This window comes from Spermophilus citellus (assembly GCF_964194105.1).
Source record: "Spermophilus citellus genome assembly, chromosome: 6".
Lineage (NCBI taxonomy): Eukaryota > Metazoa > Chordata > Mammalia > Rodentia > Sciuridae > Spermophilus > Spermophilus citellus.
This window is the reverse complement of record NC_138187.1, coordinates 89,316,732-89,460,910: the sequence shown is the minus strand read 5'-3', so window position 1 is coordinate 89,460,910 and position 144,179 is coordinate 89,316,732.

Here is a 144,179-nt window from a genome sequence, read left to right as displayed (position 1 = left end):
CATTGTAGAGGTCTTTCACCTTCTTGGTTAAATTTATTGCTAGGGATTTTATTTTATTTTGAAGCTGATGTGAATGGAATTGTTTTATTGATTTCTTTTCCAGCAGATTCACTGTTGGAATACAGGAAAGCTATTGGTTTCTGTATGTTGATTTTGTAACCTGCTACTTTTCTGAATTTGTTTATTAGCTCTAACAGTCTTTTGGTGGATTTTTTTGAATCTCCTAGGTTCATCATCTGCCAACAGTGATGATTTGACTTCTCCTTTTCTTATTTTTATCTCTTTTTTTTCACTTGCCTAATTTCTCTGACTAGAATTTCTAGCACTATATTTTATAGGAATGGTAAGAGTAGACATCCTTGTCTTGTTCCAGATTTTTAAGAAAATGCTTTCAGTCTTTCCTCATTTACCATGAGGTTGGATTTGGGTTTTTCATATATAGTCTTTCTGATGTTGAGATAGGTTCCTTCTATCCTAGTTTCTTCAGTGTTTTTACCATGGATGGGTGCTGAATTTTGTTGAAGATCTTCTCTGTGTCTCTTGAGCTAAGTGATGTTTGTCCTTAATTCTATTTATATGATGAATTACATTTATTGATTTGCCTATGTTAAACCATCCTTGCATCTCTGGAATAAAACCAACCTGATCGTGGAGTGCAATCTTTTTAATATGTTATTGAACAAAATTTGATAGTATTTTATTAAGTATTTTTTGCATCTTAGATCTATAGTTTTCTTCCTTGCTGTCTCTTTATCTGGTTTTGGTATGAGTGTGCTGGCTTCATAGAATAAATTTGGAAGTGTTCCATCCCTTTCTATTTCATGGAATAATTTGAGGAGTATTGGCATTAGTTCTCCTTTAAGGTCTGGTAGACTTCAGCTGAGAATCTATCTGGTCCTGGGCTTTTCTACATTAGATGGCTTTTTATTACTGCTTCTATCTCATTATAGTTATTAGTCTGTTTAGGTTTTCTATGTCCTCTTGATTCAGTTTTGGCAGACTGTATTTGTCTATAAATGTATCCATTTCTCCTAGGCTTTCCAACTTATTCGAATATAAGTTTTCAAAATAGTCCCTAATGATCCACTGTATTTCTGTGATATCTGTAGTGATTGCTCCTTTTTCATCTCTAATGTTATTAATTTGGGTCTTTTTCTTTCCTTTGATTAGTTTGACTAAAGACTTATCAATCTTGTTTATCTTTTCAAAGAACCAGCTCTTGTTCTTTTTGTATTTTTTTTTAATTCCCAATTTCATTGATTTTGGATCTGATCTTGTTTATTTCCTTTCTTCTACTGGTTTTGGAATTGGTTTGTTCTTCCTTTTCAAGCGCCTTGAGATGCACTGTTAAATTGTATTTTTGGGATCTTTCTGATTTTCTCATGTAGGCACTCACAGCTATAAACTTTCCCCTTAGAATTGCCTTTATAGTGCCCTAGAGGTTCTGGTATGTTGTATCAGTCTTCTTATTTAATTATAAGAATTTTTCAATTTCTCCCCAATTTCCTCTATTACCCATTCATCATTCAAAAGTGCATTTTTGGATCTTCATGTGTTATTATAGTTTTTGTAGTGTTGATTTCTAATTTAATTCCATTATGATCTAATAAGGTACAAGGAATTATATCTGTTTTTTTTTTTATTTTCTGAGAGTTGCTTTGTGGCCTAAAATATGATCTATTTTGGAGAAGTTTCCATGAGCTGCTGAGAAAAAAAGTGTATTCAGTTTCCGTTTAATGAAATATTCTATAGATGTCTATTAAATCCATTGTATTTTTATGGCTTTTGAGGTCCAAAGAGTCTTTACTGAGTTTATGTCTGGGTGACCTATCTAATGGTGAGAGAGTTGAGTTTAAATCATTCAATATTATTATACTGGGGACTATTTGAGCCTTCAATTTGAGGAGTGTCTCTTTTTATGTGATTGCTTTAAGTATTCTCAGCACATCATCATCATCATCTCTCTCTCTCTCTCTCTACCCATTTTTGGTTTGGATGTGTCTGTGTGTGGTACAGGGATTGAACCCGGGGAATCTTTACTACTGAGCCATATCTCTAGCCCTTTTTATTTTTTGTTTTGAGGTAGTCTCACTAAATTGTGGAGTTTAACCCAGAACTTGTGATCCTCCTGCCTCAGCCTCCCTAGTCCCTGGGATTATAGGCATGTACCACCTGGCCTGGCCCACATAATTTCTTAAAGTGAAGAATTATGTTCTGGACAGAATTTTACTAATCTGGATTTTTAGACTGCTTACTCAATGCAATGACAGATTAAGGAAAGTATCTTTTTATTTTCCTTGGAAAGCACCAAAAGATGTAACTAAGGGGGAGCACTTGGCCCCGTGGGGCAGCAGGCCTGTCCTAAGGAGCAGCTCAGCTCAAGGTCAGGGTGACTTGCTTTGCACACTGGAGGCAAGTGTTGAGGAATCAGAGTTCAGCTTATCTGACCTTTATCTTGATAAGAGAAGCCAAACTTCAAATCATTCCCTTATGATTATATGTCAGGAAACTTAGACCAAGGGTCACTTTCTTTATTATTTGCTCTGATATGATTAATGACTGATCAGCCTCACGAGGTTCCTCAAGACACAATTTAGGACTAGATTATCACTTTGCTTTATTGGATTTTGTTGTTTCCACACAATTAACAACCTCGTGATTTTTCCACACCTATCTTCCTTTCAGATGGAAACTAGTGCCAATTCTGCCTCCTCCTAGGGGAAAAGCACCTTGATTTTTAATGTGCTCTTTTTTGATTTCTGAGTTGAAGAAGTCAGATCTAAAGTTAAAAACAAACAAACAAAAAACCCATGGGCTACTGGAAAGGAATTATATATTCTTTATGAATAAAAAGGTCACTCAAGGTGACATGACACTGGGACATGCCCAGGATAGCAAAGGAACCAAGTAGGATTTGAACATAGGCCTCCTAGTGGCTATACCAGTGCATGTTGGTAGAATCAAACATGAATGGCCTTATAAAGCTTAGATATTTTGTTTTTCAAAATGTTTGCTCATTATCTTATTTAAAAAAAAAACACAAACTCTAGCTTACTGTCTTTATGACTTGTGAACTGCTACAGTATTTTTTAAGACTAGAAAATATGTTGTGTGTTTTGTAGGCAATACATCAATTCATTTAGGAAAGCAGCAGAAACCTAATGCAAAAAAAAAAAAAATGGAAACAGAAGAATAGACTGACTTTATGCATAAATAGAGAATTGAAAACACCAAAAATGTGAGTGTATGGTATAATACAGCAATAGTCCCCCTGAACAAGTAGGGCTTATCGTGTTCCCTATTTTTTACTGGTGCCTTATGGTTGTACATAATGGTGGAATTTGTTGTTATATATTCTTACAGGCATACAGTATAACTATATAACGTGACCAATATTATTTCCCAGTATCCCCTTTCCCTCTGTTCCTTCCTCTCAAGTAGGGTTTATTCAAAGAATGCAACGGTAGCTTAATATTAAAACTTATATTAGTATAAATATCACATACGTGAGTCTAACTAGAGAAATAAAGCTCATGACTTCTCTAAGAGGAGAATGTATAATAAGTGAAATCAGTGAGTTCTGGCCAATGGACAGGAGCAGTAGTGCAGTGTCTATCTGCCCGCTCAGGCTTTGGAGGCCCAGGGGTGCTCCCTGCTCCCACTCATGGTGCTGCTGAATCCAGATACAAACATGGGGCAGTGGCAGAGACACGGAACGGAAGGATCCTGGGTCTCTGAGTTACTCTGTTGACAATCTGGCAGCGAAGCTCACTTACTTTGGTCTGTTTTAAAGGCAAATGACAAGCCTGTGTTGCTTGAAGCATTACAGATTTGGGGTCAATGTATCAGCATGGCTTAGGGCACCCACATTCAGCACAAGCACTCTCTCCGGGGCACTAGTTCAATTAGCTAGGAATTGTATATAATATGCTTTGCTATCTCCTAACATTTTACGTGTCAGTAATTAGGTAGTCTTGCATTTATACAGTTTTGTTTCTTTTTAGGTATTGTTCATCATTCTTATGGTCTTGTTCCTGTTCTTACTTTCAGCTTCTCATTAATTTCTTTAAGCAAGGTAAATATAATTCTAAAACAATCCCACATCAGACAATTCCAGTATTGAGAGGTATTGGCTGTCAGATTCTGTGGCCTGTTGCTTCTGCTTGCTGTCACCCATGGGCTTTGTGTCCCTTTCCCAGGGGCTGCTGACTTTTCTGGTTAATTTGTCTGTGAGATTTCTTTAAGGCCTGGTTAAAGTGCATCTCTCCAGAGAATATTTACTTTTACCAGTTGCCTGAAAGTGCTCACGTCCATGACCACTTTGAATTTAAAAAGCCAAAGAAGCCTTTTCAGATCACACAGATAATGTGAATTCATACTGAAAACTCTTCATGAAATTTGGGGTGTGGCAACAGTGTCTAAAGGCAGGTTTTGTTTTATTCCTTTTCTGCACAGTATCAAGGTCAAAACAAGCAAGTTAGTTTCATTTTCCTTGTGAGTACTGGGTGATTGGTCATTGCTCTTATTCTGATGATCTGCCCTTTGCTATCATCAGTTTTTTGAGGTAGACTCTCTCTGTACCTTGAGCATGCTCAGGTTTTATCTCCCATCCTCAAGCCCATCAATCAAAGTAGACAATTAGGGTAACCAACTGGCTTTGATCTCAGATGTGTTTGGAAATGTTTATTGGATGTTTACCTAGCATTTTGGTTATTTTTAATGAGAGAGTCTGTGAAAATATTTGTTCCTCCAAATGCTGCAAATGGACTGCTCCTGCATATTCCCTCTGAGTTTATGGGCCAAGGTAAAGGTGAAGGTGACGATGTAATGGGTGCCTGTTGGCTGAGATCAATTCCAAGTAGCCAAAGTCAGGTTTGCTTTTTTAAAATATAACAGGTTCCTCTACTTATTACCCCCAAACCAAAACCAAAACAAACAAACAAAAAAAATCAACAATGGCAACTATAACAAAAACCGAAAACCCAAAACAAAGAAATGTATAGCCCCTATCCAAGAAAGATGAATTTAGATTTGGGTGAGTGGAGGATGGAGATGATGCCTGTATTCCAGCTTCTTTTCAGTGTGATAATAATTTTTCAAGACTTCTCATGTGGAAAATTCTGTTCTGAACCCTGCAGATGAGAGCAGGTCTCAGGGCCTGGCCAACGCCCAGGACACATATCTCTTCCATGAAGCTCTTCCACAGGATGTGTGATAACTAAACAATGGGCAATAAAAAAAAAAAAAATAACAGGGCAACTTTCTCAGTCTAGAGAGCTAGTAAATAATGAAGTCAGAGCTAAAGAGTACATCTGACTTCACAACCACCCAGATACCCCATTTTATGTTGCCCTGGAAGGAAAGGAAAACTCACATTTCTTCTTAAGATATGGAGAATATCCCATCAATCAGGGAATGTGATTTGACATTATTTTTTTTCTCTCTCTCTTTCCAATCATGGGTGCTCATGTGGTTCCTTGCATTGGTCCTTATGAAGGTTACTGTCAGATCAGGCGAGGCAGGCAGCGACCAAAGGAGGCAGATTTAAAAGAGGCCACTGAAAGAGGCTTTATTGAGATATCACTCCACAGGCGGAACTCGATCAGACCCACAGAAGGGACAGGAGAAGGGTCTGAGGAGAAACCTCGTGGAAGCTCGACTGGACTGGACTTTTATGGGACTTACAGCAGGAAGGGAAGGGCTTGGGACAGGAAAAGGTGTTTTTAGGGTCCCTTGTCCCTTTGGAGTTGGTCAGGGGAGTTGGCTGAACTCCAGGATTGGCCAGGGGGTCCTGCTGATTGACAGTCGTTTCCACCGGCACCTGACCAAGCCTTTCCGGCTTGGGCTGTTTGCCACCAAGTCGCCACCACTAACCTAACAGTAACCATAAAGTTACCTGTCATCTTGGGGAGCACTCCAATGTTTTGCTCCTGTCACCTGCTGCCTTCCACTTGTCCCTAATGCAGGGCATTATGTGTTTCTGTCTATTCCTCTGCATCTCACAAAAGTTCTCAGGTTTCCTAAGGAAACCCCACCAGCAAACTGCTACAGGTAATTGTGATGGGAATGCTGTGTAAAGGGCAGACACTCACGTGTTTGCAGCAGTCATATCTCTAAGGCCTCTGAAAGTGTCAGGTCAGGTGTCCCTAGGCTGGGAAACGGTGCATTCTGCTTAGTCTGTCCTTATAAGGTATAAAGGGTGCTGTGTGAAACCCATTCTTTGTAACGGCTCCAAGGATCATGTCCTCCTGCAAAAAGAGGCATAGGCTACATCTTAGGAAGATCTCATTTCAAAAATGACAACATAGCCAGAGTAGCAGGTTACAGGAGAGCTCGGTGGATTGGTCTCTGAGGGTGGAGTGGGGTGGGGCTGGCCTCTGTGATTGTCCTTGTTGAGCACTGTCAAGCCTTCTGTGAGGGGAAGGCTGGCTAAACTTGTCATAAAAAATGTAGAGGTGGAGTTGAAGGACCCTTCTTTTTTTCTCTGTCAGGATGATTTAATCTCTTGGCAAAGAATAAATGCAAATTCCTACCAACTTGTTTTTTGCCTGGGCTCTACCTACCTGACCTCATCTCTCACCACGTTCTCTCTATCTTGGCTTCTATTTTATCTGAAACTTTTGTTCTAATGAAATATTGTGAAGCCAAGAATGTTCAGTGCCAGCCATGTACTCTGGGCACAAGCAGCAAGGGTCTACAGAAATGTAAAAAAAAAAAAAAAAAAAATAGTTGTGTTGTATTTTTGTTGCTGGGACAAAATTTCCTGAGAAAAACAACTTAGAGGAGGAAAAGTTTATTTTGGCTCATGTCTTCAGTGGTTTCAGTCCACGGTGAGCTACCTCTGTTGCTTTGGGGCTGAGGTGAGGCAGAAACATCATGGCGGAAGGGCGTGGTGGAAAAAAACCACTTAGCTCACAGCAGCTGGGAAACCCAGAGAACAGGGGTGGGGCTGGGGACAATATAGACTCTTCAAGGACATGCTCTCTGTGACTTACTTCTTCCAACTACACCCACTGCCTACAATTTCCACCACTTCCCAATAACAGGTTCAAAATATGAATCCCTTGGTGGGTTAATCCACTGATGAGTAGAGCCCTCAGATTCCAATCACTTCCCCACATCCCACCTCTGAACATGGCTGAACTGGGGACTTAGCCTTTAACACATGAGTCTTTAGGGGGATACTTTATATCCAAACCCTAATAATGGGCTAAAATTGAGTCTCCTTTCTATTAACACCCAGTGCTGGCAATTCTCAAGAATGCCAGCAGTTGAATATGCCTTCCAGAAAAAAATCTTTTGTTGGCATGGGTTCTAAATAATTGCTGTGATTTTGGCTGAATTTGAGTGACGCATGTTTCAAGTTATCAGATTTTTATTACTTGTTTGTTAATAAATGATTTTATACATGGAAGTTAGTTGAGAGAACTCCCAGTCATACATATATACAATATAAGTGGTTCTAACTCCATGCTTTTGTTTGTAATAGTTCAGAATCCTCCTAGCTAACATTGGACGCAGTGCTACATATTCGTGTATTTCAATGGTAGGCTCAAATTAATAGTGATAGTGATTGGGAAGGCAGAAAAACAGAACTTGAATTATTTCACTTTGTTATGCTTTGTGTCTCTTTGGAATTTTTAAATTAGTGTTTTAAATCAGTGAAAGTGTGCATTGGGAGGTATAATATTTTTGTTTGATAAAGGCACATTTTAGCTTGTGTGTGAAATATTTTACTAAATTTGATATTTTAAAAATGAAAACTTTTATTGTTTTAAAACTAAAGGTTGAATCAAGACATTAAATGTCCATGGTATGATTTAGTAGCTACCTACGTTGTATCTTTTGCAAATGCTTTAATTTTTTAATATTTTGTTGTTATTTTTTATGATTATATACACCAAGTTCCATCAAAGGAAGATGGCATGTTCTGCATTTTTATCTCAGCTATTTTTGTTCATTTAATTTCATGATTATCACTAAAAATAAGTTCACATGGGAGGGAGGTGTTAAAAACAATCCACCCCAGCACCAAGTGTCTGGGTGCACTGCCTGTTCTGGCTGCCTGGTGGAAGGGGCTGTCTTGGCTTCTGTTGTTCCTCTGCATGGAATGCTTTTCCTGCTTGTGAACTCCTGTTCCTTCCCACTTTTAACCTCAGCTCTCCTGTCACCTTACCTGTGGAATTTTTCCAACTTGAATCTCACCAAAAAGGCCAAGTAATCCTCTTTTTCGTCTTTACTATTCAATATGTGCTAATTTATCCTATAGTAGAAGTATTGCATCTTAATTATGTATTTGTGAGTCTCTTTGCTACTAGGTATTGAGCTAATGAAGAGCTAGGATCATAGCTTATTCATCGTAACAGCCTCAGTTCTGAGCCTAGCACCTAGCACATGATGGGTCCTAAATATCCACTCTTGGAATGAAGGAAGAGGAATGATGTGGCTCTCAGTACCTATGAGATTGGGCTTGGCTTGGAGGTTATTCTTCACGTGAGCTTTTTTCTGTCCCTTCCCTCAGCAGTTTGGTATCCCTGCCACTGTCCTTCCACTCTCCACTGGTGCTGCACAGACCCCAGCACACAGCCTGTGCCAGGGTGATGGGCAGGTGGAGTGGTCAGGGGACAGGTATGAGTGAGGGTGGAGAGGAATGGGATTCTTCAATGCAGACTTCTAGAAATTAGACTGTACCAAGCCTGAAACTCTGGGTGCAGCATGGCCATTGTTTTCTGCAAAGAAGAGCTCAGGTTGAAGATAAGTCCTATATGAGTGGAGGGTTTTTACTCCCTAACCATCCCGGATGCTGAGAAGTATTTGAAAGCAAAAAGGCCACAATGTCTCTCCTAGAGATCCCATTCCATTAACTATAGGATTAGTTGAATACTGACTGTGGTCTAGCTTTATTGTAGGGTTTATGGAAAACACAAGGAAGGAAACATAGGCTCACTGTAGAAAAACTAGGAAATGCAAATAAATGGATTTTTTTAAAAAAATGCCCATAATTCTATTATCCACAGATGATCACCACTGGGATTTTGCTATATTTCTTTTTATTTCTCTGAGATGTGTGTGTGTGTGTGTGTGTGTGCGCACGCGCGCGAGCACACACACATATATGTATATTCTATACAAAGAAAACCAAAATGTGCATTTTATTTTTTAAATTTATTTTTAGTTGTAGTTGGGCACAATACCTTTATTTTATTTATCTATCTTAATGTGGTGCTGAGGATTGAACCCAGTGCCTCCCATGTGCTAAGCTAGCATTCTACGACTGAGCCACAACCTCAGCCCCAATGTTCATCTGATTTTGTGACCCATTTTTTTCCAACATAATAATGTGCCCTTGGCATTTTCCCATGGCATTATATTCTCTTTACATTAGTGTATTTAATAGCTGGCTAGTATTGTCCTGTACAATTATATGATTTATTTAACCCACATTCTATTATTGGATATTTAAGTTGGTTTTGAATTTATTTTTACTGTTGAGAATACCACCTATGCTGTTTATAATCATAAGTGAGTCTCTGAGAAATGCTTAGCTGTATCCTTAAGACAAAAGTCAAAAGGTGGAATTCCTGGGTCAAGGAGTGGGAACAGATGACAAAGAGTGGGAACCACGCATGACAGACTGTCTGACTGGGAGGGTTCACATGGGTTTGTTACCATCACATAATAAAAAGCCTGATCTGGAGCTAGGAGTCTCCAGAGTGGAGTGGAGTCCTGCTCCAATGAAGCCCCAGAGGGCTAGGGTCTCCCTTCCTTCTTATCCGCCATCTTTAATGTGCTGGTTTCCTATCACAGGTAATGACAGATGCCACAGCTCAAAGCATCATGGACTCACATGGCTGAGCCCAAGCAGGAAGGAAGGGTGCAGAAGCAAAGGCCTTTCCCTCTTTTATTTGCTCTGTTATTAAGGAGGAAACACCCATGCAGATGCTCCCACAGATGTACCTTTCCGTGGCATTATCTAGACATGGTTCACTTGTCTGTTCTCAGACCAAACAGTGGTAAAGGGGATGGATTTCCCAGACTGATTTCCTTCAACCATGACTCTCTCTGGAGGCCTGGCTCAAACTGCCTGAACCCAATCAAGTTCCTTAACTAGAGAGCAGAGCGGGGGTGGGGTGGGGGTGGGGGAACAGGCTGCCAGCACCCAATTATGAGCACCATTAGAGAAACGTACCAGAAACCCAGATATTACCCACACTGTGACCTCTGTCAGAGGTCAGCAGGAGCTTTTTTATTTACTGTGTACACTTAGTGTCATACAGAACACTGGACAGGTAGCAGGTAGTTGTTAAAATATTAGTTGGACACAGTCGTTCTCAGGGCACACTTTGAAAATACTCAAGAGAAAGGCTTAGGAGCTCACTCTAGAGCTTTTGGGAAGTTCAAAGATTCCTGGGTAGTACTTTGCTATTTCTATAGCTTCTTGCACTGAATTTCTGCTGAAAGCCTGACCTCCACCCCCTAAATATTTATTAAGAAAAATTTTAAGCATAGTAAAAAGTTGAGAGGTAATATAATCACCTGTCTTGTGCCTTAAAATTACAGGGTCCTGAAACCAATCCCTGCTAGATACTGAGGAATGACTATAATAGGTGAATTTATTCTCAGAAATGGGAACTTCTCCTCTTCTAGGCCATTAATGTTGGAGGCTGAATTAATTTAATTGGGAGGGAAGCAGGATTTGGGTTTTGCTGTTGCCATGGTTACCTTCAGTGCATCACTAATTTTGAATTTCTCTGGAATTTTCTTGTGCTTAGGGTCCTGTAGCAGCTGCTAGAGGGTTTGCCCTCAATGTCTTGTGTTCTACCAGCAGATTTCAACTTTCCTCTAAATACCTGCATCAGGGTCTGCTGACCCTCCACAAGAAGCTTAGCAATTTTGTTTCGTAGGAAGAAAGGTTCCAAGTGAGACTCTTTAGACATTTTAGTGGAGACAGCTGCCTTTTTCCTTCAGCCCTACATCACTGATGGGACACTTTTTGATCTCCTCTCTTGCTCCCAAATACTTCTTATGAATACCCAGTAAAGGTCCACATTCTCTGGGTAATATAAGCCCTCTTTGGGGTTTGTAACTCCTAATATTCTTCAATCCTATGCTTTCCTACTCAGTGTTTTAGCAATTTGTTAAAAAATTTAAGCTCTTTCTACTTGCTTCTAGGATCCTGGCATCTCTGTCTCTAGTGCTCTGCCACAGGGAAGGTCACACTCTTCTCAGGGATGCCTTAGCCAATGACTGAGCAAGGTGGAGGTAGTCAAGGGCCAGCAGCAGTTCTTGGGGTGGCCACCAATGATCAATGACTTGGAAGGCATTGGTATGAGCCTTCCTGTTTAATCCCAAATGAAATCCAGAAAAATTAAGCTTTTAAAATTCATTCAAGACTTTTCTAATTATAGAGTAAGAGCAACATTTTCCCCAGGGTGTCACCTGTAGGTATAGGTATTGTTATGGTTTAGATGTGGTGTCCCCCAAAACCTCACGTGTGAGACAATGCAAGAAGGTTTGGAGGGGAATTTATTGGGTTATAGCCTAATCAGTGAATTAATCCCTGGTGGGATTAATTGAGTGGTAATTGAAGGCAGGTGGGGTGTGGCTGGAGGAAGTGGTTCATTGGGGGCGTGGCTTTGGGGTATATATTTTGTATCTGGAGAGTGGAGCCTCTCTCTGCTTCTTGATTGTCATGTAAGCTGCTTCTCTCTTTCACACACTCTGCCAAGATGTTCTGTTTCACCTCAAGCCCCGAGGAATGGAGTCTGCTGTCTATGGATTGAAACCTCTGAAACCGTGAGTCCCCAAATAAACCTTTCCTCCTCTACAGTTGTTCTGGTTGGGTCCCTTCAACATAGTGGCAAAAAAGCTGACAAAAGAGGCACTTTTTACTTTTGGAGCTCCTTGTTAGACCAGCAGACACTTGGTGGGGTCTGCATCATGGTATGGCGGCTCCTCTTGGCCAATTTCTTTTCCAGGGTACACTGTGCATTCTGAGCACTGTCTCCGGCTGCTTCCTGGAGAGCTCAACTGACATTGACTCTTCAAATAACTTCAATAAAATTAGTGCTCATTTGCTACCCCATGCAAAAAAAGCCAACTATGCCTGGAATCCCCAAATTCTAATAAAAGTTCGAGCTACTCATGGCTGCCCTAAAGTCCATGGTCCCCACCTTTAACCCAGATTTGACTCCTTCAGAACTTTATTCGTCTTTGGGGGACTTAGTCTGGGAGCTTCAAGAACAATAACCCCAATGAGGAACTGTGGTTGCCGTATGGTTAGAGCAACATGGAGAGGCAGTGGACTATGCCGCGAGTTGCTCTCCCAACAACTTCCTTCTGGAATGTAGATAGTGAACCTTCATAAGGAGAAGGTAACAAATCCCCCCAGGATCTTTTGGTATACAGGGAAATTTCTGTATTTGACTCCAGAGGATGAGGAGAGCCTATACTGGAATTTACAGAAGCTAGCATCTTAGGCCAAGGGATAGAGGGAAAACCTGGAAGCAATTTTCAGGTTTCCTCCTAAATTGTCCAATTCAACCAGGGCAAGGAGTCCATAAAATCTTAATGTTCGATAATAAAGGGTACACATTCACTGATAACCTATCCTGTGTGTAAGCTCTCAGGCAAGCCGGTGGAGTGGAAGGAAGCTGGGTGGGAATATTGTAGCAGGAAGAGGGTCCTTCAAAATCCTAAGGTCTAGAATTCAGCAAGTTAAGAAAGCATGCTTTGTTTCTATATCACCTTCTTCCAGAAGTTTGATGATATGAGAAAATGTATTGATAGGTGTAAAATGAGTTATGATTTGGAGGCTAAAGCTGAGAATGGCTGAAAGTCACAAAGAACTTGTGACTTGGGACCTACTTGGGGGCAGAATGGAGGAGGAAACTTCAAAGACTGAATATTCTCAGGGGTGGTGGATTTTTTTTTAATTGGTGTGATACTAAATTTTTGGGAAATATGTCTCTGATTCTCAAGATGAAGAGGACTTTAAAAGTCAATGTTACAGAAGCCACATATGCTCATGCCAACAATTTAGATAATCTGCACATTTAAATTGAAAATGTGCAAGTCTCTTTTTACCACCCTACATCCCCTTCATCCTAAATCCTCATCCCTGGAAATAACTACTATTTCTGGGGATGTGTCCTTCTGGGTTTCCAGTGTGCTCCTCATTCTGGGGAAGTGATGGTGCCAGGTTCTTCATGTGCCGACAACCATCTGCAGCATCTCTCCCAGCCCCATGCTCATGGCCACTTGCCCCTCTCAAGCCTGACCCTGGGAGCAGGTGTATCTTGCAGTGCCCTAACTGGTTCCTCTTTATGAGGACAACTCCCATCATAGTGGGGAGGACAGCATTGGTTTTATTTTGCTGGTAAGTGTGCCATGATGGCCTTGTGTTTTCAGGCCCCCCCCCCCCAACACACACACACCTGGCTGGAAGCTCAGGTATGGATGGAACTTCAGGAAGACCCAAACCTTGTTCCCTGGAGAGAGTCCTCCCTGTCTCTCGAGCTGTGCTCCAGCTTCTGCCTGCAGTCACATCCCTGCCAACATTCATTGCCATGTTTTGACTTGAAACAGATGCTTATTCTGTGTTTGTGCCTGACCACTGAGATTTGTCTGCTGTGGTTTTTTTAGTGATTGATGTCACTTGCTCCAGTGTGGAAAAACCCCAGGAGCCTCACAGATCAAGAGCCTGAAGAACAGCATGTGGGAGGCCTCTGGTAATTTGTGTAAAAGGAAAAAAATATTATTCCCAGGAGGCCATCAATCCTTGGGACTGAGAACTTGGGCCACTGCACAAGTTCCCCCTTTGCGGTGAAATGAGGATGTGTCATATCCAAACAGGAATGGTACCCGCCAAGGTCTGGGGCCAAGTAAGATTTTCCAAGTCTATATCCCCATGTGCTTCCTTGTCACCCTGGTGGACTGGCATGAAGCCTGGCTTTTTGCCATTTGAGATCCACAATTTTCCATTTCTTAACAATGTCTAGCATAATGTCTGACACTCGGTAGATGCTTGACCAATCTTCATGAAAGGAAGATCTTTCGATAGATGTTTTAAAGGCCCCTATATGTTCTAGATGCCAGGGATTCAGTAGTGAACAAAATGGACAAAAATTAGTTGCTGTGGTGATTCCTGATAAATGACCTCCCTTGACATATTTTCTTTCTCTGTGGTATAGCCTATAATCTTTATTTTCCTATTAATTAACTTGATTTTCTTTCCCTTCAAGAAACAAGGACAAAGCCCTCCTGAAGAGCTATTCTTGTTTAGGTCCATAAACACATATTAAGGATTTATCTTCTAGGAGACACGGACTGTTGGACACACATCTAAGGAGGTGAAGCCCTAGCTCCTAGGAAGGTCAGAGTCTGTGGTTTGGATCAGCAGGAGGCAGGCAGAAAGAAGGTATAAGAAGTTTTATTATGGAAGAATGTAAATTCTCATGAGCAGAGGGAATTTTCCAAATAGGATTGCTTGCTGATTTCCTCCTCTACACTTCCTGGCCTAGCCCAGTGCTCTGCACCCCCAGACTGCCACCATCTTGTTAGTGACCCAATCTATTACTTAAATGGCTCTCAAATACATAGTATTTTCTACATTCTTATTCTTACTGGCTTCAGTTCATTTTCTCATTATTTATTCTCTGGACTATTTTGACACACTCCTCACTGATACCTTTGCCTCCTCTTTGGTCCCATCTCAGCCTATCACCATTGAGAGCAGAATCTTTCTAAATAGCAAATCTCACCTGGATCTTCTCTGCTTAAACTACTTCAATGGCTCCCCATCTGCTTCTTTGTGATAAAGTTTGAATTTCTTAGCATGGTCCCTCAGCCTTTTCTTATCTCAAGCTCTTTCCTTTATGATTCTGTTACCTGAGATCTCAGGAGGTACAGCCCAAGCTGTTACCTCAAGGCCAAGGTTGACTCTGGCCAATTGAGGCTGGGGTAAGATGCTTTTCTTACCCTTATACCACCTTGTATAAAGAGAAGCTGAGTCAGATGCCAACCACCATGGCTCGGCTCAACTCAACACCATCAGGACTAACTCCATCCTGCCTCATTTCAGGGTTGTCTAAGTGAGAGCCTCAAGTTTAAATTTCTCTTATTTTTCCCTGGACTGTCCTCTTCACTGTATACCCTGATAATTTTGGTTCAAATTACCTTTAAAAAATGAGGAAATAGGGCTGGGGATGTGGCTCAAGCGGTAGCGCGCTCGCCTGGCATGCGTGCGGCCTGGGTTCGATCCTCAGCACCACATATCAACAAAGATGTTGTGTCCGCCGAGAACTAAAAAATAAATATTAAAAATTCTCTCTCTCTCTCTCTCTCTCTCTCTCTCTCTTTAAAAAAAAATGAGGAAATAGCAGCTCAATTCACAATAGCTAAATTGTGGAACAAACCTAGATAGATGAATGGATAAAGAAACTGTGGTATATATACACACAATGAATTATTTCTCAGCATTAAAAGATAATAAAATTATGGCATTTGCAGGTAAATGGATGGAGTTGGAGACTATCATGATAAGCGAAGTAAGCTAATCCCCAAAAAACCAAAGACCGAATGTTCTCTCTGATAAGTGGATGCTAATCATAATGGGGGAGTGGGAATGGGAAGAATAGAGGAATTGTGGATTGAGCAAAGGGGAGGGGAGAGGGCATGGGAATAGGAAAGATGGTGGAATGAGAAGAACCTCATTACCTTAGGTACATGTAGGATTGCATGAATGGTGTGACTTTACATTGTATACAACCAGAGAAATGAAAAGTTGCGCTTTGTTGGTGTACAATGGCAATGAAGTGCATTCTGCTGCCCTGTATAACTAATTAGAACAAATAAAAAAAGTTAATATAAAAAATGAGGACATATATTAACTTTCAGAAGAGGAAGTTCAGAGGCCAGCCTGACTTTCAGCGTAGGAACAATGGCTCAAAGATGCATGAAGAAGTATCTCTGTCTTCTTCACCCTGCCATATATTCACTTTGACTCTGGCTCTTGCCAAAGTTCTGAAGGGTTGCCAGTAGCCATCAGAGCTGCTTCCCCTGTCCATGCCTGATGGAGAGAGGCTGGCTCTCTATGGCCTTGAAATGGAGAAACCACGTTTTCAGAGACCTCCAGCAAATCTAGACGCAGGTCTTAATGACCAGCTTTGGGTTTCATATCTATTCCTGAACCAGTCACTATTCATGGAATTGGCATTACTTTTAAACTATTCCTTCAGTTCCCCAAGTCATAAGGGGAGGGAAAGGAGAGAAGTTGCTCTGTGTATCCAGATCTAAATCTGACCTTTATCCATCTTCTCAAGCCCTCCCCCTGGACCGGCAAGCCTCCCTGGGAAAAACACTCCCCCCCGACTTTCTCATTCCTCAGGCCCAGGAAATGGGTTGCATGTCCTCTTTGCTCTCAGTGGCTCCTTCTAGACCTTTTGGTTTTTCTGTTTCTCTTGCAAAACCACACACTCCTTGGAGGTTGCTGCCTGTGTTCTTCCCTCAGCCTTGTCCCCATCATCTCATGAGCTCCTTGTCATATGCTCTCTGTGACTTGTTATTTTTAAATTCTCAGCTTTCCTTTTTATCCTTCTATCTATTTTCATTCTTTTAATTAAATAAGCAATTGACGCCCCCCTCTCCCCACGGTGTGTGTGCGCAATCTAATCCTCTGCTTCTCAATCTTTTTCCTTTGTCTTTTCTTAACCATCTTTTCTCCAATGTTCCTTTCCTTCCCTAAACCTCAGCCATGGACTCCCACTCTCATTCTCTGGGTCTTATCAGCACCAGAAACCACACTTCTTTTGAAACCTTGATTTTAAATGCCCTTAGTCCTGTCTACTACCATCTTTCCTTTTAATTCACTTACTCTAAAATAGTGGCTCTTACCCAAGAGAATTTCCCCTTGGGAACATTTGGAAGTGTCAGGAGACATTTTTAGTTGTCATAGGCTGGAGATGTGACAAGAGCACCCAGTGTGTAGAGGCCTGGGGTGCTGCTAAACAACTACAGTGTGCCAAGCAGCCCCCGAACCAAGAATTCTCAGTCCCTAAATGTCACTAGTGCCAAAGTTAAACACTGTTCTGAAGCTGCAAACACCACAGGTTTTTAAAAAATTTGTTTTTAGTTACACATGACTGTAAAATGTATTTTGACAGATTATACACACACAGAGAATAACTTATGCTATTTAGGATCCCACTCCGTGGCTGTACATGATATGGAGTTACGCTGGTCGTGTATACAAACACAAGACTGGGACAGTTATGACCCACTACAGTGTTTTGAACATAAAAAGATTATGAATCCTTTGATACCACATCTTTCTCATTATCTGTTGTTCTCTTTTGTCCTGATTTCCTTAGATTGTGTCCCATCATTATGATGATTCCTGGGAAACTGCTTTTTTCCTTTTCTTCTTTGCAATCACCTGACAAGAATCCCAAGCCTGGTTGAACCCAATAATGTGCTTTCTTTGTGCTTGGACCCAGCTACTGAATGTGGTTGGAGAAACTCATACCCTGATTTGAATGAACTGCAAACGTGAAATGAGAGCTCAGCTCCATATAGATTCAGCTGTGCTTCACTATAGGTTTTCCAGGGTGGCTACCTTATTGGCTACTCCTTTTCATTCCCCTTTGCTGATTTTTTTGGATTCTTCCTGATTTATAGACAGATTCCCAGAGCTGCCTCTCAAACCTCCTTCTTTTCCCTTCCTATTCATTCTGTTCTCCACAACCACTGCCTGCACCATTTCCATGACTTTGCAATACCTTCCATGTAATTATGACTTGTAAGTGTCTGTGTTTAATCCGGCATTTTCCCTGGTGTTCTAGTCTGGTAAATTGCCTGTTGACATATTCAATGGATGATTCATAGGCCTCTTAAACGGAATGTATCCCAAATGCATTTCTAATCTTCCTTTCTACTCTACCCCCTCTGATTTTTCTCTTCCAGTGTTCTTCATTTCAATATATCAAACCTATTCCCATCCCCAGTTACTAAAGCCACAAACCTAGAAGTTCATCCTCAGTGTTTCCATTTTTCTCGCCTCTCTCCTTTCACCTCAGGTGCAGGCCCTCAGTGAGCCTTGTAGATTCTATCTCATGTTCGTCTTCTGCTCTCCTTCTCTATCACTATGTCCTAGGATAAACCATTATCTCACCTGACTTATTACAATGGATTCCTAAAATGTTGCCTATCCTAAAAGGCTCCTTGTGGCTCTCTTTGCCCCACTTTAATCCATTCTTGATCCTGTAGTCTGAATAATCCTCGAAAAATGTAGATCACATCTTCTCACTTCCCTGTGTAAAACCTGTCAAACAGCTTCCTACAAGACTTCAAGTTCAGCAAGACCTGTCCCTTGCCTCCCTCTCAAACCATATCTGTTTTCACTCTTTTTCTTTTTAACTCATGATACTCCAAAATGCTGGTGTCCTTTTCAGATCTTAGAACATGTCAAACTCTGTATCTCAAGCTCTCTTCACTTTTGGCTTTTGACTGGATTAGTCTTCGCTGGTCTTTTCTCACCAGCAAAACCCAGCTTGAATGTCGCCTAAAAGATGCCTCACTGCCCATTTCATCTAATGTGTGTCTTACAGTGAAAATTGTAACTGTTTTATCTATTTGTTTTTTGGCAGTCCTTACATTAGAAGGTTAGCTCCCTGGGACAGACCCCGGTCAGTCACATTTACTGTTGGGTCTCCAGGATCTAAGATAGTCTACACATGGAGGTCCTCAGTAGGCATTTGTTGATGAATGAAAGAACCCCCAGGGGTCATGTGCCACGGCCTGATGGTCTTTTAGACCCTCATAAGGGCTCTTCCTTTGGCTTCCCACCCCTTCTTGTCTTAGCTCATGTATTTGTCAGGGTCTTCTAGAGAAATGGAACCAGGGGATGTATGTACATTTATTTATGATACAAATTGGCTTATATGACTGCAGTTCAAGTGGCCACGAAGTCCAAAGATCTGTTGTCTCCAAGTTAGAGAAATGGAAAAGCTATTTGTGAAATTCAGTCCTAGCTCAAAGGCCTAAGAATCAGAGACACCAATGTTGTAACTCCTGGTCCCAATCTAAAGGCTGGAGAAGGAGGAGCTCTTGTGACTGTGGACAGGAGTAGGTGGGTGTCTCGGCTCAAGGACTTAGAGTGAATTCCCCTTTCTCTGCCTTTTTGTTCTCCCCAGGACCTCAATGGATTGGATGATGGCCACCTGCCATGATGAAGTAATCTTTATCAGTATAGTCTATTTACTCAAATGCTCATCTCTTCCAGAAACACCCTCAGAGACACACCTAGAGTTAATGTTTTAGTGGTTACCTGGGCATCCCTTATTCCAGTCAAGTTGACACATAGAATTAACCATCACAGCTCATCATCATTAAGACCTAGCATGAACTTCAGTTTCCCTGTCCCTATTACAGGCTGATTTGGGAACTCCCATAGCTCTGGAACTTACCTTCCCACTGCATTATTCATATTGTATTGTGACTGTGGTTTTGGTGGTCTCTCCCACTTGTCTATGAACTGCTCCGGGGCAGTACTGTCTACACTGCAGTAATTAACACCCAGTACTCTGCAACAATAAATGTTTGTTGACTTAATGAATAAATGAGTAATTTGGTCAAGTTAAACAGGTCCATAAATTTCAGTAATCTATTTAGGTAATTAGGATCTTTAATGACCAAAAGCTGTCTTTAATTATAATGAAGTGGAAGTGTTAAGGACGTTTCCTGAAGTACTCCAGAATGCATATGGAGGCTCTGATGGAATACCTACACCCTGATTGAATTTTTCTTACATAAGTGTTCCATTTGAGTTTATAAGAGGTTGGTTTTAATGTTGGCAAGGTATCTTCATCTTATAGACTTCAGTAGAGGATTCTCAAAGCCAGTGATTCTAAGCCTAACCAGATAAATTCTAAATTATTCCCGTTCAACAAGAGACATTTCCAAAGTAAAGGCAGTGTGGCCCTCACAACTACATTCAGACCAGATAGGCAACATTTGAGGTGATGTTGCATTGAAGATGTTAGCTAGTTAGGATTAGCCAGTTAATGGATTTTCATTGCTACTGCATATCCACCAGTTTCCCCCTAGATGCAAGGAAACTCTGAAGAATATATTAAGCAAGAAGGTCCATGACTCCAATTGATTCTTTGATGCTTTGATTATTCTAAAGGGCTATATGACTAAATGTCAGTGCTCCGTCCAGTGATGTTTTAGTCAGCTTTTTTACTGCTGTGACCAAAAGATCTGACAATAACAATTTTAGAAGGAAAAGTTGAATGGGGAATCAGTTTTAGAGGTCTCAGTCCATAGTCACCTGAGTCCGTTACTCGGGCCTGAGATGAGGCAGAACATCATGGCAGAAGTGAGGACAGCACGGGAAGCAAGGCACCCAGAGGGGGTGAGGGAGAGAGTGAGTTCTGCTCTCCAGAGACAAAATATATACCCCAAAGTCACACCCCCAAGGACCCACCTCCTCCAGTCACACCCTACTTGCCTACAGTTACCACTCAGTCAGTCCCTATCAGGGAATTAATGTGCTGATAAAGTTAAGGCTCTCCTAACCCCATCATTTTACCTCTAAACATTCTTGCATTGTCTTGCATATGAGCTTTTGGGAACTACATGCAAGACATCACATCCAAATCAAAACAAGCGACATGATTTGTGAACCTTCAGATATTGAGGAAGGGGGCCTGACCTTACAAGCTCTGAAATGGCCCTGCTACAGACCACAGTGAGGGCAGGGTATTTGTTCTCTGGCTGTGGATATGGATGAGGCCCATTAGTGTCCACTTTGCTGTGGATCAGGGGTTTAGCATACACTGGGACATCAATGCTCTAATTTGAAATCTTGACAACGAGCCTACCTTAGCAATTCCTTGCACTTCTCCCTGCAGGACTTCCTTGTCTAGCTTGGCTCACAGGCTCAGTTGGTTCAGCAGATTGTGAACTCTTTCAAAGCAGCTCTGTGCACTCATGGTATAAATATAAAATGGTATGGCCACAGGCAAATAGAATGGTGGTTCCTCAAAAAAATTAAGCATAGAATTACTCTATGGCCCAGCAATTTGACTTATTTGAATAGACCCCAAAGAAATGAAAGCAGAACTCAGTTCTGTACACTCATATCCATTGCAGCATTATTCATCATAGCCTAAAGGTGAAAGTAACACAAGTGTCCATGAATAGACTAAGGGATAAGCTAAGTGTGGCACATACACAAGTGGAATGTTACTCAGTCTTTAAAAAGAGTAAAATTCTGAGACATGCTCAAACCTGGAGGACTTGGTGCTGAATGAAATAAGGTGAACACAAAGAGACAAATATTGTATGATTCTACTTATATGAAGTTCTCAGAGTAGTCAATTCAAAGAGACAGAAAATAGAAATGGCACTCACTAGGGACTGAGCTGTGGGGTGGAGGGCAATCAGGAGTTGTTGATTAGTGGGTCTAGAATTTGTTTTATGGGAGGAAAAAATTTATAGAGATGGATGGTGGTGATGGTTACCCAACAAATGGAAAGTATTAAGTGCCACTGAACTCTGTTTTAAAATGATCAAAATAACAAATTGTATTTTAACATAATAAAAAAGAACAAGCATCAGGAAAGAAAAGTGAATCTTAATTTTTTGGGGATTCACAAGTTCTTTGAATCTATAAATCTATGAATCCTCACAAATATATACATGTCTGTATATACCCATAAGTATATGCTTAGCATACAATTTTTTAAAATAAAAAGTATGTTTTCTATTAGTCAGCTATGACAAAATACCCAAGAAAATCCACCTAAAAGAAGGGATGGTTATTTTGGCTCATTCTTTCAGAGCCCAAATCCACTTGTGTCCCTGTGAATTGAACACATGTTGTCCCGTGACTGAAATCAGAGTATGTATCACACTTCTTTACACATCATGAATATTTATCAACTCAGAGTCCCAATGAACATTTGTTGGCCAAAATAGACTACACCAACTCAATCAGGAAAAAAAATGTAATCCTGTCCCTCATGGAGGCAAAAATTTTGTGAACCACAAAATGGCAAAGTTCCTCTGAATAAAGGTGTTGGCAGAGTTACAATGAAAATGTTGCATCCCTCAATGATCAAGATAAAATGAGACATAAAGCAACAGAGTGCAAGTAGGTATAATGCTTCTAAGAGAAGTATCGCATCTATTAAAATTTTAGTAAGAATGTATTTTTCCTTTGAATGAAAAACAGTGTTCATGTGGCATCTCTAGAAGAGATGCATACCTACGTCACAGTCATTGTCAAGGTATAAATACAAGGGCACCTCAATAGTTCCTTCCCTGAACCTTCTGCTCCTTCACTACCAACACAATAAGCATGTCCTGGAGTACACTGCCCAGAGGTGGCTTAACCGTATCATGTCCAACATGTGTCTTTTCTATTAGTTATAAAAAAGGATGTTTACAGTTGGCTAATTCAATAGTTCTACTTTTCATCACACATTGCCATCTCAAAATATCTTAAAAAAAAAAGTCCATGTTTTACAATGAAGAATAAACATTGTCTACAACCAACACAGGCATTAATCAATAGCGCATATCTGGAACTATGGTTGTAATCCAAGGTTACCTTCTAGATAGGGAGAAACCAGTGAAGAGCCCTCCCGTCTCCATCCTCTTCTCTCTCCTCCATCAGCCCAATGAGAAAGTGCACACACGTGTCTAGCTCCATTTGAGATGTCCAAGTGAACAAAGGTCACTCTCAGAAGACCAACCTCCCATAAACCAGCAAAAGGACATTGTTATGGTTTAAATGTGGTGTCCCCCAAAAGCCCAAGTGTGAGACAATGGAAGAAGGTTCAGAGGAGAAATAATTGGATTATAGCTTTAACGTAATCACCGAGTTAATCCCTGATGGGATTAACTGAGTAGGGGCTGGAGGCAGGTGGGTTGTGGTTGGAGGAAGTGGTTCACTGGGGCTGTGGCTATGGGGTATATATTTTGTATCTGGAGAGTGGAGTTTCTCTCTGCTTTCTGATCACCCTGTGGGCTGCTTCCCTCTGTCACACTCTTCCACTATGATGTTCAGCCTCATCTGGACCCCTTTGGGAATGGAACTGGCCTTCTGTGGACTGAGACTTTTAAAACAATGAGCCCTCAAATAAACTTTTCCTCCTCTAATATTATTCTTGTTGGTCTTGTAGTCACAGCGGTGAAAAGCTGACTAAAACAGAAATTTACTAAGGTGTTGTTTTGCTACTTTACTTTAACCATTCTCGGGCACTTAGGACTTGTCTGTCCTTTACCTAGAGTCTAATATTAGCTAAAATGCACATGTAGAACAATGGTCAAGTGACCGAGTTTGTCTAACAATTTGTAGTAATAGAGTCTTTCCCTCTGCACTGCCTCTCCTAAGGAATCAAGTTTAATCTATGCTTTTATTGGTGCATTATAGTTTTAATGTAATTCTGGGGTCCTTTTGGACATATTCGTAAATGCATACAAAACGTAATCTGCTCCATATCAACCCATAGTATTATCCCTTTCCTCTCTTCCTTTCTCCCCCTATCCTCTTCCTCTACTCTAATGGTCTTCCCTCTACTAATTTATGTTTTAATTGGTGCATTATAGTTACACATAAAAGTGGAATTCATTGTGATGTATTTATACATGCACATGACATTGTTTGGTCCATTTCATTTTGCAGTTCTTCCTTTTTCCCATCCCTCCCCTTTCTTCCTCTATTTCCATCCCCCTCTCCATTGTTCTACCTTCTATTTTTATGAGATTCTCTTCTTTTAAAAAAAATTCCTTATTTTGCTCTGCTTCAGCATTCTACCCTTGACTTTCCAAGTTTGGCTTACTTCACAAAGTATCATGTTGTCTATTCCATCCATTTACCAGTACATGCTGTGATTACATTCTTCTTTATGACTGAATAAAATTCCACTGTGTATGTATACCACATTTTCTTTATCTATTTTTCTAATAAAGAGAACCTAGGCTGGTTCCATAACTTGGCAATTGTGAATTGTTCTGCTATAAATATTGGTATGCATCCATCACTATAGTATGCTGATTTTAGTTCTTTCAGATAAATACCAAAGAGTGGGGTAGCTGGGTTATATGGTGGTTCATTCCTAGTCTTTTGAGAAACCTCTCTACTCTTTTCTAAAGTGGTTGTACTAATTTGCAGCCCCACCAACAATGTATGAGTGTGCATTCCCCCCCCCAATCCTCACCAGCATTTATTGGTATTTGTATTCTTAATGATTGTCATTCTAACTGGAGTGAGAAAATTTCAGTGTAATTTTGATCTGGATTTCTCTGATTGCTAATGATGTTGAACATTATTTTTCATGTATTTTTTTCATATTTACTTTTCTTCTTTTAAGAAATGTCTGTTTAGTTCATTTACCCATTTATTGATTAGGTTTTATTTTGGTGTTGTTTTTTTGAGATCTTTATATATTCTGGATATTCAGTTTAACAATTCTGTTCTTAAAAGATAATCATTCCTATGAATTATCAGGAAAAAATACCAATGAAAACGCAAGTGTATTTTTTGCATTCTCTGCTTTTCAGATAAGTTGTACATTTCTAAATATTTGGAAAGATAAAATGTCTGAGGCAGGGATCTAACTGTAACCATAGTGTACACACAGTAGCATCACAGAAATGGCATATACACACACAATATCCAGAGAATGTATTCTGAATAGAACCTTCCTTCTTACTGCATACTCTCAATCCTGTGGACAGCTATAAGTACGTGTAATACTTAGGGGTGATTTTAATGTAATTTCTACAAGCTGTTTTCAAAGGACAAAATTTCCTGTGAATTTTAACACAAAAAAATGCACAAAAATATATAAAATAGCTAATTAACTGTGCTTATCAAACACTGGCAAACTCTTAACATCTGCAAAGACTAGATGCTGCAAAATTAGGACTTGTCAATTACACACGCTATTCCCACAGTAAAGTAAGACAAAATGTAGGCTTACACAACGTGGGTTAACCTCATCTTACTCTAAACACATCAACAGAAAGCCCCTGAACATATTTTTGCCTCAAATCAAAGCACAAATACAATATGCCCCGCCAAAGAGGCAGTGTGACCGTTCTCTTTACAAAAGACAATATTCCCTGTGGATTTTAACAAAAAAGATATTTAGAAAATATGTTCCTTTACTACATCTACCTTTATATATATCAGGCATTCAAGAACATCAAGAAAGACTAAATAGCTCAAAAGGATATTTGGTCCTATAAAAAAATGGGAAAAAACGGTATTTGGCCCTGTCAACTATTTCTGTATCAGTGAAGAGAGCAGAACGTGATCATATGACATTGGTGATGAAATGAAAATGTCTTGTAAATGTGACTGATCCCACATAGAACCTTCCTTCTGAACTTGGCCTGAATTCAGATTTAGTATTAACCTGGGGGACATTCACAGTCCTCCTGGAGCACATTCAGGAGCCTTCTAGAGGCTTTGTGGGGTCCAGATCAAGACCACTGTGCTTATGATTTTTATGTCTCTTACTGATCCCACAGCTACTTTGCTACAGGAGGGAAGGGCTTTCGCCAAAATTCTTTAACGCTCTCCGAGTGGGGCTCTGGCCTTGGAAAAAGGCATTTCCAGTCATTGAACTGTCATTTTGCCTGGGTCTCCTCCCGGGGGAGAAAGGCATATGACTCCCAAGGTTCCTGGCAGCATTGAAAGCGCTCCCAGCCACAGCCAGCTTTACTTTGGCAAGCCATTCCACTCCCTTTCTTTCCTCCTTTCCTTTCCCATGGAACTTAGTTCTTCCCTCTGTCTTTCAAACTCGCCCTTAGACATAGCAATTCAAAGCTTGATTTTCTCCTTGAATGCACTCTCTCTGTGAAAGAGCCTTTTCACCAAGAATGTGGTGCCTGGTCCTCCAGCTTGCCAATCAGTTAAACAAAGACTTCCATGCTGGGGAGAAATTTTCAGACCCCTTCACACACGCCTGTTTCCCTCCATAGCACTTGGCCAGAGCCAACATCTGCATGAAAAATTTAAGAAGTGAAAATATTCCTATGAAAAGTCCTTCCAAAGCAATTGAGAGATAACTGTGACATACTTGAGTAAATTATTTTTTTTATTTCTCATCTATTTTTTTGGAGTGGATTAATTCAGATGTACATAGGCAAACAAGGCCCTGCACCTATGAATATGAAAAGGATAAATGAATATATCAACTGTCAAATAATCTGAAGTTTGACAGCTTCAGTTAATAACCTGTGTGTGCTGAGAGCTTCCACAGACCTGATGGCATAGATACTCTGTCTTTTCTCCAAAGCAGAATATAAGAAACTAGCAAGACCTCAGTTTCACTTTCAACTTTTTCTTTAAGGGTTTTATAGTGAGTAGTTGCCCTTTCCTGGGCTCCTCACAGCCTTGGAAAAATCGACAGAAAAAGAAAAGTGTACAAAATTAGGTTCTTTTCTCCTCCCCCTCCCCTCCCCCTCCCCCTCCCCCTCCCCCTCCTCCATTACACCTAGGGATGTTCTACCACTAAGCTATATCCCAGACCTTTTTTTTTTTTTTTTTTTTTTTAAATTTTGAGACAGTGTCTTACTGAGCTACCAGGATAGCTTTGAACTTGCAAACCTGCCTTGACCTCCCAAGTAGCTGGGATATAGGATAGGTGTGCACCACCACAACCAGCTGACATGTGCAGGAAATCAGTACCCCAGCATCCTGGCAGCATCTGGATCCTGGGGTTCTGAAGTCAGATGCCCTTAGGATGGGCAGTATGGTGCGCCGTGTGCAGGCTCCGCATATTTCTTCACATCAGATCACAACAGCATCAAAACCGGGGAACTCAGCCCTCCATTTGCTTCTGTTTATGCTTCTGCAATTTTTTGTTTTCTGTTCCCTTTTACCTCTGCAACCTCCAGAGAGGTACAGGCAGATCTACCCTTGGGTGGAGGAGAAAGCTGGCCAGTCATGGGCCTTCAAAGATGTGAAAAGTCCCAGAAGTCCAAAATCTTCTTTCACTGATGTGATGAAGATTTCCCCAAACCCCTGCTTGCAACCAGAGTTACAGGTTCAACTGTTAACTGTGACTAAACTTGGGTGAGTTTGTTGGATAATTTTACCTTTGCCATGTTCTGAGTTGAGGCTCTTTCCCACCATGCTCATGAGCAGCCCCTTTTCATGAGCTTTCTTTCCTCTCTTCATCTCCTTATCCTTATGTGAGGGTTCCAGACCTCTCCAGGTCCTGGAGGCTGCAGCTAGTTTGAGGTTGCATGCTCCTTGACTCTTGACAGAGGACTAGTGACATAGAAGTGCACTTAGGGGGATTTATTTATTTATTTATTGCTTATGAAGGATCAATTTTTTATTTACGATCAATTCAATAGACATGCCACAAATTGGCTTTCCCTGTGAAGTGTTTGCTTAGAACCCATGGACTGGCACCTAATTACAAAGGGGATACTTATCTTTTTTTTTTTTTTTTTTTTTTTTAAAGAGAGAGTGAGAGAGGAGAGAGAGAGAGAGAGAGAGAGAGAGAGAGAGAGAGAGAGAGAGAATTTTTAATATTTTTTTTTTTTTTTAGTTCTCGGCGGACACAACATCTTTGTTGGTATGTGGTGCTGAGGATCGAACCCGGGCCGCACGCATGCGAGGCAAGCGCGCTACCGCTTGAGCCACATCCCCGGCCCCAAGGGGATACTTATCTTTATTAAGTGAAAATACTGAAGGATAAAAGTCATAATTTCATTCTATAATTTAATATTTTTGCAATCAAATAATTTTTTGCTTTTTAAAATACATAATTTCTACATACATGTGTAGTAATTAAGATTATTGTTTAAAATAGCTATATCATAACAGTGATATCATTATTTACATAATTTCCCTTTTTAAGATATTAATTGGATTCTAGACTTTTTGGTCCCACGACTATAAATAATTGCAATGAGCAACTTCCAAAATAGTTTTTGCTTCTATTAAATTGTTTTCTTATAGTTATACTTTTGTATTATTTAAAAAATTCATTCATTTTAATTGGTGCATTATAATTATACATAAGAGTGCGATTCATTATGCTCTATTCATACATGCACATAACGTTATTTGATCAGTCTTACCCTCTAGTACTTTCCCTTTCCTTCCCTGCTTCCTCCCTCCTTCTGCTCTACTGATATCCCTTCTATTATTATTATTATTATTACCAAATTATAATTATATACATGTGTGCATATATGATTTATTGTGGTCTCTTCATATAGTGACAGCGAGTTTGGTAGACTTCATTCCCCAGTGCTTCCCCATGCACTCTCCTTCTTCCCTCTCTATCCCCTTCCTCTTCTCTATTGGCCTTCCTTGTTTTTTCATGAAATCTCACTCAGGAGAATTTAAAACAGAGGTGCAGATGTATGCTCTGGAGACTGCATAGACTGAGCCTAGAGGAGGCGGGACTTGACCACTGGACCAGTGGGGGCAGCAGCCTTGGTGGGCACCCTCTGGGGAATGTGTCCATCTGGCACCCAGGAGCAAGAGGCTTTGTTGCATTCTTTGTATGCCAGTGGTACTCAACCTTGACCACATATTAGAATCATCAGTGAAGCTTAACGTGTCCAGACCGTGCCCCAGAATAGAATCTCTGGAGTAGGGTCATTTATCAGTATGTTTTTGTAGTTGGTAACTTTTTTTTTTAGTTGTTGATGGACCTTTATTTTATTTATTTATATGTGGTGCTGAGAATCGAACCCAGTGCCTCACACATGGTAGACAAGAGCTCTACCACTGAGTCACAACCCCAGCTCCTAGCTAGTTACTTTTAAGCAGATAATTGCAATACTCCGGTAAGATTTGGCTGTCCTATCTAAAGTAAAGCCTTTCATGTGTTAGGTACTGTGTCAGGTACTGTTATGGGCTGAATGTGCAAATTCACAAGTTGAAATCTAATTCCCAGGGTGATGGTATGGGAGGTGAGAACTCTAGGTCATAGGGGTGAAGCCCTCATGATGGGACTAGCACCCTTATAAGAAGGACACGAGGGAATGCTAAGTACAAAAATGAAATGGGCCCAGTACTTGAAGGGAACACAGTCTGATGAGCAGCAGAGCCAGAGATGAAAGAGACAAAGATGGTTGCCCTTGGCCGCTGACTCTTCCCTGCTTCGGAGGCCCCTTGGCTGCCTCTACTCCATTTGGATGATGTGCACTCACGCTGTTAGAAACATGAACAATCAGGACCTCAAGCCTGCAACCCAACAATCACCAAACATTTCCTAAGAATCCCAGTGGCTTTTACATTTCTATGCCACTGACCTCTTGGAAATATTAATGTAACCAATCAATAGTTGGAAGTATTTCCGAGGTAGCTTTATTTTATTTTATTTTTTTTAGAAAGAGAGAGAATTTTTTAATATTTATTTTTTAGTTTTCGGTGGAAACAACATCTTTGTATGTAGTGCTGAGGATCGAACCCGGGCCGCACACATGCCAGGCGAGTGAGCTACCACTTGAGCCACATCCCCAGTCCCCGAGGTAGCTTTAAAATCATTGCATGTTAATAGTAATGAACATTGAGTAAAGCTCACTGCATATGTCTTCATATCCAGCATGGTTCTCAGTGGAGGGGAGGGGGAGTTACCCTCCCCCTGGGATGTTTGGCAAATTCTGGACACATTTTTTGTTGTTCCACCTGGGGAGAGACTTACTGGCATCTAATGGACAGAGGCCAGGGATGCACAGGTAGCCTCTGACAACAAAAAATTACCTGGTCTGAAGGTCAATAGTGAGAAATTTGGGTACATAGGATATAACTTAAAGTTTTGCAATGTTTACAAAGACTGCATGAGTTAGACATTGAGATTCTTTTACAAATAAGGATTTTGAGAGCCGGGGATAATGAGTTACTCATTCAAGTTTTGAAATCACAAAGCCAGTCATCAGGATAGCCTTGTGTAGAACCAGCATAGTCAGGCTAACCAAGGGATCTACAGGTCAGCTCTGCTCAGATTAGGTAACTCTCCCTGAAGTAGCAAGTTGTGTGGTGTCACTGCAGTTGACTTGGGACAAGTTATTAGACTTAAGGAATGGAAATTTTGGCCCCTGCACATTTTACTTGACTCTTTTCATTTTTGTTTTAATTATGGTCAAGAATATTTCAGCTGGAGCAGAGAAAGCCAATAGAGACTTATCTCTGACCTTGTCCTTGAACATCCCCCACTAGATGCCAGACTACCCAAGAGTACAAAGGCTTATAGACTCTGCAGCTATTTAGAGCCAAATACTTGTACCTTCATTCAACAAATACTGGTTAAGCACTACCGTGGTCCTGGAATATAGCAATGAACAAAATCATTTTACTCTCCTGACATTTTATCAGAAAAAAAGCCACATGGTCTACCAATCAAGCTATCCAGAATCTTATTTAAATTTTGGTATTTGCAGCAATTCTATGAAGTAGGTATTCTTAGTGCCCCTTTTTATGGATATAGAAACTGAAAGAGTGAGGGAATGGGAAAATAAACAAGGAGAGAAATGAATTACAGTAGATGGGGTAGAGAGAGAAGATGGGAGGGGAGGGGAGGGGGGATAGTAGGGGATAGGAAAGGTAGCAGAATACAACAATTACTAATAGGACATTATGTAAAATTGTGGAAGTGTAACCGATGTGACTCTGCAATCTGCATTTGGGGTAAAATTGGGGGTTCATAACCCACTTCAATCTAATGTATGAAATATGATATGTCAAGAGCTTTGTAATGTTGTGAACAACCAATTAAAAAAAAAAAAAAAAGAAACTGAAAGAGAGAATGTTTAAATAATTTGCCCAACCTAGTCTCTGGCAGAGCTGGGATGCAAATCCATCTACTGATTATCAAATGTGGCAAACAGGATATCTGTTTCTCAGAGAAGCCCATTTATCCTGAGCTCTGGATGTGAATAAAATTGTGATCACTCCCCATGTTTGGTGAGCAGGTCTGTGAGCGTCAGGCCACCAATGGAAACACATAACCTCTGCCAGAAACTGGCAGTCGCTGCTGCCACTGACCTTGGAAAGTTTGCACAAGGCCTAGATATGGCCTGGTTTGTTGTAGTAGCAATGTTAATTGCTTAGGAGTTCTCTGTGAATCTTGTTCATGTTGCATAATTAGGTAGGAAAATATGTATAATTTGGCTCTGAGATAAAGTCTTGCTGGCAAACTCAAAAAATTTTGAAATGGTTTAAATGAAGCTTATTATGCTACATGCAAAAATTGTGGGGAATTCACATAAGTATAGTAGATTATAGGAAAACTGAATGAAGCTCTCAGATAAAGGAGTCCTAAACACGGAGTAAACTCTTGACCAATGGGGAGATGCTGAGTAATCACCAAAGAGCTAACAAAGAGGAGATGGCCTGTTGAACCCATAGCTCCAAAGAGTGATATTGAACACCAAGTAGATAAAGTCACCAAAATGTTAAATTAGTGTGCTCTAATGAAGACACATCAAAATTTAGTGGGGAACTAGGCATAGTGGCCTAAGTTCACCACTGTAGATCACACCTTCAATCTTAGCTCTTTGGGAGGCCAAGGTAGGAGGATCCCAAGTTTAAGGCCAGATTGTGGAACTTAGCAAGATCCTGTCTCAAAATAGAAAACAAAAGGGCTGGGGATGTCGTTCAATGGTGCAGTTCTTGCTTTGCATGCACGAGGCCCTGGGTTTGACCTCCAGTACCACGTACACATGCACACGCGCGCACACGCGCGCACACATACACACGCACACACACAAATTAGTGGTGAAAATATTTCTAATCTTTGAACTGAGGGCTGTTACTCAGGAAATATAATGTACACATAGAACAGTCTGTTTTTCAATTTTGTAAAATTAGTTTTATTATTTATGTGGATCTGTCTCTTAAAGGGGCCTCTGTTTCATAATCTTAGAAAAAGCAAGATGCACAATCTAAATTCTTCGATTAAATATTGTCTTTTTAAATTAAAAAGCATATTTTCATGGTGTTCTGATGGGATGAGCACAGAGCTGTGGGTTTGTGGAATAAGACATGTTCCTGCTGGGTTAGCATCATCTGTTCCTCCACAATGAATGCTTCTATAATGAGCCATGTGCTGCTCAGCACAGAAGCAGTGTGGTGGGTTTTCACCATCCTCTCTTTACTTCTGTCTTAAGATGAGCATTATTCTGGGTAAAGACTGCCAATAATTTGGGTTCTGGACATGGTGCTGCGCCTTAGCTGAACAGCAATGGCCATAAATCTGAGCTGTTTCAACTGTTTTTGTTATAGGTTTTGGGACTTTTGAGGCTGTTTCTCACTACAGCACGACCTGACACCAACAGTTACTTTCCCTAACCTGTAACTGCAGTCCTCAGAGATGCTCCCCAGCTTGAGAAATAAATCAATTCATAGGATGTAGTTGCTTGTTTTCTTAATGAGGATATGTTCAAGAAGGAAATGGGCTTAGTAAGGATTTCAATGAAGATAAAGCTGACACTTATTATCCATGAAATGATGCAAAAACATAGACTTTGTAGTCAGACCCACTATGTATACTCTTAAGAGGGTTTTTCAGTAAAAAAAAGGGGGTTTTCAGACTTTCTGAAAATCAGGTTTCCTTTCTATAAACTGAGGATAAGCACACTTATATTACAGATTACAAGAAGATTAAATTACATATAAAACTCTTAACATAGTATAAGAACCCAATACTCAAGATTTTCCAGGTAGAAGAACTGAGCACATGGTAGTTCTTATTAATATTCATCTATATACACAAGCGGGCATTTAAATATCTAAGTACACAGTCCGAATGCTGAATGTTAAATGTGATCCTCTGAAATACTGACCACTTGGCATGTCTGATATATCATGTTTGCTCTGATTGCAATATGGCTAGATGGCAATTTAAGATGTTGACCATTATCTAACATCGGAGAAACTGAGTTGATTGAAACTGGTTTTAGAATTAGAGTATGTACATAAAGTATAAAATTTTGAGAGCTATATCCAAACCAAGTCAGCAAATCATTTCAGTCAACTTTTAGAAACCATGCCTGCTTATGCTCCTCTGGACTAGGTTAATAAGAGGTGAGACCAAAATATAAATTGCCACCCACAACTAGTTTTAAGTCTCCTTAAGTGACATGAAGGGTTGAGTGTGACTTGAAGGGTTTGAGGTTGATGACATGACAAATAAAAAATGCACAAGCACTAATTGGACCTTCATTTCATGAAGACAAGTCTATCTTGCTATCATATGATAAGCTTTTTTTTAAATTGGTTGTTCACAACATTACAAAGCTCTTGACATATCATATTTCATACATTAGATTGAAGTGGGTTATGAACCCCCAATTTTACCCCAAATGCAGATTGCAGAATCACGTCGGTTACACATCCACAATTTTACATAATGCCCTATTAGTAATTGTTGTATTCTGCTACCTTTCCTATCCCCTACCATCCCCCCTCCCCTCCCCTCCCATCTTCTCTCTCTACCCCATCTACTGTAATTCATTTCTCTCCTTGTTTATTTTCCCATTCCCCTCACAACCTCTTATATGTAATTTTGTATAGCAATGAGGGTCTCCCTTCATTTCCATGCAATTTCCCTTTTCTCTCCCTTTCCCTCCCATCTCATGTCTCTGTTTAATGTTAATCTTTTCTTCCTGCTCTTCCTCCCTGCTCTGTTCATAGTTGCTCTCATTATATCAAAGAAGACATTTGGTATTTCTTTTTTAGGGATTGGCTAGCTTCACTAAGCATAATCTGCTTTAGTGCCATCCATTTCCCTGCAAATTCTATGATTCTGTCATTTTTAATTGCTGCATAGTACTCCATTGTGTATAGATGCCACATTTTTTTATCCATTCATCTATTGAAGGGCATCTGGGTTGGTTCCACAGTCTAGCTATTGTGAATTGTGCTGCTATGAACATCGATGTGGCAGTATCCCTGTAGTATGCTCTTTCAAGGTCTTCAGGGAATAGTCCAAGAAGGGCAATAGCAGGGTCAAATGGTGGTTCCATTCCCAGCTTTCCCAGGAATCTCCAAACTGCTTTCCAAATTGGCCGCACCAATTTGCAGTCCCACCAGCAATGTACAAGAGTACCCTTTTCCCCACATCCTCGCCAGCACTTGTTGTTGTTTGACTTCATAGTGGCTGCCAATATTACTGGAGTGAGATGGTATCTTAGGGTGGTTTTGATTTGCATTTCTCTGACTGCTAGAGATGGTGAGCATTTTTTCATGTACTTGTTGATTGATTGTATGACCTCCTCTGAGAAGTGTCTGTTTAGGTCCTTGGCCCATTTGTTGATTGGGTTATTTGTTATCTTATTGTCTAATTTTTTGAGTTCTTTGTATACTCTGGATATTAGGGCTCTATCTGAAATGTGAGGAGTAAAAATTTGTTCCCAGGATGTAGGCTCCCTATTTACCTCTCTTATTGTTTCTCTTGCTGAGAAAAAACTTTTTAGTTTAAGTAAGTCCCATTTGTTGATTCTTGTTATTAACTCTTGTGCTATGGGTGTCCTATTAAGGAATTTGGAGCCCAACCCCACAATATGTAGATCGGGGCCAACTTTTTCTTCTATCAGGCGCAGAGTCTCTGATTTGATATCTAGCTCCTTGATCCATTTTGAGTTAACTTTTGTGCATGGCGAGAGAAAGGGATTCAGTTTCATTTTGTTGCATATGGATTTCCAGTTTTCCCAACACCATTTGTTGAAGATGCTATCCTTCCTCCATTGCATGCTTTTAGCCCCTTTATCAAATATAAGATAGTTGTAACTTTGTGGATTAGTCTCTGTGTCCTCTATTCTATACCATTGGTCCACCCACCTGTTTTGGTACCAGTACCATGCTGTTTTTGTCACTATTGCTCTGTAATATAGTTTGAAATCTGGTATCGCTATACCGCCTGATTCACACTTCTTGCTTAGAATTGCTTTTGCTATTCTGGGTCTTTTATTTTTCCATATGAATTTCATGATTGCTTTCTCTATTTCTACAAGAAATGCCGTTGGGATTTTGATTGGCATTGCATTAAACCTATATAGAACTTTTCGTAATATCGTCTTTTTGATAATGTTAGTTCTGCCTATCCATGAACAGGGTATATTTTTCCATCTTCTAAGATCTTCTTCTACTTCTCTCTTTAGGGTTCTGTAGTTTTCATTGTATAAATCTTTCACCTCTTTTGTTAGGTTGATTCCCAAGTATTTTATTTTATTTTGAGGATATTGTGAATGGAGTGTTTTTCCTCATTTCCGTTTCAGAAGTTTTGTCGCTGATATACAGAAATGCCTTTGATTTATGCGTGTTGATTTTATATCCTGCGACTTTGCTGAATTCATTTATTAGTTCTAGTAGTTTCTTTGTAGACCCTTTTGGGTCTTCTAGGTATAGAATCATGTCATCTGCAAATAGTGATAATTTAAGTTCTTCTTTTCCAATTTTTATGCCTTTAATTTCTTTCGTCTGTCTAATTGCTCTGGCCAGTGTTTTGAGAACTATATTGAATAGAAGTGGTGATAGAGGGCATCCCTGTCTTGTTCCAGATTTTAGAGGGAATGCCTTTAACTTTTGTCCATTCAGAATGATGCTAGCCTGAGGCTTAGCATAGATAGCTTTTACAATGTCGAGGTAAGTTCCTGTTATCCCTAGTTTTTCTAATGTTTTGAACATAAAGGGATGCTGTATTTGTCGAATGCTTTTTCTGCATCCATCGAGATGATCATACGGTTCTTGTCTTTAAGTCTGTTGATGTGGTGAATAACATTTATTGATTTCCGTATATTGAACCATCCTTGCATCCCAGGGATGAATCCTACTTGATCATGGTGCACAATTTTTTTGATGTGTTTTTGTATTCGATTCGCCAGAATTTTATTGAGGATTTTTGCATCTAGGTTCATTAGAGATATTGGTCTGTAGTTTTCTTTCTTTGAGGTGTCTTTGTCTGGTTTCGGAATCAGGGTGATGTTGGCCTCATAGAATGAATTTGGAAGAGCTCCCTCTTTTTCTATTTCCTGAAATAACTTGAAAAGCATTGGTATTAATTCTTCTTTAAAGGTTTTGTAAAACTCCGCTGTATACCCATCCGGTCCTGGGCTTTTCTTGGTTGGTAGTCTTTTGATGGCTTCTTCTATTTCATCCATTGATATTGGTCTGTTCAAATTGTGTGTATCCTCCTGACTCAGTCTGGGCAAATCATATGACTTAAGAAACTTATCGATGTCTTCACTATCTTCTATTTTATTGGAATATAGGTTTTCAAAATAATTTCTAATTGTCTTCTGTATTTCTGTAGCATCTGTTGTGATATTGCCTTTTTCATCCCGTATGTTAGTAATTTGAGTTCTCTCTCTTCTTCTCTTCGTTAGCATGGCTAAAGGTCTGTCGATCTTATTTATTTTTTCGAAGAACCAACTTTTAGTTTTGTTAATTTTTTCAATAGTTTCTTTTGTTTCAATTTCATTGATTTCTGCTCTGATTTTAATTATTTCTTGCCTTCTGCTACATTTGCTGTTGTTTTGCTCTTCCTTTTCTAGGGCTTTGAGATGAAGTGTGAGCTCATTTATTTGTTGGTTTTTTCTTTTTTTGAGGAATGACCACCAGGCGATGAATTTTCCTCTTAAAACTGCTTTCATTGTGTCCCATAGATTCCGATATGTTGTGTCTGTATTTTCATTTATCTCTAAGAATTTTTTGATTTCCTCCTTTATGTCTTCTGTAACCCATTGATCATTCAGTAACATATTGTTCATATTCCATGTGATGTAGGATTTTTCCTTCCTTCTTTTATCATTGATTTCCAGTTTCATTCCATTATGATCAGATAAAATGCATGGTATTATCTCCACCCCTTTATATTTACTGAGGGTTGCCCTATGGCATAATATATGGTCTATTTTTGAGAAGGATCGATGTGCTGCTGAGAAAAAAGTATATCCATTTGATGATGGTTGATATATTCTATATATGTCAGTTAAGTCTAGGTTATTGATTGTGATATTGAGTTCTATAGTTTCTTTATTCAACTTTTGTTTGGAGGATCTGTCCAATGGTGAGAGAGGTGTGTTGAAGTCAACCATAATTATTGTGTTGTGGTCTATTTGATGCTTGAACTTGAGGAGAATTTGTTTTATGAATGTCGCAGCACCATTATTTGGTGCATAAATATTGATAATTGTTATGTCTTGTTGGTGAATGGTTCCTTTTAACAGTATATAATGTCCTTCTTTATCCCTTTTGATTAACTTAGTGTTGAAGTCGATTTTATTCGATATGAGGATGGCCACCCCTGCTTGCTTACGAGGACCGTGTGCATGGTATATTTTTTCCCATCTTTTCACCTTCAGCCTGTGTATGTCTTTTCCAATCAGATGTGTCTCCTGGAGGCAGCATATTGTTGGATTTGTTTTTTTAATCCCTGATACCAGCCTATGTCGCTTTATTGGAGAGTTTAAGCCATTAACATTCAGAGTTACTATTGATATATGGTTTGTACTTCCATCCATGTTTGATTGTTTATCCTTTTTTTAAAAAATTTAGTTTGTTTCTCCATGATTATCTTTCCCCTCACCCTCTGTCTTTACTGAGGCACTTCCCACTGATGGTTTTGGTTATTGTTTTTCATTTCTTCCTCGTGTAGTGTTTTGCTCAAAATGCTTTGCAATGCTGGTTTTCTGGCTGCAAATTCTTTTAACTTTTGTTTATCATGAAAGATTTTTATCTCGTTGTCATACCTGAAGCTTAATTTTGCTGGATACAGAATTCTTGGTTGGCATCCATTGTCTTTCAGTGTTTGAAATACATTGTTCCATGACCTTCTTGCTTTCAGTGTCTGTGATGAAAAATCCGTTGTTAACCTTATTGGTTTACCTCTGAATGTAATCTGTCTCCTTTCTCTTGTAGCTTTTAATATTTTCTCTTTGTTCTGTATATTGGATATCTTCATAACAATGTGTCTTGGCGTTGGTCTACTGTGATTTTGTGTGCTCGGTGTCCTGTATGCATCTTCAATTTGTATATCTGTTTCCTTTTTTATTTCTGGAAAGTTTTCTGTAATTATTTCATTCAGCAGGTTACTCATTCCCTTGGTTTGAATCTTTGTACCTTCTTCTATCCCGATGACTCGTAAGTTTGGTTTTTTTATGTTATTTCATAACTCTTGGATGTTTTTCTCGTGATTTTTTACCAGCCTTTCTGAGTTGGCTAGACTCTTTTCAAGATGATATATTTTGTCTTCATTATCTGACGTTCTGGCTTCTACTTGCTCCACTCTGTTAGTGATACTCTCAATTGAGTTTTTAATTTGGTTTATTGTTTCCTTCATTTCTAGAATTATTGTTTGATTATTTTTTATAATCTCTATCTCCTGATAAAGATGCTTAACTTCTTCTTTTATCTGTTTATGTAATTCATTCTCAATGTGTTCTTTCGCTGCTTGAATTTGCTGTCTTGTATCCTCTTTAAGGTTCCATTCCATCTGTCTAAGGTGTTCCTTGAGTTCTTTATATGACCATTTTTCTGATGACTCTAGGTCCTCCTGAATATTTAGGCTGTCCTGCATTGTTTGTACTCCTTTTCTTCCTTGCTTTTTGAAGCTGCTCATGTTACTTCTTGTTCTGTTTGACTGCTGAGTTACTGTTTACTACTATAAATTTATTTGATGCTTGGGAGGAAAGGTATTAGAAGGGAAGGGAAGAAGTCACTAAAGAGAATGAGAGTAAGCAGGTAGAATTCAAGGAAGGGGGGATAAGAGAAATGAAAAGACAAAGAAGAAGAAGAAAAAAGGAAATAAAAAAAGAAAAAATTAAAAAAAAAATAATAAAAAAATTAAAATTAAAATTAGAAGAAAAAAATTTTAAAAAATTGTAAAAAAAATTTAAAGAAACAAGAAAGAAAAATGAAAATGAAAGAAAAACCCAAATCAAAAAAAAAGAGAGAAAAGAAAAAAAGGAAAAGAAAAAACCTAATAAATGCAGTCTTAGAGTTTGATTAACTTCTCTTCCAGTAGGTGGCGCTGTGCCCACCAGGCCAAGTTTCTCCTGTCAATACGCGGGAACCAATCACTGTGCAGCAGCTCCTCCCAGATTGGGCGAGTCTCCAATCCTGAGTGCCTAGGGCCTCCTCTTGTGTCTAGTCACTTCCCACTTTTCCTCTAGCCAGGCCCCTCTCACGGGTGCCGCTCACCACAATACTGGCTACATGGCAGGTCTGCTGCTCCTGGGAGCCCTGTTTTCATGAACGACTGGGCACACTCTTCCAGTTTGCCATTCCCTCAGACCCTAAGTTTGTAGAGCTTGGGGCTGAGAATCCTCAGCGAATTTTACTTGCCCTCCGGTAGCCACGCCCCTAGTAGCTGGTGCAAGAGACCTCAGCTGTCAGCCCTGGTGGGAACGGTAGTTCCGCGCCGCGGGTCCCGCGCCACCTCTGATTCCCTCGGGCTGGCTATTGCGCTCATGGGAGGATGATAAGCTTTTCTTATGCTCCAAAGCAACAGTAAGAACAGCAGCCACCATCCACCCATGCTTGTCAGCTTTCTGTCACTGGAACAAAATAACTGGTAAAATCAGCTTAAAGCAGGAAAGATTTATTTAGGCTCACAATTTCAGAGATCTCAGTTCATGGTCAGCTGGCTCCATTGCTTTGGTCCTGACCTGAGGAAGAACATCATGGTGGATGGGCATTGTGGAGAGAAGCTGTTCACCTCATGGTAGCCAGTAAGCAGGGAGAGAGAGAGAGAGAGAGAGAGAGAGAGAGAGGGAGGGAGGGAGGGAGGGAAGGGACTGGGGACAAAATACAGTCCCCAAGGTTACATCCCCAAGGACCCACTCCCTCCAACTGTGTTCTGCCTCCTGCAGTTTCCACCATGTCTGAGTAGTCCTTTCAGCTATGTATCCCTCAATGGGTGATTTCATTGATGAGGTCAGAGCCTTCCTGATCCAATCATTTCCCCAAGGCTTTACCTCTGAACATTGCTGGATTAGGGACCAAGACTTCAATACATGAGCCTTTGGGGGGACATTCCAGTTCCAAAAAGTGGGGCTCTTCACTCATTCAACCATGCAATTGATACTGGGGACAGGAGTGAGATAGGAGGGCAAGAGCCCCCATCTGCACGAGACTGTGCCCATCAGGGGGGGATGCAAGGCTTTTTTAGGGCACCAAACTTAGGGGTTGGAGGGTGGAGAAAGGCCAGACTTTCCTGAGAATGTGATATTTAATTTGAGACCTGAAGGAGAGTAGAAGCGTAGAAGAAACAGAATTCCAGGCATAGACAATGCCTGTGTGAAGGTGAAGCACAGAAGAACTTTGAGCCTTGGTCTGTGGGAAGGAGGCCCGTGAGGCTGGACCCAGGAGAGAAAGGGACCGAGTGAAGCGGGACAAGATGGAAGGGTCAGGGAGGATCAGGAATCCCGACGCCTGCTGACCAGGTGCAATGGGAAGTTACCAGAAAGGCTTTAAGGAGAGGAAAGACTGGCTAATCTTTTTAAAAGGTTGGTTATGTTTCCTTAAAAAAGTAAACATGGAATTTCCATATGATCCAGCAGCCCTACTCCTGTGTATGTAACTGAGACCATTAAAAAAAGGGACTCAGATGCTTATATACTTATGTTCATAGAAGCATTATTTGTAATAGCCAAGAGGTGAAAGCAATCCAGGTGTCCATTGCCACAGAAACACATAAACAAACTGTGATGTATGCATACAGTGAAATATTATTCAGCTCTAATTAAAAAAAGAAAAGCAAATTCTGACACAGGATCTAACATGGACATTGGAACCTTGAGGATGTTATGCTAAGTGAAATATAAAAGGACAGTTATTCCATAAATGCTTCTAGAAGAGATGCCTAGAATACGTAAGGTCCTAGGGACAGAGTTACTCCTGGGTGCCAGGGGCTGAGGAGTGATGGTCTAGTGAGTGTCGAGTTTCTGTTTTGCCAGATGAAAAAGTTCTGAAGGTGGACGATCATGATGGCTCCACAAAAATGTGCACGTTCTTAATACCTCTTAAAAATGGTTAAAATGGCAAACGTTATGCATATTTTACCCTAATAAGCCATTTGTTGCAGTTGCTGTATAGGGAGTTGGAGTGGAGAATGCTGTGAAGGGAAACCAGGATGCGAGAGATCAGCCTCAGGCTCTCGCTGTTGCCCTGGAGAGAGACCAGCTGGCTGGAGCAGAAGGAGCAGTGGAGATGAGCGGACATGAGCGAGTTCCCTGTTCATTGTTGAGGTGGCTCCCCAGGGCTTGGTAATGGACCAGAAGGGGAGGGTGGTGAGAGATGCAGAGCCAAGCGTCAGGGATGACAGACTGCTCCCTGTTGGCACAAGCCATGAGAGAGTAAAATTACCATTGATTGCAGTGGCGAAATGCCGGAGGAAAAACACATTAGGAGGCAGGGCGGGTGGGCAGGTGGGGAGTTCAAAGGTTCAGGCTGGAGACACACTCCCCTGGGGATGACTAAGAAAGATCCCATGGCAGATGTCAAACAGGGTGTTGTATATACAGGTGTGGAACCCAGGAGGACATACTAGGGAGGAGATGGGAGATGATAGGATGGAGATGCGGTTGAAACCACAGGAATACATGAGATTGTCAACCAGGGGGTGCAGACCAGTGAGGAAAATTGCCATCCAAGAAATGAGACAAGCCTACACCAGATCTGGCAGGTCAACCTTCAATTTCAGCAAATTAGCCTGTTTTTCTCTTCAGCCAGAGACATGAGCATTTGAATAAGAGTTGTCGGTGCCTGGATATGACAAAATGCACGGAAACCAAGGGTCTTAGGCATGCACTGGAGCTCAGAAGAGCTGGCCAGTCTCAGGGACACTGGTTCTCCAAGTTGCAAAAGGGAGAGGATCAGCAATTTTGGTGATAGGGACAGGGTCAGGGCTTGAGTGCATGGGGGTCTTATTAAGTTGACTCTTATAAAATCTTCCCAGGAGAGGCTGAACAGGAGAAAGTAGAATAAGAACAAACCATAATGACTGGGAGCAGATGCAGAGTAGCTTGGCCCACTATCCTCCAGAAATGTGAAGGCTTTTGAATTGCAGTGTATTTGTGATATAGAGGAATCTCCCTTTTCCCTGCAGCTAATGTGAAGCTTTGATAGTAGCAGGCACGAGAGTGATCTAACGCCAGAAGTTGCAAACGTTCTCTTTAAGAGAAGCAAGCCAGTCTCAAATTAGAAGAGTCGTAAAAATATCAGTTACTATCACATGCACATGTATTTGGTGTGAATTCTCTCTCTCCCAATGCAGGAGACTTCTTTTGGATATTACATTAGTTTGCATTTCTTGGACATGCTCCAGTCTGGCTCAGAGATGGGGCGCAGTGAGGATCTACTTTGGGAATAAACAGATAAGATTTTTCTGAATGTGGAAGAACTTCTTTTAGAGCAAACACTACTAAAAATTGGGATTTGGGTTGGGAAGAATTTACCAGTCACACACTTGGATTGGGACAGGTTTATAGTAATCTATGTTGGCACCAAAGCTGAGGAGCTGGTGTCTGGAGGCAGGGAGCATCAGAGAAACTGGATGGGGAAGAGCTGGGCTGATGCTCTCAGTGAGGCTTCATTTAAAGTGATTTTGTGGCTCTGCAGATAATGCTTTGGGGTGAAGGATGAAATGGGGACGTCCTGAGCTGTGGAGTCACTGATCTCCTTACAGCCATGGCTTCTGGGTCAAGCTTGCAGATGATGGATGCCTGGCCTGGTTCCATCCCATCCATGTCAGGCTTCAGGCTGCTGCATGGGAATGACATCAGTGGCGTTTGTTCACCGGGGTCCTTAACAAGCACATGCCCTTCCTTTAATGAAGCCAAGGCATAAGAGATGGGTCTAATGGTGGTGGGGCAGGATTTTGTTTACTTTGTGATCTCCCAATGTATCATGATCTCATGTGTAGGAGGGAGAGGGAACAATTGGAGGGAGCAGTCCCTTTTTCCTTCCTGGTGGGGATGTGGTTTTTTTCCTCCTAATTATGAAAGGTCAATAGGACTGAGGTGGTCCAAGGGGAGGAAATTGCAACAAGATGCCTGGTTTGATTACAATGGCAGTGGTATGAACGCCACCTTGGAGCATGAACAAAGACCTTCCCTGCTCCCTTTCCTTTGCCTCTGTTGTGACTCCAGGTCCACCATGCATTTGCTCAGAGTTTGGGGATGAACCTTTCCACCAGGTGAAGCAGAGATGGGTGGAATCTAAAGTGAAACTTCTGAAAGGAAACCTTGCTAGAGGGCAGCCTCCAAGGAGCCATTAATGCTTTTAAAGTCCCAGATGGGAGAAAAGAAGGTGGAAAGGAGATTGGCAGAGATGCAAGGTGCCTGCGAGTACAGTAGAGAACTCCATTGCAGGTCACCTAGTCTTTCATGACAGCTTTTAGGGAAGGAACTGGGCGAAGAGGCAGTTCCTTGCTTACTCAATATCTACTCTTTGTTCTTTTACTGTAATTGGAAGGGGAAATGTGCCAAGATAAAGTCTATATTTCAGCCTCCTTTGCTGGAAGTGTGGTCAAGGAGATGTAAGTGGAAGTCTTTGGACTGGCTTCTGGAAAGTCTTTTGGAAGGGACAGTAAAAGTGACCATTTGAATAGATGATCTGTCACCTGCTTTTAAAAAAAGACCATTAGTACCTCTATCTTCTCTTCCCTACCTGCAATGTAGGAGGATGATTGTTGATTTAGCAGCCATCTGGTGACAATGAAGTGTACTCAGGAGGACAAGAAATCCCCTAGAGTTAGATGGTAGAGCAGAGAGAGAAGGGACCTGGTTCCTGATGGAGTCGTGGAGTCATCCTGCAATAATCCCTGGTCATTAATGTGAAAGAAAGTCATTCCCTGATGTGAGTAAGCCACTTTTATTCTGAGTTTCTCCTTAGAAGAGACAAAAACCTTGCAGGCTAGTTCGGATATTAGCTTATTGTCTCTCCCCCATCTTTCCTACCTGCCAGACAAGTTTTCTTTGTTGGGCTTAGGTCTTTGCATGGGATCTAATTAAAAGGGTTAGACTATTAAAAAAAACTCAAGGCAAAGAAGAATCTAGGTAAGAAGGTTATATTTTGGTGAAACATAACTCATCAAAGATGAACATAGGAGTGTGTTTAATAAAATGCCCTTCTTCAGCGTGCTCAAATACTGTAGGGGATTTTTTTTAAGTATTTTTTTTTATTTTACAGTAGAATGTATTTCAACATATTGTACACAAATGGAGCACAACTTCTCATTCCTCTGGTGCAGAGTCACTCCAGTAGTGTAATCATACAAGTATATGGGGTAATAATGTCTTTCTCATTCTACCCTACTTCCCATCTCCACAGTCCCACTCCTCCCCTTACTCCCCTCTACATAAACCAAAGTTCCTTCACTCTTCCCTATCCCCCACCCCACTATGCCTCAGCATCCACTTATCAGAGAAAATATTTGACTTTTAGTTTTAGGGGATTATCTTATTTCACTTAGCATGATATTCTCTAATTCCATCCATTTACCTGAAAATGCCATAATTTCATTCTTCTTTAAGGCTGAGTAATATTCCACCGTGTATATGTACCACATTTTTTTTAATCCATCTGTTGAAGGACATCTACATTGGTTCCATAGTTTAGCTATTATGAATTGAACTGCTGTAAATATTGATGTGGCTGTGTCACTGTAGTATGCCGATTTTAAGTCTTTTGGGTGTAAACCAAGGAGTGGAATAGCTAGGTCAAGTGGTGGATCTATCCCAAGTTTTCTGAGGTATCTCCATACAGCTTTCCATAGTGGTTACACAAATTTGCAGTTTGTAGGGGCATTTTAAAAAAATATCATAGTAAGGGGTTGAAGATGACCTTCTATGTCATCTCATTTGTTTAACTCCCAGCCAACTTCTTATTGATATGCATAAACACATATGGTGGTCCCGTAATCTTATATGTGACCCTGTGCAATTAGCAGGAGATGAAGAGTCAGATCCCAGAAATAGCAGCAAATCTTCCTTCACTGATGCTAATGAAAGCAAAAGCAGGTGGAGTTTGATTTAATGGTAAATTTGGGGTGTGGAGAGAAGACGAGGGGAACACAGACCCATACAAGCAGTTGTAATGCTGTGAGGCTTGTTGGTAACGACTATGCTGTGAAACAAACATCTTTTATTTTTAAGAACTAATAACTCTGTGCAAAAATTACTTAATTTTTCTTTACCCCATCCTAAATGAATTAGACAAACAATGTCATTTTCTTAGATAATGACTAAAGGTGTTTGGATGAATAAACTAAATGACCTGAAATTGAGCAGCAAATAGAGGAATAAAATTTTGGCCCCTTTATTGTCTCCCACAAATGTAATTTCCTCAAATTATAACAGAACTGAATTATGGAGGAGAAAGAATATACCCAAAAACAGCAAGAAAAAATAATGAATGGAAGTCTTATTAAAAATAGAGATGATTAAAAAATAGAGATGATCAGTTGGATCTGAAGATTGATAATACCTAAGAGCATTATTATAAAACACTGAGAACTGATTTTTTAACATTTGGGCAATTGGATAGTTTGTCCCAGGAAGAATCTCTGAGGAACAAACTCATCTTTATAAATCTATCCATCCATCCATCCATCCATCTGTTGGTCCATCCCTTTGTCCATCCATCCAATTACCTATTGTTTCAGGCATTTGCTTTAACTATGTAATTTTCATAATACCCACTGGTATTCATATTCCATAAATTAAGAGATGGGGATTAAATTTTGCCTGTGGTCAAAGACCTAAATGCAGAATAAGATTTGGATGTGTCTGTATGGTTCAAGGAAGTCTATACACTGAACCATGTTTCCAGGCTGGCTGTGCATTTCAGCCAATGCACACCGATCACATTGACACAAAACAGATGCTATGAAAACGGTCATTTCATGGCCTTAGGTTGTACACAATGTCTTTTCCATCTATCATGATTTACCTTGGCTTGATTAAAAACCCAGGAAAAGAGGTCTGAGGCTTTTAAGTCGTTGGATAAATTGGAAAAGAGAAAACCATTTCAGAGACAAAGATTAATGAAATGAAACTCTCTATGGTCTTTAGAATGGAATCTTGCTAGATTATGGCTGGTTCTAGTTCTTCAGTGTCTCTACCTTACAAAACACCTCTTGCCCAGATCTTAGAGCCACACAGAAGAAAGCCAGGTGAGCACGTGCCTTCTAGGGTGGTCCTTCTCCAGATTTCTGAGTTGCAAATTTGCTCTGCTCCCCAGGGTAGTACATACTTCTAGCCTTTCAAAGGATGTAGTATTTTTGTGTTGACCTTCAAATCAACAGCTGACTTTCACAATACTTAAGTATTTAGTTTTGTAGAAGCACAATTTTGAGTCACGTGCTTTGTTACACGGAGTTTGCTGGGATGAGACACTTAGCTTGCTGGGATGAGACATTTAGCTCATGAGGGACTGAAGGGGTTAGCAATCCATGTATAGTTCCTCAGGTGATAAAATATATCTCCTTTTGTTTAAAATAGAGGTAGCACTTTGGTATGGGAGAAAATATTGATAAAATTTGGCAAGAAAATTACTTTGTTGGGTGGGGATTTTTACAGGACTGGTGACTCTGTGGACATTTGGCTGTAGGAAGAGCCTGGAGCTTGCAGAAGTGCTATTCCATCATTTAGAGCTCTCTACAGGTCTGGGAAGAGATTTGCTACCAGGGCCGAAGGTCCACTGTGCTCTGATGTGGGAAAACAATAACTCAGGATGGCCATAAAAATGATGAAGCATTCTCATAAAGTGACGTTTACTTGCATATCTAAACATTAGCACATACTTTATTACTCTTGTAATTTCCTACCCATTTTGTTTCTTGGAACAGGGAAACTATAAATACACTGTATTATAAAGTTTTGCTGCTTCTGTGGGAGTTTGTGGTTTCAAATGACAGAGACGACATGAATGTTGGCCAGATACTGCCCAGAAATACAGTTTCCCTGGTGCTTTCCTATCACCCACACCTGAGCAAACTCACCTATTGGTGTCTCTGAACTCATCTAACATGTCTGGCACCAGATTGCAGGTTACAAACTACCTGGCCCAGATGGAAGGAGGTGGATATCTGAGAAAGAGATTCAAATCCCAAGAAAAGATTGGGGAGAGTAGAACTCCTCCAGTCACCAGCGAGGAAGGACCACATTGCTTTGAGATGATGTAGCCATGTCTCTCTGAGTTTGCTCATTCTGCCCAAACCTCTTACCATTCCTGCCCACAGAAGAGGGACATTTCTGGGTGGAATGTTTTGCCCTGGGTGCTTGGAGAGGATGCGGCTCCCCTCCATGACTAACACGTGTGGAGGTGGGTGCTGGGGACATTGCCTGCCACTCTTGATCTTCACCACTGTCTCTGGGCCTGAGCCTTCAACCTGCTCCTACCTCCTTTCCAGTTGAATGGCTTGAGAACCTCCAATTAAATAAAAAAGAAAGTGGGGGGCTGCCTTCACTTCCCCCCCCCCCCGCCCCGGTTCTAAGCTTTTGTGTTCCGTTTGAAAGTAAACTTAGGTTTTCTTCCAAAATGAATAACACAGAAAAGAAAGCCACTCAGGCTTGAGGAGCCGTGCTTCGTGCTTCTCGCAGCAGACTTCCTGCCTCTGCCAGGCAAGAAGGAGCCTGGCGTGTCCTTAGTTCACCCTTGCTCGGGCCAAGCTGTATGCAAATAAGTGGTTTCAGTGTCTGCCCGTTTGAGACTCTCAAATAAAAAAGAAAAAAAAAAAAAGAAAAAAAAACCCACTGTCACCACCACCACCACCAACAACAAAAAACACCCCAAGACCAATTAACTCCAGTAGATTGCTGCAAGGCGAGGAGCCTCATGGCAACACATCCTGTTTGCCATTCAAGCTGTTAACCCCCTCCTCAGTACCCTCCCTAATGAACTTCTCTCTGTCGCAAAAAGAAATTGGGGGTGACAAAGAATTCAAAGCACTCGCAGGACAATTTTTCTAACCTTTGGCCAAGTGGAATGCTATTTTTAAGGCTAATTTGCGTTGATGGAAAAACAGGAAAAACAATAAGATGCCTTAAATTATGCTTGCTAGACCTATTTTCAGCCAGGTTTGAGGTCAACTAAGTTGGTTTTGATCTTGCAAGAAATGGAGAAACATCGGCATCCTTCTTACCAGTTAACAGCTGTGATCAGGTGGGACTGCTATCCCCAGCTCAAGAAGTTCCTCTGTTCTGTGCTTCTGCACCTCCAATATTCATGCGTGATTTGAAGAGTCACTAGGAGCAGCACTAGCAATTTTATTACCTCTCGATTCTGTGTTTATCCTAGGACTGAATGAGAACTTTCAAAGTCAGCCAGAAAGATTGGGTTTAGTTGTGGGCAAAAGAGTATATTTCATAGAGGGGCTTTAATAGAGTCACAATCAGGAAATAAACTTAATTTATCTTCACTCTCCACTATCTAAGAAGACATCTTGAACAGATTCTTTAATTCATCACTTTTCTCTTGCATTCACCCCAAAGAATAATCTTTTTAGGTAATGAAGGCTCACTATGGGGTAGAATAGTCTTTTTAGATAATTAAGTCTCACTATGGGGTTAAATAATCTAGTCCAGACTAATAAAACACTAACAGCATGTCCAATCCGAAGCTCCTTCAGTAACTTTGCAGGCAGTCTTCAGGTGACATGGATGAAAATTCACTGGGGTAATGAAAGAGTGAGTGTATGTATTTGTTTATTTTTCTCATTTTATTTTAGTTTTTCTTTTGTGCATCTCCTAAAATGTATATAATTTACATAATTTCTGGTTCAAAAGAGCATTTTAAATGTGTACATAAATAAAATATATTAGAGGTGAGTGTAAGTTTTTAATTTTTATATTTGGGGTGCAAAAAAAAAAAGTTGGGAGTGGTCTGCAACAGATGAGGTCTTGAAGGAGAGGGAGGCCAAATTCAGAAGGGCCACACAGGAGGCCTCGAGTTGTCCAGGAGAGAAATCCTTAATAAGGGAGGAGCCTAGCTGTGGAGTGGGAGGAAGGCTTGTGAGACAGCTGGGAGTCAGAGGGTCTGAGTCGGTCCCCCCTGGGGTGTGGGTCTAGAGTGGGGGGGCAGGGGCCTGGCTGGAGCAATAAAGCATGGCCTTGCTTTTGTGGCTCGACTGCCCCAGGACTTCATCACCAGTGACTGTGAGTGCAGTCAGTGCCCTGAGACCTAACTATGATTGACAGCAGGATGTCCCCCTTTCTTTCTGGGACTCACTCCCAGGCTCCCCCCCCCTGGAGTTGTCTGATGGTAGAAGGTGACGTTAGCACAAGGTGGTCTTTTCTATCTTATACCGCTTTTGATCTCTTCTCTAGCTCCTCTCCTGCCCAGGTTAATATCTGCTGCCCCCTCTATTCTCACCTACAAAGCCTTAATCCTTCTAGTGCCTTCTTATTCAGCTGAGAAATTTCTTCCATGTCTCATGGCCAGCTTGCCCAGAAGGAATGTTCAGAGCTGATTTGGCTTTTATACCAATCTCTTCTTCCCCAGGGATGGTATCAAAATATGAACCAGCTCAGCCTCATCTTTCAGGAAACCACCTTCTCTTCCGTTTTCTGCATCTGTCTGCTCAGACAGCCGGGCTTCTTGTATTTTTTTTTTCTCACCAGCTCATGTAAATTAAGGGATGTGGCTGGGCATCTGTTTCAGAGTCTTCAAACTATCCATGAATGTTGCAAAGCCCAGTGTCATGCTGTCCTGTTAGAAGGCTGCCCCGGCCAGAACACATATGACATTTTCTTGATGGTGTAGCTGGATTCCATGTTCCAACAGTCTTGCTCTGACCAGATTGCAGGTTCCGTTATCTATGCAGGGAATAATAAGGAGCAGTTTTGGGGGCAAAGATGATGGCCTCATGTGCAAAAAGTTGAGTTTGGGATGTTGTGTGGATATGGAGATGATAACACTCAGTTATCTGTAAGTATACAGATCTGTTGTGTGGGAGAAAAATCAGAATAGAGGGTTTCAGATTAGAGACTCTGGACATTGAAACCACAGGTGAAGAAGAATGTACAAGAGGCCAGGTAACCTTGGAGAAATAGCAGAAATTGCTGTTCATACTGGAATGAGGAACTGCACAGGAGGAGTTAAGATCATCTCATAAAACCAGCAAGGAAGCTATTAAAGGCAACTGAGAAATAGCAAAATGCCTCTGGGACTCTCCTGGCTGAAGATGGGACAATTGGAGCTACTTAAAGAGTAAAGATGTCAACAGATTGAAACACAGCAACATGTAGAAATCCTACTAATTAGATGTATTTTGATTATTATGTGTCTTTTATTTTTAGGATACAGCTGTGTTCCACAGTCCTTCATTTGGTGCCATAATTCATTAAAAATGGATGGGGCAGGGTTTGTAAAGTGTCACCTGAATTCTGAATACCAACAGACAACCCAGTTCTGCCTCCCTGGGGAGAAGAAAGGAAAATTTTGGCAAAACATCTTGGAAATAACTGACTTCTCTTATTGCCTTCATTTTGATGAGTTAATATGTGTTTATGCACATATCAGATTACACTTAAATAAATGGAAATTTAGAAATACCAAAGGAAGGGGAAAATGCTACATAACACACATTTTTAAGGTTTTTTTTTTTTTTAATTTCTGCTAAACCCAGACCACTGGAAAGCTAGGAAGAGACACTTTCAGAAGATCCAAGGCTAAAAATTGCATTTGATGCTGGTAGTCAGTATCGAACTTAAGCACTATAATTGCACCCGACACTAGGTCCTGTACATAAAATGGTCCCCAACAAGGGTGGTGATGTGAATTGAATGTTCATGGATCATGGAAGCTTGAACTAGGATTTAATTCTCTATCTTCCAGGGACCAGCTCAGGGACCTCAGGTAAATAATAACATTTCTCTGTGTGACCAAGTCATCACCGGTAGAAAGAAGGACAAGTTGACTCCTCCATTTGAGGAGGTATAAGTGAAATTTAGCAAAGTCTCTCTTAAAGGACTTCATGAGGACGTGGACAGTTCAAAGAGATACGGTGACTTAGTGGGAAGAGTTGGAACCTGGCAATAATGAGCGTGACCTTGGAAAGTCACTATTTTCTGAGTTTTGATTTCACGAGTAAAATGGAGAAAGGAAAGAAAACGTCCTTCACAGTGTGGTTGTGAGCATTGTGAGCGTATGTTTTAAGTAGAGTCCTACAGGTGCCCGAGAGACTGCTTCCATCTTTGAGGAGTTTAGAGTGAGAAATAAGTTCCATAAATAAGCAAACACAGTGACATGTGATAAGTCTGTAAGTCAGCCTGGAAGAGTTTTAAGAGCTGGTGAAGCCTGAGCTGATCCTTGAAGAACAGGTGTCAGGTGCTAAAGGAGAAACAAAAAACCCAGGTGTGAAAGTATATATGCATATGACAAAATCATTCTGCAGAATCAATTTATTATTATTATAATTGCTGATGTTGTTTTCCTTGCCTTTGAAGGCTGATAGCGCTATGAAGAACTGTAGTGATTAACCCGGAAAATGCCATAAAAGCAGGGACAGAACGGTAACTCTAAGCTCTTCATTTGAGCGCTAGGAATATTAGGGGAATAAAGGAAAAAATCCGTCCAAGAATGGATCTTCCTGGGAAGTGTTCTAACAGGCAAGCCAATGTCCCAACCTGAACCTTTATTATGGTTGAGGCTAAGCCATGCACCTGGGGTTGGGAAGAGGGGGGAGGATGTAGGCAAAAATCCTGATCCTAAAGGAAGATAATAGAAAAGCTGAACTTCTTTTCTTTCTGGAAGTAATATAAAGAAGAAGCAAGGACAGAGGTAAAGTGAGCAGGTCACAGATGTTTAATTCATTTGTATTTAATGTACAAATATTTACATTTATTTCTATCTAATTTTATGTTCCTTGATTGACCTGAGTGTTCTGTGTTCCTTTGTTCTTTTTTTTTTTGTTGTTGTTTTTTTTGGGTGCTATTTTTTTTCTCATTCTGTTCCTCCCGGTTTAGTAGTTAGAAAGTCATATATTTTAAAAAATATATTTTTAATTATTGATAGACCTTTATTTTATTTACTTGTTTATATGTGGTGCTGAGAATCAGACCCAGTGTCTCACATATGCTAGGCAAGCACTCTACCATTGAGCAAGCACTCTACCACTGAGCCCAGAAAGTCATATATTTTTATGCTTTTAAGTCTACAGCAGAAGTTGAATACTCACACTGACTATATCAAAGTCTGACAGTTAATCAGAATCTTTGTCCTCGGTGTTCTGGGTTATAGTTCCTTTAATAATTTGGCTCACAGTTTGTTGGACATACTGAATCTGTGAATTTGTTTTTCATCACAACAGAAAATTTGGAAACGCTAATTCCTTAAGTGCCTCTGTTATACTTCTTTTCCTTCTCATGTTTTTCTATTCTGTCTTTTCCTTTGAAATTGTAATTAGAATAATGATTTTACCTCCTTTTCTGCCATGCCCTTGTTCCTTTTTTTCATGTTCTATCTATTTTGACTCTCTGGAATATATTTTATATAATTTCTTCATGTAAAATTTCCAATTCATTAATTTTCTTTTCAGCTGTGTCCAATTTGCTGTTAAACTTGTTTATTTGCTTTTATTTAAAATATTTTGGGTTTTGATTCTAGAAATCTCCCACAGCTTTGTTGATTTAATAATTTCATGCTTTTTATTAATTTTCAATTTGTTATTTATTTAATGATGCCTATTAAATGTGTCTTGCATGCTCTGATAATTTTATATATAGGTTGTTGTTTTGCTTCTTTTTCCTACTGGCTCTCATACAAAGTTCCTTTGTGTGTGTGTGTGTGTGCGTGCGCGCACACACACACACTCACACACACTCATGCATGCACATAAGTGTACTCATGCACACATGTATGTTTTATATACATATGTGATATTTCAAGCAGAGTTCTTATGTTTCTTGGAACTTCATTCTTGGAACACTCTGAGGCCTGTGTTAGGGGATGATTAGCATTTGCTTCTGCAGTGCCTGGAACCATCACAAACCTGGGACCCCTTGAGGTTTTTGAGACCCGGATGGCTGTGTAAATTTGGAGTGCAACCCACAGAACCATTTTTGGCTATAAATTCTCAGAAGAGTACTTCTTATTCTCCATCTAGTACTTAGACTCAAGACAAACGATTTTCCTCATAGTCTCCTAGTTGTAACTTCTTCCTTATTCCCCATACACTGAATGGGATTAGGGCTATTTTCTAGTGAATACTTCACCTTGGGCTGAACCTGGGTCTTGTCCGCATGCCTTACTCCTTGGCAACCCATGAAACCCTACATTCAAGTCCACTTGGTAGAGGAAATTCCACCAAGACAAAGCAGATTTTCCTCCATGAATTTTACTTACTAGTTGAGTCCTAAGTATCTTTTGCTTCTTGCCATCCTAACACAGCTTTTTAAGAATTGTTTTAGTGTTACTTTCACTTGTCTTTGGTAGGCATTTGGTCAGGAAATCTAGTGAGCCATATAGTTGACCACTGCAGCTGTATTACCTCTTTTTTTTTCCCCCCTCTTGGGCACTATGGATTGAACCCAGCAGTGTTTAACCACTGAGCCACATCCCAGCCCTTTTTATTTTGAGACAGGGTCTTGTTAAGTTGCTTAGGACCTCTCTAAGTTGCTTGAGGCTGGCTTTGAATTTGTGTTCCTCCTGCCTCAGCCTTCCAAGCCACTGGGAATACAGGTGTGCACCACCCTGTGTAGTCTCCAGCAGTCACTTGGGGACAACTTGGGGACAATTGTAGTGTTTAAAAAAAAAAAAGTTGAGAGCTTTCCCAGCCCAAGGTGGGAACAGGAAGAAGCTGAATATAATCATCGGACTTCAGCATTTTCTCACTCTTTGGAACGCTGTGTGTTGCTTTACTAATCCCCAGGGGGTAGAGAGCCCTATTATTTTATTAGGCAAAGTGCTTTCTGTAGCATCATTTCCATTGTCATCTTAGATCTTTATCATTTCTATTCATGCGATTCAGTTTGCTGGTGCCCAACCAAAAACTGACCTTGTAAATAGAAGGGCAAAGATTTTGGCATCATATATAGTGGGGTTCTAATTTTTGGTCTGACTTTCTAGCTGTCTGACTTTCAGAGAGTGAGTTTACTTCACGTGGTCTGACATTCTCAGTCTTAAGATGTGGCTGCTAATACTTCCTCATGGTGTTTTGTTTTTTTTTTTTGTGGGGATTAAAGAAGATACAGCCTGTAGATAAGTTGATTATATATATATATATATGATATTAACCTTTCTATTGATCTTTAACTTTTCTCCAGCAAGTTTAGGATATTTCTCATGGAGAGATATTTCTAAAGAAGGTTTTTAGGAAGGTCCATGAAATCGATGTGCCAGAGGAAATCAAGCTTCTCCACTTTTAGGGTAAACAGATCACCATCCCACTCCAGGACTGAGACATATATATGATGGGAACATCAGTATTTTTATCTATCACTCCACACACTCCTGGATTTTCCCACCCAATGTGTTCTTCCTAGACACCTTTAGGAAGTTAACACCCAAGAGCAATAGGCCAGTTTCAATAAAATCCAGGCTACAGCATGACTCAGACAGGCTTATCTCCCTGAGTGGGCTAACCTGGTTCTAGCTTCCACATCCACCAGGCCTGCAGAGACTGCCTGTCCCAGACTGCAGTGGAGGAATTAGAGAATGGCAGAACTGTGCACAAGACACAAAGACCACTTTAGGAAATGTGTATGAAGATGGCCAGAGAGGAGAATCACAAACATGAAATGAGGGAAGAGGACACGCAGAATACTGGTAGCATGGCTACTCATTTCATGAGGTTAAGATGATCGAAATTCAGCTCCTTTTCATTAATTGATCTCTTTACCTCTTTCCTCTTTATGACCTTTTTTAAAACTTTTCATTTGTATTATAATTATTTGTATATTAGTCTCTCTTATTACATTTTAAGCACCTCACAGATAAGATCAACATAATTGTAGTGTTAATTCAAATTCAAGTGGGCATGCTTGCTACTGATTACTAACACCCAAGAGATGTATTCAATAGGCATAGCTGTTTAGATTCATGGTTGAGTAATACCTGTTGAGTACCCTGAGCCAAGAAAAAGTCATTAAAGTTCAAATTCTGTTGGAAATATCTCAAGGGATTCTTCTATGAGAAAGAACAAAGTTTATCTTGGGACACCTGGCCAATGCAGTTCAATTGATTTCAATTTAACAATCCTATTAAGTACAAGGAAGAAAGCAAGAGAAACATCCTTTCTGGCTCTATTGATTGGACTTGGAGTTTTGAGGACTCTCTTCTCCCCACATTTCTTTTTTTGGTAGGAGCATGGGTGGGTACGGGGGATTGAACTCAGGGGCACTTAGCTACTGAGCCACATCCCCACCCTATTTTGTATTTTATTTAGAGACAGGGTCTCACTGAGTTGCTTAGTGCCTCTCAGTTGCTGAAGCTGGCTTTGAACTCACAATCCTCCTGCCTCAGCCTCCAAGCCACTGGGATTACAGGTGTGTGCCACCACATCTAGCCTCTCCTCACATTTCTATTGGTGCAATATAGTGGTACATATTGGTGGTATTTGTTGACATATTCATACATGCATACAATATAACAATATATTAGCCAATATCAATCCCCAGCACCTCCCCCTCCCTCCCCACCTCCTATCCTTTGGTGCCTTTTCTTTATCTCCCTTTGTTATTCATGACATTCACTCTCACCTTTCCTTTCCTTTTCCCTCTGTGGGTTCCACATATGGGAGAAAACACAGGACCCTTAGCCTTCTGAGTTTGGCTTATTTTGCTTAACATAATGTTTTCTAATTCCATCCATTTTCCTGCAAATGGCACAATTTCATTTTTCTTTATGGCTGAATAAAACTCCATTGTGTACGTAAACAATATCTTCTTTATCTATTCATCGATTGATGGATACCTAGGCTGGTTCCATAGTTTGAGTATTGTGAATTGTGCTGTATAAACATGGGTGTGCATGTATCATGTAGTATGATGACTTTAATTCTTCAGGATAGATACTGATGCTGGGTCATGGGTGGTTCCATGTGTGGTCTTTTGAAGAATCTCCAAACTGATTTCCATAGTTGTACTAATTTACAATCACACCAATAGTCTAAAAGTTTTCCTTTTTCTCCATATCCTTTCCACCATTTATTGTCTTTTGTATTCTTGATGACTGCCATCTTGACTGGAGTGAGATGGAATCTCAATGTAGTTTTGATTTGCATTTCCCTAATTGCTAGTGATGTTGAACATTTTTTATGTATTTGTTGGCCATTTGTATTTCTTCTTTTGGAAAGTATTTGTTTAATTCATTGGCCTATGTATTAATTGGGTTGTTTGACTTTTTTGGTGTAAAGTTTTATTTGAGTTCTTTGTATATTCTAAATATTAATCCTCTGTCAGAGAGTAGATTTTCCTCCCATTATGTAGGTGCTCTCTTCACAATTCTAATGATTTTCATTGAGGTGCAGAAACTTTTCAATTTGATGCCATCCCATTTATTAACTTTTGGCATTATTTCCTAACTTTTAAGGGTCCTATAGAGAAAGTCTTTGCCTATCCCTATGTGCTGGAGTATTGACCCTACATTTTATTTTGGAGTTGTATAGTTTCTGGTTTAATTCCCATTTTGAGTTGATTTTTTGCAGGGTGAGAGCTAAGTGTATAATTTCTCTATATATGGATAACCAGTTTTCCCAGAACTGTTAAAAAGGCTATCTTTTCTCCAGTGTATGTTTTTGGCACCTTTGGCAAAGGATCAAATGACTGTACCTATGTGGGTTTGTATCTGTGTGTTTTATTCTGTACCATTCACACATGTGTCTGTTTTTATGCAGTTTCATGTAGTTTTTGTTACCATAGCTCTGTAATATAATTTGAAGTCAGGTACTATGATGCCTCCAGCATTGTTTTATTGGCTTATAATTGCTTTGACTATTTTTTTTTACTTTTCCAAATGAATTTTAGGACTGTTTTTTCCAGTTCTATAAAAAATGTCATTGGTATTTTGATGGGGGTTGCATTAAATCTGTATATTATTTTTGATAGTATGACCATTTTTTAAATTTTATTTATTCTAATTTGTTATACATGACAGCAGAATACATTTCAATTCATAGTACACCTATAGAGCACAATTTTTCATGTCTCTGGTTGTACACAAAGTAGAGTCGCACTATTTGTGTCTTCATACATGTACTTGGGGTAATGATTTCCATCTCATTCCACCGTCTTTCTTACCCCCATGCCCCCTCCCTTTCCCTCTCTCCCCTTTGCCCTATCTAAAGTTCCTTTATTCCTCCCATCTCCTCCCCCCCATCTCCATTATGGATCAGCATCCACATATCAAAGAAAACATTTAGCATTTGGTTTTGGGGATTGACTTACTTCAGTTAGCATAATATTTTCCAACTCCATCCATTTACTTGCAAATTCCATGATTTTATTCTTCTTTAATGCTGAGTAGTATTCTATTGTGTATATAGTATGACCATCTTAACAATATTAATTCTGTCTATCCATGAACATGGGAGGTCTTTCCATCTTCGAGGTCTTCTTCAATTTCTTTCTTCAATGTTGTGTAGTTTTTATTTTAGAGGTCTTTCACATCCTTGGTTATATTTATTGCTAGATTTTTTGTTTGATTAGGCTACTGTGACTTGCTTTCCTGATTTCTTTCTCAGCAGATTCACTGTTGATATATAGGAAAGCTATTGATTTTTCTATGTTGATTTTGTAAACTGCTACTTTGCTGAATTTGTTTATTAGCTTTAGCAGTCTTTTGGGGGAATCTTTTTGATCTTCTAGGTTTTGGATCATATCATCTGCCAACAGTGATAATTTGACTTCTCCTTTTCTTATTTTTATCCCTTTTATTTTCTTCACTTGCCTAATTTCTCTGACTAGAATTTCTAGCACTATATTTAATAGAAGTGGTGAGAGTGAACATCCTTGTTTTGTTCCAGATTTTAAAGAAAATTTTTTTATTTTTCTCCTCTATTACTATGATATTGGCTTTGGGCTTTTCCTATATGGCCTTTATGACGTTAAGGTAGGTTCATTTTACTATATATTCTGTTATCAAAAAAATTCATGCCAGGTGAACAATGACAGAGTGCCGCAGTCTTGGCTGGGCACAGAATCACGAGCCACCACAGCTTTGTAGATTCAAACAGCAATTCTTTATTCCCGAACTCACACCGGCCTCTACACACGTTCTGGGGAAATCCCAGTTCTGCCACCGCCCAATTCACCTACTCCACGAGGCTTTCTTTTCCAATACTTTCTGAATCTCACGAGAACTCAACGGGAACTCAAGGATCTGGCGTGCCTGAGGCAGCAGGATACGCCCTATTCCCCTGCAGGGTACACCTTAAACCTGGAACTTCCCTAAACCCAAGGACGGGATACTCCCTAAAACCTGATCAGCTCTAAACCCGGATCCGCCCTGGTCCTAGAGCAAGGTCACCTTACTAAAGCATACATGCAATGTCCCTCTAAGCAACATGGGGTACGCTGGCAAGGAAATTTCGATGCGTCATTCCTACTTGGCAATGGCCCTCAGCAACAGAGTCATCTCTTTGATGCCTGTCTGGTCATGCAACTGGTTCCCAGAGAATTCTGGCCCTTGGAAATTCTTCTATTCATTGTTTCAGGTCACTCTGAACTAGGAGGGTATCAGATTTTCCCCACATTAATCCTTGTTCTCACTTTCTGCTCTACGTGACAACATCTAAGGAATGTTAAAATTCAGTTAAAATCAAGTTATTCATAGTAAGAAGATATTTGCCTGGGAGAAATCTACAGGCCAAATTAATCTTAACCATGCCTGAAATCAACCAGAAATTTCCACACTATCCTCAAAAATCTCTTTCTTTGTGACTGTCATTTAAAAAAATATCTGCCATGTCTATTTCCACATTGTATTTTTGTGTCCACTAATTATTTCAGAATTTTGCCTCTTACCTGACCTCTTGCAGAACACATCTGGGGCCAATCATCCCTGCTCTCAGTTTCTGTGCTGTCCTTTCCCACAGCTTGCATCAGATCAAATCCTAAGGAAAACCTCCAATGGCTGCTGCAGGACCAGTTCCAAATGTCTCACTGTGATTTTCCAGGCATTGTGCAATCTGGCACCAGTGTACCTTTCTGACTTTCCCTCCCAGGATAACCTAATGTCCCTGTCACACTTGACATTGCACCATTCCTTTGCATACCAGGTGCGTTCATGCTCCTGTGACTGTTCAGCCTTTTTCCTCCTCCCAGGTTATTATTGTCATCCTCCTTGCCTGGTGGGAACCCACTCATCCTTTTAGGTCCAGCCAGATGGAATGGAATCTGTACAAGCTCCCTTATCTCACATGATTGACATCAGCAATTGGCTGAATGATCAAAAGAGTCGGTTCAAGAAGGAAATAAAAAAATAAAAGCAACAGACTAAAACATCGTCATTTAAAACACGTCAAGAACATCCATTTACGGACTCTTTGGTGTAAGGCTTTTGAGTGTGGTTTCGCTGATTAAAATCCACCACTGACTTTCTCCATAAGCTCAAACTCACAATGTTTTTTTTTTTTTTTTTAAGTTTGAATTCCTTGTAAAGGAGTGAGAATTTAAAGGTCCTTAAAAAGCAACCTGAATGCAGAGCTCGAGACTTTTATGTTTTCATCTTCAATCTTTTTATAGTTTTCTCACTTAGTCCCAATTAAACAGCATTAAAAAATCAATTTTGCAAAATCATGTTAATGTATTTAATGTCCAGAACCATACACTTAAGCATGGTTAAGATGGCACGGTTGGTCTACTCAGATGCCATAACATAAAAGAACAAGTGGCCTAAACAACAGGTGTGTGTTATCTCACAGTTCTAGGCACTAGCCCTCGTATATGGAGGTGCAGATAAATTCAGTTCCTGTGAGGCTTCTTTTCCTGGCCTGTAGACGGCACTTTCTGTGATCTCATATGGCAGGGTGGAATGAGGAGAGAGCTCTCTCAGGTATCTCCTCCAGAGGACACTAATCTTATGGGATTGGGGACCCACCCTTCACAGAGGTCCCAACTCCAACTACAGTCACATTGGGAATTATGTCTTTAATAATTGAAGTTTGGGCGGACACAAACATTCAGTCTATAACAGATGCCAAATTTTATGTTACGTGTATCTCACCACAAGTTAAAAAACTGCCAAATTGTTTTCTGAACTAAAAAATTAATTTGCCTAATTGAGTGTTTAGAAAGTATTTGGCTTAGTTTTCATGGAAATGCTTCTCTTCTGTGCTTATATTTTTCTCATCTTATGTACTATGTTATTAAATTGGCCTGAAAAGCTTGAGAAGAGCTGTGGCTGACTATGGTAGACATACATACCACCTCAGTGCGTGTTTTTGCCACAAGATTCCTGGCCATCAACCACTCTGGGCATGCGCAGGTCTCATTTAGGGAGGAAAGGGACAGCTATCACCAGTCCAGGAGCTACCGGAAGTGGAGGCCAGCTAAATTTCTTCTGCAGGAGCCCTGAGGAGGGTGCAGATCCACATGTGGCTTTGCAGCAGCGCTTTGTTGGTGCGGGACCACTTGGTGCCCGGATCTAATGCGCCTGTGCTCACCATTTTTAAGTCACTATGAAGTTTTTGAGGAAAGTCTAATTTTAACTTTAAAATTGAATCAGACTTTTGCTGTGATGATGCTACAAGACAACTGGTGGATGTCACAGAGGATTATCACAATAATCATTTATTTTACACTCATGGGTCATTGGGGGTGCCTTCCATTGGGCAGACCATGGGACCTGAACAAAGCCAGATTGCAGGGTGGGGGTGGGGGTGCTTGAAAGGCCCTCTTTTTAAGCAACAGTGGGAGCCCAGCAAAGGTTACCCCTTCAGCAATGGTTCTACCCTGAACAGCTTTGCATGTTTATCTGTGACTCTACCCCTGTCACCTCTCTCCACTGACATATTCATAATGGAGACATTATTGTCCTTCTCCTTTCTTAGGTTCAAAGGTTGGGGCCCCCATGAAATGAATTGATAAAAGATTAACAAAAAGGGGAAAAAAGGTTTTAGTTAGGTTTGTATGCACAAATTCAGACACACAAAAAAATGTGGCTCAGGAAGCATGCAGGTGATTGAGGCTTCTACACCTCCTAAACGGAGGAAAAGGGGTCTTGGGCCTCTGAGAGGGGAGACAAGTTATAAGAAGGTGAGGAGTGTGTGGTAGGTAAGTAAGTGTTGTTTTGCATGCAGGCAATGATCTCCCAGTTATGAGTTATCCCAGAGAGTAGCTCTTTTCCTGTAGGGAAATATGTCTACCAGTGGAAATTTCCATTATAAAATGTGTATTTTATTATAAAAGGAGATGTTTTAGTCAGTTTTTTTTTCTTGCCACTGTGTCCAAAAGATCTGATAAGAACAATTTTAGAGGAGGAAAAGTTTCTCTGGGGCTTATGGTTTCAGAGGCCTATAGATGGCCAAGTACATTGCTTTGGGCCCAGGGTGAGTCAGAACATTATGACAGGAGGAGAAAAGCAGCTCAGGACATGGAAATAGGAAGCAGAGAGAGTTCCTCATCAGAGACAAAGTATATACCTCAAAAGCATTCTCCTAGTGATCCACCACCTCCAGCTATACCCTACCTGCCTGTAGTTACTGCCCAGCTAATCCCTATCAATGGATTAACACACTGATTAGGTTAAGACTCTCATAACCCAACCATTTCACCTCTAAACTTTCTTGCATTGTCTCACACATGAGCTTTTAGGGGACACTTCATATCTAAACTATAACAGGGGAAATTCACATATTTCAGTTTTAGGAGAGGGTGACAAAACTTTTTTTTTTTTCTGCGTTCCTATTGCCTTTACCTCAAAAAACTCTATATGCCAAAGATGCATATTTTAAGGTGGCAGTTTTGGCCCACTCACCCTATCGGTGCAGGTCTTCTGCATAAGGTGCAAGGTGATGTATATCTGTTTGACATAATTCATTCATTCATTCCTCTCTTTCTTTTTTGTGGTGCTAGGGATTGAACCCAGAGCCTTGTGAATATGAGGCAAGCACTCTACCAACTGAGTTATATCCCCAGCCCCAATTCCTTCTTTCTTGAGTGCTCTCTCTGCCAATGCTCCATATGCTTCCTATATGTATATCACAGAGTGAGGGGTTGCACACAAGTCTCTCTCTGACATCATCAAGAAAGACCCTTTTAAAAAAAGTTAAAAGAAAGAATTCTTTACAACTTCATTACCTGTCTAAAACTTAATACCTTCCTTTTTATACATGTGGCTGAATATAAATACTTTGGAAAAGGTAATATGTGGATTTAATTTCACACAAAAGTATAAATGATATGCTTTGGATTCTGGTTTTGATTAATAACCACAAATGTGAGAATGAGTTGTTAAGTCACTCTAAGATGTAAAAAAGTTGCTTGTTAGAGGTGGCACTTGGATCGCTGAGCTTTGGCTACATGCTGGGGTTTTGTATAATGAGATCCCTGTAAGGGAAGGAGTGGGTGGGGAGAAGCGAATGGAGAATAGAGAAGCTGCAGATCTGTCCCATCTGGCAGGACACATCAACGTGGGCAGGGAACCTAGATGGGGAGGAATGAAGGGACAAGAGACAGGAAAGGTGACAGCAAGACAAAAGTTCTGATCAAGCTGCAAACTTTTATTGTTCACACAGGGGTATTTATATGCTGGGGATGGGGAAGCTCTCTAATCAGCAATTGCTGGGTGGGTATTCATATGCTGGGGATGGGGAAGGTCTCCGCAATTGCTGGATGTGGGTGGTAAAACTGCCAGCTGCAAGATGTCTGATGATCCTGATAACTGCAGGATGTTCCAGGGAGATAGGTAGCTGCAGGATGCCTTCCGGGCAGGATGTCTCCCAGGGGGCTGTCAGGCTAATCTTTGAAGGAGAATTTCCTTCTAGTTACCGACACAGATCCTCAGTTATCTTCATCATTTGCACAGCTATGCCACCAACCAGTGCTGCTGAATGAAAGCCATCATCCAAGAGGTAGGTTGTCCAAAGAATATGAATACCCTAAAGCACAGCCCTGCTCCTGCTACACTGACTTTTGCAGGTGATCCTGAAAATACCTCTTGTCCAGGTTTTTACCAGATTTTAATCTTGGGTTTATAGTAGCCCCTATATCCATAACAGGTGCACCTGATTTCTTTCTATTTTCTGCACTGTATGATACATAACATTAATTCTGTTAGAAAGGGGCTTTAGAGATGTTGTTTAGCACTATCCTTTTCAGTTGAGAAAGCTGGAACTGGGGCTAAGTGATTTGCCCAATTCCAGCTGGTTAATGGCTGTGGAGAGATGCTAAACACCACCTGCCCTGGTCACACCTCCTGTTTTAGGAGCTGCTTCATGAGCAGCCCTAGTTGTCTAGGTGAAATGTGTGACCTCAATTCCTTGTGATAATCAAGTAAGGTAGGATGGTCACCTGACCATGCACAGCTAATCTATTGGTTCGTCCAAAACCTTTGACCCATGAGCTTGACCAATCAGATTCTCTCCCTTAGGAATTTGAATCAGAAATGGGAGCTAAAGTTACTAAGGTCATATGTGGAGGGCTTGTGAAAAGCTATAGAGAATCTATATAAATTAGAGCTTCGAGGAGCATAAACCATGAACAAAGAGAGAATGGAGTACCTTCAGAGAGAGCAAGGTCCTTGAAAGAGGCATCATGCGGACCCCACAAAAGACAGAGGAATTAATCTGTACTCCTGATGTTCCACAGGACTGTTCCAGTTCTAGTTGATGACTAACCACCTATACTTCTAAGTTAATTTTGGCTCTATTTCTTGCTACCAGCCAATGCCATTGGAGCATGACAGTCAGGACTAACTGCCAGGTCTCTTGGCTCCTAGCTTGTACTCTTTCTGCTATACTGTTTCATATACCTGTGTTATAGTTTGGATCTGGAATGTTCCCCAGAGTCTTATGTACATAGTTGAAAGCTTGGTTCTCAACGCAGCAATTTTCAGAGTGGGGCTCTTGGGAAGTGATTGGATCATGAAGGCTCTCTCTTCATCAATGGATTAATCCATTGATGGATGCACAGCTGAACTGACTATTGGGGAATGGTAGAAAATGTAGGTGGGACCAAGTTGAAGCAAGTAGTACATCTTTGGGGGCATACGTTGAGGATTATATTCTGTCCTCAAACTTTTTCTCTCTCTCTCTGCTTCCCCACTGTTATGAGGTAAGCAGCTTTGCTCAACAATGCCTTTCCACCATGATGTTCTGCTTCCCCTCAGACCCCTAAGCAAGGGAGCCAGCTGGCCATGAACAGAAACCTCAGAAACTGAACCAAAATAAATCTTTCTTCTTTTAGGTTGACTTATTCAGGTATTTTGTCATAGAAAAAAAAAAGCTGACTAACACAGTCTGCAAACAGTTTTTAAAACCTATTAAGGGCCTGGAATCTGGTGTATCTTTAATTACCTGGTCTGAACTTTGCCTGTACTTAGAACTCCATACAAAGTGATTGGCTTGAATTTAATTATCAGTAAGTCCATATGAATAGTGTCTTTTCTTGACTTCTTTTTCTAGAAAATAAACTTTCTCCTTGCCAGAAGCACCAGCACTTTAAAATATTTTCAAGTGAATAATTGATGTTCTAGAGGAAATCATTAGTTATAATGTAGGCCTCTCCAGCCAATGGAATAGCTCTCCTCACTCTTCTGCCTATGCTCACCCATTCTCATCTGTGAATGATGCCAATTTTGTCTTGTCATATTACAAATTCATGGTTTTTCTTGGTGAAACCTTTAACTCGTTGGCTGCTTAATCTTGCAAAGAGATATAATATCTGCTTCTGAAAGTTCCAGGGAAAGTTTACGAAAATTGCAATGTTTGTAATTTAAAATTTAGCAGATGACTTTGGACAAAGAGATTCCTTCAAGAGACACACAGTTTACTTGTTAGCTTATTGTCCCAGTTATCGATTGCTGTATAACCATCCCCAAATTTGGTAGCTTAAAAGAACTCTTGTTACCTATCACAGGTCTACGCTCCATGTGGTCTCACCTGGACTGAAGCATCTGAGATGATTCACTAACATAGCTGCCCTTTGGCTGTCAGCTGAGAGTTCAGCTGGGCTAGGGGACCAGAATGTCTTAGTTCTCCTTTCCCTGGTGTCTCCCAGGGCTTCTCACAGTGGATTAACTGGATTCCCCGAGGGAATGTTCTAAGAGATGAAGTCCAGCCTTGGGGATTGTACAGTACCACATCTGCCATGTTGACTGGTTAAAATTGGTCACGGGCCAGAGGATGGGAAATAGACTCCATTTCTCAAAAATGGTGTGGCCACTTTTAACTAGCCATGTTTCTTGATGACAGTTCCCTAATGGAGGGCATCTTTCTTCCAAAGCACTCTAGAATAGTGTCAGTGTGCAAAGGAATCACCTTGTGATCCTGTTAAAATGCAGGTCAGAAGGTCTGGTGTGAGGTGTAAGATTCTGCCTTACAGCCTCCCAGGGAACACATTAGAGTCACCTTGGAGACTTCTCCTTCCTCCACCCCACAGGTTTCTGGTCAGGTAGATGTGGAGTGGGGTTCCACAATTTGCATTTATGTAAGTTCCCGGTGATGCTCACCTGTGGGTCCAAGGTTCATACTTCAGGAACGGCTGTTCTGGAAACATGTTCTCACTAAATCCTGAAAACATCTGGAGAGAAGTGAAAGCAGCTGGATGGTTTGGATAAGTGTCCCCCAAAGGCCAACATCTTAAAAGCTTGGTCTCCAGTCCATAGTACTCTTGGGAGATGGTAGGACTTTTAAGAGGTAGGGCCTACTAGGAGAAAGATGGATCCTTGGGGGTGTGCTCTTGAAGGGAATATTGGGACTCCAGCTCCTTCCTCTGTTTCCCCTCTACCATGAGGAGAGAAGCTTGCTCTAACACATGCTTCTCACTTTGATATGCAGCCTTGCCACAGGTTCAAAAGCAACAGGGCCAACTGACCTTGGACTGCAACCTCCAAAACTGTGAACCAAAACAAACCTTTCCTCTTTTTAAACATATTATCTCAGTTGTTTTGTTACAGTAATAGGATGCTAACAGACCTGTGGAAACTGAGGCTCTAAAATGGAGCAAACTTTGATTTACACTGATTATACCTACAAGACACTACACCTAGAAATGATAAAAATCAAGGTTGATAATTTACATGGGGAAAATATAATTTTCAGGTGGAAAACTAAAAAACAACTGAGCAAATATGAAATGTATTTCTCTGAACTACTTTAAAAGTGGGGTGTGTATACCTGATACTGAAATTAAGTTCCAAACAATTAATCTTAATATCTTCCCTAATTTCATATAAGTCCCTCTTGTCTTCTTTAAGGCAAGTCAGCAAATATTTATTGATCTCTTACTTAGTACAAACCATTGTACAGGGAATATGGGATGCAGACCAGCATTCTTTCACTACTGAACTTTATATTTTGCTAGGAAGTCAAGTGAAAAACATAAATCCCAACAGGGTGTTGGGTATTTATCACTGCAAGATATGCTAAGTAATGTTGGGATACAGATGGGACCCAAAGGATTTTTGGGGAATTCAGTGACAGGTAGGATCAGGGAACAAGAGTTACAAAACTTCCTTTTGAGAAAGGTAATTTTATTTTATTATTTATTTATTTTTTAAATTGTAGATGGACAAGTACCTTTTATTTTGTTTGTTTATTTTATATGTGGTGCTGAGGATCGAACCCAGGGCCCCCACACGTGCTAGGCATTCACTCTACTGCTGAGCCATATACCTCAGCCCCCAAGAAAGGTGATTTTAGAAGAGGTTTGGAAGGTGTGTTGGAGTTCATTAGGAGAAGTTGGAGGATGTTACCATTGGCAGATAAAACCTGATCAAGAGGGAAAACCTGGGATAACAGGGCTATGAATGGTCTAGGAGAATCGGCCACATATTGGGGACCACTGGGAGAGAATTGTGGAAACTGCAGGGCTTCAAATGCCAAGTTAAGTAGTTTTTCTTCCATGTGGAAGATTCCAGGAGAACCATTAAAGAATACTGAACAAGAGAAAGCATGATTTTGAGCACTACTTTAGAATTCTAGCAACTCTGTGTAGGATGGATTTTGAGAGACACTGTGTGAGTAGCCAGGAGGTTACTGCAGTGGTCCAGGTATAGCAATAAAGGGGTTCTTAAGCCCTGCAGGGAGCCCAGTCTGATGACTGCAATGGCTTCTGTGGAGGTGGAAACAGCCCTTGGTGCTGGAGGAGTAAAAGTATAACAAGAATTCAAATAATAATTACAACATGATTTCCAGGTTACAAAGTCTGAATTACTGTAGGAGGACAGATGTACCATTGTACCCATTTTTCAAATGAGTTGCCTGAACTTCAACAAGACCCAGTCAGTACCTGGCAGAGGCTGGACCCAACATCTGCACTCCATGGAGAAGGTGCCTTAGGGTAGGCTCATGTATACTGTCCCATCAACTGGATCTGTAGAGCTCAGCTGGGTATCAGCACCTCTTCTTTACCGTCCAGTGGGGACCCTTAAACCATCCTCAGAAGCCACCCACAAAATAGGCAGAAATTCTTTTCTCCAATTTGCTGTTCTTTCCACCATTTTGAATACAATTCTATGCAGGGAAGATCTAGTGGTGAAGCAGCTTGAAGCGTTGACCTAATATTGAAGTGTCCCAGGTGATTGATACTTTCCTTCACTTTCAGGACTCTCTTTCCTCTGAGCTCTACCCCATTCTCTCTCCCAGGTCTGGGCCTCTGCTCTGGAGACATCTGCCTGCCCTGATTCACTGGGATCCTCCAGATAGCTTTGCTTCTGGAACCCAGCCCACTCCAGCTGGTGAGCCTGTGAGCCAGGAAGGGCCATGGCAGCGCCCCCTGGTGGCTTTCAGGCGCATGGAGGTGCAAACCCTCTCCAGGGCAAGGAGCCCACCACCGCCTGGGGGAGCAGGACCGCTTAAAACACAGGTTCTCTTGTGATAATTGTTAAATGTCTTTAAAAAATACACCTGAGTTTTTAGAGTGGTTTTAGTTTCACAGCAAAACTGAGAGAAAAGTAGAATTCCCAAATCATGCCTAGCTGCCCTCCTCGGTACATTTGCTACAGTGGATAAACTAACATTGAGCCAAAGTCCAAGATTTAATCTTAGGGACCTGCTTGGTGTGGACATCCAATGGGGTTAGACAGATGTGTAATGATGTCCATCCACCACTGTAGTATCATACAGAATAATATCACCCTCCCCCCATCCTCTGAGCTTCACCTGTTCATCCCACCATTCCCAGCTCCTGGAAACAATTGATTATTGTACTGTGTTCAGTACTGCGCCTTTCCAGATGCACTATATTTGGAATCATACAGCATGTGGCTTCTTTCATTTAGTAATATGCATTTGTTTCTTCCATGTTCCTTATGGCTTGACAGTAATTTCTTTTTTAGCACTGAAGCATATTCCATTGTTGGTATGTTCCATAGTTTATTTATCCACTCACCTACTGCGAATTACTTCCGTATTTTACTAATTAGGAATATAGCTGCTATAAACATCCAGGTGCAGGTTTTTGTGTGGATGTAAGCTCTTGACTCATTTGGGTGAATACCAAGAAGCGTGAGTGCTGGATCATATGGTAAGAGTACATTCAACTTTGTAAGAAATCACGGAGCTGTCCTTCAAAGTGGTGTTCCCACCAGCAATGAATGAGCATTCCTGTTGCTCCACATCCTCACCAGCATTTGGTATTGTCAGCGTCCTGGATTGTGGCCATCTTGGTAGCCTTTGTGCTGATTTTTAAAAGCATAACTTTAAACCATAAAAATACAGAGTGCTAGGCGTGGTGGCACATAACCATAATCCTAGCAACTTGGAAGTCTGAGAAAGGAGGATCTCAAGTTCAAAACCAACCTCAGCAATTTAATGAGACCCTAGGCAACTTAGCAAGATCCTGTCTCAAAATAAAATATAAAAAGGGTTGGGGGTGTGACTCAGTGATAAAGCAGCCTTGGATTAAATCCCCACTACAAACCAAATCAAACCAAGCCCAAACAAACAAACAAACAAAACCAGAATTTCCTCCACCTTCCACCCACTGTTCTGTGTTATGGTAGAGAAGGAAGACCTCAGTCAAGCTTTTAAAGGAAAAAGTTACCCACCTGGGGAAGGTACTGATACTTTGTGGCAAGCAAAGAAATAGAATTTCTGCTTAAAGCTGTGAATAGAATATCAGAGTCCCTTCTCCATCCCTACAAAATGCAGAAACATGGAAGCTGTAATTTTTCTGGACAACTTTGTTCAAAATCCCACTCTACATGCAAAAATCTATCCTGGGAGCTGCTAGGATGGGGAGGCAGAAAATAGGGGATACTGCCCTTGTCCTGCCAGTGCCCTCTGCTGTGGTGAAGCTGCAGTGTTCATGGCTGGTCATGCTTGTGGCCACCACTGCCCTGCCCTGCCCTGGTACAGCTTCCTCCCCCACCCCCACAGTCTAACTGCCCCAAACCCGTCTATTCTTTAGAACTCAATTAGGCTTTCCCCCGCAGCACATTCGCTTATGTTGGTTTCCGTCTCTGTTCCTCTTTTGCTGTCTGGTAAAGCGTATGCAGCCTGAATTGCGCAAACAACATGCCATCTCTTGCGTTAAGCCTTACATACTGCCTGAAAGCAGGTGCCCTGCCATCGTACCCAAGTCCTCTGTCATCAAAGACCATGGTGGTGGCAAATCACCTCAAGAGAAGAAAAGGAAAAAGATGAAACAAAAAAGCCAAACAAAATCCAAACTAAATCAATAACATCCCTCTACCCCCTGTCCCCCGATTTGTAGTGACTGACAGTTTCTATGGTGTAAATACTCTCACTATGGTTTTCAGGCTACCTAATGTGACATTTCTGAACTCAGAGTTGGGGGAAAAAATGCTTGATGTCCTTCTTGTGAGCTGGTAGGAGCCAGTTCTAGCACATCACTGGAATTTATAGACCTGGCTCCTCATTGTTTTACGTAGGCCCTGCATGCATCTAGGAGAGGGAGACTCACGTCTTACTCATCTTCGTCTTCGGTGACTAGTGCCTAGTCCTATGTTTGGCATATAGCAAACACTCCATGTATATTTGTTTCCTAATGTCCATTACATGAATGACAGGATGGGTGCTGCATCTCTCTGTGGACCAGCTTGCTGGCCCTGTAACCATCATTATACAGAGAGGGCACCCTAAGGAAAGCCACATTACTCAACTTGATGAAGGATAAGTAAATATACTTGGCTGGCTGTCTTCTGGATAGCAGGGACAGGGGTCTGAGGTCTTCTATATCAGGATGCTTCTGCTCCTCTGCTTGTTTCCTTCTCAGGGTTTAAGATTGACAGTTCATCTAAAGTGCAGCTACATCAGAGATGATGGTACAGGGAAAGCAGAGAATGTGATGACCTCCCCCTGCAAAACTCAGGTACCCAAAACATATGAGGACAGAGTTAAGCCATTGCTCTTTGCATGGTGTGTGATGAGGTCAACCCGGAGTGCAGCTGAAAGTGTTGGTCTTTGACTTAAAGACTCTGGAGTGGTACGTACACAACGTGCCAGTGTCTGTGGGTATGAGAAGGAAGGAAACTCGACCTGAGTCCCACCGAGAACCACGGCACAGCTGAGCTCCTTTCACCCCTCCCTTTCCTTCACCTCTTTCAATTCCTGTTTGGCTTTGGCCCAATGTTTTGGGCCGTGACTAAGGTTTCATGATCTCGGGCAGCTCAAAACAAGACTTCAAAACAAGAAGACATTTCCCACTGTGCTGATGGCTTGGCTGTCGCTCTGTGGGGACGACAGACTGGTATCTGACAGTTGCTTTTTTGCTTCCAGAAGCATTTAGAACGGAGGATTTAGTCAAAATTGGTCACATAGGCCAAGGGCTGGTTTGGACATGGTTCAGAGGGTGAAACTGGGCATTTGAAAAAGTGAGGTAGTAATGAGACTGAAGTCTGGTTGTTGTAACCGGTCATCTTTGCAACATGAACTTGACAGTCATCGAAAAAGTCTTTGCCTCTGTTTTTTTTTTTTTTTTTTTAACCTAGAACACCTTTCCTCCATCTCCGTCAATACATTTCTCTCCCTTGCTTCAGTCTCTTCAGATTTCAAGAGTTCAGTTCTCTCAGGATGTTCCCATTAAATTTTTCTAGTTTTTCATTAGTCATCTACATGTTAGTATGGAGTTAACAAACGTGCTTCCTCCTCTGTGACACTGCACTTAAAATATCCAGCAGAAGAACTTTCTCAGGTGCAATAAGAGAAAACACAGGTTCTCTCATCTGGCTCCTACATAAACACAAGCATAAGAAGGAGATAATTTGAGACGACTGCAGGAAACTCCTTTTTCCTTTCACATCTAACGAGACTATATTATTCTCCCACTTCTATTGTCCACAGCTGAAAGACACTAGCATCTCCTCTCTTGAAAATTGGAGAGTCTGAGAATGGGGAAGTTGAAATATCAGCTTAGAAGTCTCTGCAAGTGGCACCAAGTTTCTAAAAATGTGCTGTGTTATATAATACAGGCGAAGGCATGGAAAAGTACCAGCTGGAGGTTTTCCTGCCTCTGACTCAATTGGGCAAGAGTCCTTGAATTAAGACGCATCTCAGAAAAGCCTAACAAAACCCATTCATTCTCGAGGGCTTCACGTTTATTGTGGGAGAGTCAAAATGGAACCCTGGGACCGGGGCTGCCTGGGCACAGTTGTGAAAGTTTGCAGAGTTTGTTCTTATGGCCCTCTGGGCCAGCTTCCAGGGCCTCCTAGTCTCTTTCAGATGTCCAGTGCTGTCCCACTGTTTCCACGGCACCACACCCCTGCCGGGAAGGACCTCTGACAATCCAAACTGGCTTCTTCTCCTCAACACATGACTTCTACGTCTTGTGGCCTCAGACCCTGGTCTGGGTTGCAAGATGTTTGTCATTAATCAAACAGATAGATCCTTACCATTTTGTCAGTTAACCAAATAGGGCACCTTTGGCAAAATACCATAATGTCTTAACTTAAAATAGTGCCTGGCTATTTACATGGTGACAAAATTAGGTATCCTATTAGGAATGATGATGCTGGACCTAGAAGTAGATGTTTTGGGCTATTGAAATCTTTTTGATGTAAGGTCCCTATTGATTTAAGATAGCTGTCTTCTCTATAAAGAGATTTATGGAGGAGCTCATCATATGTATATGCAAGTTGTTACCATCTTGTTAAGCCCTTTTACTGCCCCAGGAGTTGAGAGAAAATCTATTTGATATTTCTGAACTCACGTGTTTGAAGGAACTACTTTCATATTGCTTCTCTATTCTAGGAGGAGCTAAGGAAATGTTGAGCCTGGAGAACACTCAGAGCTGGGTTCCGGGCTCATGGAGGCCTTAAGGTCCCCAGAGTGAAGTGGTTGCTGTAATGCCCTGGTTTATGGGGAGGGAGTTCATGAGATGTTCAATGATGGTGTGCAGGAATGTCCTGTTTCACATCACGAGAAATAAATGGGGGACCACAGAGTGTATTTGGAGTCACCTAAGTAAGTTGCAACTTTTCCCAGCAAAAGAAATTGGAAAATTAATTGCCTCTCATCCCCAGTGCAGGTGCTCTGGCTGTGAGGATGGAAACCAGGGCTCTCAGATGGGAGTGGGGGAGCAGAGCTGTGATTCTTTTTTTTTTTTTTTTAAGAGAGAGAGAGAATTTTATTTTTATTTTTTTTAGGTTTTTTCTTCGGTGGACACAACATCTTTGTTTGTATGTGGTGCTGAGGATCGAACCCGGGCCACACGCATGCCAGGTGAGCGTGCTACCACTTGAGCCACATCTCCAGCCCAGAGCTGTGATTCTTGACTCCCGGGGGCTTTGCTTTTCCATGTGGGGAGTAAGCTAGCATTTATGGATGACCTTGCCCATACTAGATGAGGCAGGAACAGATTGAGATAGTCTTTCCATTCAAGGAGCTTCCACTTTGTCCGGGAGCTGGTAAAATCTCTGACATGCAACCTTGTCTGAGAAAGAGAGCCAAGAAAAAAGAAAGAGGAGGTAGAACTCTTGCCACAATTTTCTTAGAGAATGTGGGTATCCAAACTCTCAGTAATGGGGTGAGGCATCTTCTTTGCCCTGGGAGCCACCCCGAGAGCATCTGAGGTGCTCAGATCATCCTTGGCAGCTCTTGGATTGCCCAAGACTGGCTTCACTCTCAGGGAATTGTTCATGTTTCCAATGGAGCTAAATATTTAATGAATGATGCCCGGGAAACCCTGGCCACGCTGACTAAGCACGCCTGGTTACTTGTGCCCTCGACTGTTACCTTCTCACCAGACGGATCAGGTCAGAATTTCTAGGGTACAGGTGTCTGTATGTGAAAGCTCCCTTGAGATTCTAGTGCAAATGGGCCTGATGAAGAGCTGCAGCTAACCTGTTAGGTTGTAGACAGGAGAACTATAGGCCAGGAGTCTGGCAGGATTAACCCTCTATGTCCTTGGAGATGTTATTAAGCCACTCACTGGCTTTGCCCCCTCTCCATTCCGGGCCCCCTTTGCCATGTTGACGTGTGTATTTCACCAACTCCCCACATCACTCTCAAGTTGTATAAAAAGGAGACAGAATCCCTCTAGAACTTTCTGTTGGAAAGTCTGATGGAAAGCTTTCCACACCTGAATGATGACTTTTATCCTGGCATAGTCAGAGGTCGTAACTCATTTTCCATTGAGCCATGCACACTATTTTTTAATGACATCATTAATCTATATAAAAAGAGTATGTAAAATGAATATTTATAGGGCCTGTTGACAAATGGGTTGCTTGAGTCAGTACATATTTATTTGAGAAGGTGCATTGTCCTCAGGGTTACACGAGACTCTATGACTAATTTTTGCAGTTGTCTTTAGCAAAGATGTCAATTCATGTTCAGGGAAATCCCCATGGTTTTATAGAATAGAATTTCAGAGCTGCAAGGGAGCAAAGAGGCCACGTGGTCTGCTCCCTTATGTTAGGTATTTAGTATTTAGAGAGGAAGTGGTGAGACCCCCACTCAGGTCTTCTGCTTTCCAGGCCAGTGACATTTCCACTGTAATGAGGATCACTCTGCATTTCAATTGTTAGCCGGCACACCCTAATCCACTTTGTACACACTGTGTTTTGGTACTTGGCCAATCCTCACGTGATTTCTGGCCCCAAAGATACCCCTAATCCCTGCCCTTTATCTGGTGCTCCTCACTTACTTGCACTGATAATTGCAAGCTCGTGCGTGAGTGAAGGAATTTGGAAATATTTCTCATCCTAGGTCCCTAGAATGCCACCTATTATAAATGCAGTATAAGGAAGCACCTAAAATATAAATGCGGCTAAGCATTCACCATAAGGCTTTTAGTAGAATGGTTTTGCTATAGTTAAGTAAAAGTTTTTGTGTCACTTTCTATAGAGTTATACACACATGCTCACAAACACCTGTGCCCATCATGCAATCATGAGAACTTCACATTTTCCTTTTTTTTTTTAAAAAAATATTTTTTTAGTTGTAGATGGACCCAATACCTTTATTTTGTATTTACTTATTATTTTGTATTTTCTGTGGTGCTGAGGATCGAACCCAAGGCCTCACACACGCAAGGCAAGTGCTCAGCACTGAGCCACAACCCAGCCCAAGAACTTCACATTTTCTAATGGGACCCCAAAGCTTGCCGTGATTCCTATTATTTTATAATACCAGTTGTACGTCTGACATCGTCTATGGAGACTGCCTGGTGTTCTTTAGATTTGAAGAACTACTGTGAACAGTGATGGAGTCAGTCCCTCTTTATCTGTTAGGAAATCTCAGCTCTACCCAAGTTTAGAGTTCCTTTCTTCCAGTTTGGAGGAGTCATTCATATCTAATTCCATATTTAGTATTTTCTAAAATACATCAGGTAAACAACATGGCGGTTACCAAACCACCAGCTCTACATTTTCCAAAGGAGATTTCTAAAGGATGTCGATGGACTTGCCCCTGTTAGGTGGGCACTGTGACCCCACCCATGAGTCCTGCATGGAGCAGATGGGTGAGCTTCCCTTCCCAGCTCTTCAGGGAGTGCACATCAGGTCTGCTGTGAGCCTGCTGGTCCATCCAGCCTGGTGTTTGTTTTTTCTTGTCATTTTTGATCTTTGGTTCTCCCTTTTTATTTGTTAGGTTTTTCATATAATAGGCAGCAGGGCAGAACAAGCAGAATATTTGCAGGTGTTTTAAGATGAACTCTCAGTATGCATACTTTTTTAAAAATTAAAAAAAAAATTGACACAATGTTTGTATATAGTTATGAGGCAGAATATGTTGGGTTTTGCCTTTTTGATTTCTTTATGGTAAGTACATTCAAATTCCTTTCTTCTGACTCTTTTGGAATATGTACCATAGAGTACTCGAACTTCTATTCTTCATGTCTAACTGTAACATTATACAAGTCGGCTCCCTACCCCTCTCTCCTCTCCCCGCTATTTCCCCCAGTCTCTGTAACCCTACCATATTTCACCGTATAATCAATACCACTACATTAATGGATATTCATGAGTATTCCGTGCATTCTAATCTTTCACCAAAAACAATTCAGTAATAAATGACTTTTTAAAAGCAATTTTTAGAAAAGCTTCATTTGATGGTCGCACTCCATTTTCTTCTGCAAGAAAATTTAGCATAAAATCTGTGACAGTTATACAATGAAATACAGCATTCTGTTCTCAATTTTCATGAGATCAACTTTTAAAGATTCTTTTTATGAGTGAAATCATGTGTTGTTTGTCTTTGTGTGTCTGATTGATTTCAGTTAATATAATGTCCTCCAGGTCTGTTCATGTTGTCACAAACAACAGAATTTCATGCTTTTAAAACAAGAAAAAAAAACCTTAAGCTAAAAATAGAATTACCAAAGAACCAGTGATCTCATTACAGGATATATCCCAAAGGAAATGAAATCAACATATCAAAAAGACACCTGCATCAACATTAGCTTGTAGATAAAAAATTCAATATGACTTTCTGGAGTAAAATAATAGTCTTTCTTAAGCATAATGTATAAGCCAAGCTTGAATATGAAGTAAAATTTTTTTTTAAAAAGAGATAGGCCTAATTTTATCTTATATAAGAATAAAACCTCAGCCATTTTTCTCAAGAATGGGGGTTTCTATTTAGTGGAATGTTCTGGCTAAGAGTTAAACAGAAGGGTAAAGGGAAGTTATTGTCTATGGTCTAGAACTTCAGTTATGCAAAATAAAAAGAATTCTGGAGGTAGATGGTAGTGATGGTTTATAATGTGAATATTTTATTTTTGTGTGTGTATTTTACCACAGTTTTACAAAAAGTCTATGGAAACTTCTTTATGAGAACTTTTTGATCTGAGCTTTGGCCTCGTAAATACAGGATATTAAATATACATTTTTTAAATAAAAGGATACCTGCACTCAAACATTTATCATAGCTATTAGTCACAATAGCCAGGATGTGGAATCAACTTAACTTTCCATCAAGGAATGAATAAATAGAGAAAAATCAAATCTATATATATATATCGTGGGTACATTTTTGAGGGGTGGCTCTGCATCATAGTCCTCCTGCAGGGTCCAGTAGGCACCCCTCAGCCTGCATTACAGACAGATAACCTGATAGCAGAAAGTAGGCTGCCGTGGTACTGTGGAGGTAGCTGGTCCAGGTGGTGGGACTTTTAGTCTCTAATCATATGGCTTCAGGAGTCATTGGAATGACAAATAACTTGGTAGACCATTGTGACAGCCAGGCCATCTGTGGCTTTGTTAGAAATCTCTACCCTCTGTCTGCAAGAAGCTGTAAGCACTATGCCCTCGACTGGAACTTCAAGAACTCTAGATTTTTGGAAGGTGGAGAAAGAACCTTTGGAAGGACAGAGTTTTCTTACTTAGTCATGGTAAAATAGAATCACAGGATGTTAGCATTGCAGGAACCTGATTGAACACGCTCGTTCTATGGAGAGAACATTGAGAACTTTTAGCAGTTGGCTGATCCACCCAATATCACACAGATTGGTTGTACCTGTGCAGAAACCAGGAGCCAACGATCGCAGCTTTCAGTCCATGACATAGATGGCCTCCCTTATAGCCAGATCCTCATGCAACATTTTTCAGTGAAGCACATTGAACTTTATACGTCTTTGCCCAGGCTGTATACTTTCAAGTATTCCAAGGAAAAAAGCATTATAAAGCTTTTGTATACATCCCCTGTGTTAGTCAGCTTCCTGATATCATAGCAAATATCTGAGATAATAAGCTTATTAAAGAGAAAAATTTTGGGTCCATGGTCAATTGGCCTGTGGCTTTTGGGCCTGTGTTGAGTCAGTACATCATGGTGGAGTGTGTGGTAGAGGAAGCCCTCACCTCATGAATGGAAATGAAAGTGAGAAAGAGACTGGAGTCCTGCAATCCCTTCAAGAGTGTGCCCCCAGTGACCTAAGATCTCCCATTAGGCCCCACCTCTGAAAGGCTCTACCATTTCCCAGTCGTGCCATGGACTGGGGAGCAGGCCTTGAACACGTGGGGCTTTGGAGGACATTCTAGATCCAATCTATAGGATTCCCCAACAAGAATGCAAGGCTTGGAGCAGGGCAATTGCCTGCTTTTGATATAACCCCAGTGCTTTGACTATAGTGATCACATTTTCCTGTTAACATAATTGGGGCACAGAGTTGGAGAGTGCTTTGCCTCTGAACAGGATTAACAGTCTCGGGATATGGAAATGTTGAAGTAAGGGATGTTTTCATGATTGATGGTGGTGCTGTAATAAGACTACTTGAGGCTGGAATGCATGAAGCAATAATAAACTTCAACTGGAGCTGATTTTGGATGTGATTATAGGTGGCACTGGGAGGTGAGGAGGTAAGATGAGGGTGAAAATAACTCAGTATAAATTTTGAGTTAGGCATTTTTTTTTAAGCTCTGAGTCCAGAGAAGAGACATTTATTATTACAAATGCCCTTGTGTTGAGAGCACATTTCTTGAGTTAGGTTTTTTTTTTTTTTTTTTTTTTTTTTTTTTTTTTTTTTAAAACAAACTCTAAGTATATACAACTCAGATCACTTTACTAACAAAGGGCACAGTGGGCCAATGTATGCATGTGCATCCCCACCATCACTTGGTCCCACCTGCCTGCCACCCCAGAGCCTTCAGATGTAGCTCAGTCATGGGAACTTAATAGTTCTGCTTCCTAATCTCCACTGACAACCTGATGGTCTCATGGTGGTCCTGGCTACTCTCACCACATCCAGACTCAGAGAAGATGTCCACTGTAATATGTGGGATCTGGGCTCCTAGCTGCCACCTGAAGGCCCTGGGACTCAACCTAGAAGTACTGGTGAGTATACCCTGGAGTGAAAAGAGCCTGAAGCTATGGGGCTGGGCTCAAGGCTCCATGAAGTGAGCTCTGACCTGTGAGACAGGAGATGGGGGGCACTGCAAACTCCTGACCCTTCTCTCCCCAGGACCCCCCCTGCCATCCTAGATCTGCTCCAGGTGTAGTAATGCCATTCGACCTTCCCTGAGATGTCTCACACAACTGAACTGTGCTTTCTTTTGAGGCGGTTGACAACTGGGTAGCAGGAGCTATGTGGTTGCTTGTCCCCATTCCTGTGTCACCTCCTCCCTGTCAATCTTGCTGCCTGGGGCCTGCACCCACCTCCCATAAAGCATCAGCACTTACAATTCACCTCAGGGTTTATTTACTCAGGAGCAAGGGCCACATGAGGGTTAGTTGTGGAATTGCACAAGGTTTCTGAGTGTAACTAGGAAGCTGTGCACGGTCCACACCTGATTTGTCTTTTGACAAATGCCCTTGTGTTGAGAGCACATGGACATCTGAATGGCCTTGGGAGATGAGCCCTGGCTTTCTTCACAGCAGCACTGGGTCTTAATGGTGGCTCACATTTATGAAGAAGTTGCTGTGCCTGACAGATTGATTCTCCCAAGTGTCTTAGTCACCCCATCCCAGATCATCATTCTCTCTTTCTTAGGACCAGGAGACAACAGGGTGCACAGGTTAAGTGACTTGCTTTAGTCACATTGCCAGCATATGGCTGGGCTGGGATTCAAGCCTGGGTGATCTGTCTCTAGGGGTCACCTCCCTCCCCCTCATGGTGCTCCCTGGTTACCTGCTATGTGTGCCAGTATGTCTTGGACGGACTGAAGTTTGGCTAGAAGACTTAGCTCCATCCTTCACCAGTGGAGGGTAGCATCTTTCTTGTGATGAGATATAGCAGTAGCTCCTATGTGGCAAATACACCCAGCCAGTGCCTGGTACTTAGGCCAGGTGAGTAGTTAAAACTGTAGCTACTATGATTCTATTTAGAGGCTCCTATCAGAGTGAATTGTCACATTCAACTCTCCCATTTTTATGAACACAAACTTGTTGGGTGGCCTCTAAATGGGTGATGACATACAGGGTCCCTTGTCATGATGCTGAGAGGACAGGTACCTCAACTTTCCCTTCTGTCTCAGGGTCTTCCTCGTGTGCACCTGCTGGGCTTCCTCACAGGGCCACAGGCACGGGACTGAACTCTTCCCAAAACACTCTCTTGGGTCTGGCACCACAGGACTGGATCAGCGTCTGCTCCTGTGGAGGTGGAGAGTAAGGAAAACAGTGGAAATGCTACCCTCGTCCTGCCATTAAAAAGACACTCTTCTCCACAGTTGAAATATCCAGCATGGACTCCCTCCAGGGAACGCAGGTCAGCTCTTGGGGACCTCACCATTCATCTGACCTGTGTTTGGGGGCCTGTTATGCCTCAGGTACTCGGTCTTCTGCTGAGGGTCAACAGGGAGTGAAACCAGATGAGCTTCTGCACCCCTGCCGCTGTGGCCAAGTGGGGCAAGTGGATGGTTATGAGCAGTCGGAAAGCTTGTCACTTCTGTGGATGGCTTCTAAGGTCTCCTGTGGCTCTCTGAAATGCAATGTTCTCTTTAGTCTCTGCATCTCATGACTCATAAAGAAGACAGTCACTAATTCTTGGCATCTAAGGCCCAAATTAATAGGAATTTGCCTGACTGGCTGAGAAGTGTCTTTGACCAGGCTTTGGTTCCCAGAAGCGCCTGAAGCAGAGGTCACTCTGGAGGCCCCTTCCTCACTTCCTCTCCCTCCACGGCCTCCTCCCTCACCTGGCTGTTGGTTTGGGGAGGAGTGGTGGAATATTTAGCAACTGGCGCTTCCTCCTCCGTGGGTGCTTCCACTGAGCTTGTCTCTGGCCTGTGCCAAATGTAGTTTCCTTTGGCTTCAGTCCTGGTCTCTTCTCTGCCCTGTCGGCCTTCATCAGCCTGGTGCTACCTGGTCCTTGCCTCGTGGGGCTTGATGCAGAGCCTGACAGCCACAGTCCTGCACAAGGGCTGAGTGGCTTCTTAGCCACAGGTGTTCCTGCTACCTTCACTTGCAGCCTCATCTACTGAGGTACTTTCCAGGCCCTGGTGGTGGGAAGTATGGTCAGGCTGGAGGTTCATGAACTGGGCGCCTTCTTCTGCCAGGCCCTGGCTAGAGGTCAAGGTGCTACACATGCAATGTGGGACTCCCTGTTTCCTTAGGCAAAAGGGGAAAGTGGAGATGATTCTGTGGGGTGCATACCCTCCCCCCACCCCAGACAGACAGACACAGACACATACGAACACCCAAAGGAAAAACAGGATTAAAGGATTCGAGATTTAAGGAAATAGAAATTTGAATATAGAGTGAAAAAATTTGAAGATTGTAAGAACTAGATAGATTAAGTGGGAACTCAAGGGTCCTAACATGATATAAGGGAAACTTATTTAGAAGGAAACTACTCAGTTTCAACTTTGTGAAAAACAGAAAAAGAAATTTCGACTGGACCAAAAGCATCCCATCTGGAGGGTGTGACAATTTTTTTTTTTTTTTTTAGTTTTAACTTTTTGTCAGAGGCGCACATGGACTACTAAATTTCAACTATCACCTAGTTATACAAGGCTCAGGATTAAAACAACAGCATTTCTCCCCCAGACGCAGCCATTTTCACTGCGTTTATCATCATTGCTGCTGCTTTTTAATCTTGATCTTTGACCTTATTCTTTGACTGTCCTCCGTGGGATCCCTTTCACCACCTTCAGCTGTGCGTTCACAGCCTTCTCATCCCTTAACCTCCCTAGCTATGACCACGTTTTAGTGCTGACTTCAGTACGATTATGTAAAAGCTGAGTCACCTAGTCTACTGCATTGGTTAACTGATTCCCGTACAACGAATCACCCTGTCCTGAGCAGCTTAGGTCAATAAGCATTTATCGTGTCCTTGTGGTCAGGAGTCCAGGTGTGGCTTAGCTGGGACCTCTGGCTCTGGGTCTCCTGAGAGGCTATCGTTAAGGCTGCACCCAGGGCCACAGGTCCTCAGGATGGGGCAGGGGCAGGATCCATTTCAGTCTGTGGGCAGCACTGGGTCCTTGCTGACTGTTGGCTAGAGAGACCAACTCTTTGTGATGGGCCTTTCCATAGGACAGTCCAAGCACGGCAGCTGTTTTGAGTGAGGGAAGGAGAGAACAAGATGAATGTTGGTCTTTTTGTCATCTAATCTCAGAAGTGACCTTCCATCACTTTTTCCTATGGTACTTCCTCTTATCTGTGGGGAAAACATTGAGACCCCTGGAGAAACTTGAACCCAACCCCTATCCTTCGCTTTTTTCCTACTCATCCACACTGACATGGTTTGAATCTGGAGTATCCTGGAAAGTCCCACGTGATGAAGGCTTGGTCTCCAGCCTGGTGTTATTGGCAGATGATGGAACCTTTAAGGGTGGGACCCAGTGAGAGGTATTAGTTCATGGGGGCGGTGTCCTCAAAGAGGAGAGTGGGACTCTAGCCCCTTCCCCTGTCTTCCTTTCTAATCCTGGCCATGAGGTGAGTGGCTTTGTCCTGCTATGTGCTCCCAAGGGATATGTTGCCTCACCTAAAGTCCAAAGCAACCGGGAGAGTTATCACTGACTGGAACCTCTGAAATCATGAGCCAAAATAAAACTTTTCTCTTCATAAGTTGATTTATTTCAGGTATGTTTTACAGTAGTGGAAACCTTCTAACACATATACTTATGATAAAGCTGAAATTATAAATGAGGCACTGTAAAAAATTAACCATAACTCATAATAAAATAGAATAATTATTATGATATATTATAACAAAAATTATGTGAATGTAATCTCTCTCCACTCCTCTTCAGAATGTCTTATTGTACTATACTCACTCTTCTTCTTGTGATGATATGAGATGATTCTATGTCTACAGGATGAGATGAAATTAGTTGAATGTCAAGGGTGTCTTGACACTCGTATTCTATTCATTAGAAGCCAGTCAGTAGGTCTAATCCACAGTTAAGGATAGAGAGTTTGTAGGGCTATCTATTGAGGCATAACAATATCACCACAAATTTAGCAACTTGAAACAAACACATGATAATCTCCTGGTCTCTGGGGGTAGAGGGATCTGGCCATGTCAGAGTTGTACCTTCTGTTTAGGGTCTTGCAAAGCTGCAATGAAGGTGTTGGTTTGAGCTACAGCCTCATCTGAGGCTCACCTGGGGAAGGATTCAGGTTCAAGCTCACTCAGGTTGTCAGCAGAATTCATCCCCTTGCAGATGTATGACAGAGAGCCAGAGAGCTCTGCCAGTTCACTGCTGGAGGCCATCCATAATTCCTTGTCATGCAGGGCTTCCTGTCATGGTCACTTGCTTCCTCAAAGTCAGGGAGGGAGGGAGAGAGTGGGTGCCTCAGTCTGGCTAAGCACAGAATCACGAGCCACTCAAGCAGGAACAAAACTTTATTTTTGAAAAAGCCGCCAATACTCCGTACGCGCGGCAAGCCAAAAACCGGTCCACCCACGCGCGTGTCGGAAGGGGGGGGGCGGACCTCCCCCGGAATTCCCTCCTACTATCCTTCCCCAACCAATGGGAACTCTCCAGGAGTCCCATAACATGAGTCCCGTAGCAGGCCAAGGTGAACAGCAGGAGTCCAATTTCCATATGAATGTAAATCTTAACATAATCATATCATCTCAATGGCTAGCTGGCGTCACCTTACAACCGAAAGTGCCATGCATCATATTATTTGCTTGTGGCTCCTAGCAAGTGGGGAAAGAGAGAGAGACAGACAGACAGACAGATAAACAAACTCCAACAAGACGGTGGCTGCAATCTCATTTAACATGACCACACCATTCTGTTATCTTGTCATATTCCATTCGGAAGCCAATCACAGGTTTTGTCCATAATCAAGGGGAGGTCTAACCCAGGCGGGTTGTTGTCTACCCAAACAATATGGTTATACTTCTATTAAGATTATTTTAGACATGTAGAAAGTGGTTAAAAAAAAGCATAGAGAGCTCACATATACCCTTCACTAAATGTTAAATTTTATGTATTTTTTTCTTTGAGACATGACCTTTGTGCCTTTTTTTTTTTTCCTTTTGGAATTAAGTGAAGCCTAAGGGACTGAGGATGTAGGTCAGCATGTGCAACACCCTGGGTTAGATCTCCAGCACAATAAAATGAAACAAAACAAAAACCCACCAATCTTGGTATTTCCTTTTCTTGTTTTTCTATATATCTGTTACCAATAAAAATCCAAATGCTCTGTTTTACCCTCTTTTGAATATAAACTTGTCTTTGAGAAAGTAGGAAGAACTAGCAGGCTATCTACTGGGGAGTAGGGAAAAGACAGACTTTCAATAAACCCTCTTTTTAGGTTAGCCCTTCTTTTATCCCCCCCCCTTTCCCTAGATATATGGAATTTCTGAGCCTCTGAGAGCATCTGCAATGCACATGTTGTTCTAGGCTTTTTCTTCCTTTGACTTGGTCTTTACCATCTCCTTTATCTGATTGCTGTCTTCTAAAATGTTGTTGCAATTTAGATTCTACTGTCTTCCGGTGCTGGAGGGCTTATTCTTAAAAAAAAAAAAAATTATATATATATTGTTTTAGTGCATTTTTTGGGGGGGAGGATTTAGGCATGAAAATAGATACACATGTTAAATCCATCATCTTTACTCAAATTTCTGCCAATAGCATTAAATGATTCATCTTTTTCCCACAAAATAGAAACACCACCTTTTTCACATATTCTTACACTGAGCTCTCATTTTTGGACTTTATGTCTATTATTCTATCCTGTCAGTATCATGTTGATTGTATTATAGTAGATTTAAACTATTTTTTTGATACCTTCTGTAGTAACTCCCCTGCCCCCTTTAAACTTGGATTATTCGTAGGCTTTTCTCATATAAATATTAAGACAGTACTCTTTAGTTTTAAGCAAACAGCAAGTAATCAAAGCAAAAATCTCAATAACAAAAATAATCCCTACACCTCATTGAGATGCTGATTGGAAAGACATTAATTTTGCATGTTAATTTTTGGGAAGATCAGTATATATTTATGTTACTGTCTTTTTGTCATGTTCTGTGCTTTCCTTTACTTAGAACATATTTCAAGTGCCTGTTAGATTTTATAGTTTTCTTTGTATAGGACGTTTGCTTCTAAACGTATTCTAAACCTATTTAGGCATGAAAATAGATACACATGTTAAATCCACCATCTTTACTCAAATAAAATAAGTATAAGAATTGCAGAAGTTCTCTGTAAAGGTCCAGATGTGAATATTGCCCACTTTGTGGGCAAATTGTCTACTAAACTCTGCCATGGTGGTGTGCCACAGTCTGGCTGGGCACAAATCATGAGCCATTCAAGAGGAACAAACTTTATTTCTGAACTCCACCAGCACACTCTACACACGCTCCCCAGGAACTCTCCCGAACGCCACGTGGCTCCTCCAGGAACCACCAACTGGAAATCCCTCCTTTGGCACTTCCCCGACCAATGGGAACTCTCCAGGAATCCCTGTGAGAACTCCACCGAGGCAGCAAGAGCCGCCCCATTGCCCGACAGTAAAGGTCAAATATACAATACAATCAATCCAGCATCACAGCAATTATATATAGCTTAACTCAAATCATCATCTCAATGGTTCGCTGGCGTCACCTTTCAAACATTCTCTCTGGCAAATTACAGGCGTCATTCTGACCGGCAGTGGCTCTCAACAGTGGTGTAAAAGTGGCTGTGGACCATCCCCTGAGTGAATGAATGTGCCTGTTCCAATAAAACTTTATTGACACAAATGGGAAATGGACTGGTTTGGTGTACCTGGGTTGATTTAGAAGATCCTTCATAGAAAAACAACCCATTAATCTAAAAATGATGGGGGATGTGCAGGTCTGGAATCAATTGTCTCAGGGCCATTTCATAGGATATGAAGTCTAAGAGTAGTTTTAGAGGGTGCTTTAGTCTCCCATAATTTCCCCCACAACACATTTGACTTATAGTATGTGTCATGTCTTACTGTATCATTTGTGTTCTTAGCACACTATCTGGCAAGGGGTAGACGATCAGCACACCTACTCAAAAGAATCAGTGAAGATGTAGGGAGGAAAGATTTCTCAGGGTAAATGTGAAAAGGAAGCCATTTGTGTATAATTACTAAATTCTGATTCATCTATGAAGGTGCCTTTCAGTCTCTTCCTTATCTTTGGTGATAAGTGGGGTGAGCACAATCCTGCTTGATTTTGACTTTGACGTGCTGTAGGCCTTCATTGTCTGAGTGTGGGGGGTTGAGCTGTTTGTGTCTGCAGTCTGCGTGCTGATTCATGGAGCAGACAACACACCATAGCCAGTTTGAGTCCTTGACCTAGCTCAATCATTTTTCTCATCTTCCACTTATCTCCTGGAATAGTGGCGAAGAATTAGAACACAAATATTTGAAAAACGCAGAGAAGGACCAAAAAAAAAAAAAAAAAAAAAAAAAACACAACTTTCTGATTCAGCTTCCATGAGCAGAACCGTTTTTCCTCCTGCCTGTGAGCATGACTTGGTGGCTTGTTTTAGTCAGCTCTTTCACTTGCTATGACTAAAAGACCCAACCAGAACAACTGTAGTGGAGGAAAAGTTTATTTAAGGGCTCAGTGTTTCAAAGGTCTCAGTTCACAGAAATCCAGCACCATTCCTTAGGGCTCCAGGTGAGGCTGAGCATTATAAGGGAAGAATGTGACAGAGGGAAGTGGCTCATGGATGATCAGAAAGCAGAGAGAGACTCCACTCACCATATACAAAATACATATCCCAAAGGCATGCCCCAAATGCCCACATCCTCCAGCCACATCCTACCAGCCTTCAGCCACCACTCAGTTAATCCCATCAGGGGAATAGTTCACTGATTGGGTTAAGACTCTCACAACCCAACCATTTCTCCTCTGAACCTTCTTGCATTGTCTTGCATGTAAGACGTCTTTTGTGGGAAACCTCACATCCAAACCATCACAGGATGGGTACTGTTATCTGCATTCTCTTGTGCACATCCTAAATGCACGAATAAATCCCCCGTTGTTGGAACTGGGCAATCTGTTGAATTCAATAAATGGAACCCAAAATCTGATTAGGAAAAGAGCAAGTTACCACTGAAAACCATGGAGGAGAAAGAAAACCCATGTTACTCCCAAGAAGCAGAGAACAAGATAATCTATTTTCATTTTGAAGTCAAATACTGATTGTGTTGGAATAAGAGTGGTTGATAGGCATAGATGGAGAATACTTCCCCAGACACACATCTTCTACTCCTTTGATGACCGGTTCCTGGAGGTCTTCCTTGGACCAGAATGACATAACTCCTGCTGTCATTTACACAGAGGTCCTCTCTCTCAGTGCACAACATTGAGTCTATTTCTCCAAAGTCATCCTTTTGGTTTCTGTTTCCAAATTTGTCCATAACAAGTAGCTACTGATAATGATGTCATCTCTGTTCTGCAATCTTACATGCTAATATTATCATACTTAAATGGATAACACATTTTCAAAATAATCATTTGTGTGTGTGTTGGGGGGGGGTACTGGGCATCAACTTGGGCATGATTGGGAAAAAAAAAAGCCCACCCCAGGGTACTTTACCACTGATTCCTGTTTATTTTGAGACAGGCTCTCACTAAGTTGCTGAGGTCAGCCTTGAATTTGAAATCCTCCTGCCTTAGTCTCTCAGCTAGCTCAGATTACAGGTTAAAATCACCTTTAAGTTCTAGCATCTAACAACTAATTCCCTTTATCATCTACTAGGATTTAACACTTTAGCTAGGGCTGGGGATGTGGCTCAAGTGGTAGCACGCTCGCCTCGCATGCGTGCAGCCCGGGTTCGATCCTCAGCACCACATACCAACAAAGATGTTGTGTCCGCTGAGAACTAAAAAATAAATATTAAAAATTCTCTCTCACTCTCTCCTCTCTCACTCTCTCTTAAAAAAAAAAAAACACCTTAGCTAAAAATAAGTCTTCTCCCCACTAAGAGTCCACATATTTTTTTAAAAACAAGTTTTATTGATATAGGTCTCATAAATAATCCCTTTAAAGTAAATAATTTGATGGTTTTCCTGTATTTACAGAGCTGTATCATTCCCACCATAATTTAATTTCTGAGCATTTTCATCCCCTTTTGAATAATCTCTATACATTAGCTGCTATTCCCCTCACCCCAGACCTAGCAACCACTGATGCATTTCTAGCTCAATAGATTTGCTTATGCTGGACATTTCATATAGATGGAATCATATAACATGTTCTCTTTTGTTACTTTCTACTATTGTTTCGGAGGCTCCTTCTGTTGGACCCCATGTTAGAACTTCACTCCTTTCCATTGCTGACTGGTGTCCTGCTTTGGGGTATACCATATTTGTATATCCAGACAGCAGTTGATATATAGTGATGCTATTTGTATTTTTCAGCTTTTATGCACAATGTTGCAATGAAGCTTTGCATACAAGTTTTGGGTAGACACAAATTTTTGTTTCTTTTGGTTACTATGGGAGAAATTGCTAGCTCCTAGGATGAATGTGTGTTTAACTTTTAACTGCTGAACTATTTTTCTTAAGTCATGGCACCATTTTACATTCCTGTCAGCAATGAAGGATCGTTCTAATATCTCCACACCACTAGCAACATGTAAGTGTCCCCTTTTAAAAAAAATTAAAGCCATTCTAGTGGATGTGAAGTGGCTCCTGATTGTGGTTTTCTTTGCATTTCTCTAATGATTAAAGATGTTGAACATCTTTTCATAAACTTAGTGACTATTTGTATATCTTCTTTATAGAAATGCCTATTTAATTCCTTTGCTTATTTTAAAACTGGGTTTGAGTCATTTTATTGTTGAGTTGTAACAGTTATTTCTGTGTTTACCACTGAGCCCTATTTATTTTGAGACAGGGTCTCCATAAGTTGCTGAGATTGGCCTTGAACTTACAATCCTCCTGCCTCAGTCTCCCAAGTAGTCAGGATTACAGTCAAGATCATCCTTAAATTCTAGCATCTAACAATTAATTTAGGATTTAACACCAGCCCTTTATCAGATATATGATTTGCAAATCTTTTTCCCCAATCTGTTGGTCGTCTCCTCAGTTTCTTTCTTTCTTTTTTTAGTATTTATTTTTTAGTTTCAGGTGGACACAATATCTTTATTTTAAATTTATGTAGTGCTGAGGATCTAACCCAGTGCCACAACCTCAGCCCCTCCTCAGTTTCTTGATGGAGTTGTTTAAAGCACAAACATTTTAATTTTGATGAAGTCCAATTTATCATCTTTTTCTCTTTTCGTTTTTGCTTTTTTGGTGTTGTGTCTAAGAAATCTTTGCCCAAGTCATGCTCATGAAGTTTTAGTTCTCTATTTTTTTCCTAAGCATTTTATAGTATTATTTCATATAGTTAGGTGTGTGATCCATTTTGAGTTAATTTTTGTACATGACATGAGGCTGGGGTCCAGATTAATTGTTCCAAAGGAGTATACCCCGTGGTTCACAGTCTCATTTGTTGAAAAGGCTATTCTTCCTTCATTGAATACCCTTGGCACCTTTGTTGAAAATCAGTGACCATAAATGTAAGGGCTTATTTCTGAACTCTGTTCTAGTCCATTGATCTATATGTCCAGTCTTGTGCCAGTACCACACTTGATTGATCCATATGTCTCATATTGATTGCTATAGTCTTTGTAGTAAATTCTGAAATTAGAAAGTATGAGTCCTTTAGTTTAAGTTAAAAGTTGATGCTTTTTTTTTTTCAAATAAAGGGCTGTCATATGATTTGTGTATTTGATGATAATGTTAAGATTTTCAAAGCTTTTCGGAACTCAATCAATGTGAGAGTCAAAAAGCTTGACATGTCCAGCTGTTCAACAGCAGGAAAGGTGTATAACGGGTTTTCACATTTTGGATGAGCATGAGTCATCTTTCAACTGGCTCCTGAAACCTCGAAGAGCCTTATTTCAGAAGATTTACTCAGTGAACATCAGGCCATCATTTCCTTCCCGTGATGGCTGTTGGGAGGAGAATGGCAAATGAGAATCTCTGCTTTCAGGGATCCTGCCAGGGACTAGTCAGAATTATAGAACTGAGTTTCTGGAGAGAGTACACTGACATGCCTTCACCTTATAGACAAGTAAGCTTAGGGAGAGACACCTGGGTGAAACACAGTGCCCACTCTGGTGGATAACTGTGAGCACACTGCCTTGCACAGGGTGGACCCTAGTGGATCTGCCACGATTTTCTCACTAGATGATGTTCAGACTGGCGGCTGGGACACTGAACCACAGCACATGCTCAGAATGTTAAGAATATGCTCAATCTCATTCTGCAGACTGAATTTCAAATTTAAAGCCTCTTTTGTGCTGACTCACCTGGGGCTACTGGAGGCTTTGGGCAACAACAGCTTTGGGGAGCTCAACATCTCGGTCTTTCTTTTCTTTCTTTCTTTCTACTGCCCCCACCCCTAGGGGGTCTGGAGACAGGTTCAATAACTACCCTGAAATTCCTCCAGAGTCCTAAGATGAGTTTGGGCAAAGAGCAGGAGAGAGCACAGTGGAGAGGCACGGGAGCTGGGGAGGGGCAGAGGAAGTTTGACATCATGTGGTTTAAGTGGCACAAACATGCCTAAATGCCAACATTAGTTCAAGCAATTTAGACTTTCGGGAAGCCAGGCCCTTCCCCTTTGAGTCATTTGTTTAAGTCCTGGCTGGTGGGCTCATCTGGTCACTTCCCCAAACTCATGAGCAGATAGTTTTCTAGGTGGAACAGGGACTGTGGCCATTCCCACGGAGTAGACAAGCAACTCCAGCGGCCTGGTGGCTAGTGGGAATTCAATCCAGACACCGGTTGTGACAAATGGCTGGCAAGACGGGAGGATAACTGAGTCCGAGGGTTGTCAGATTTTATTCTCTTTTCCACCACTTTAGGAGGAAACACATTTGAATGGGTAGCAAGATGAGATACATATCAGAATTGAAAGAGAAAGCAGTGTTCAAGTTGAAGGTAGGACATGGGGCCAGATGGCCTGGGTTAGATTTGGGGCTCTGTCACTAACCAGATGGAGACGTGAGCAGTTTACGTGACATTTCTCTACCTGTTTCCTTATCGAAGACTCTAAATTCCCTCTGTCCTGATCTTTTATCCCCAGCAGCTTTACATTTTAGCCTACTATTGATAGCCTAATGAGCACTTTTCTTACTTATTATGTTTATTATTACTACTAGCACTCTCTCTCTTTTTTTAAAAATATATTTTAGTTGTCTATGGACCTTTATTTTATTTATTTATGTGTGGTTCTGAGAACAGAACCCAGTGCCTCACACATACTAGGCAAGTGCTCTACCAATGAGCCACCACCCCAGCCTCCATCTAGCACTGTTAAAGGACAGAAATCTTGGTTGCATTGTTGTTATTGATGCATTCCAAGATTCTGTAAGACTTGGGACACTATAGCAGGTGGCCATCAGATATTTATTGGATATGGTTAATCAGAAGACCAACCTCATGGGATTGTTAGAAAGAGGAAGAGGCTCAGAACCATAATGTGTTCCAGACAGTACCCAGTTCCCCGCATACCCTGCACCCCATCTCAGCGGAGTGAGAATACACATGTGTGTGTTTCAGGCCAAGGTCAGTGCTGCTTTTCATCTGTTCCATGAAATAACTTCAAAAGTGCCTCCTTCCAGTAAAAATAAAAATTAAAAAAAGGGCTCATAAAAAGGGTAAATTATATAGTTTTTCTACACATAAGTATTTTATTCACTCATTTAGGAAACTCAGAATTATCTCTAAGTTATTATCTCTAATTATCTGCTAGGTTCCATCTTAGATATGAAGAGCAATAGCCATAGTTCCTGCTCATCTAGAACATACTGTCTGGACTCTCACCAGAGAACTGTGAGAACTTAACTAAGTATGACCTCATGGCTTGAATGCATGGTTATTAATAATAAGTGAATTTATACACGTCATGGTTGTTTGCTATTTTTGGAGAGTTTTTTTCTTGATTAATTTATATGTTCCATACAGTTACCAGATGAGTAGGAATGATTACTGTCACCCTTTGACTGATAAAGAGACTAGGGTTTCGAGAGGACAAATACCTTGGTGGAGGCTGCATACCAGACAGCTTATGGAGTCACCTGTCTGTGGAGAGTCCTCTACCAGATGACCTGAGAGTCCCCCTGCTCTGATTTCATCTCAGTAATTATGCATTGCACTATGGTAAACAGAATTTTTGCTCATTATTTCCTATAACTATATATATTACACTCTGACTAAAGGAAGGATACGTATTTTGAATTAAGGAGAAGCCTGAAGAATCTAGTTCTAATTTCTAACCTTGCCTAAGGAAGTAGTTGATTCTCTCTTTAGTTACAGTCCTTCTTGCGTTCCTCTCACTCCCTCTAGTGACTCAAGTCCCAAATTACACACACACACACACACACACACATGCATACTGTATTTCTGTTGGGAATTATTGAACTGAACACAGAAGCTACAAAAAAGCTGAGTCTCATCTGCCTGTTGTTACTTCCTTCTCTCCCTCACATCTCATGTGCGTGAGATACTATATTAAATACCAAGGACACAAAGATAGGAAGGAACCAGACCCTGCATTTCCCCACTCAGGATGCCTTAGAAAATCTGCACAAAAAGAAACAAAGAGGATCTAAAATTTCAAAGGAGTGTGGCAGCAACTACTCTTCCCCTTTCCAGTCTTCCTGTGTAAGGTAGATCGCTTTTGCTCCTGAGAGTTCCCCTGAGGGAAGAGGCCACCTCTCATTCAGTGTCTGCACACTATGTATCCTGACCATCTTAGTCCTTTTCTTCTCTCTTCCCATCCCCCTCCCTTCTCCTCCTCCACGGGTTCTCTTCAAGTTTATGCTTTATCTCCTCTGCTAATGAGTACGTGGGGCAAGGATACCAGGTGTAGCCCTGAGCACAGCTGAGCCCTGCTGGTTGCTCTCTTGCCTGAAGAGAATGTTCTCTTCTGTCCTAGAACATCGAGTTTACAGCAATCTGCAAATGGCAAATACTCAGAGGTGGGTGGGGCAGAAGTCAGACTTCTCAATGACCCTGCAATCCAATAACACGAATGAATTTGCAGCTAGCTGCTTAGCCAAAACAAGGCAAGGCCACAGTGCAGGTGGTCCTTCTATTTGCCAACCAGGAGCAGAGGGAAGGACTGTGTGTGGTCTCTTGTGTATGGACCCAGGTGGCTTGGTTTGATCCTCCAATGCCTAGGGAGTCTAGTTGAGTTCCCAGAACTTTAGCTGCACTCTGCTGCCTATTGGATGGATCAATGTCACCGGACTGTATTTTCCTGGTTCATTCCCCACTGAACTTGGTGGGTCTCAGATAAGATCTTCTATAACTGCAGAAACAATACTCCTGCCAGGCTGGTGACTGGAGAGCACATGAATGTGTCATCCCCTCTGTCAGACCATCTAAATCTATGCCCCTCTTATTCTTGCACCTAATCACAATGCATTGCGAGCAAGGGTTTACCTCTTCTACAAAACTGGAAACCGCTAAGGCCTGGGTGATGCTCATTGATTTTTGCATTCCCAGTGCCTGGAACATGATTGGTTCTCAATGATTTCTGTTTCAGGAATAAATGAAAAAAATAATGAACAAGTACTGACTAACATCAGCAATCATTGGACCTCAAAATCAGATGTGCATGTATTTATTTTCTCCTAAGGACAGTTGCTAGCCCAACAGATAGGTACAGAAGGAAGACTTCAGGAAAGGTCTTCATGATGCTATAATCTTCATGGTGGGAGATAAGACCTAAAGTGCACATGAAGAGAGACAGAAAGTACCAGGCTACAAAGGCTGAAAAAAATGGAGGTTGTCTGATAAAAGGGCCTTCAGATTCTGATAACTGAGAGGCAATTTTCAGGATTATGGGCACAGTTTTAGTAGTAAGAAAAAATACAGAATTCTACTCTTTCCTTGCCAAGCTTAATTAGAAGCAAAATCCTCTAGTGACATTAAAGAGAGAGGTATAGATGAGAGGGTGGGGAGCAGAGAGAGAGAGAAAGAGAGAGAGATTATTAAGATCCTATGAAAACTTCAGCTAGAGGACTAATACAAACACTCAAATTCTTAGGTTAAATCAGTCCTCCTCAATGTCCTTTGCCAATGGATTCTGTTTTTTGTATTGACAGCTGAATCACAGGCGTTTGCCTTTCTGGGGCTGCAGTTTTCCTCTGAGCAAATCCATGCATTAAACAACTCTGCATTGGGTACCTCTTGCTTTGACTTTGGGGAGCTCTTGTTGCTGTTTGTGTCCTGGCTTCGGACTCAGGGTGGCCCACACCCTTTCTGAAAGGTCTTAATCACATGATGATAGTATAAGTGCAAATTGCCACATAACTGTTGATATTTTGGCTGGGGGATTCTACAGCCGTGAAAGTCTTTCTGATCTTAAGAATAAGATTTTTAATTGTAAAGTGTTCTGTGGGGTAGGGTGGGGAAGCAGACATTTGGGGACTTTGCCTGGTGTCTTCTGAACTAACCCAGGAGATGGCTTTGTACCTCTCTTTCCTAAGGACAGTAATGGGATTCTGGGTATGAGAGCTGCTAAGTGCTACTACTAGGAATGTCAGGCTTTGAACTAAAAGTTCAGGAGTCCTGGCTCACTGAGACTCAGATAGAGTCCATTACACTGTCCTGATTACCCATGTACCCTTGTGCCCATGGGGAACAGTGACAGTTTCCAAATGAAACAATGTATCAGCCTCTCTTATTAACACTGTGGCATTTCCATGCAGAAGGGAGACCCCTGGGTGAAATGGTGATTTCATCTCGGGACAGTTTCATGCCAGGGCTGTTGTCTACCTAGAAGTTTCAGTTCTCATTGTTCATCTTAGATAATATCAGTTTGGTCATTTGTTTTGGGCTTCCATAGCAACTGACACTTTTCATATTTTACCAAAGTGGAGAAAAAGCATAGTTATAAGAATGTTCTTTGAAATTGAGATTAATGTATCAAAAAGCAAAATCTCAAACGTATGGCTTTCAAACATACAGGATTTTTATTAATTTATGTTAGAACTACAGGTACCTTATAGTTCTTATGTCAAGCGTCAATAATTTTAAAAATTACTTTTTGAAAATTCAGAACTATGTTTCAGACCAGTTTCAGTCACCAACTAACAAGGCTACTTTTGATTTTGACATCTGTAAACTGGTAAGTTTGCACAATGGGGCCCTATGTTCTTTGAGCTCTAACTTGTGGTTCCAGAATTTGGCTGTAAAATAATGTTAACTCGCCCCCCAATGGCTAAAAGTTAAATTGCAGGTTATACCCAGGCAGAATTTCTGGCTGCAATGAGAAAATCGTCTTTTACAAAAACACAGTGATTACATTTTTTAAATGAAATATCGTCTGTACAGTGGTTGGTCCACAAGCCCTAAGTAAATGGAAATTTACTTATACAACTTGCTGTCACTATATTCTGGGGGAAGTTTCACATAAGTGTAAAAAAGAGGCCTTGACAAGCCTGACCAGAGAATGGTTATTGGGTCTAGCTTCAAAAGGACATGGCAGGGCAAAGAAGGATGAATTTGGAGCTCAGAGGCAATAAATTGATAACTTACAAAGAGAGAAGTGTCATAGTGCTAAAAAAAAACGTTTGCAACATGATAGCACTTTTCCGTCTCAATCTCCTGTCTCTCCTCCCTCCGTTCCTCAGCCCCAGTTGCTGTTCCTGGATTTAATCTATTCTCAGTACTTTTCTTTATAGCACAGTAGATCATGTCGTTGGAGAAGATGCCTGGTCATGTACGTCTCTGCCACCACTACCTGTGTCTGAGATCCTTTCCTCTGGACTTTGTGGCTTATAAAGTGAGAATAATGATTTTACCCAATTCATAAGGTTGGCCCAGGATGAGCACTCAACAACTTTCATTGCAAATTGTATGCTATGGTTTCTATTTCTTAATTTACCAATATTTGACAATGCTTAATGACTTTTTTATTTTTTGCTGAGAGTTGGAAATTTTGTTTTGAAGTCACCATGGTCCCTCACTGTCTCCTCCCTTATCCTCTTCAGGAGAGGACAGCTCTTTGATAATATGTTTATTTTGAAGGCCACCTACTGGAGGCAAGAGTAGCCACAAAGGGCTTATTGTTATCAGAATGGGCATTTGTTCACTGCTGCTAAAAGTAGACAAGGAGCTAGAGTTTTAGGTATTTACTTATTTTCCCCACATTTAAAAAAATTTATATAAGATAGCTGAAAGCATTACAATTCTTATTACACATATGGAGTAAAATTTTTCATATCTCTGATTGTATACAAAGTATATTCACACCAATTCATGTCTTCATACATGTACTCTGGATAATAATGACCATCACATTCTACCATTATTTCTAACCCCATGCCCCCTCCCTTCCCCTCCAACCCCTTTGTCCTGTCTAGAGTTTGTCTATTCCTCCCACATTCCCTTTCCCTATCCCACTATGAATCAGCCTTCTTATATCAAAGAAAAAAAATTGGCATTTGGCTTTTTGGGATTGGCTAACTTCACTTAGCATTATCTTCTCTAACTCCATCCATTTACCTGCAAATGCCATGATTTTATTCTCTCATTGCTGAGTAATAGTCCATTGTGTATATATGCCACATGTTTTTTATCCATTCATCTAATGAAGGGCATCTAGGTTGGTTCCACAGTTTAGCTATTGTGAATTGTGCTGCTATAAATATTGATGTGTCTGTGTCCCTGTAGTATGCTATTTTTAAGACCTTTGGGTATAGACTGAGGAGAGGGATAGCTAGGTCAAATGGTGGTTCTTAATTTCCCAAGAAATCTCCATACTGCTTTCCATATTGGCTGCACCAATTTGCAGGCCCTCCAGCAGTGTATGAGTGTACCATTCCCCCCACATCCTTGCCAACACTTATTGTTGTTTGTATGCATAATAGCTGCCATTCTGACTGGAGTGAGATGAAATCTTAGAGTGGTTTTGATTTGCATTTCTCTAATTGCTAGTGATGATGAACATTTTTCATATATTTATTGATTGATTGTATATCATCTTCTGAGAAGTGTCTGTTCAGGTCCTTGGCCCATTTATTGACTGGGTTATTTATTTATTTTTTGGTGATTAACTTTTTGAGTTCTTTATATACCCTAGAGATTAGTGCTCTATTTGATGTGTGAGGGGTAAAAATTTGCTCCCAAGATGTAGGCTTTCTAGTCACCTCACAGATTGCTTCTTTTGCTGAGAAGAAACTTTTTAGTTTGAGTCCATCCCATTTATTGATTCTTGATTTTAATTCTTGTGCCAAAGGAGTCTTATTAAGGAAGTTAGGGCCTAATCCCACATGACGGAGATTAGGGTCTACTTTTTCTTCTGTTAGACACAGGGTCTCTGGTTGTATTTCTAAGTCCTTGATCCATTTTGAGTTGAGTTTTGTGCATGGTGAGAGACAGGGGTTTAATTTCATTTTGTTGCATATGGATTTCTAGTTTTCCCAGCACCATTTGTTGAAGAGGCTATCTTTTCTCCAATGCATGTTTTTGGCACCTTTATTTAACATAAGATAATTGTAATTTTGTGGGTTAGTCTCTGTGTCCTTTACTCTGTACCATTGGTCTACCAGTCTGTTTTGGTGCCAATACTATGCTGTTTTTGTTACTATTGCTCTGTAGTATAGTTTAAGGTCTGGTATAGCGATGCCACCTGCTTCTGCTCTTCCTGCTAAGGATAGCTTTAGCTATTCTGGGTCTCTTATTTTTCCTGATGAATTTCATGATTGCTTTTTCTATTTCTATGAGGAATGCCATTGGAATTTTGATCGGAATTGCATTAAGTCTGTATAGTGCTTTTGGTAGTATGGACATTTTGATAATATTAATTTTGCCTATCCAAGAGCAAGGTAGATCTTTCCATCTTCTAAGGTCTTCTTTGATTTTTCTCCTTAGGGTTCTGTAGTTTTCATTGTATAGATCTTTCATCTCTTTTGTTGATTCCCAAGTATCTTTTTTTTTTTTTGAGGTTATTGTGAATGGAGTGTTTTTCCTCATTTCCTTCTCAGAGGCTTTGTCACTGATATACAGAAATGCCTTTGATTTGTATTGATTTTATATCCTGATACTTTGCTGAATTAATTTACTAGTTTTAGAAGTTTTCTGGTAGAACTTTTAGGGGGTTTCTAGGTATAGAATTATATCATCAACAAATAGTGCCAATTTGAGTTCTTCTTTTCCTATAGTATATCCCTTTAATTTCTTTCATCTGTCTGATTGCTCTGGCCAGTGTTTCAAAAACTATGTTAAATAGAAGTGGTGAAAGAGGGCAGCCCTGTCTAGTTCCAGTTTTTAGAGGGAATGCCTTAAATTTTTCTCCATTTAGAATGATGTTGGCCTGGGGCTTAGTATAGATATCCTTTATGATGTTGAGATATGTTCCTATTATCCCTAATTTTTCTAGTGTTTTGAACATAAAGGGGTGCTGCATTTTGTCAAATGCTTTTTATGCATCTATTGAGATGATTATATGATTCTTATCTTTAAGTCTATTGATATGATGAATTACATTTATTGATTTCTGTATGTTGAACCAACCTTGCATCCCTGGGATAAATCCCACTTGATAGTGGTGCACGATCTTTTTGATATGTTTTTGTATTCAATTTACCAAAATTTTATTGAGAATTTTTGCATCTATGTTCATTAGAGATACTGGTCTGAAGTTTTCTTTGATGTGTCTTTGTCTGGTTCTGGAATGAGGATGATATTGGCCTCATAGAATGAGTTTGGAAGTGCTGCATCTTTTTCTATTCCCTGAAATAAATTGAAGAGTATTGGCATTAGTTCTTCTTTAAAGGCCTTGTAGAACTCGATTATGTATTCATACAGTCCTGGGCTTTTCTTAGTTGGTAGAATTTTGATGGTGTCTGCTATTTTGTCACTTGAAATTGATCTGTTTAAATTGTGTATATCTTCCTGATTCAATCTGGGCAAATTATATGACTCTAGAAATTTGTCTATCTTTGATATTTTCTATTTTATTGGAGTACAAGTTTTAAAAATAATTTCTAATTATCTCCTGTATTTCTGTAGTGTCTGTTGTGATATTTCCTTTTTCATCATCTATGTTAGTGATTTGAGTTTTCTCTCTCCTTCTCTTCATTACCATGGCTAAAGGTCTGTCAGTTTTATTTATTTTTTCAAAGAATCAACTTTTTATTCTGTCAATTTTTTCAATTGTTTCAAGTTTATTGATTTCAGCTGTGATTTTAATTATCTCCTATATTTTACTGCTTTTGGTGTTGATTTGTTCTTCTTTTTTTAGGGTTTTGAGATGTAATGTTAAGTCATTTGTTGACTTTTTCTTCTTTTAAGGGATGAACTCCATGCAAAGAACTTTCCTCTTAGAACTGCTTTCATAGTGCCCAGAGATTTTGATATGTTGTATCTGTGTTCTCATTCACCTCTAAGAATTTTTAAAAAATATTTATTTTTTAGTTGTAGTTGGACACAACATCTCTATTTCACATGTTTATTTTTGTATGTGGTGCTGAGGATTGAACCTAGGGTCTCGCATGTGCGGGGTGAGCGCTCTACTGGTGAGCCACAACCCCAGCCCTCTAAGAATTTTTTAATCTCCTCCTTGATGTCTTCTGTAACCTATTTTTCATTCAGTAGCATATTATTTAGTCTCCAGGTGTTGGAGTGGATTTTATTTCTTATTTTATCATTGATTTCTAATTTCATTCCATTATGGTCTGATAGAATTCAGGGTAATATTTCTACTTTTTTATATTTGCTAAGACTTGCTTTGTGGCATAGTATATGGTCTATTTTAGAGAAGGACCCGTGTATTGCTGAGAAGAAAGTCTATTCTCTTGTTGAAGGATGGAATATTCTATATATGTCAGTTAAGTCTAAGTTATTGGTTGTATTATTAAGTTCTATAGTTCTTTGTTCAGCTTTTGTTTGGAAGATCTACCTAGTGATGAAAGAGGTGTATTAAAGTCACCCCAAATTATTGTGTTGCAGTCTATTTGACTCTTGAACTTGAGAATAGTTTTTTTGATGAATGTAGATGCTCCATTGTTTGGGGCATATATATTTACAATTGTTAAGTCTTGTTGGTGTATGGTTCCCTTGATCAGTGTGTAGTGTCCTTGTTTATCCTTTTTGATTGACTTTAGTTTGAAGTCTACTTTATTTGAAATGAGGATGGAAAACCCCTGTTTGCTTCTGCAGTCCATGTGAGTGGTATGATTTTTCCTAACCCTTCACCTTCAGTCTGTGGATGTCTTTTTCTATGAGATGAGTCTCTTGGAGGCAGCATATTGTTAGGTGTTTTTTTTTTTTTTAATCCAATCTGCTAGTCTATGTCTTTTGATTGGTGAGTTTAGGCCATTAATATTCAGGGTTATTATTGAGATATGATTTGTATTCCCAAACATTTTTGTTTATTTTTGGTATTTAATGTGACTTGAATTCTCCTCTGATTAGATTTTCCTTTAGTGTAATCCCTCCCTCTGCTGATTTTCATCATTGTTTTTATTTCCTCTTCTTGGAATATTTTGCCGAGGATGTTCTGTAGTGCATGTTTTTTAGCTGTAAATTATTTTAACTTTTGTTTATCATAGGAGGTTTTTATTTCATTATCAAATCTAAAGCTTAATTTTGCTGAATATAAGATTCTTGATTGGCATCCATTTTCTTTCAGGGCTTGGTATATGTTGATCCACAATCTCCTGGCTTTGAGGGTCTGCGTTGAAAAATCTGCTAAGATATGAATTGGTCTCCCCCTATATGGGATCTGATTCCTCTCTCTCATGGCCTTTAATATTTGTTCCTTATTCTGTATGCTAGGCATTTTCATTATAATGTGCCTTGGTGTAGATCTGTTGTAATTTTGTACAATTAGTGTCCTGTAAGCCTCTTGTATTTAGTTTTCCAATTTGTTCTTCATGCTTGGGAAATTTTCTGATATTATCTCATTAAAGAGAGTGTACATTCCTTTGGTTTGAAACTCTGTGCCTTCCTCTATCTCGGTAACGCTTAGATTTGGCCTTTTGATGCTGTCCCATAATTCTTGGATGTTCTGTTCATGGTTTCTTACTATCTTCACTGGGTGATCAACCTTATTTTCTAGATTGTATATTTTGTCTTCATTATATGACGTTCTTTCTTCCAAGTGATCTAGTCTGTTGTTATGCTTTCTATTGAGTTTTTTATTTGATTTATTGTATCCTTTATTTCAAGGATTTTTGACTGTTGTTTTTTCAGAGTCTCTATATCTCTCTTGAAGTAATCTTTTGCTACTGTATTTGCTCTATTATCTCATTGTTGGAATGATCACTTTTTGCCTGTATTTGCTCATTTAGGTCATTCTTTAATTCATAGATCGTTTTAATTATGAACTTTATGAACTCCTTCTCTGACGTTTCATCAACTTCACTATCCATGGGTTCTGTTATTATAGTATCCTGGTTTGTTTGGGGGCACTTTCCTTCTTTGTTTTTTCATGTTGTCTATGTGTCTTCATGTCTTGTAGTATGGCTCTGAGATATTACAGTTTCTTCCCTATATTCTTGTAGTACCTGTGCAGATTGTCTCTACCTCACCTTGATGTTGGGCTTCCAGAACCTGCTGGTGTCCCTCAGTGAATGCTACTGCATCCTGGATCTGGGTCCTGTGCAAATTGGAGTGGGTGGATCTGGGCCACTGGGTGGACCTCCCTCAGTAGTCTGCTTGTCTGAGGGGCATCCTGCATCAGATAGACTCTGGTGGCTGTCTGCACTGCTGGGGGAAGGGTGGTTCAGGCCTACTGAGAGCCTGGGTCCCAGGGGCTGGTGTGGGCAGTTCTGAGCCACAGGGCTTAACCTCCCACGGTAGTCTGCTGGTCAGAAGGGTGAGTTTTAGTACTTCAACAATACTTTTTTGACTATAAGATGCAAAAGTTTGGTTGACTTAGAGGTAAGATTAGTTAGGAAATCTCATATGAATGTAGAGATGCTCATTTTAGGTTATTTAATCACAGTCAATGATAATCAGTATGTAAAACCTTGGTGCAATTCAAAAGAGGAATGAACAAGAAACTGGGATGGGGCTGGGGATGTGGCTCAAGTGGTAGTGTGCTCACCTGTCATGCGCGGGGCACTGGGTTCGATCCTCAGCACCACATAAAAATAAAATAAAGATGTTGTGTCCACCAAAAACTAACTAACTAAATATTTAAAAAATTCTCTCTCTCTTAAAAAAAAACAAAAAACTGGAATGATTGCTTTGATGAGATGATAATCATAAAATTGAAATGAACAGATGTATATCAAACATGTACACAATGTGGGTGTAACTTTTATTTTCTTGAAAAGACCAGTGAGCTAAGTATAAAAACCTCAGGCATCGTTTTCTTTATTTCACAAGTTCAAGAGGAGTTGTAAGTTCTAAGAGATCATTCTAGAGGATTTAGCAATTCATCCATCTCACCACTCATTCCACAAATACTTGCTGAGGGCCTACTTCCTATCAGTCATTCTGTGGTGGGATGGAGATTTAAGATAGGTAAGATAAATTCCATTTTGGCTGAGTAAGCCAAGGTAATTAGTTCAAAAATGTGGTGGTAGAATGGATAAAGTACATGAGGAGCCTTGAATATCTGTGCAAGAATATATAATAATATAATGTAATAAAAATATATATATACACACATATATATATATGATAAAAACAGATTCAGCAATTCATGAAAAGAGAAATCTCAAGCAAGTGAGGTTTCATCCCAGAAATACAGGTGAATATAACATTTGAAAATCAATCAGTGCCATTCACTATGTTAACAGAATAAAGGAAAAGAAAGTCTATAATAAATTCAGTAGAGGCAGTAAAGGCATTGGACAGAATTAAAATCCTATTTATAAAACAAAAATCTCAGTGGCAAACCAGAACTAGAACCTTACCCTGATTAAGGGCATTAACCAATATTTGACTAGTAGCATCATTCTCAGTAATAAAATTTTAATCTTCTCACCAAAATTGGGAAAAAGAAAAGGATATTTGCTTTTACCACTTCTATCCAACATTATACCAGTGTGCAGGACAGCGAGAGAAAACAAAACCTAAAGATTATAAGGAAAATAATATAATTGTCCTCACTAATACCTAACATGTCATTTAAATATAAAACCCTAGGAAATCTACCAAAAAACTCTATTAGAACCGATATGTAAATTAGCAAAGTAGCAGGATACAAAATCAACATAAAAGATCCATTATGTTTCAAATATGTTTGTATGGAACAGTTGAAAAAAGAAATTAAAAATAATTGTATGAACTATAGGCTCTGAGACTGAAGACAAAGGGAACTCTGAACAAGTAGGTAGTATACTATAGGTAGTAGTCTTTTTGATATAGCAGCAGGATAGAACCACTTTCTGTATATTCCAAGACTGCTGATATTGGTAAGTATGATGTAGATAACAGGGGCAATTTTTTTTTCTCTTAGAGAAGATAGTTACAAACATGGGGAGGGAAAGGGATAGAATGATGCTATCGTGTTGGGCTAGAATTGGAATTTTAACTTATAAACTTGGGGTTTTTAAGGTACAGATGTAGAATAGGTAGACACTGAAATACATATTTGCACATACATGTATTGATATTATATATTTCCTAGCTCTATCTTTTGAGAAGTTCGAAAGCATTAACATAAAGTAGCGATGAACACATCCAATGCCCAAATCTTTGTTTCTAAATGACATTCTCCATAAAAAACAAACTAACCAAACAAAAACAAAAGAGAGACTATACTTTCAAAAAACAAAACAAAACAAAACAAACAAACAAAGGCTCTTTGGAGAAATGTTTGATGCCTGGACTAGAACAGGGAAAGTTTATAATGAAATTGTTGAAAGTTTACAATTTGTTTGCTAGCAAATAAAGTAATGCTCAGAGAATGATGTTAACATAAAGCAGAAGCCAGCTAGAAGCAGCTTCCACTGACCAAGTCTGGGGCAATTTACACACCAAAATGAATAATTAGAGTACAGTAGCCCCTTTTTCCATAGTTTCACTTTTGCATTTTCAGTTACCTTTTGTTAACAGTGATGATCCGACATAGTGAATGGAAAATTCCAGAAAAAAATTGCATACTTTTAAAATTGTGTGCCAGAGTAGTATGATAAAAATCTTATGTTATCTTGTTCCTTCCCTCTGGGACATAAATTATCCTTTTTTATAGTATATCCACACTGTGTACACTACCTGCCCATTTATCACTTTGCCTAGTATATCCACACTGTGTATTCTGCCTGTCCATTAGTCACTTGACAGTCATTTTAGTTATCAAATCTCCTATTGAGGTTTCACATTGCTTGTGTTCAAGTAACTGTTTTATTACTTAACATGGCCCCAAAGTGCAAAAGTATTGATACCAGCAATTCAGATATGCCAAAGATAACCCATAAAGCACTTCCTTTCAGTGAAAAGATGAAAAATTTCAACACAACATAATAAAGAAAAAGATTATATGCTGAAGTTGCTCAGCTTGAAAGTAAATTATTGTTAATCTCTTACCGTACCCAGCTTTGTCATAGGTGTGTACATAGGAAAGGCACAGTGCATGTAGGGTTTGGTATAATCTGTGGTATTGGGTACCCATGGGAGTCTTGGACTATATGGCTTGCAGATAAGGGAGACTACTATAAAGATTATAATTCATGAACTAAATAAGAATCCAAGATGCCTACTCTGATATAGATGCATGCATTAATAAATGAAGAAAAAATAAAAGTAATTTTGCAGTGGATAAACTTGGCACACCAACTTAACCAAGTACTCAAAGTTAACATCACCATGAACAAATGCATCATGTGCTTAAAAGCTGAGTTCTATTCTTGTTTGGTAAAACCTGCCTGACAAACACATTGCCTAAAATGTTCTTTTTTTTTTTTTTGGTATTTGCTTAATTTTATAATTACTTTTATTTTTATTTATTTATTTATTTATTTAATTTTACTTTTGGTACCTGGGGTTGAACCCAGGAGTGCTTAACCACTGAGCCGCATCCTCAACCCTTTTTATTTTTTACTTTGAGACAGGGTCCCACTAAGTTAGCTAGGGCCTTGATAAATTGCTGAGGCTGGCTTTGAACTGGCAATCCTCCTGCCTCAGCCTCCTGAGCTGCTGGGATTACAGGTGTGCTCCACCAGCTATAATTACTTTTATTTTCTCATGTGCTGTATCTCTCATATATGTGTTTATGTATACATGTGAAAAATATATGTGAATGCATCAAAATGACCATATACATGCTTTTCTTAGTGTAGATCTTTACATTTTTTGGCTCTCCTCCACCACTTGCATCAGGACTTCTTATTCCTTGTGTAAAAAATTAAATTTTTATTCTCTTAGATGTTGCCTATACTCATATAATCCTAAACAGGCATATAAATGAATGTAGGTGTATTGTAGTTTTGCTAACCCAAACTAGAAACCTAGAACTTACAAAGGAACAAAATCCATATTTGTTTTTCTCCTTATTTTTTTATTGGTGCATCATAGTTGTACATAATGGTAGGGCTTGTTGTTATAGATTCTTACATGCACACATTATAATGATATAATTTGGCCATTGTCATTTCCCAGTATTTCCCTTTCTTCCCCCTCTTCCTTACCCCTGGTCCCTTTACTTTACAGATTTCCCTTTGACTCCTATAAGATCTCCCCTGACCTTTCTTTTCTCTTTTCCTTTATAGTTTTCACATATGAGAGAAAATATACAACCTTGACTTTCTGAGTTTGGACAAAAGCCATATTTGATGAATAAAATTTAAGCTTTTGTTTGATAGAAGATTGCATAAGCCTAAAACTTACAAATCCCCCCAAGCAAAACAGAATAAATAATATGACCCAACAGAAAAATGGATCAATTATATTACTAGAAAAATATTGTATATCATATTCAAATAGGCAAGAAATATACAGAGAGGTTGCAGTTTACCTGTTCTAGCAGCAATGAGATGCCACGCGATACCCATCAGTCTGGTGAAGATGAAGAACACGTTCTCTCAATCACCACCATCAGAATTGCCAAGTGCCCTTTTGGCAATCAGTGTAGCAATGCATACTCAACAATTCCTCCCCTGAATATCTGTTTCATGGATATGAAAGCAATATATTTATTTATTTTATTGCTACATTGTTGGTAGCAGCCAAGACCTGGAAACAACCTGTATGCCTATCAGTGAGGAGATGGTAGAAAGATTATGATTATTAGCTATGGGATGTTATGCAGCCATGAGAATAAATAAAGGAGAAATTCACCAGAGGACTTGGAGTGATTTCCATCAGGAATGGAGTGAGAAATACACATGTTAAAGTGTGTACAGAGAAACACCCAAGCATCTTGAAGCTTCTGCCTGGACAAGTTTTATTCTCCTGCATCCCATTAACTTTACCTAGTCAAATCTGGTTTCCATCTCCATCACACCTGACAACTGCTCTGATCTGTCACCAATAACTTTAAAGATGTTAAATAAAACAGTAATTTTTCAGTTCTTAGCTTCTTAGAGCTCTCATCAGCAAAGGGCACCACTGACCACACTTTCTTCTTGAGATTTTTCCTCTCTTAACTTTGGTGCTATTACATGCTCCAGGTTTTCCTTGTCCCTCTTTGGTTAGTCCTTGTTGGATATGTGTGTGTGTGTGTGTGTGTGTGTGTGTGTGTGTGTGTGTGTTATACCTTCAAATTCTGTAATCTGTACTTGGTCTTAGGTCCTCTTCTCTTTCTCTATAGGTAAAGTTATGCTTTCTGATGACTTTATATATGATCTACATGCTAAGACTTCCAATGTTTGGATTTCCAATCCCAACCTTTTCTCTAATCTCTAGTATCATACATGATCTATGACGAGCACCTGCATCTTATGGAAGTCTTGAACATGACATATTTTAAAATGGAAATTTTGCTTAGCTTTTTTTTGCTTTTTTCTTTTTTTACGTCTTTGCTCTCTATTTTAGTAAACTCATCCAAATGATTGCTCATGCCAGAAATGTAGGAGTCATTCTTGATGCCTCTTGCCACTTCACATTTAATCTGTAACTAAATCCTGTGGATTCTATGTCCTAAAAATCCAAATTTGCTTCTTTTGATCTAAGTATCTAATCTTCCTTCTTGTCTGTACTCCTATAGCAGTTTCCTGACTGGTATCCCCACTTTTATTCTTCTCTGCTCAAAACTACTTTCCAACATACCACATGGATTGAATATTCAGATATCTGAATATTTAATATATAAACACACATACACACATCACCCCCACATTTAAAACCTTAGTAGCTTTCTTCTTCAATGAGAAAAAATTAGTTTTGTATAGTCTCTAAGCCTTGTGTGATATCCTCCCTCTCTCTCATCTATTTAATCTATCTCAAGCTCCAACCATACTGGCCTTCCTCAGATACTTGGATGTATTAACCACTTTTATACCTTAATACCTTCAAATTTACTATTTCTTTTGTGAGAAAAGTTCTTCTCCATTTATTACCAATGTAAAAATTTGCTTTCTTGTTTCTCACAAATGTTTCTTTGATGCTGTTGTCCTCCTCTGTTTCCTCCTCCCTTCCACTCCTTCTCCTCCCTGTCTTTGAAACAAATATCTTAACATGATCACTAACATGCATTCACTTGCTTGTTGACTTGTACCAGACTGTAAGCTCCCTGGGGACAGACTCATGTTGGCTTTGTTTCTGGTCGGTCTCCAGCGTAGTGCCTCAACCCAGGCCCAGGGACGGCTGAAGTAAGAGAAGAACCCTGACTCACAGCCAACACAGTGGAACTTCATTTTTCGCTCATACTAAGTCCAAAATGAATGTTCTTGATTGGAAGGTCATTAATGGATGGAGGCCTCTGCTCTTCACGTTCTCCAGAGAATCAGGTTGATACAGTCATATCCTAGTCAATGTGTGGTTTCCATAGTATCCATGGATGTGCATTTCCAGTTGTGGGGGAGTTGGGGAGAGCGTGAGCAAGAGCGAGAAAGAGTGGGCATGGGTGGGTTGGGGGAAAGAGAGAGAGAGAGGGAGGAAGGGAGGGAGAGAGGGAGGGAAGAAGGGATGGATGGAGGGAGGGAGGGAGGGAGATCTTTTGGGAGCTTTGATGGGTCAGTCCTAGAAGTAACTTAATTTATTTTCTCTTACATTTTGTTGGCTTGACCTTGGACACAAGGACTCAGCCCTGTTGGGTGCCCAAGTATAAAAGAGAGAAAGATTTTGAAGAACAGATGGCAATTTATGCCATGGCACTCATTATGTTTTTGTTGAATAAATTAATATTCAAATTTTCACACAAAAGCAAGGGATTTCTTTTTTTGTCTTTAAATGAATTTGAGGACTACCTTGAAGGTAGTGATGGAGTTTTCAGTCCATGATCCTCAGGGCAAATCTAACTTACAATTCCTTTGAAAGCAAACTAATTGATGCTTATCCTGAATCAGGAAGACAAATGTAATGTTAATTCAACTGCCCAAAACAATTTACAGATATTTCTGTCAAGAGCAATTACAATTCCTTCTGGCACTTGAAAAATTGACTCTCAGGATTCGATAATGGTCTGTGTTCTGTAATGTTCTGTAGTGACTCATTCCATGAAGATCATTCCTAAGATATAAATTGTAAAACATTAAGAAGAAATCTAAGGATGCTTGTCTTAGGAGGCTGATTTACATTAAGTAAACCTCACATCTTGTTCTCGGGAAACACGGGGTTATTGGGTTATAGCCTTGGTGTTGTGTTGGTGATGATCTATTTTGTTTTCTTTAAACATATTTCTGGAATATATCATCATATATTTTGGGAAATATAATATATAAAAGTATAGTGTGTATTATATATATGTATATATTTATATATACAAACATATATTATAGGAAAAGGCAGATGTGCAGTTTAAAGAATAATTTAAAAGTTAAATCTATGAATCTACCCAAAAGACCAGTTAGTAGAATGTAACCATACCTCCCAAGTCCCCTGTGTTCCTTGTCAGCCTCAACCCCTACCCTCTCCAGAGGTCACACTATCTGAATTTGATCTTAATTTAGTTCTTTTACTTTATGTTTTTTAAAATAAAATAAACTTGTGTTTTTAAAAAGATTTTATGAACTTGACATATATGGAATCAAAACATATCTATTCACCTCTGACAGTTCTTTTACTCAACTTTATGTCTCTGAGATTTGAGCATATCGGTGTATAAACTATATATCATTCATTTTAATAATTGGATTTATATTTCACTGATCAAATATATTAGACATACTCATCTATTTAGGCAACTTTTAGTATGAAGAAATGCAACCAGAAACAGAGGAGACCAGTATAATGACCCTTCAGATTCCCATTATCCAGGTCAGCCATCCTCGGCTCTTCACTCTGGTGAAGTGTGTCTGTCTGAACATCACTTCCTTGGAGAAACTTCCCTTGATCACACATCTCACAGATTTTCTTTGCTATTGGTGCCCTCCTCTGCTGCCGCCTCTTCCTCTCCCTCTTCTTTACAAACCACTTGACATTATCACGTACGTGTTTGACCCGTAAGGCCACCCTATCCAGTCTCCCCCGGCCGTATTGAAGCAAATCCCACATGTCACGTTGTTCTATCTGTGAAAATCTTCTGTGTATTTCCAGATAAATAAAAAATAATATTTGTATCACTGAACTTCTCTAACAAAGTGTTTTTTTTTAAAAAATGAGATATAATACCATCATCACGTCAAGAGAATCAACACTAATTATTAATATCGTCGAATCGTCTCTCAGTGTTCAAATATCCAATGGCCTCATGCCATATTTGTTTGTGTTTTTAAAATTGATTTTGGAATCAGGATCTAGATACTGTCTATATGCTGTGATTAATTACATGCCTTTTAGATTGTTGTAAACTTATAGTTTTATTTCTCTCCACTTCCCTTACAACTTATTTATTGAAGAAAACATGTGTTTTATAGAATTTCCCAGTTGCAGTTCTGCTATTTATATTTCCAAGATGAACTTTGATACATTATTCTGTGTTCTGCATTTTTTATAAATTATTTCTTAGATATAGAAATTTGACTAAATTCAGATTTGATGGATTTTTTTGGCAAGACTATTTTATATATGGCATCCTACATTTTTTTCTGAGAGACAATAACCTGATTGTCTTTCTCTAAAAGTAGTAGCTGCTGTCAATTAATTTATTAGGTGATGCTGTTTATCCATTTATGGGCTTTTGCACTATTCATGGGTTCTCGCCATCATGAACACCATTAGATGTGCTCTTACACTGCCTCCTGGTAAGAACTTGAACTAGAATTCTCCACCAGTGGAATAGTGGTGCTGTAGGATATGTTCAAGTTCAATTTTACGAGTCAATGCCAAACTGTTTTACAAAGCGATTGTTCAAATTAACACTTTTATCAGCAGCCAGTTTGTGAAGTTCCTGCAGCTTCACTTCCTTGGCTACCCTCCAGTTTTTCCCTCTCATGCATGCCTATACTATTTCATTGGGATTTTCATTTTCCTAGTAATGAAGAAAGAAGTTTCATGGGAAATTTCCTATGAAAGTTCAAATGGCTGAAGATGTTTCTCATTATCCAGTGTTTGCTGGCCCAAAGAGGACTCGGAAGAAAGAGCTAAATCCAGATGGATGCTCCTCCTTGCAACCTCATAGAACAGGAGATAATGCTTCTTTCCTACAAGTTGAAGTATTTCTTCCTTTTTCATTTTATATATGCTTTATGGAATTTCTAATTAGAATTTCATTTCAGCTATTCCTGAAATAACTTTCGAACATACAGTTTGATAACAGTAATATACTCTCCTTCATTTAGTTTAAATGCCAGTAACTCTACAGAAGGTGTATTATGGCTCAGAGGAGGTATTTTAGCATAAATGTTGAAATACTAGAAAGCTATCATTTTTATGAAAGGGGAACTGCAGCTAGAATTCAAGGTAGCCTGCCAAGATTAAGTGTCTATGTGCATGCAGTTTCTCACATGGCAAAGTATAGGTCTAGTAACATAGAAAGGTTAGTTCATTATGCCTTTGATGAGATGTGTTCAAAAGCTGGTTGGTACCATGAAAACTATAAAAGTTAACAGGCCTTATTTAACTTTGTACTGACCCCTATTAGAAGAAGTCTGGTAGAAACTCATAAACCATGGAAAAAGGCTGCAGGATAGGATGTAAGCCAGCCATTTACCACTTCTTGTGTACTCACTTGCTGCTACAATCCATAGCCATCACTCAGCACTGACAACAAGTGTTTGGTCTCACTGGAGGAGCTGTTGTGGTACTGCCCAGGTGTTCTCAGGCCTTTCTTATTTTCTGCTTTGCTCTCATGATCTCTTTGTTGATTTTTGAGATGATTTGCAATTTGTTCTACTTAAGGGACTTTTATGGGACCGCTTCAAGTGTCACTTCTTTTCAGGATAGGTGCTTTTAAAGCATATAAATCCTTGAATTAAATAAACAAAGCCCCTGAGTTTGAATTTGCAAGTGCTGGTGATCACAGCTGGTTTTCAGTTTGGAATGGTTGTCACATTGGCTGAGTGAAGCTGATGAGAAAATACTTTTTACTTTAATGACTGCTTCCCAGGAGAAAATTTAGGGCAGAGCATGGAGTTTCATTTTTAGGTCAGCTGCTGCCAAGGTTGACCCCAGACATCTTCACAACCCAGGGCTTTAAGTAGCAGTGGTTGGGCTGGGAATGTGGCTCAAGCGGTAGCGCGCTCGCCTGGCATGCGTGCAGCCCGGGTTCGATCCTCAGCACCACATACAAACAAAGATGTTGTATCCACCGAAAAACCAAAAAATAAATATTAAAAAATTCTCTCTCTCTCAAAAAAAATTTAAGTAGCAGTGGCATTCAGAAATGCATAAGGGATATTTTGGTTTTTAAAATGGCCCTGGGGGTGGGGGAGTGACCCTGGGGTGGTGGTGCTGAGCAGTATTACTGTTTGGTGCTTGGGAACCAAGGAAGTAAAGTGTCTTACAATGAGTTGAGCATCCCACTCAGCAAGGAATGGTCCTTTACTAAATGTTGAGAAACACTGCAGAATAAATAGCTGAACAGATCATAATAGATAATATTTAAAAATGTGTGTAATAAAATAATATGTGACAAAGATACAATTTTAAGTCAGTGGGGAAGGGACAAAGTACCCATTTAGTAAGGAGTATGGAGTCACGATGTCATCCATTGAAAAAATTAATAAGGTTACATTTCTACCTTACACCATGTATTTTAAAAAATCCTGATTGATTGGTTTAGAGCATCCTGACCAGTGATCTCTGCAGGCTAGTAAATAAATTAAAAGTGATTAAAGTTATGGGTCTCTTAACAAGATAGTTAGGCATAACCTGGTTTTATCAAAATTCCTGAGCTAATTAAGGTTTTCCACAGTTACTTGTGAAGAATGAATTTGAAAATCAAATACAAGAGGCTCACAGGGCACAAAATGTACAAAATTACAATAGATCTACACCAAGGCACATTATAATGAAAATGCCCAACATAAAGAATGAGAGAATCTTAAAGGCTGCAAGAGAGAGGAATCAGATCACATATAAGGGGAGACCCAATTCGTATCTCAGCAGATTTTTCAATGCAGACCCTTAGAGCCAGGAGATTGTGGAACAACATATACCAAGCTCTGAAAGAAAATGGATGCCAATAAAGAATCTTACATCCAGCAAAACTAAGCTTTAGATATGATGATGAAATAAAACCTTCCATCATAAACAAAAGTTAAAAAAATTTACAATTAGAAAGCCTGCACTACAGAGTATCCTCAGTAAAGTATTCCACGAAGAGGAAATTAAAAAAAACAATGAAAATCAACAAAGGGAGGTATTACACTAAAGGAAAAACTAACCAAAGGAGAAACCAAGTCATGTTAAATACCAAAAACAAACAGAAATGTTTGGGAATAAAAATCATGTTTCAATAATAGCCATGAATATTAATGACCTAAATTCACCAATCAAAAGACAGACTGGAAGATTGGATTAAAAACAAACAGACCCAACAATATGCTGCCTCCAAGAGACTCATCTCGTAGGAAAAGACATTCACAGACTGAAGGTGAAAGCGTGGGAAAAATCACCACTCCGATGGACTGTGAAAGCAAGCAGGGTTTCCATCCTCATATCAAATAAAGTAGATTTAAAGTCTAAGTTAATCAAAAGGGATAAAGAAGGATATTTCACACTGTTTAAGGGAACCATTTATCAACAAGACATAACAATTATAAATATATGTGCCCCAAGCAACAAAGAGTCTACGTTCATCAAACTCTTCTCAAGTTCAAGAGTCAAATAGACCACAACACAATAATTTGGGGTGACTTTAACATGCCTCTTTCACCACTGGATAGATCTTCCAAACAAAAGCTGAACAAAGAAACTAGAACTCAATAATATAATCAATACTTAGACTTAACTGACATATATAGAATATTTCATCCTTCAGTGAATGAATACACTTTCTTCTCAGAGTGCATGGGTCTTTCTCTAAAACAGACCATATACTATGCCACAAAGCAACTCTTAGCAAATATATAAAAAAAGTAGAGATACTACCCTCCATTCTGTCAGATCATAATGAAATAAAATTAGAAATCAATGATAAAATAAGAAATAAAATTCACTCCAACACCTGGAGACTAAATAATATGCTACTGAATGAACAATGGGTTGCAGAAGACATCAAGGAGGAGATTAAAAAATTTTTTAGAGGTGAATGAGAACACAGATACAATGCACCAAAATCTCTGGGACCCTATGAAGGCAGTACTAAGAGAAAAGTTCATTGCATGGAGTTCATTCCTTAAAAGAAGAAAAAGTCAACAAATCAATGACCTAACATTACATCTCAAAGCCCTAGAAAAAGAAGAACAAAAAAACACCAAAAGCAGTAGAAGACAGGAAATAATTAAAATCAGAGTTGAAATCAATGAAATTGAAACAAAAGAAACAGTTGAAAAAATTGACAAAACAAAAAGTTAATCCTTTGAAAAAATATATAAAATTGACAAACCCTTAGCTATGCTAATGAAGAGAAGAGAGAAAATTCAAATCACTAACATATGTGATGAAAAGGGAAATACCACTACAGAAATACAGAAGATAATTATAAATTATTTTGAAACTTATACTCCAATAAATGGAAAATATCAAAGGCACTGACAAATTTATAGTCACATGATTTTCCCAAATTGAATCAGGATGATATACACAATTTAAACAGATCAATTTCAAGTGACAAAACAGCAGACACCATCAGAAGCCTACAAACCAACAAAAGTCCAGGACCAGATGGATACACAGTTGAGTTCTACAAGACCTTTAAAGAAGAACTAATACCAACACTCTTCAATTTATTTCAGAAATAGAAAAAGAGGCAGCACTTCCAAACTCATTCTATGAGGCCAATATCACCCTGATTCCAAAACCAGGCAAAGGCATATCAAAGAAAGAAAACTTCAGACCAATATCTCTAATGAACACAGATGCAAAAATTCTAAAAATAGAATCATATGATCATCTCAATAGATGCAGAAAAAGCAATCAACAAAATATGGCACCCCTTCATGTTCAAAACACTAGAAAAACTAGGGATAACAGGAACATATCTCAACATTGTAAAGGCTATCTATGTCAAGCCCCAGGCCAACATCATTCTACATGGAGAAAAATTGAAAGCATCCCCTCTAAAAACTGGAACAAGACAGGGATGCCCTCTTTTATCACTTCTATATAACAGTTCTTGAAACACTGGCCAGAGCAATTAGACAGACAAAAGAAATTAAAGGGATACGGATAGGAAAAGAAGAAATCAAATTAGCACTATTTGCTGATGCTATGATTCTGTACCTAGAAGACCTAAAAAATTCCACTAGAAAACTTCTAGAACTAGTAAATGAATTCAGCAAAGTATCAGGATATGAAATCAACACCCATAAATCAAAGGCATTTCTGTATATCAGTGACAAAGCCTCTGAGAAGAAATGAGGAAAACTACCCCATTTACAGTAGCCTCAAAAAATATAATAAAATACTTGGGAATCAATGAAAGAGGTGAAAGATCTATATAACGAAAACTATAGAATGCTAAAGAAAGAAATTAAAGAAGACCTTAGAAGATGGAAAGACCTCCTTTGTTCTTGTCTAGGTAGAATTAATATTGTAAAAATGACCATACTACCAGAAGCAATATACAGATGTAAAGCAATATACAGATCTATTGCAGTTCCAATAAAAATTTCAATGACATTCCTCATAGGTATAGAAAAAGCAGTCATGAAATTCATCTGGAAAAATATGAGACCCAGAATAGCAAAGTAATCCTTAGCAGGAAGATGGCATCACTATACCAGACCTTAAACTATACTATGGAGCAACAGTAAACAAAACAAAACAAACAAAAAAAAAACAGCATTGTATTGGCACCAAAATATATTTATAGACCAATGGTACAGAACAGAGGACACAGAGACTAACCCACAAAATTATCTTATATTAGACAAAAGTATCAAAAACATACATTGAAGAAAAGACAGCTTTTTCAACAAATGGTTCTGGGAAAACTGGAAATCCATATGCAACAAAATGAAATTAAACTCATATCTTTCACCATGCACAAAACTCAACTCAAAGTGGATCAAGGACCTAGGAATTAAACCAGAGACTCTGAGCCTATTAGAAGAAAAAGTAGGCCCTAATCTTCACCATGTCAGGTTAGGCCCCAACTTCCTTAATAAGACTCCTATAGTGTAAGAATTAAAATCAAGAATCAATAAATGGGATGGATTCAAACTCAAAAGCTTCTTCTCAGCAAAAGAAACAATAAGTGAAGTGAATAGAGAGCCTACAGAATGGGAACAAATTTTTAACCACATGCACATTAGATAGATCACGAATCTCTAGGATATATAAAGAACTCAAAAATCTTAACAGCAACCCCTCCAAGTAATCTAATCAATAAATGGGCCAAGGAACTGAACAGACACTTCTCAGAAAATGATAAACAACAATTAATCAACAAATATGTAAAAAAGTTCAATATCTTTAACAATTAGAGAAATTAAAATCAAAACTACTCTAAGATTTCATTTTACTCCAGTCAGAATGGCAGCTATTAAGAATATAAACAATAAGTGTTGGTGAGGATGTGGGGAAAAGGGCACACTCATATATTGCTGGTGGCACTTCCAATTGGTGCAGCCACTATGGAAAGCAGTATGGAGATTCCTTGAAAACTGGGTATGGAACCACCATTTGACCCAGCTATCCCACTCCTCAGTCTATATCCAAAGGACTTAAAAACAGCATGCTACAGGGACACAGCCACATCAATGTTTACAGCAGCACAATTCACAATAGCTAAACTGTGGAATCAACCTAGATGCCCTTCAGTAGATGAATGGGTAAAGAAAATGTGGTATATATACCCAGTGGAATGTTATTCATCATTAAAAGAGAATAAAATCATGGCATTTGAAGGTAAATGGATGGAGTTGGGGAATATAATGCTAAGTGAAGTTAGCCAATCACAAAAAACCAAATGCTGAATATTTTTCTCTAATATAAGAATGCTGATTCATAATGTGGTTGGTGGGGGGATGGGAGGATTAGATGAACTCTAGGGCAAAGGGGAGGAAGTGAAAGGGAGTGGACATGGGGGTTGGAAAGACGGTGGAATGAGATGGACATCATGTATAAAGACACAAATGGTGTAACTCTACTTTGTGTACAACCAGAGATATGAACAATTGTGTTCTATATGTATAATACGAATTGTAATGCATTCTGCTGTCATATATAACAAATTAAAATAAAAAAATATGAAATGTACCTAACAAAGAAAAAATTGTCAAATATGTAACAAAGAAAAATCAACAATGTCTGATATCCAATAAAGCATTAGCAGGGGACTGGGATTGTGGCTCAGTGGTAGAGCGCTTGCCTAGCATGTTGAGGCACTGGGTTCAATCCTCAGCACCACATAAAAATTAAATTAAATAAATATATTGTGTCCATCTACAATTAACAAAACAAAAAGAAAAACAAAAACTCAAATATTACCAGGCACACAAAGAAATAGTAACTTGAATTCCCTAGTGAGGAGAAAAAAAATGAATTAAGCTGACTCCCAAATGCCAGAAATCATTAATAGTCAAGGACACTAAGTGTATTATTGTAAATTCATTCCGTGAATTTAAAGTACCAGAAGAAAGTCTGAACACTGTGAATATAGACATGAAACTTACTTTAACATTGAACTTCTAGAGGTGAAAACTAATGTCTGAGTGGAACAATACACTGCTGGGGCCAAGAGCAGATTAGATATTGCAGGAGAAAAGATTCCTACCCTAAAACATGGTAGTGGAGACTGTTGAAGACAAGTGAGGAAGGAAAAGAAAATGAAAAGGCGATAACAAGATACCCCCTAACATCAGTGAACCCTGGGCTGACCTCAAACATAAGCAATTGGAGATCAAAGGGGGAGGGATGGATAATGATTTAAAGAAATAATGGCCTCTGACTTTCCAAGTATGAAGAAAGAGGTGAAAGATCTATATAATAAAAACTACAGAATGCTAAAGAAAGAAATTAAAGAAGACCTTAGAATATGGAAAGACCACTTTAAACCCATGGACCCAATAAGCTCAATGGGCAGCACACGGCATAAGAAACATGAAGAAAATGATTCAGGGCAATCATCATTGAGTTTTTTCCTTCCTCCTTCTCTCTCTCTCTCCCTCTCATTCCTTCCCTCCCTTCCTTCTTTTCTTTTTTTTTATTTCTTTAAATCCAGGGACATTTTACACTGAGCTTTATCCCCATGCCTTCTTGTTTTTTTATTTGGAGAGAGATAGACCCTTCTAGCTAAGTTGCCTAGGCTGGCCTTGAACTTGTACTCCTCTTGCCTCAGCTTCCTGAGTCACTGGGATTATAGGTATGCACCACTGTGCCTGGATGAATTTCTTAAATCTTGGGAAAAACCAGAAAATCTTCAGCCCGAGAAAATATGTATGCACACACATCCATTCAAAATCTGCAGGACATTTCAGCTCATTTGTGAACTCCAGGTTAGAAGTGCTCTGATGCAGATTGAGAAGGTGAAGACATGAGGACAAATTCACGTAGACCAGTGGGTCACAGGTTGACTTTCTGCCACTCATGAAATTCCCTTTAAGCTGAGAACTCTGGACCTGTATGGTCCATGTATTATTCTGGGATTGTCTGTGCCAAGTTATGAATGGAGCTTTGTTGCTGACAATTAATTCCAATGTTTTTCTCTTTTGAAAGAGAATTGGCTCAGTTTATAGACTATTTTTGGCAAATAAGCCTTGGGTGGAAGTCAAATATTCACCATTTGAATTCCTGATATGGTTGACCAGGTAAACAATGTGTGTAAAACACAAAAGATTCTTAGTTTTATTTTCCTTGGGGGTTTGGACACTTTAGACCACACTCAGCTAGCAGAATCAACTTTCTTTCCTCTTGGTAAGTTCACCCTCATTCGCGACAACCCTTGTAATTTATCCTTGCAGGGTATATACTTTTGGGACACTAGAGGTCTCCACCTTACCATGTAACAAACGACATCGCAAAGGAAACACTACAGGTTCAGCTTCCATGGTAACAAGATGGGAGCTCAGAAGGGAGGAGGCTGAGGAGGAAAACTGCCACAGGGGGACTTTCAAAGCGGGGTTGCTTCCAGTTTCCGTTGGGTGAATGTCACCTGCTAGTGTTTTGAAATACAGACTGAAATTGAGTAGGCCTCTTTGAGTAGACTTCGGGGAACTTAGATTTTCCATTTGTTTTTCAGATTTCTATTTTTGGTTGGACATCCAAAGCTTCTCAAAACCTGCAGCACTGGAAAAAACAAAACCAGAACAAAATTAAAAAAACAGAAACTGTATGGTGATTATTACATGCACCTGCAGAGAAATTCTTTTCCCTGTGGATTTTATTTTGATAATCCAAGATCTGAGTGGAGGTAATTAAGTGATTGCTGTCATGTTCAGAATGCATGGGAGTCACCTGATTCTAGGGTGGATGCTCAGAGTCTCTTGACCCATCGATACTTGTTTTATTATTCTTTTCTGGTGGTTGATTTAGACTCACTCCATCCATCCATCCCTCTACCCATCTATCCACCTGTCCCTTCGTCCGTCCATCCATCCATCCACCCACCCACCCATCCATCCGTCTGTCCATCCATCCATCCATCCACCCACTCATCAAATCTATTTTCTGTTTTCTATCTACCTAGTCTATATTATCTATCTCTATATACTTATCTTTGTATCTATTATCTAACCTGCCATCAATATGTCTACTATATGTAGGTGTGCATGCATCTGTATGTTAGATGCCTGTTTAAAGAAATAGATGCACACAATTTAAAAACTCTTTATCTGTTTCTCCTTAATATATCACAAATAGATTTTGTGTGCTATTCTTTCTTGCTTTTTCAATTTTGAGATTACCTTTTGGATTCCTGATGAGCAAGATATGGGTTTATTTTATCTACTCCCCCATAGATGTAACCCCTCCACTTTCCCTGTCTTCTCTCAATTAGGTTATGACTCTGTTTCATTAATTTTGCATTAACATAATTGTTATCATGTGAATATTATTCACAGTGGATCTTCTTGATGTATTATGATTACCTTTGCATTTTGAACAGATTTTTCATTGTATTTATAATTAATAAGTACTTCACTGATTAATATACTTGAGTTTCTGTGTGTCATTTGTCCTCACATCTCTGACCGAACTGAAATCTCTTCTTAATACACTTAAACACCCCAGACATTCCAATCTCCACATCTGGTTTTTCCTTCTCAGGGAGAACCTTCTTGTAGCCCCATCACTCTGCTGTTTTGGATTGGTGTCTCTGTAGGCTTACTACTTCACCACTTGGAGGTTCTTTTCCTGATCATCTTGTGAACTCCTTTGTTTCTTTCACTTTTCAGTTAGATCCTGTTTCCATGTTCCTGTGTCTTTGTGTTTCTTGCTCAAGATCCCTCCCCTAGAATGCCTTCTTGCTTGGTGAAATATATCCTCTTGATAATGGGCGTTGGGGAGAAAAGTGTTTGGGAGAAAACTTGCTCATCCAAAAATGTCTTATATTATGTCCTAACTCCTGAATATAAAATGTTATATTTAAATTTATTTTCTCTTAGAGTTTGAAAGCATTGTTCCATTGTCTTACAGCTTTGGATGTTATAATAAATAAGTCATCTGATACATTCTGATCCTCATCCACTGTGATGACTTCTTGTTCTCTAGGGGAGGTTTTTAATTTTTTTTTCTTTTTAGCTATACATGACAGTAGAGTGTATTTTGATGTCTCGTACATACATGGAGTATGACTTCCAATTCTTGTAGTTGTACATGATGTGGAGTTACACTGGTCCTGTATTCACATACGAACACAGGAAAGTCATGTTCCATTAATTCTACTCTTTCCTTTTCCCATCCCTTCCCTTCCCTTCCCTTCATTCTCCTTAATCTGATCCAAAGTGCTTCTGTTCTTCCCTACTAGCTCCCTCTAGCTCTTGACTTATTGTGTGTTAGCATCCGCATATCAGAGAGAGCTTTTGGCTTTTGTTTGTTTGGGATTGGCTTATTTCACTTAGCAGGATAGTCTCCAGTTCTCTATGGGAGCGTTTTTTTTTTTTTTTTTTTTAATCAACCTCCTTCCCTCCCTTCCTCCCTCTTTCTTCCTCTCCACCAGTGTTCTGAAATTTCTTTATTATAAGCTTTGGTGGGGCGCTCTTTTTTATTAACTCCACTGGGTACCAGAATAATCTGTTCACATTGGAAGCCTGTGTATTCCTTCAGTTCTGGGAACTTTGTTCACTATTTCTTTCTTGACTTCTTCCTCTTCGATCTTTTTGTTTCCTCTTTTTGTTATCATCGTCTCTACTGCTTGGATGTTGAAACATGGAAATAAAACCTTAATTTTCTAATATTTTCAAGCTCCCAGTTTGATCTATTTTGGGGGAAGTTTCTTTAACTTTGTTTTCCAAAGTATTTAGTTTTTAAATTTTATTTATAAACTTTTCAAATTTCTGAAATACTTTTTTCTTTCTTGCATGCTCTCTGAATCATCTTTTTCATGAATCATCTGAATCATTCTTTATCATGAATGTGATATGGATGTAGTAAATCCTTTTTCTCTTGGAAGATAATGGTTGTTGCTACTACTATTATTTTCGTTTTTCTCCTGTTCTACATATTTTCTCCATTGCTTTTATTTCCTTTCAGTTTTTTCCCTTATTATCTTGGTTTATGTTTGGTTTGTTGCTTTTCTTCAAGTGCTTGACAATTCTTAATCCTCTATTTATATTTTAGAGAGATCTTAAAATGCTGACTGGGAATTTTGATTACTTGGGATGGACTTGAATATTAGTGGGACGCATTGAAGGGCAAAGAGACAGAAACCTAACCTTACTCAAGAAATTCCCTACATGGCTGGGCCCACCATAACTTTTCTCTTGGGCTTATAGGTTAACTTAGAAAGAAAATTTATAATTTTTATCTACAGGGAAAATAAGTATTCTGGGAATCACGTGTTAGAAAGGAGGAGGTCTCCCATTCAACATGTAGATGATTTTATCTTACCTTATCCCCACCCTCTGCTGAGAGTCCCTGGATTCTAGATCTTCACAAGGTTGACTTTTCTAGGGAGCAAATTTCTAGTCATCTTCTGTGCTGTGAAAACTTGTCGAAGAGAACATTTCTCCTGTCAGAGCAATGCCTTGGCTGAATGCAGAGTATCTGGAGGCCTAACTGCAGCCTCTAAAGAGTCAGATCTCTTATTGTCCATCTTCTGCTCAAGCCTACACTGTTGCCTTCTATGATCTTCTCCATAGCTCCATTTTCTGTTCCTTTCTGAAATTCTGTGGAACACATAGACCTAAGGCTTAGGATTTTTCTCTAATGTGCCAAATTTTCAACTGCTTTACAGCTTCCAAAATGTTAACATATCTTATCTCTCTTGTCTCCTTTCTTCTTCTAATTGTTTGTTTGCTTATTTATTCATTTATTAATTATAGTTAGACATAATATCTTTATTTTGTTTATTTATTTTTATGTGGTGCTGAGGATCAAACCCAGGGCCTCACATGTGCTAGGCGAGTGCTCTACCACTGAGCCACAACCCCAGCCCTTCTATTTGTCCTTTTAAATAATATATGTTTTTTAAAAAATTAGGTAGAGTTGGGTAGGAAATAGATGAAAAACTTGTCATTGATCCTACCACCAATGCACTATGCTTCTTCATCTTCTTGACAACACAAAAACTTGAAGAATATTTCTGTTTTAACCAAGATACAATTCACACATATCTTTCTTACTTGTAGTTTGTTTAATTTTTTCTTGTGCCAGTGCTGTTTTCCCTAACTTCAAGCTAACCGAAACAACTAGAATCCATCTTTCATATAACAATGACTTTCTGTTATTTAACCATAATGACCATAGGTTTTCCTCCCGCTCATTGTGATGTCTTCTTTTTTTCTAAGCAAAACATCTTATTTCTTTTGACTATTCTGACGTGGCATAATCTGTTCTCCTTTTATCTTTCAGTTGTTTGAGATCACTCTTAAAATGTGATACCAGACTCTTGGCATATGTGGCCTTTAATGTCACTATATGGCACACTGAGCCACATCTGTAGCACTTTTTTAATTTTTTTTTTTAAATTTTGAGACAGGGTCTGGCTAATTTGTTTAGCGCCTCACTAAATTATTGAGGCTGCTTTTAAACTTGCGATTCTCCTGCCTCAGCCTTCTGAGCTGCTGTGATTACAGCTATATGTCACTATAACTGGCCACCTACTGCCATTTTAAAGAACAAACTGAGGAGAGAAGCATCCCTGACCGTAATCACTTGGCAAAGTCAGCAAAGTTCTTGTGTAGGAGGGTGGGCCTTCATCTGGGCCTTGGGGAGTGGGTTGGCTTTGGGGTTGTTTACCACATGTGCAGGACCTTTCCGGCTGGTTGGAGAGAATGAGTAAAAGTTGTGGGAGAAGAATATACATCATGTAGGGAAAAATGAGTCAGCCAGTCTGACAGTAAGAGCTTGTGCTGCGTTTTGTAATAGTTCAATGAATCTCTCTCCTACACACATGCACGTGTGCACACACACACACACACACACACACACCCTAGAATCCTAAAGAAAGACCTCAGGCCTTGCTCAGCATACAGACTCCCACCTCCTCATGGAGATTGCATGGTTGTCACTGAGAAAACAGGAGCCTGTAGGGACTTCACTCCCTGGCCTGCCTTCTGTTGGGATGGCTCCTGAGTGCATCAGGATGTGTTTGGTGACTTAGGGGATTGACACAGATGGATATGAACTACAAACACCTAGCAGCTTGGAGGATCCTGCAGTGACTCTATGATGTTGCAGTAACTCTAGGTGCTCCCAAGGTGGTTAGTTCTTAGTCCTAATGGTGACAGGACTACTCTGTCACTGTTCCCAGGACTGCTCTCTACCTCTTGGCTTCTATTTGTCATCCATCTTCCTGTTTGGTGGATTCTTTCTTGGTCAACTAGTTGCTCTCTCTGCCTGAAATTCAATCATTCACCATAGTACCTACTAGACAAAGCACTTGCCTCCAGGATTTTGCCTATACCAGCCCCACATCTAGACTGCAATTAGCCCACCACTGCCCAATTCCTTCACTAGTCAGCCAACATTTATTTTTTTTTAATATTTATTTTTCAGTTCTCGGCAGACACAACATCCTTGTTTGTATGTGGTGCTGAGGATTGAACCCGGGCCGCACGCATGCCAGGCAAGCGCGCTACCACTTGAGCCACATCCCCAGCCCCATTCAGCCAACGTTTAATTGCAGTGCATCTACAAGGGTGGTGGGGTGGGTAATGAAGGCACAGTCCCCTGCACAAGAAATCTCTCATGGATGTTGTGATACCAAAAGCAACATGGTCTTGGCTCCAATGTGTGTGTGTGTGTGTGTGTGTGTGTGTAATTACGTGAAAGTCTTAGGGCAAAATAAAACAAAACACCTTTTACTATTTTTTCCTATGCTCTGTTCAAACCTGCTCTAGGGGGCTCAATTCCAACCTTTGTCTAGAATCTCAAAGGTCCCATGTCTCTTCTGGCAGCATTAAAAATGTCCTTCAGCCCCTCCTTCAAGTTTTGTTCCAGTAACCTGTGTCCAGTTCCCTGGAATAATCCAAGATCCATTTCAAGTAAATCTTCTCCCCTGTCTAGTCCAGGTGGGCTGCACTGGCTGCTTGGGTGGCAAAGAGAAGTGGTCCCTCTCCCCAATCTCTTATTCGCCCATGCTTCAGCCTTCTTTTGTATTGGATAACCATGGCTTCTGTCCCCCACTTGCCTCCCCAAGTTGGGAGACATGAGGAGGAAAGGAGTGATGGGAATAGCCTTCCTTGGTTTGGACTGTCCTGAATGGATTCTGGCATTCTGGGTCTGGGAGAGGATTAAAGTTGAAGATTCTTTCTTTCTTTCTTTCTTTCTTTCTTTCTTTCTTTCTTTCTTTCTTTCTTTCTTTCTTTCTTTCTTTCTTTCTTTCTTTCTTCTCTCTCTCTCTCTCTCTCTCTCTCTCTCTTTCTTTTTCTTTCTTTCTTCTCTCTCTCTCTCTCTCTCCCCCCCCCCCCCGGCACCTCCCTCCCTCCCTCCCCCCTGCCCCTCCCTCCCTCCCTCCCCCCTCCCTCCCCCGGCCCAGGGATTGAACCCAGGAGCTCTTAACCACTGAGTCACACCCCCAGCCATTTAAAAAAACTTATTTATTTTTATTTATTGATTTTGAGACAGGGCCTTGCTAAGGCTTTGGGATTATAGGCATGTGCCACCATACCTGGCTGAAGAGCTCTCTTATGGGGTCCTTGATGGGTACTCTGGAGGAAGATGCTTTCCAGGCTGAGACCTCCACCTGTAGTTTTTTGATGTGGGCAGTAGACTCTCCCTGCCTGGTTGGTGGTATATGTGTTCTTCCTCCACTCCTAATACAGTCCTACCAGGTAGGAGCCGAGCAGACCCTGGGTGGCGCTCTCTCTCAGTGCCTCATGTCTTATACGCCAGCAGTGCTCTTGCCTCATTTGTTAGCATGTGCAAAAGTAGTGAGAATCTGTGAGAAGAACCAAAGTCTCAATCTGTATCTTCTCAAAAGAAAGACCAATCTCTGCTTCCATGCCTTTGGCTGGGCCCAAGGAAAAGTCCTCATTTCTACTGGCAAGATGAAGTCTAGGTACCAGTGCAATGTGAGAAGTGGTGGACAGAAGACCAGTAAGCCAGGTGTGGCCCTGAACTTGGGGAGTCCCATTTGAACTCTACAAATAATAGTTATTGGCCATTGATGGACAGAGGCAGCTGGAATTCTATAATCAGGAGCGAAGCAGGATCTGATGTTAAGAGATCTGGACTCAGGTGTCTACCTGGCAATTTTCTAGTGTGACTTTATGTAAGTCCTTATCTCCTTGCACCTCAGTTTCCTCACCTATAAGTTTATTAATAAGTAATTTCAGAGGACTTTTGTAAGAATAGAATGGAGTATGTGAGTACTTTGTAGAGTCTGAAATACAAGCAAGTATTAACATTGGTAATCATCCAACAAATTCGCATAGCCAACTCTTACTAAAAACCAGTGATGAATGAGGCATTATTTTGGGTATAGTGAAGGGGATTGGAAAGGTGGAAGGCTATTATTTCTAAGTGCCAACAGTCTTTATTTACATGTCTGTCTCCAGGTGGGGGCACTGTGGGGTCTCTGGGCAGTAGGAGGTTGCTGGGTACCTGGGCTGTGGGGAACCACCTGAGGGAGAGGAGATCTGAAAGGAAAAGGGGCGGGGTGTGCCCAGCTGGCCCCAAATCTGCAGAGCGGAATCGGTGAGTGTCTCTGTGTGTGGAAAGTATTGCTCACTGACTTTCAGCTTCTCAGGATTTTGATTCAGATTAGAACCAGAAGACGTTCAAGCTAGAGGGAAATTTAGATATCATCTTGCTGACCCTCTTATTTTGAGGTCCCCAAAGATGAAATGAGTTGTTTCAAGGTTTCACAGAAAATTCAAAGCAGAGCAATGTTGGGAACAAAGGTCATCCCTTCCTTCAGGCGGTACACGCCAGGCCCTGAGAACATTTTATTTGGAGAAAGGAAGGACGAGCATTGCTGTTCCATGCAACCAGAGATCTGAAATCTCAGTAATTTTCAGAATACCTAAGTGGATACTTCTGAAAAGAGGCACCTGCCTTTTACATCAGACCATTTCTTGTTGCCCAAGACAGCAGAATATTTATTTTAAAAAAATACCACAATAGCCTCAATACTGTCATGATAATTCCCCCACACTCATCAGACTGTCAGCTTGCTTCTATTATTGCCTTAAGGTCACACAAATCCCTAGCTCTTGGGCTAGTATACTGTTTTACTTTTCCATAGCAGACTTTTCCTGTCTGGAGCAATTGAGTTGCCCAGGCATTTGTAGATGATTTTTAAAATAGGTCACTGTGGTGCTAAAAACAGGGAAGGGTGAGGAAAAGGAGCAGGGCCATCTTTTCCTTTTAACTTTATAGTCCTATTGAGTGTGTTAGAAGGGACTAGAATGTGATGGTTCTTGTGGACCAGTTGCTTTTTCCAGGTTTTGACCCTCTCAGCAAAACTGCATGCAGTATCCTATCTCACTCCATCTTCCTGGCCAAAGAGTGAGTTGCAGAATCTAAGACAAGGAGATGCAAGTGTTTTTCAATGGCCCTATGCTATTCTAGCATGAAACTATAGGTAAATAATCTACCACAAATGGACTTCCTCATTTCTTCCAGTTTGATGGTGTGTTACTTTGTCTTGTTGAGATATTTTGCTTACTTTCTTCTTTGCTGTATCTCATTCAAGCAAGTGTGATTTAGAAGGGCAAGACGTCGGACTTTATTTTAAATATATTGTCAAACGTATGTTTCCAGTTTTCTGATGAGCTAAGGTGGTCACTACCATGCATGGTACACACATTTCATATCACAAAATCCTACCCCATGTCTAGGTGTACTTCATGCTCTAAATGTCACAGGTGACTGACAGAACATAGAGATTTGATTGGAAAAAAAGAAATGGTGGTACAGTGAGATAAAGAGAAATTGCATGGTGGATTTCTGGTGGCAGAATTCAAGTCAGAGTGAAGACCATGCACAGAGCCCCCACCTCAATAACCTGCACTGTTAATTGATCATTTTGTAGCATGAGTTTTTAATTTTTGTGCTACAAAATATATTTTTTAAAAATATAGGATGAGATAATATGAAATATTTTTCAAATAGACTAAGATAATAAATAATGTAGTCTTCCTCCTCTAGTGGTAAATATTCCAGCAAGTTCTTGGTTTTGTGTATTGCCATTTTGATGAGGCCTGGTTTCTCTGGGGCTAGAGTGGCTGGTGGCTGCTCTTTGGGTGGTGTGGTGGAGTGGCTTTGGAGAGGAATAGATTTGAGTCACATAGGGCTTCCTTTTTGATGATCTGCTGCTTTTTTCCTTGTTTTTCAAAAAAGTTATGCAGGAGGACCCCTTGAGCCCCCAGAAAGAGCTGTCCCTTTATGGAGTGACCCTGATTGGTTAACCTAGAAAGGAAGAGAAAGAAATGGGCATTATTCCAGGTCATCCAAAGCTAGCCAAGGATCTAACTACGGCCATGCAACCTACCTTGATATGGCTTGCTAGATTCTGAATATTAATATTAGGAGAAAGGGAATGCATAAGCCTTTTTGCCTAGTGTCTATCATTTCTCCATCTTATTTGCCCACATTCAGGATTGATACTCAAAATTCACAAATACCTCCATAGCTTGGGCACTGGTCAATCAGAAGAGATGTTGGTCTGCAAACATTCCAGGCCTACGTGTTAGTATGTGCCCACTGGAAACCAGCCATACCCAGGAATCTCTGGTGGGTGCTTTTTGGGTGGTGTGGTGGAGTGGTTTTGGAGAGGAATAGATTTGAGTCAGCATAGGGCTTCCTTTTTGATGATCTGCTGTTTTTTTCCTTGTTTTTCAAAAAAGTTATGCAGGAGGACCCCTTGAGCTTGGGTGCAAAATGCACAAAGGAGAAAAGGAGAGGGTCTGGCTTAGTGACCTCTGGGCTGCCCAGAGCCCTCTGTGGGGATATAAATCAGGTAGAAATTAATAAAGCAGCAAAACTAGCTTTCAAGGTCAAGGTGAGAATATTATCTTTCAGTTCTGCCCCTGGAGAGTTTTACTCCATCAAGTTATTTGCCCTGTTGACTTTCTTAAGGGAACCCCCTGTCTTCCCTGTTATACGCAGTCCCCTGATAGTTGTTTTAGTCACCTGAAACTTCCTTTCCAATTCCGTTTCTTGCAGGAGCAGAAGTCCCATGGTGTCTAGCTTGCTGAAACTTTGGAGCAAGTGTCAATGAGAAGTGTTGATCTGAGCCCCTTTTAACTCTGAAAACTTTTAAAGGGATTAGCCAATATAGCTCAAGGAGTTGAATCCTGATAAAAGTATAAAAGCTTTAAAATAAATAAGCCTCTGAGCTCATGTCAGACTTGGGCTCAAAAGAAATAAAATTGCCCTGAAATAGATGTCTTTTCTTTTCCAGCCTCAAGGGAACAGCTAAGCCAGTCTCTGACTGCTTGGTTAATGAGGTGGTGGTGTGTCCTGTCTAATCGTGACTCAGTAGGTCACAGGATCTGAATTCTTATCTGAACTCTGCCACTGGATAATAAAAATGAGAGCATGAGGGCTGGGGTTGTAGCTCAGTGGTAGAGCACTTGCCTAGCATGTGTGAGGCATTGGGTTAGATCTTCAGCACCACATAAAAATAAATAAATAAAGGCATTCTGTCCATCTACAACTACAAAAAAAAAAAGTTTAAAAAATGAGTGCATGAGTTTCAGAGATCTCCAAGGTCCTTTCTTTTAGCAGGAATTATGTAATCATGATAAAAATATCAAAATGTGTAGAAAAGAATGTTTCTTTTAAAAAATATACAGATAACATATAAACTTGTCCTTGTAAAAAAGTCCAGATATGTAGATAATACCCTTCTTTCCCACTCATACCCTCTCTCTTCCTTAGTGATAGCCTCTGTATTAGTTTAGAGTCAACCACCCAGGCCTACATAGGTCTGTGCGTTTATCTATACATAGATATTCACAGAAATGTATATTTAATTTTGTTTTTTGCATGTTTTATAATACCATTTTAATTTTTTGCATATTTTACACATGCTATTTTAGTTTTGCAGGTTTTATACATACTCTTTCTTTACAATGATGATTTTTTTATTATTATTTTATTGTTGGTTGTTCAAAACATTACATAGTTCTTAATATACCATATTTCACAGATTGATTCAAGTGGGTTATGAACTCCCATTTTTACCCCGTATACAGATTGCTGTGTCACATCAGTTACATTTCCATTGATTTACAAATTGCCTTTCTAGTGACTGATGTATTCTGTTAACTGAAAGATGCAAATATGTGTGTACTTTTTAAACCATTGTGTAGTTCATTGATTCAAAATTTGACTTATCAGTTGTTAGTGGGTCTTAGAATGTTTCTAAATTTGCTGCCAGCATTAAAAAAAGTTTATTATAAATAGAATCATCCTCCAGGCCAAATGGGTCCCATTTTGTATATAAACCTATATCTGCACTGGACAGCTCTGTGCTGTGGATTGAACTGCGCCTCCAAAAGTAAATAATGACATTCTAATATCCAGTACCTCAGAATGTGACTTTCTTAGTTAACAATTTCATTTGAGTTAAATTGAGTTCATTAGTGTGGGCCCTGATCCGGTGACGGTCCTTATAAAAAGGGAAATTTTGGACACAAACATACATGCACATAGGGATGATGAATGAAGAGAGTCAGGGAGGGTTCCAAGCATCAGCATGGAAGCAGAAACTGGAGTTATGTTGCCACAAACCAAGGGCTGGCTGAGGCTACCAGAGGCTGGCTCCCTGCCTTCTAGGTAGCCCTGCCTGCACCTTGATTTTGGACTTCCAACCTCCAGAATGGTGAGATAATAAACTGCATTTTTTCCTAAACCATCAGTTTGTGGTATTTAGTTATGGTAGCTCTGGTAACTAACACACATTAGAAAATGTACTTCTTCCTAAGTTCTAGTAAAATATTTTTAAGAAACACCAATTGTTTGTATAACACCACTATACCAAAGGGGACATCCAGATGGTTTTCAACTTTTTAAATTATGAGCAACATTGCAATGGATATCCTTCATATGCCTCTTGTGTACATGTGAGCATTTCTTTGGGACCTAGCTAGAGGTAAAATTTTTGGACTGAAGAATGTTTGTATTGCAAAATTTAAAACATATTGCCAAATGGTCCTCCCTGAAATCCTCACGAGTTTATATACCCCTCAGACAACATGCAGAACCTTCATTTCCTCATACCTCCACTGAGGTTTGGTATTAGCAATGTTTTAAATGTTTACCTCTCTAAGTTTAAAATATTATCTTATTATAATTTTAGTTTGGAATAATTGTGTGAATAGTAAACTAGAATATCCTATTTGAACTGGCCTTTTGTGTTTTTGTATTATTAATTTCCCATTCATAGTTTTTATGTGCTTTCCTATTTTTTTTTTCTTTCTGGACCTCTTTATATATACTGTATAATAGTCCTTTGAGATATTTGGGTGTGTGTGTGTGTGTATTTATGTATAATAGTAAATATATGTACCATACAGTCCCACTCTTCGTTTTATATATCTCAAGGGACTATTATACAGTGTATGTATATATAAATTTATGTACTCTATAGAGAAGATGTTATCTCACCCTTTCTCTTATCTGTCATGTTGTTTTGGTGTAGTTTATGAAGTAGAATTACTAATTTCTATTTAGTCAAATTTATTTTTTTTCTCTGGATTCTGCATTTTGGTCTTTTTTTAAAAAGACTTTATTTCAAGGTCACAAATAAATAGTTATCTATTTCATTAACATATCTTATACAATAGCTTTATTTTATATTTAGTTATGCATCTAATCTGAAATATCTTTTTGTGTTAGTTAGAGATAAAAATCTATTTTTCCTTCAAATAGAAAGTCAATTATTGAATAGTTCATAGTTTATCATGATTAAATTTTTTCATTAATCATCTATTGGAAATTTTTATATTGACCTTTCTTTTGAATTAATACTTTAATTATTATGAATTATCTATTTTTATTTCCAGTAATGCTTTTTTTAACCTTAAAATTTACTTCTCTTATATGTATACAGCCATACTTACTTTTTTGATTGCTCTTTTTAGAGTCTGAATGGTAAAATTATTTTCTAATCTTTAACTTTCAATCTTTCTGCATGCATATATTTTGGATGTTTTTCTTGTAAGTAGAACTTAATTATTTTTAATCTAGTCTTAAATGTTTTGAGTCTTTTAATTGAAACAGGGTATGTATACTTAAATGTACATTGTACTATTTGCTTTTTATTTGTCCCATCCAATTTTAGGTTTTTTTTTTTATCTCTTTTCTTGCCTTTTGAATTAACTGAGATTTTTAAAAATTCCATTTTTCTTCTTTACTATTATGAATTTTCTATTACTTTTAAGTGATTTCCTTAGTAATTACATGATATATCCTGGCTTTATCAAAGTCTAATGTATTTGACAATTTATTACAACTTTCCAGATAATGCAAGGACCTTAGTGCATTTGATTTCCTTATTCATCTCCCAAAATGATAGTATTGCTTTGTATTTTAAATTTATAAAGTCCTCTAAAACATTATGATCATTTTTTCTCAGTCAATATTTTACCATTTCATTCTTTTCCTTTTATATTGCTCAAATTTCCCTCTTGAGTTATTTTCCTTTTTGCCTATCATCTTTTAATATTTCTTTTAGTATAGGTCTCCTGGTGAACAATCTTCATTTTTGAAGGATATTGTTGCTGGATATGATTTGGGTTTTTTATAGAACCTTGAGGATCTCATTATACTGTTTTCTTTCTTTCATTGTTTCTGAGAAATCAGCCGTCCGTCAATTTGTTGGTCCTTTGAAGACAAGCTATCTTTTTTTTTCTTTCGACTAGTACTTTAACGAATTTCCTTAGTTTGATTTTTTCTTCATAAGATATGTATAGGTTTTTTTTTTAACTCTTTGGAGAGCAAAGATATTCTTAAATTTATAGCTTGAAGTATGTCATCATCTATTCAAATATTGTGTCTATCATTCTTCCTTTTTTTCTTGACTTTAAATACTCTTTCTTTCTTTCTTTCTTTCTTTCTTTCTTTCTTTCTTTCTTTCTTTATTTTTGGGTACTGGGGAATGAATTCAGGGGCACTCAACCACTGAGCCACATCCCCAGCCCTATTTTGTATTTTATTTAGAGACAGGGTCTCACTGAGTTGCTTAGTGCTTAGCCCATTGCTGAGGCTGGCTTTGAACTCATGATCCTCCTGCCTCAGCCTCCCAAGCCATTGGGATTACAGGCGAGCACCACTGTGCCTGACCATACCTTATTTTTAAGTCCCATGTTTTCTACTTTTTATCCCATATTTTCTATGCTTTTGTCTATTCATACTTCAATCTAGTTTTTTTTTCTGATCTATCTTCTAGTGCACTAGTTCTCTTTTTATCTATGTCTAATATACTATTAAAATCACTAATAGATATCTTATTTTGATTAATTTTTTTCCTACAATTTTCATACTAGTAGAGTCAACAGTTATCTCCTGAAAATTTTATCTTGTATATCTTTGAAAACATTAAATGTAATTATTGTAAAGTCTGTGTCTAAAGACATCCATTACTGGGATTTTGTCCTGTAGGTCTATTTCTGATTTCTTTTATCATTAATTTGGGCTTTCATTTTTGTTTTTTATGTTTCCACATGCCGGTTATTTTTGACTGAGCACAGGATATTGCATGTGAAAAAAACACAGAAATAATTTGAGGTCTAGGATAATGTTTTCCTCTAGACTGGATTTATCTTTTGCCTTTGCAAGTCATGTAGAGATACTAAAAATCTGGGATTATCTTTATCCAATATCAATGACTTAACACTGGGCTTTGATGCCTGCAAGAGACAGTCTTCTTCATTTACTCTTATTCTGAAGTTTGCCTTTTAGGGTCCCAGCTCATAATGAGAGTGAATAAATTCCCATAACAAGCATAAGATTTCTATTTTCTTCTTCCTAATGCCAAAAGGTTGCCAAAAACATGATTCAGCTTCTCAGACACCTTCCCCAGATATCCTCAGAAAAACTGAGATTCAGCATATCTCTGAGTTTCCCTCTTCCTAACCTTGACCTGTAGTCCTTGATGACATTTTCAGCTCTTCAGTATCCTCAAGTAGATTGTTTCCACTTTGCCTGCTTTTCTGGCTCTCCTCAGTGAAAAGGGAGTTCTGAATTTTCAAGTCCTCTATTTTACTTCTGGATTATAATAGTAAGATGATCCACTTTCAATTATTTAACTAAATTCAAAAAGTGAAATCAACAAAATTTTTTTTTTCTACATGGGTGTGTTAAATCTGTACTCATAGATTTTAACATTAGGATTATGGTAGCTTCCTAGAATTTAGTTCAAGAAACTTTTCAACTTTCTCCGCTCCAGGACAATTTTTTTTAACAGATATATGTCTCTTTAAATTCAACAAAATTAATCCATAAAGACATTTGGATTTGATTATTTATTTTTACTGGTGGGGATCTTTGGCTATCTTTTTTGTTTTTCTTTCAGTTTTTTTTAATATTAGAGTTACCATTTTTAAAAATTGTGGTAAAATATACATCATACAAAATTCACCATCTTAAGTGTATAGTTCAGAAGTGTTAAGCGTATTCACCTTTCTGTGCAACCACTGCCAGCATCCAACTCTGGAAATTTTTCATCTTGAAAAATGGAAACTCCGTAGTCATTAAACAACTCCTGATTACCCCCACCTCTTGGCAACCAACTCTCTGCTTCCTGTTTCTACAGATTTGACTCTCTAGATATTTCCTGTAAGTGGGATCATACATTTGTGTGTGTGTGTGTGTGTTTGACGGATATGTTTCTCTTAGCATAATATCCTTAAAGCTCATCCATGTTGTAGCATTTGTTAGAATTTCTTTCCTTTTAAAAGATGAATTGTAATATTTCACTGTAGGTATATAACACATTTTGTCTATCCATTCATCCATCAGTGGACATTTGGGTTACTTCCATCTCTTGGTCATTCTGAATAATGCTGCTATGAACAAATATCTTGAAGAGATATTTGTACAATCTTTTTTAAAATTTATTTATTTATTTATTTTTATTTACATATGACAGAGGAATGCATTACAATTCTTATTACACATATAGAGCACAATTTTTCTTTTTTTTCCTATTTTTTTAACGATGTGATTTGCACAATCTTAACAGCAATTTTTTTGCCGTTAAGATTTTGTGGAATTCACAATAGCAAACTGTGGAACCAACCTAGACGCCCTTCAGTAGATGAATGGATTAAAAAATATGGCATATATATATACAATGAAATATTACTCAGCAATAAAAGAGAATAAAATCATGGCATTTGCAGGTAAATGGATGGCGTTGGAGAAGATAATACTAAGTGAAGTTAGCCAATCCCCAAAAAACAAATGCCAAATGTTTTCTCTGATATAAGGTGACTGACTCATAGTGGGGTAGGGAGAGAGACCATGGGAGGAACAGACGAACTCTGGATAGGGCAGAAGGGTGGGAGAGGAAGGGAAGGGGCAGGGTGTTAGCAATGACGGTGGAATGTGATGGACATCATTATCCAAAGTACATGTATGAAGACACGAATTGGTGTCAACATACTTTATATACAAATAGAGATATGAAAAATTGTGTTCTATACGTGTAATAAGAATTGTGATAAAAAGCAAAGAAATGTCAGTTATAGTTGTTATTATTATCATTGTTATCATTATCATTGTAATTGCTCTTAATATACAATACCCTAATAGCTTCTTTAATATGAAAACTATTCATAGGACTAAAAATGTATAATACTGATAGATCCATAATGATTTCTTTTACTTCCTCTCTTTTGGGTCATTTGGATGGTTCCTAACATTTTATGCCTGATACTGTGATTTAATATATTTTGATAAACTTTATTTTTGTTTCATATCTATTTACATAGAGTAGTTTCCTGTAGGTGAAATTCTAGCCTCAATGTTGGTTATGAATCTTGGTTATTGTATTTGGATGACTTTTATTTTCCTCTTATGGACCTGTTGCTAGTTGCATTCATTCATTTCTTGTGAAGAAACTCTTCTTGGGAGCAGTTTCCTCTCTTAACATGTAACTTAACAGACATATGGGGAAATCATAACAGAATTGCAAATATCTAATTCTTCCTCATTTAATTAATAGGGTCATGAGACTGCATATCATACCAATGGACCTTTATTTACTTAAGTATATGATTTAGTTGTCAATGGACCTTTCTTAAGTATATGATTCTCTATATGTGCCTAAAGTATTATCAACATATTAAATATATTTATACTTTCTGCCCAATCAAAAAAAAAGATTTTGTGGATATGTACCCCAAAGTGGAATTGCTAGATCATGTAGTAATTTTGTGTTTAATATTTTGAGGAACTATCTTACTGTAGGCCAAAATGACTCCACTTTTTTACATTCCCATATATAGTGCACAAAAGTTTTAGTTATCTTACATCCTTGCCAATGCTTATTTTGATTTTTCACTTCACTAATAATTAGTGATGTCGGGCATCTTTTCATTGCTTGCTTGCTCTTTGTACACAGTCTTTGAAGGATTATCTCAAGTCCCTTGCTTGTTTTTTTAAAATTATAGGAGTTCTTTATATATTCTGGATATTAACTCCTTATCAGATATATGATATTTTAGTCAGCTTTTTCACTGCTGTGACTAAAAGACCTGACAAGAACAATTTTAGAGGAGGAACTTGTTTGGGGATCATGGTTTCAGAGGTCTCAGTCCACAGACAGCTGGATCCATTCCTTGGGGTGAGAAGTGAGGCAGAACGTCACGGAACAGAGTGACTGAGAAAGTACCTGGGAGCATGGCTCCAGGAAGCAGGGAGAGACTCCACTCGCCAGATACAAAATATATACCCCAAAGGCACACCCCCATACCCACCTCCTCCAGCCACACCCTACCCCTCCTTCAGTTGCTACTCAGTGCGTCACATAAGGGGATTAATTCACTGATTGGGTTCAGGCTGTCATAACCCAATCATTTCTCTTCTAAACCTTCATGCATTGTCACACACATTTTTGGGAACACCTCACGTCCAAACTTTAATATATGATTTGCATGTATTTTATCCAATTACATAGATTGCTTTTTTACTCTATTGACTGTGTTTTTAAAAAATATTTCTTTAGTTGTCAATGGATCTTTATTTTACTTATTTATACGCAGTGCTGAGAATTGAACCCAGTACCTCACACATGCTAGGCAAGTGCTCTACCACTGAGCCCCAGCCCCAGCCCTATCGACTGTGTTGTTGGTACACAGAAGCTTTGAATTTTAGTGTCCTACAGTTTATTTTAATTTTTGTTGTTTGTGCTTTTGGTATCATATCTAAGAAATGATTGCAAAGTCCAATGTAATGAAGTATTATCCTTAAGAGTTTTAGGTCCTATATTTTAGGGCCTATATTTTATCTATACTTAAAAATCTTAGGTCTTTGGTTCATTTGAGTTAATTTCTGTGTATGGTATAAGATAAGGGCCCAACTTTATCCTTTTGCCATGTTGTTATCCAATTTTCCAACATCATTTGTTAAAGAAATTTTTCCCATTGAATAGTCTTGGCACTCTGTCAAAATTATTTAACTATATTCAAGGGCTTATTTTGGAACTCTTTAATCTATTCCATTGGTATTTAGTCTGTCCTTATGATAGAACCATACTTTATTGATTACCTTAGCTTTATAACAAATTTTGAGATTGTAATACCTCTTTTTCAATATATGTATATTTTTGATTATTGTGTCCCTTGAGGTTTTATATAAATTTCAAAATGGAGTTTTATGCAAAGATACCATTGCAATTTTAATAGGGATTGTATTATCCCAGGAATAAATGTTTCTTGGTCAGGAATATTAGGATTTTTAAAAATCTATTTCTTGAAGTCAAATTTAGTAATTCACACTTTTTCCTAGGAAGCCATCCATTTTATCCAGGGTTTCAAATATGTCGACATGTAATTATAATTTTATAATTTCTAATATCTATAGCTTCCTTTTTACTTTTTAAATCATGACCATAAACATTTTCTGCATTGCCTTCATAATTAGTCATTGGGTATTTTTTACTTGAAAGGACCAATTTTTTATTTATTGATAAAGTCTACCACATACTTTTTCCTATTAATTTATTTCTGCCTTTTAACATTGTCCCTTTTTCATTTTGTAAGGCTTCTTTGGTATTATTTTTATTACTTCTTTTCACATAGTTAGTTCATTTAAAAATACTTCTCATATGGAAATCTTCACACACAGAAGTGGAGAAAATGCTGTAGTGTTTCTTTGGGCACGGAACACCCAGCCTCGACAGCCACCAAGTTTCTGCTGAGTATGTTTCATCTCCCTTTCTTAAGATTTCTTTTATTTCTTTCTGGAGTATTTTAAAGAAAATCCTACCTTATTTCATCCATAAGTGCTTCAGTTTATATTCCTACAGAACAAAGACTTTTTTTGGTGCTAATGGGTTTAATATAAGCACAAGTTCATTTATCTTGAATCTTTCCTGTTTAATAATACATAAACTTAGGTTATATATTTTCCTTAGAATACTTTTACCACCACATCCTACGGATAGTGCTACATTACTATGCTTGCTGCTATTCACTTATAGATAGTTCAGAAATTCTGTTTTGATTTACTCTTTAATGCAGATTGTTTTCCAGTCTGCTTTAAACTTCCCACATAGAATCTTGTTGCTCATCTTGCTACTGTGTTCAGGAACGGCAGCCTCATAAAACAGAGCTTATGTGGCCAGATTTTGCCAATAGTGATGGTGCTCACCTATTTTACTGTTTACCTGATGCCACATACTACTTTCCATAGGTTAGCTCATTTCCTCCTCATTGAGCCCTGTGAATAGGGTACATTTTTTTTCTTAGAAGGGTTATATTTCCAACGTTTGCTGACTTTATAGTTCTCCATTTATTAGCCTCACACTTGTTCATTGCTATTCCATTTTCCTATATATTTACCATTTTTTGCCTACTTTTTGATTTTTGAGAGGAGCATTTTAATGCCTTCGATTATGATGATGGATTTATCTGTGTTCTTGCATTTCTATTGGTTTTGTTATCTATACTTTAAAAATCTCCATATTTACATTGTATTTAAGATGTTTTTCTTCAGTATAGAATGCCTTTCTTTAAGCTCTGTTTTGTCTGATATTAATATTACTAGGTTTGATATTTTCTTCTCATTTCTTCCTTTTGTCTTGGCAAAGAATCTCTCCTGGGCTGAACTCTTGTTAGGCTTCTCTGAATTTTTGGACTTCCAGGTTGTTTTAATCAGTTTTTTTCATCATTGGGACCAAAAGACCTGACAAGAATAATTAGAGGAGGAATGGTTTATTCTGGCTTACGTTCCAGAGGCCTCACTTCACAGACAGCTGACTCCATTCCTTGGGGCCTGAGGTGAGGCAGCACATCAGGCGGAAGGGTATGGCAGAGGAAAACAGCTCAGGATAGACAAATGTAAAAAGAGAAGGAATTGTTCCTGAATAAAATTTGTTTTTAATGTTTTAACTACTATCAGGGCTCCCTCTTTTTGCATTACTTTCCTTTCCTTCATTTTTCCTTTTCTTTTACATTTGCCTAGTATATTTTTTCTTATCATATATTGTCAAAATTTCTTGTCATTTTGCTCTGGGTTTACCAATCTTAAATAGCATAAAGACAACCTTTTTTTTTTTTTTTTTAATCAACTGGAGACTCTTATCAGGAGGATTTAGCTCACCAATATATGTTGTGATTAGTAGCATGCATACTTGCATTTATTGCTCCCTTTCATTATTGTTTCCATTTACTATTCCCCTTTGTAATTGCTTTATTAAATTCTTGCTTTATTTATTCTTCTAGTTGTTCTTCTAATTGTTTGAGTGTGAAATGGTCTATTTCTAATCTTTTTATAGTTATCCTTACATTAAAAGAAAAAAAAATTACATTACATTTAAGTCTATTGTATTTTCTAGCTCTGACTTTCTGTGAATTTAGCCAAATGGTTATTGTCCTTTGCTTCTTTCTGGTTTTATTATTGTTGTCCACTCTTGGGCCACTTCATCTTTATTCCTGATAGGCTCACTTTTAGCCTAGTGATGGATAACAAGCCAGTTTCAAAGGCATTCATGAAGGTCAGTTACTCCCACAAATGAACATATCTGAAATCTGTTGACATTCTAGTATCCTACAAATCTCAGAGCAGAGATTCTGACTTGCCTAATATTTTACTTTGTTGACCCCTTCAATCAAGTCAGTGAGTCTTTCTTAAGCCAATGTGAAATGATCTTCCCTGGATCCTGAATTTACTACTTGTGTTTTTATTTCTAGGGATCACTTCTGATAGAGTCTGTGAAAGAAGATCAGGATTATTGGTGTGGATGATATTTGCCCTGTGCTCTGCAAAAAAGTTTGATGGGCAAAAAGATCAATGCATATGGCTCAAATGGAATTTTTATCATATTTGCATTCTAGTTATATTGCTCTTTCTGTCTTCACTGATTTTTGACCTTTGAGAAGAGAAACAATGTATCTTAAGAAATGTCACTTCTACTTCATATTTAATTTACATGTGCCATGAATCTTTGAACCTGTGTGGTATGCTAAGTAAGCATGGTGCCAGGGCAGAGGACACTCTCCCTGTTCTCAAAGAGTTCACAGGAAAAGACACAGCTTGGTGAAAGGAGTGCCATGGGACAGCTTGTAGAAGCACAGGTGGAGACATGAAGGAAGGCCACTAATCTTACCAGACTGGGTCAGGAAATTCTTTTTTTTTTTTTTTTTTTTTTTTTTTTTGAGAGAGAGAGAGAGAGAATTTTTTAATATTTATTATTTATTTATTTATTTATTTATTTATTTATTTATTTATTTATTTTTTTTCCGGCGGACACAACATCTTTGTTTGTATGTGGTGCTGAGGATTGAACCCGGGCCACATGCATGCCAGGCGAGTGCACTACCACTTGAGCCACATCCCCAGCCCCTGGATCAGGAAATTCTTACCAAACAAAGTGATTTTGGATTGAGAATTGCAGATGGTTAGGCACTGGCCAAGCCCCAATATGCCTAAACTATTTCAGGCATGTTGAGCTGAAGGTTTGACAACCAGGAGGGGAGCAAGATAATGGGACTGCCAGTGTCTGAAAATTAGAATTGTGTGGGGCAGAGGTGGAGAACTAGGCTGGGAAGGGAGGTGGGACCCATATGGCAAGGCTATCATTTGCTCTGGAGGTGGGAGTTTGTTCTGTGGGAAACGTGGAACCATAAAACCTGGGATTATTGACTCAGGCCCCACAGAGAGACTTTAAGGAGTCCAGGGTCCATTTGATATTGTATGACAAGTTGTATTTACAAAAGGTCAGAATCTTTGACTAGAGGAACTTAAGGAGCAGAAGTAGGAATAACAATCATGTTAGCCTATTAGATCTTGGGTGGCCAAGGGGATGGATCAGGGTTGTTGGTGCTATGGCTGAGAGATTTGTTAGGCGGCTCTTGTACTGATGATCCAGGTAGGAATATATACAAACTAGAAGTAAGATTATGGTGGTAGAGATGAGGGAAGAGGACAGATGTGAAGTACATTATGTGGCAACCCATCATGGGGTGATTAGACATCACCTGGCAGATGGCAGGAAATGGATACTGGCTAAGCCGACTTTGTAGGAGTCTTACTAAACTGGGCTCTTGAGGGATGTGTCCAGGGACAGGCCTTGTTGGTCTCAGAGAACTCTGTCTGAAATTTTGTTAAGGAGGGAGTTTCTGTCACTCTAAATGTGGTACAGGTTTATAAAGGACAACACGGTGTGGACATTCTACCTCCAGGAAGAAGCAGCTGCTGACTCCCAGATAAACGAGCTTCTATTTTGTGTGGAAAAACCATGAGCTTTGCCATCAAAGAGAATAATATTGAAGGCTGATGACAGAAAAAGAAGGTGGGAAATTAGAAGCTAGAGAAAAATGCAAAAGAATAAGAACCACGATGTGGAATTCATGGGGACCAAAGTTCAGTGATTCTGAGAAGCCGTGTCACAGGACAAGCCACATGCAGGCCAGGCAGTAATGTGATGTCTCTCGATTGCATCTGTGGTGGCAGCAGCACTCAGGAAAACATAGACTTCATTGTAGCCCTTTAAACTCACTGCTGACTTAATTAAATAGTGTGTGTGAGTGTCATGTAGCTGCTGTAACAAATTACCACAAACTAAGTAGCTTAAAAATTAATTTTCTCATAGTTCTGGAAGATGAAAGTCTGAAGTCAAGGTGTTATCCATGTTCTCTCCAAAGGCTCTGTGGGAGGCTCTTTCCCTGCTGCTTCTAATTTCTGAAGACTGAGGTGTCCCTAGGCTTGTGGACGCATAACTTCTATCTCTGCCCATCTTCACATGGCCCTTTGTGCTGTCAGTCTGTGTTGAATCTCTTCTAACTTCTTATAAAGACACCTCTCATTGGACTTAGGGCCTACTCATATAATCCAGGATGATCTCATCTTAAGATCCTTAATTACATCTGTGACCTTTTGTTCAAATAAGTTCACAGGTACCAGGGGGATATATATTTTGAGGGGCTGCCATTCACCTCACTTTACAGTGTGTCTTAGTCTGATTTTTCCCCTACTATAATAGGATATCAGAAGCTGCATAGTTTGTAAAGAAAAGAGATTTATTTGGCTTATGATTCTGGAGGCTGGGAAGTCCAAGAACATAGTGCCAGTATCTGGCCAGGGCCTTTGTGATGTGTCATGCCATGGTGAAGGTGGAAGGGCAAATGTGGGCCAAACCTGCTTTAATAACCACACACTCATGACAATTGACCTCTCCCACACAAACAGCATCAGTCCATTCAAGAAGGAGGAGCCCTCAAGACCTAATCATCTTGGGGCTGGGGATGTGGCTCAAGCGGTAGTGCGCTCGCCTGGCATGCATGCGGCCTGGGTTCGAATCTGAGCACCACATACAAACAAAGATGTTGTGTCCGCCGAAAACTAAAAAATAAAATATTAAAAATTCTCTCTCTCTCTCCCTCTCTCACTCTCTCTCTAAAAAAAAAAAAAAAAGACCTAATCATCTCTTATGAGGCCTCGCCTCCCAACTCTGATACTTTGAGGCTAAAGTTTCCAACACATGAACTTCAGGGGACCCATTCATACCATAGCCCCACATGTCCACCTGTTCACTAGCTCACCTCTTTTTGAGACAACTATATAAAGGAACTGTGGGGTGTACATTGGACTGAGACTCTGTGCTCACAGGGTTTATAGTTTATTAGGAGATGACAAATGCCATGAGTGCAGACTAGAGGTGTAGAACCAGGGGAGCTTTCGGAGGTGGGTTACACCAGCTGGGGTGGGGATCAGCCAGGATCAGGGAGACTTCACAGCAGACTAGTCCTTTGAACTGCATCCAAGAGACAGGCAGACTTTGGGCAAGTGGGGATGAGGTATATCAGGCAAAATAATAATAATAATAATAAAATTATTATTATTTATTATTATTATTATTATTATTATTATCATCATCATCATCATTATCAAGGAGGCCCAAGGGTAGGTTGGAAATGATGGGTGTTTACAGGCAGGGATGAGAAAATCAGCCATCCTGGATAACAGGGTGAGTACAAGAAAGGTAGCAATGAGGGTAAAGGAAGAGGTTGTCTGGGTACCCAGGCTTGGTGGTACTGAGTGAGTTTTAGCCAATGAGGATTACATGGGGTTTGGAACATACCCCCATGTTCATTGTGACATGATGAAAACTTTCATTTGTGAGGATAATTTAGATGCTATATGTAAGAATTAAAATGGGGATCTTTAGAGGAATGGATGAAGAAAATGTATGTGTTCACAATGGAGTTGACTCAGCCATGCAGAATTTTTGAATGAAAGTATGATATTTGCTGGTAAATGGATGGAAATGGAGAATATCATGCTAAGTGAAATAAGCCAGATGCAGACAATCAAGGGTTCAATGTTTCCTCTCACATGTAAAAGCTAGAGTAAAACAATGGAAAGAAAGTGGTATGGGGGAATTGTGTATAATAAATTATATAGAGAATATCAGAAGAGTAGTAGGAGGAGACAGGGAGGGAGGAGGGATGGGAAAGGGGAAGAAATGTGGACTCAATTTGACAAATCATGTAATGAGCATGTAGAAAGATAACACAGGGAATTTCACCTTTATGTAGAAAGCACCAAACAAAAATAAATGAATAAATGAGTGAAGAGAAGATTGGTAGAGAATGATAGGGGAGGAGAGGGGAAGGAGGAATAGGGAGTGAAATGGAGTAAATCAAATTCTAAATGTGTATGATTTTATCCAACTGAACCCAACTTCTATGTGTAACTATAATGCTCTAATTAAAAAACAAAAAGAAATTAAGATGGGGGAGAGACTTGATATGGCGGGTTAGTCAGAGGCTATTGATCCAGGCTCCATTAGCAAGCAATAGGCAAAGTAGAGATGAGTATGTGTTTCAGAGACTTCAGAGGTAGAATCATAGGATTTGGTAAAGAAAGAAACTTAGGAGGTTAGAGGGGGAGAAGGGATGGCTGGTAATGACTCAGGTTCTGAGCCCAGTCCCTGGGGCCCTGGTGGTGTCTTCAACAGATACAAGAACTAAAAGAGAGAACAAGGTCACAAGAAAGTGGGATGGGCTCACTACAGGCACACCATGCTAGTGGAGTCGGCTTGGAGCCTGGCAGAGAGGCCAGAGCTGGAGATGGGGATCTGAGACCATCTGCATGGCATGGAGTGGTCATTGAAGACCGGAAGTGGGAGAAAAACACCAACAGGAAGCGCAGGAAGGAGAAGGAGCTACAGAGGGCCAAGCAAATATGGAAGAGAGGCCACAGGAAAATGGTGTATCAGGGAGCCCAAGCAGGCCAGGTCAGAGATCGCATCCTTCCTGTAGAAAAACCAGCAGGAACAAGAACCACAGGCCTGGAAAGGGGACAGCTTTGGAGGAAGTGAGGCAGTCGAGGTGTGAGGACAGAGCCTCGGGTGGGTGGTGGTGATGGAGAGGTGACATGGCAGAGTGCTGCTTCAGGAAATCTCACAGGGAGGGGAAGGGAGAGACGGTGATGGTAATTTACGACTTATCTGGATCTCTTAGCCACTGGGCGTGTTTTGATTTCTGTATTTTTAAAAATCGAGTCAATGCTAGCTACATTTTGAATATCAACATGACAGAAACAAGTTCTTGGTGGGGTGGCAAATAGGGAATTAAACTATTAAGAAGCATCTTTATTCCATTTTTACACATCTACCTCTTTGTCATCAAGTCACAACAGTTTATCAAAATATACAAACAGCACAAATACTTTAAAATGTATAGTTAGGATTCTAATAAAATGAGATTGACTACTGCAAATCGCATGCATGGGTTGTTTATCTTGAATGAGGCCTAAAGAGAGGCTTGTCCTCAAATTACAACAGTGAGGTCATAGGAGGGACTGGTGATCTTTTCTTTTAGAAAAATCGTGCACTTCATTTCTTTTCTTGTCGTGGGGTGAGGATGGTGATGAATGACAGCCGGACAGGTGTAAAATGATATTATCTTTGTTGGACTCTGAACTTAATTTCTACGTTGACAAGACAACCAAAG